At 45.3% G+C, this 144,179-nt stretch overlaps 2 long non-coding RNA genes across 2 annotated transcripts in view; both read right to left on the bottom strand.

Annotated features, from left to right (window-relative positions):
* Nucleotides 1-45,944: 45,944 nt before the first annotated feature.
* On the bottom strand, nucleotides 45,945-127,139 carry LOC118016758. Its single transcript, XR_004680900.1, has 4 exons — nucleotides 127,115-127,139; nucleotides 118,613-118,708; nucleotides 103,102-103,277; nucleotides 45,945-46,032 (listed from the first exon to the last, which is right to left on the bottom strand). It is a non-coding gene; the product is annotated as an uncharacterized LOC118016758 (long non-coding RNA).
* A 14,589-nt stretch (nucleotides 127,140-141,728) lies between these two features.
* The window catches only part of LOC118016759, a 3,332-nt gene continuing 881 nt past the window's right edge, over nucleotides 141,729-144,179 (bottom strand). Inside the window, exons 2-3 of the long non-coding RNA XR_004680901.1 lie at nucleotides 143,350-143,479; nucleotides 141,729-142,123 (exon numbers count right to left, since the gene is read on the bottom strand). This is a non-coding gene — a long non-coding RNA (uncharacterized LOC118016759). The remainder of the gene's footprint in view (nucleotides 142,124-143,349; nucleotides 143,480-144,179) is intronic.

Here is a 144,179-nt window from a genome sequence, read left to right as displayed (position 1 = left end):
GGAACACCTAGATCTGATAGATTAGTATCCATACTTCATAAAGAACTCCTACAAATCAGTAGGAAATAAATAACCCAATATAGAGATGGACAAAGGATACAGACAGCCAAGTCACTGAAAAGAAAGCCAAAACGCCCAATAAACAAATGAAGAGATGTTCAATGTCACTAACAATCCAGCAAATGCAAACATTTAAAAAATTAGATAATATTTTCATACCCATCAGATTGGAAAAAAAACTTTTTAGATCTGATGAAATTACATGTTTGTGAGAATGTTAAGAAATAACAGCTCTTGGGGCGCTTGGGTGGCTCAGATGGCTAAGCGTTTGCCTTTGGCTCAGGTCATGATCCCAGGGTCCTGGGATCGAGCCCCGCATCGGACTCCCTGCTTGGCGGGTAACCTGCTTCTCCCTCTCCCTCTACCATTGCCTCTGCTTGTGCTCTCTCGCTCTCTCTGTCAAATAAATAAAATCTTTAAAAAAAGAAATGACAGCTCTTGTACATTGCGAAGGGCTCAATAAATTGATTTCATTGGTTTCAAGAGCAATTTCTTAATCTCTAGTTAATTTCAGGAGGTGCATTACCTTCTGACCTATCAATTCTCCTTCTAAATATGTAACAAAGGAAATTTCATATATGTGCACAAGAAACCGTGTATGAGAATGTTCACTTCAACAAAGTTTAAAATTTTATGTAACAAATTGGAAAATAAGGAGAATATTTTCCTTAAAGGCCAAAATAGCCATCAATAGGGTAGTGAATAAACAAGCAGTGTTATATTCATATAGTGAATTATGAGCAGCAGTTAAAATGAGATAGGTCTATTGAATTAACAGGGATAAACCTCCAACACATAATGTCAAAATAAAAGCATCTATCAAAAGGCTGTGTAGAAAATAATACCATTTAAGTAAATTATTAAAGTAGAAATGGTAATATATATTGTTACATGAACAATTAGATATAGCGGAAGGTATAAAACATGCATGCGAAAGAGGCACTTCAACTTTCCCTTAATGGTTTCCTTCTGGGGAAAGAGGGGAAGGACTTTAGCTGTAATGTTTCACATCTTAAAAAAATAATGATCTGAAGAGAGTATGACAAAATGTAAACATAGTGCTCATCCGAATGGTGAGTAAACAGGTGTCTGTCACAGGATTCCTGTAGGCTTAAGTATTTCATAATTACAAGAAAAGATAAAAACAAAACCAGTATCAGCCACAAAGATGTGACTAGGGGGCGCCTGGGTGGCTCAGTTGGTTAAGCGACTGCCTTCGGCTCAGGTCATGATCCTGGAGTCCTGGGATCGAGTCCCACATCGGGCTCCCTGCTCAGCAGGGAGTCTGCTTCTCCCTCTGACCCTCCTCCCTCTCATGCTCTCTGTCTCTCATTCTCTCTCTCGCAAATAAATAAAAAAAATCTTAAAAAAAAAAAAAAAGATGTGACTAGGTTAGGTAGACTGGCATAGTCCATTATAGTTCAGTGATACCTAGAAAGCTCCAGAGAAGAAGTGGAGGGCACTAGTCTTTTCTTTTCTTTTTAAGATTTTATATATTTACTTGTCAGAGAGAGAGAACAAGCAGGGGGAGCAGCAGGCAGAGGCAGAAGCAGGCTCCCCGAGAAGCAAGCAGCCTGATGCGGGACTTGATCCCAGGACCCTGGGATCATGACCTGAGCCAAAGGCAGACGCTTAACCACTGAGCCACCCAGGCATCCCAGTACTAGTCTTTTCAAAGAAACATGGTGGGAATGAAGAAATAAAAGATTTTTCCAAGGGCTAACTCCTACAGGATTTGATTACAGGAAAAATAAAAGAAGTAGTATTTACTCACGGACCGAAGAAAGGAAATGCTGACAACCACAAATGTAAAATGCTGTCTTGACACGAAATGTTTTTAGCAGATAGAACATACTGTGGTTACATGATTTCTTATTAAATTTGTTATGAAAATAGCACCAAAGAAACCAAAGAGATGAGTTAGTGTGAAATCCAGAAAACTAAGGTATCCTTTGTGATATCCTGAAATAATACATTTGGTCAGAGGTTGGTCTCCAAACAAATCATATTCTGAGACTCAGAGGACTTAATCAGAGGCACAAAGTTTCCCTTGAAGTCATGGCCAAAGGGCTGGGAGTTTCACGAGAGGGTATCCTTCCCTGAATATCCAAAAATGAACACAATCAGGAGGGAGGGAAATGATTCTGGATCAGAATTTAGTACATAGTAGATGCTCAGTGCACATTCGTTGAACTCACAGAACAGTCTCAATAAACAGAAGACAAACTGAGGCAACCAGGCAAAGAAGCAACGGGATACCTTAATTCTTTCAGTGAAATTCTAGCATCCTGAACCATATATACTTTCCACTTTATCTTTCCTCTTTAACTTCAGTTTTTATCCCCTTTTTCTCCATGTTTTTGTTACCTTCTACTTTTTGCTTTTGTTAACGTGGCCCCAGGGTTATTTCGTCAGGTTTCTAAGTCTGTCAGTTGCTGATGGAGTGATTTGTGCTTTGAAAAGCACTGTCGGAAGAAAAGCCTTTCATTTTGCCAAAGAACTTGTGTCAACCCCAAAGCCACTATTTCATGCAGGTATCTAGAAGCCAGGTGCGGCAGGAGAAGCTGGGCCGCTCCCCTGTCCCAGGGTATAAATTTTTATTAATCAAACCAAATATAATAGGATTCTTCTTGCCAGTGACTGTTTCAGGAATGAGCAATGCTACAGCTCTGGCCATTGAGATGGGAGGAAAGTCTGCTGAGAAATTCATTTTGCCCCTAAAAAGAAAGACAGGATTGTTCCCTTTCCCTGTTTCTCAAATTGCTCGTGTAAAATGATATCCTTAGAGACTGCAGCCATCCTGTGACATGGACAAACCTAAGGGGGAAAGCCATACATGGAGAATGGCAGAATGGGAAGATAGGAAGAACGTGAGTCCTCGATCCTCTTGTGAACCAACCCTGGAACAGCCCTACCCTAGGATTTTCTGCTAAGTGAGCTAGTAGATGTCCTCAATATTTAAGCTAATTTTAATTGGGAAACTCTGGGGACAGAGTTTCCTGTAGCAGAAATTCTCCTAATAGTGACCTCCTACCCAAAACTGTGTTTATCACATTCCATTAGGTGAGATCTCAGCCCAAAGCGTCTCTGTGAAGACAGTCCACAGCTTTTAAAATTGGGGTCACTGGGCCCCAAGAGAAATTCATTCCTTGAGGACTTGCAATCTGTCTTCTCCTGGGCAGCATTTTAGAGAGCCCACAATTCTGGCAAGCATGCGTCCACTCTACAAACATCTGAGTACTACGTATAAGCCAGGCACTATTTTAGAAGTTGGGAATTACAGCGGCAAACAAGAACGTCACGGTCGCTTTACCCATGGAGCTTCCATTCGAGGGTGAGGGGCAACAACGATAAACAAGTAAACAAATAAGATGACTCCAGTAGTGGTAAGTGCCATGCAGGAAAGGAACCAGAGGGCGGTGAGCAAGTGACTGTCAAGACGCACAGCCATTTCAGACAAGGTAGTGGCAAAGGTCTGAGAAAGTGACATCTGAGGGCAAATCAGAGAAGGAACCAGCACAGGTGAATCTGGGGACAGTTTCCCAGGCAGAAGTAAACACTTTGTGCAAAGACCCTGGGGGTGGGGGTTGGGAGGATGATGAGTCTGGGGTGCTTTAGGAACAGAAGGAGCATGCAAGGGGCTGGAAAAGCATTAGAGAAGCAGAGCACTGGTCGACAAAGTCGGAAAATGCTGGAGTTACCAGGTCAGGTAAAGCCTGGAAGATTGGCAGGAGGTCTGGCTGTTACTCCATGTGCTAAGGAAATCCACTGGTGCGCTGGCAGGGAGGGCATGACAACCCATGATCCAATTATCAGGAGGTTTCACTGCCATCTGCCCTCTGGTCGATTGCTAAAAAGGGCCATTTTATCTCTTTCTCAGAGCCCTAAATGAATCACAGTGCCCTGGGATGCAGCCTGAGCCTAGGGAGCCAAAGACGGGGGCTGGCGATGGAGAGGTTCTCACTCTGGTGCTATCCCACACAGTCCATTTGGGAGCTGGCTCATGTCCATGAGGGAGATATGGAATCCGACATGTTAAATAGTCAACAAAACAAAACACCAAATCCACTTCATCGATTTCACTGTCCTGTTGGAGGCCTCACAACAAGCAGCAAAACTTTCTTCAAAAAAAAAAACAAAACTAGGTCAGGGCTCTTCTGCTTGGTAGCGCACTGAACACTGGGCAAACTCCAAAAGGAACCGCTCCACTTGGAGGTCCCTATTGAGCAATTTGAGTGATGTCAGTACTGAGGGCCTCCGAAAGCCGTACGGTTTCTGAACCTGACCTCACCCGTGGTTTTCCTGGTAACTTTTTAAAACCATTACTTCCTGCCCTGTGCTTTATTTATCCCACATGTTTATTTTCTATACAGTCTATTCCAAAACAGAGCTCTGTGTGAGTTTCCAGGTCACAGTGTCCCATCAGGGCAAACTTAACAGATGTGGGATGAGCTGGAAGGTAAAAGAAGCCATCACTGCTGATGCTGAGTGCAGCCTGCCACTGCTGAGCTGGGTTCTTGCTCTGGGGCCAGCCAGGGAAAGTCAGCATGTGGGATCTGTGCTGTCAGTCCTCCTTCTCAGAAGGACATCCTGTGGGCAGGGAATGTCTCCCCAGCCCCCACACCCCAGAGCGTTCGTTGCTGACATATTCAACATGAGGGTGGAGGTCAAAGAGATGTCCACAGATTCCTGAGAAGCCTGCTTTCATTTCTTTTTTCTTCTGAGGGCACCAGCAATTTCCTTCCATTTAATTCATTCTTTGGGTCTCCTGGCACAGTCGGCTGTTGTCACGGCAACGGGGACCAGCAATGCTGCTCTCTGAGGTTAATGCACCCTGTGGCCCACTGCCCACTGGTCTCAGCTCATCTCCAACAGCCCTGCCTGCCCCCCCAGCAGCCTGGCACCACCGCAGGACCAAGAGCCCACAGGACTTTCAGACAAGATTGATGTCTCTTGCTCCTCCACCAGATCCCAACAAATAATAATAAAAAAGCCTCTCTAGAAAACCAAACCCCAAACCTTTGAACTCAGTTTTGCTAAACTAAAATTGATCTTTCATGTGCCTGAAACCACAAGCAGAAGCTTGGTTTTGGCTGTGGGCTGTTTTCTTTGAACTCTTCTGCCTAGGAAACTCATTCTTCAGCACCTTATGAGGGTGGTTCGGTACTACCAGGCCTGAATCCATGATGGTGGTAGTGATGAGCACAGTATTAATGGAAAGTACTGGAATGTAGGCACAATCAAGGAGAAAGGCTTTCCTGGGTTCTTTATCCTTTGTTATTATTTATTATATAGTATTTATTATTACCGTATTGCCAGTATCTAGAACCTAACATAAATCCTGTCTGTTTTCCCAGATACAGAAAATGAGCATAGATGAAGAAGTGATTGACCCATGTTCATATAGTAGGGGGCAGAACTGGAATTTGAACAGTCTAGAATGAAATGCTTGCTCTTCACATTACATTCATCCCTGAAACATCCACTGTGTGTCATATGTGCTAGATGCTATAGAGCTATAAACAAAAGAGACAAAGCGCCTCATGAAGCTTATGTGGGGACTAAGGTGCAGAGAGGGTGAGTAATTTGTCTAAGGTCACACAGCAGGGGGAGCTGGCATTTGAACTCAGCTCAGCATTCTGACTCCAGAGCCTGCCCTCTTCTTTCTCAAACAGAATGGGAGGAGCTGGCCTAGTTGCGCCCTGGAAACTGTAACTAGAAGATGAAAATGGGGACATGTAGTGGATTGCAGCCGCTGTCCCCTTCACCTCCGAGTAAGGTCCCTTGTCGGTAGGGTTCACTCAGATGGCCTTGTGACTGTGGAGCCAACTGGTCTACCATGAGGCAGAGGCAGAGACCCTTTCTACCTCTGCCATCAGGATGGCCCAAACTCTGAGGAAAACACCATGAGGAGATGGTTTACACCAACACTGTCCTTCCAGATTGTAGGCAGCCTGAGACATCTGACTTAACTCTTCCAGCAACAGGGTCAGGTCTGCTCCTGTTCGCAATGGAATAATCGGAATTCCACCTGGAGAACAAAATGACTTATTAAGTGAAACCAGACATCACTCCCCAGGTCCAAGTGTAAAAGCTCTGAGTGGTGCATCTGTACTTTCAATGAAGCAGAGATGTTGTGTCCTGGGACTTCCGACACCTAAAGACAAACACATTTGAGAGGATGAAGGTGCCAGAAAGGGCCAGATATGTGTTTTTAAATTTCTTTCTTTCTTGGATTAAAAAAAGAAAGAAAGAAAGAAAAGAAGAAAAAGGTAGGTTACCCTGAATAAACGTGGTACAGTTTCCTTTTTTTGAATTGAATTTAACTAGATCAATGGTGAAAGCAAAGGGAAGAGAATGAGGGGAATAAAAGAAAGACAGGAAAAAAAGGGGGGAGGGTTGAAAAAGTAGAAAGAGGGAGACAGAAGAGGGAAGTCCCTCCAAAAGAGGTAAAGAAAAATATGAGTATGAAGCGGCAAGGGGACGATGACAGAGGATCAGGACAAAATGCAAGAGAGACTAAAATCAAGATAGGTGACCAGAGGAAAAGTGGAGAAAAAAGACAGTTATTTTCTGCATTGGTTTTCCAAATGACCCTCCACCTGGGGCTCTGGCCCCCCCTCCCCTTAGCCATTGCTCAGGGGACTCTCTATCAGTCTACTGAAGAGGCAGGAGGCTATCAGTTTACAAGAAGAGAGGAAGCAGAGGAAGAGGAAAGAAAGCAGACAAATTACTAAATGAGGAAGCCAATTATCCAGTGCACCATACTTCAAGCTGTCAGTAGGCTGCTATTCCTCAGGCACCTTGGAGCAAAGTGGGACTTAGAACTCTAGAGTTTGCTGCCATCTGGCCTCTCCAATAAGATCATCTATACAGACTTCCCCCTGGCCACCTCCAACTGCTAGCACGCTGAGTGAAATCTTTCCAAGTCAGAGACCATTATTATGGCACCACTGGATCACAGGATCACAAAAGCAAAAGAGGCTTCCAAATAAAACCACCCAGGAGCCATCTCGGTTTCCTATTTGTACAAACAATGGGGCTTGTTTGGAGCCTTCTGCTGACTTCTCTAACAGCCACAAACCTAAAAAGCCAAAAGCAATAGACACTTGCTTTAGTCAAGAAGCTGGAGATGGGGCCCGGTGAAAGATCTTTCGTAACTGCCAAAGGCTGGTACACGGAAGGCGGTTCAGCACACAAGTAGCTTAATGGATGGGGAATTCTTTATTTTCACATAAAGCCCTCAGAAATGTTGACGCAGAACAAAGTAAATGCACCTAGCCACACAGGCTGACCAGGGCATAGCTGTGTAAGAGCGGCCCCCATACCGTTTGACATGGGGAGGTGAGGGCAGAGGAGGTCAGACAGGGGATCAAAATGTCTGGAAAAGGATTCTGTTAGTCTGTGGCAGGTTCCACTTTGCAAGAAATACGAGTTACCGAGGAAAGCTGGGGCAGGGGGCAAACAGCAACAGCACGATTATATAACATCTCCATCCTGAGTAAGAAGCCGAACAAACTCCAGCCGCAGGGACGTCTGCAAAGTTTAAATTTATGATATACTATATTTTCTTGTTCCCTGCATACACTCAGGTGACGTGTGGTTGGCCTCAATGTGAAGGAAAGCAAAGAACCCTAAGAAAGGGAAAATGTCAGGTGTACAGTGATAAGGTTACCTGTGGGATAAAAGACGTGGGCCTTTCAGGGATGACTACATGCTTACGTCCCTCTGAAAGCAGAAATGGTACATCAGCCTCTCCCCTCACCAGCGTGCTGCCTAATTCCAGAAACGACTCTCTCCTTCTCCATAGAGAGTGATGACTATAACTCTGGAAAACATTTATAGTGACTGATACACCCACTTTCATGCTCTGGAGGGAAAACTGATTAGTCACATTCACAGTTTCTATAACAACGATTCTCAGTGTGAGGCCCGTGGACTACTTGCGTCAAAATCACCAGGGGCACTTGTCAAGAGTACTGACTGCTGAACTGAAGTTTCTTGGGAGTGGGGCTCAGGAATCTACATTTTTTAAAGTAGCTCTGCTGGGGATTCTTTCAAACTCGCAAGTTTGAAAACCACTCTTCTATCACAAGCTATCCATGGAACCCTTCCTTCTTTCTCTCCAGCCAGCTCTCTTCCTTCCTTCCTTCCTTCCTTCCTTCCTTGCCTCCCTCCTCCACCTATTACAACCTCCATTCGAGGCATGGTGTTGAGTGCTAATGACGCAAACGCGGAGCTCACACTGCAAATGGGTGCAGCAAGGAAGCCCAAAGGGAAACGTGTGTCCCTAGCTCTACTCGAAAAGCTATCAAACTACAAGAAGATCAGTTTGGCTTCCTTCTGTGAAATGCAGGACTTCTAAAATATAGTTGAGGAAATTAACACACACGGTAACAATCACAAGTGAGACATAGTCACTTCCATAGACCATTTCCATTGGGAAGAAGGCTGGAAACATAAGCACATTTATCAAGTTTGCCAGTAAGTCTTTGCCCCATACACTGTTCTTATCTAGTTTTTGACTGTGACATACAGAGCATAGCCATCTTCACTTAGTGTGAATAAGAAATATATCCACTGAGGTCTGTGCCAAGGGCATAACCATCTGAACAAGTAAGTGAAGGGTGCCAGGAGACACCTGACATGGAGGCCAGGAAATTCTCACCCACGGGCAGGAATTTGTACCAGGCCTGCCATTATTCACTCCAAGGCAAAGACAAGAAGAGATTGGCACAAAAAGCTGCTGGGAAGTGATTCTGGAGATGGCCATGGGTTGGTCTTGTTCATCTTCTCATTACAGCAACATGTTCCATGTGAGAGGAAATACAGTGGCTCGGAATTACATTCTGGCCCAAATTCTGATCCCAATACTTTGCCTCGGGCAACACAGACTAGATATTCAGCCATGTCTGGTATAGACCCTGACACCCTTCATCAGTGCCCCAGTCAGCTGAGAAGCAATCCCCTTTCTGTGAAGGGGAACTCATTCTTGCCAGTTCCCAAGGAATCACCATCTTTGTGCACCACCTGGGTCAGCCTCTGGGGGCCCTTCCCTCTGCTCTCCTCTAACCTCACGTGAGTCCCAGATCCCATCACACTGTCCTGTCCCAGTTCACAGTCTCTTCTACAACAGCGCCCTTGACCCTTCTCCATCCTCCTTCCCTCCATCTTTTCAACCACCACAAGCTTTCAAAGGAGGATGAAACAAACTCCTTGACCAAGTTTTGCATGTATTTTAGTTCTACAAATAAATAGGGGGAAAGATCTCCAAGAATTTCATGTCACCCATAAAATACGCTTGTGAGGTATATTGGTTTCCTGCTAGACAAAGAAAAGAAAAAACGAGCACATCGTATACACAATGGGAGGTTCGGGAGATGGCAGCATTGAGGTTCCAGCTCTGCTAGTCCAACTTAAAGAAGACAGCAGTGGACCAGAAGGAAACCCTGTCTGATCACTCTTTAAAAATAATTCCATTGCCTGGTAAGAAACAACTTATTTTCTGTGAGGTGGGAAGCTGAGTGGGCCATCAGTCGAGCTGCAGAGCAAATCTACCTTGGGAAAGAATCCACTGGTCTTACAGTCAAATTATCATATTTCTCTGCCCATTTGGATTTTGCTTAAAGCTACCTTTTACACTGGTTTTTAAACTGTGTTCTAGAGTTATGCCCAACATGTGTTTGTTCACCTCCAGGTCCTGCCCGTAGATTGGAGTATCAGATCAAGAAAAACAACACCTCAAAAAGCTTGAAAACCACTGGCATAGCACAATAGTTTCCCTGGGGTCTCAGGTGCTCGGCCAAGGCAGAAGATGAAAACAGAATAAAGAAAGAAAGGAAATCACTCAACCTCAAGACCGCTGTTGGCCACATCAGCTTGGCCGGAAATCTCGCAACAGATTACGCTGGCTCTGGCAACTGCCAAATATTTGGGCCAGGGTGGGGTGGGCAAGAGAAATACCTTTCTCAGGGAGACATTTTCACCCTCTTTCTATTCTGTGGATTCATGTAAAGTGATTTCACAGAAAATTAGCAGCAGCTGATACAAATAATAAGGAAACCCTCCAAAGACTACAACTCGGCAGTTCTAGCAACTCGGGCTAAATTAGAGAATTCACAGGTCTTGAGCTCCACAATTATTTTTAATTGCCTTAGTTAACCGTCTCTGTGACCCATGGTCAACAACAACCTTCAGTGAATAGCCAGGACATGGGCTCTTGAATCCGTTCTACTGAAGCAGACCCCGGAAACTCCCTTAAAACCAGGATGTGCAATTTTTCAGCAAGAAGGAGAGGTGAGGGGAAGGGTGTGATATGTATTCCACCCAATTTATAAAAAGAACCCTGAGTTTTTAGAAAATCTTGTCTAGTGTAGGTCTCGGCCTTAAAGTTTTCTAGGAAACAACCTAACTGCCTCAGAAGAAGTAGTTCCAGACTCATCACCTGTGGGCCTGTGGGGAGAGCACAGCCAGACAAAACGAGGGAAGAGGAAAAGTAGCAATTACTTGCTGCCCTTATGCCCCCAGCTGCCACCCTCCCCTCTCCGCTTCCTGCCTGGTGATTTCTCACATACTCAGTAATGTCATCCCCATCATCCTCACCCTCATTTCTGAGCTCTGACTATGTGCCTGGCATTTTGTTTTACAGACACCACACCTCATTAGTTCTCACAGTATCCTTATAAGGCAGATATTATCATTACCAGCATTTACAGGTGATACACCTTGGGCTCCAAAATTTTAAAGGACAACCCGGGTCACAGCCAGTAAGTGGTGGAGCAAGACTCCGAGTCACCCCTTTGACTCCAGACCCTGTGCACTTAGGCAGCATAAAGAGAAAAGGAGGTATTAGCTCCATTTACCAAGTGAAGGAGGCACTGAGGCACGACCAGGGAAAATACATAAAAAGGCTTAAAAACCAGACATTCGCAGAAAGCTAAGCCAAAGCAGATTCAGTGGTACAGAACTACTTAGTATAATTTGAGGGGATTTCAGTATACAAAGCAAGAAATTTATGAGTAATTTAGATTCAGTGAATTTAAAAAGAAAAAGAAAGAAAGAAACCTTTGATTTCTTTAGTGACATAATGCTGGGAAGACTTCCCTTTGAAGATTTCTGGTCCTGGATAGGAATATGCAAGGCAAATAAAAATATGAGAGGCATATCAAGGGGTCCTCTGGAACTCAAAGTTTTGTTTCAGTAAACTCAGTTGCCTGAGAGTGGTCTGTAGAGATGACTACAGAAGATGGGAAAACTGATAATAACATGTTCCCTGGTGTCAACTTTGAAGACTTAAGAAGCTGTAAACGGTACCTTTAGAAGTAATCACAGAGGAGTTTTCATTAAGAGCATTAAAGAAAAAAATCAAACCTGCATTTATCCCAGTGCTTCGAAAGATGCTGTGAAAGGAAAATATTCCCGTTGCTAATAACCTCTTTACTCTTCAGCAGCAAGCTCAGTGGTTCAGAAGTATGCAGTCCGGCCATACACAGAAATGGTAAGAAATGGCAAGACTCCCATTTGTTACCTGCAGAGATAATATGTTACAGAATGCTTTCAAGATCATGAAGATGTTACTGATGAGATATTAAATCGTTCCATGAATGATGGGCAGACCTTATGCTGGGCAGGATAGGGCACCAAAGAGGTGATAGCAATTTGGTGGACAGTGCAGAAAATGAAAAAGCCTTGGGTTGACAAGAGATCCCCAAAGTGACCTGACTCCTTCTGTATCTAAAATGGAACCACAGTTCTTTGTCACTTAATAGAATGGGTAGGTTAGATTCCACTGATGGAGGCTCCAGCCTCAGCTCAGATGGAAGGGAAAACCAATCCCTCATCCCACAATGGAGACAAATTCCATCAGGAACGTCCCCTGCATACAGCCAGGACATCTGCCACAACATACCCAGTGATCACAAACAAGTAGATTTGGGTTTGCAAGGTAATGCATACATACTCACACCTGGCATCCAGTATTTTCCCCACAAGCATCTTTGACGCAAGCATTTTAACTGTAAGCATTTTCACCGCAAACATTTTCACCACCTAACTAATTGGCCGTAAGGTAATTTTGCCATAAAACATAAACTCATGGAAAATAATAAAACAGTGACATTTATTTAAAAGAACACAAAAAAACATGAAAAAACGAATGACAGAAGTAAAAAGACTTTATTGCAAAACACAAAATATTTAAATACATTCAAAACGTATAGCGTAGATTCATGGCAATACTGTACAAATAACTGATTTCATTTTGTTGACTGCCCCCAAGCACTTGCCTTCAAGGTTTTTTTGTTCATACTATTATACATCATTTTTGTTTGTTGATCCATCTCCTCATTCTGCATCACACTTTTTTCTCCAATATTTCTTTCTTCATCAAGAGAGGTATCAGCTTCCAGATACTAGAACGCTTATTGGCACCCGAGCTTTGTATTGCACTATGAAAGCCTTCTACACTGGTGTTTGTTGTTGGTAGATCATCATCACACTGGAATGTTGACAGATGTTCTAAAGTCCTCTAGGAAATGTGGGTTCAAAACTGTGTGACAGTGTAGAGACCATTATGATGGCTAAGATTTATATAATATAAAAATGGGAATACCCTACCAATTGAAAAATGAAACCAAACTGTCAACCAGTTGATTAAGCCAGCAACCTGTCAAACCAAACTGTCAACCAAGTTATTTTTTATCTTTTAAGGTAGAACTGCCTTACAGCCAATTGGTTATGCAGTGAAAATGCTTCTGGCAAAGATGCTTCCTGGAAATTCCCTAGAACCCTGACACATACACACTTACACACACCCCGAGATTTGGGGGAATAGATAAAATTCTTAAGTGAAATCTTCTGGCTTTGTTTATAAGAACAATGTATTTCTGGGGAAAAAAAAAGTGGGGGAGGGGTGCCTGGGTGTCTCAGTCGGTTGAGTGTCCCACTTTTGACTTTGGCTCAGGTCATGATCTCAGGGTTGTGAAATTGAGCCCCACTTCGGGTTCTGTGCTGGGCATGGAGCCTGCTTAGGATTCACTCTCCCCCCTCTCCTTTTCCCCCTTCCTCTCTTCCTCCAAAAAAAAAAAAAAGTATTTCTGCATCACTTACATAATTAGAAGTAATTTTAAGATATTTAAATATATCAGGCATGTCATTCCCAGCAATGGGACTCCCTCCCCTTCACATAAAAGAAACAAAATAAATTAACTCTCCTTCACCCTAGGAGACTGCCGACATAATTTCTCAATTCATTCACTCCTTCCACAAACATTTTCTGAGAGCCTACTATGTGCAAAGCTGTGTTCTATGCACTGGTCTCTTATCTCGGCACAGAGCCTCCACTCTAGAGTTTCTTCATTCCCTGATACTCTCCATAATTCATCTTCTAATCCCAAACTTTTTTCCACCCATGTTCCCCCAGGCCCATGAGCTCTGGTTTCCAAACTCTCACCCAAGCCTCAACCTTCACCAGGAGCCATGCTTTTGGGCGCTCTACTCCTCCTCAACAAATAATAATGCAACCATTAGCCTCCGTACCAGTTAACTACACCTATTCCAACCCTGACCTGACCGGGAGCACTCCCAAGTCTACAAAGTTGGGGCATAGGGAGGGGTATTTTCCACCAACCACCCCCCACTATGACTCACAGTAGAAAAATTCACAGTGAAACACAGACCCGCATCTGAAAACTGCCCTCACCCCTTGCTAGACACAGAAACAGCAGAGAGTTATTTTGAAGTTTCTGATCTGCTAACCTCCCACCCAGACATCTCTAGCTTCTGCTCTGTCTGCAACTGGAGAGAAAGGGGACATTTGACACTAACGAGATTTGGTTCTCATCTCAGCTTTATATCAATTCTGCCAATGAACACTTTCCAGGCCACGGCTCAGCTTCATTCTTCCTTGATTTTTCTTTTTTTTTTAAAGGCCTATGGACCTTGCACTTGAAGGTCAGTTTCTATTAACTTTCCTTTCTCTAGTCTGCCTCCAAAACCAAAAAAAAAGGCTAAAAAGCAAAAGCAAAATCCCAAATGGCTTGGTGGTGGTTTGGCAAGTGGCAGGTTTCTCCCAGAGAGAGGCAGAATTTGTGGATAAAGGGTTAAACATTAACACACTTCCCTGGAAGGTCTCTCCTGTCCTGTTAATGGAACCCAAGTGCAAACCTTGGCAGGAATTGCACATTAGCTCATGACAGGTGTAGGCTTCATGCTGGTTGCTGCTGCATTTCTAGCAAAAAATCAGGGACATGGGGACCACTCCATGACACAGTAGGCTGGAACAGATTGCTTTGCAGACCTCTCCTCTGGCTGAAATAATTCCCTATAACAACTTCCTTGACACGCTGTTAGTATGGCCTATTTCCAAGGTAATGGCTGATGCATGAGGATATAATAGACATCATCTGTGGTCTTCCAGAGACGAAGCTGCCAGAACCACCCTGCTGCATTTTTCTCATAGAGGCATTCACCCATTCGGCAATGTTTACTAAACTGGGTCCCCTTGTTACACGCTCCCCAGCAGTCTCTAGTTCTTTCCACGTCATAACATTGTTCACTTTTTAATCTAAGTCTGGGGCCACAAACTCAACCATCTATGGGGACTTGCCAGATAATATAAATGTCTGAAGGAGGCTAGGGACAACCAGAGCATCTCTGCCTGTCTAAAGGGAGATGTCACTCACTCCTGTGCAGGTGTTTTCACTTCAGGAGTCTCTTCTGGAAGAACTCTTTGCAGATCTCTTCTGATTAAAAATGGGCTCATCAGCAATGTCCTTACAGTGCCAAGACGGTCTGTATCCTGGGCTGAACAGTGTCCCCCCAGATTCATGTCTACCTGGAACCTCACCATGTGACTTTATTAGGAAATATGATCTTGGCAGATTTAATTAATTAAATAAAGATGAGATCACACTGGATGAGGATGGGCCCTAAATCCAATGACTGATATCCTTATAAAAGGAGAGATGCAAAGACACACAGAGAGGAGGATGCTACGTGCAGACAGGGCCAGACACTGGAGTGATACATCTACACGTCAAGGAATGCCAAGTAATGCCAAGGATCGCCAGCAACCACCAAAAGCTAGGAGAGAGACAAAGAATCACCTGGCTGAAGATGGGACTCTACTATACTTGTATTTATTTACTTACTATTTAAAAAATTTTTTTAAAAGATTTTATTTATTTATTTGAGAGAGAGAGGGACAGAACAAGCAAAGGGGAGGAGCAGAGGGAGAGGGAGAAGCAGGCTCCCCGCTGAGCAGGGAGCCCGACATGGGCCTTGATGCCAGGACCCTGGGATCATGACCTGAGCCAAAGGCAGATGTTTAACCGACTGAGCCACCCAGGCGCCCTTGTATGTATGTATGTATGTATGTATGTATGTATGTATGTATTATTTTTTATTTATTTTTAAAGATTTTATTTATTTATTTGACAGAGAGAGACACAGCGAGAGAGGGAACACAAGCAGGGGGAGTGGGAGAGGGAGAAGCAGGCTTCACGCTGAGCAGGGAGCCCGACGCGGGGCTTGATCCCAGGACCCTGGAATCGTGACCTGAGCTGAAGGCAGACGCTTAATGACTGAGCCACCCAGGCACCCCTGTATTTATTTACTTTTAACTGAAAATTTTTTTTTGTCTTATAAAAGAGCAAAACATTTCAGTGAAAAAGAACAAAAACAAATATGCTTATAGGCCTATATGCTACACCGTGTCTCATCTGAACTATCACAATGACCCCAAATCTATTCTGGCTCCTTTCAACCCACACTCTACACTGTAGCCAGAGGGATCTTTTGAAAACTCAAATCAGATGATGTCACCCATCTCCCTCAAATCCCTTAATGATGTCCCATTGCTCTTCCAATAAAGACTAAAATCTTGGGCGCCTGGGTGGCTCAATTGGTTAAGTGACTGCCTTCGGCTCAGGTCATGATCCTGGAGTCCTGGGATCGAGTCCCACATCGGGCTCCCTGCTCAGCAGGGAGTCTGCTTCTCCCCCTGACCCTCCCCACTCTCATGCTCTCTCCATCTCATTCTCCCTCTCAAATAAATAAATAAAATCTTTAAAAAAAAAAAAAAGACTAAAATCTTTACCATGGCCCATGAGGCCCTGCTTGCTCTGGCCCCTCTGGCCCTACTCACTCTCTGCCTTCAAGTACCACAGGCTTCTAGTGGCTCATGCTCCTTATATTCTCTTTAACCTCAGGACCTTTGCACCTGTGGTCTCTCTACCTCAAGTAGCTTTATCTCCCTCACCCTCACAATGTGCACATACACACACATGCTCAGACATACATATGCCCCTTGTACCTGGCTAATGCAAGGATGCCTACTCATCCTTCAGATCCCAGTTCAGTCATCATTTCCTCAGGAAAACTCTCCCAAACCTCTCCCTCTTCAAAAATATTAGTCCTATCTCTTTCAGATACTCTCATGGTACCATGTCCCTTAGAAATCTAGTATTTCCCGCCTAAATGTGTATGATCATCTGATTCATTGTCACCTCCAGTGGACTGTAAGGGTGATCCCTCCCACTTAACATGGTGCCTGCCATACAATATGGTCTCATAGGAGGCATCTAGTATCATCCTCCAAGGAGTTTACATGCTTTTCTCCTATTCCAGGTGAAACCATCTCTACAGCCTCTTTCGTCCAGTAGTCCTTGGTTTGTACTTTCATTAGAGTAACACTGCAGATTTTGCACTGTTCTGTGATCTTCACATCTGTTTACGTCGTCTGGCCATTGGCCACACTGGGAGCAGGAATTATACTACATTCGTCATCGCATTACTCAATGGGTCTCTTGTCACACTTGGATTCTTAAAGGCAGATTTTAAACCTTCGTCTTGTAATAATTATAAGGAGGCCTTCCAGAGTTGTATGGACAGAGAGGACGGCAGAGCTGTTAAGACGGTCTGTATCCAAGTTCGAATTCACTTTGTGCTACTTCTATGAGATTTTGGACCAGTTAGTTCACTTCATTGTGCCTTAATTCCTTACCTGGAAAACAAGGGTAAGAACAGTACCCCTAACAGAATGACATTCTAAAGATGGAAAAGGCACAAAGGTCCTTGAGCTGAGTGGGCATGGGCATACTCAGTTACATCAGCTATGATTGGCACTAACTTTTGTTGCTGGAGTCAGCGAATGCTCTTCTTTACATTAAAAAGTATAATAATAGGGGGCCCTATCTGGTTCAGTCAGTAGAATATGTGATCCTTGATCTCAGGGTGGTGAGTTCAAGCCCCATATTGGGCATAGAGATTACTTAAAAAAAAAAAAAAGGTATAAGAATGATAGCAGCTAATTCCTTCTAAGATGGAAATCCTTGAAGGTTCAGGGAAAAGCTTCATCAACTTTTAGAAAAGCAACTATTCCAGAGGAAAAAAATTTAAGACGTATTGATCTAGTCCCCAAAAGCAGCAGAAGAGACAGGGGATAATAGGCACAAGTCAGGGAGGGTAGCTTTGAACAGGAGGGCTACTTCTTTGCAATGCCAACTCTACTTTTTAGGAAGACTTCATTTGAAATGACAGATTTCCTACTGCATGGGCTCCCCTCTGGTATAAATGCCTTGCTCAGATGGTTCTAAACTCAAAAGTTCTACCAACTGTTTTCAGCTGGGGGCTAGTCCCTACGCCAAGAACATTAGTGACAATGTCTGGAGAAATTTGTAATTGTTATGACTTGGGCAGAGAGGGGTGGAGCGGGAGGAGGAGAGGGGTGGGGGAAGAGCAGCTTGCTCCTGGCATCTAGCGGGTAGAGGCCCAGGACACTGCGACACACCCCACAATGCACACAGCGGCACCCACAGCCCCAACACAGAATTTATCCACCCCAAATGTTGACAGTACTGAGGTAGAGAAACCTCATTCTAGATCATTACATCTCAACATCGTAGGGGTGCTAGACCTGTATTCACAAACATCACATTACAGGTTTGGAAAATTTTGTTTCTGTGACATTTCAACTGGCCCCTCTTGCCAAAGAAGAGCCTTCAACAATAATCAGTGTGTTTTAGGACTCTAGAACATAAAGGAGTCTGCCTGGATCTAAACTAAATCTCTCATATCTTCCACCCATCCAGGCCCCGAAATTCCCTTTCGTGTCCACTGTCCTTCAGAATGGACCACAATGCTTAGAGGAGCTCCAAGCTGCTCAGTGCCTGCAGGAAATCTGTGGTTAATCACTTCAACCTGCTTTACTTTAAGAGAGATTTTCTGAGACCTGTTTATTGTTCCACTGCTTGGCTTCTCCGGAGTTATCTATGACCGAAGTATTAACATTTATTTGTAGAGTAGAAGGTATATTTTTACTCTCACATCTCTTCCAAGTCCCTGAATTAAATTAGTACGAACTTTCCAAAATAAATTCACCTTTGAGCTGAAACTAAGCATGGGAAGTTTCAGTCCAAAAGGATACCTTATTGGAAAGTTAGAGGCAAAGGAAAATGAGGATTATAACGAATATTTGAGTGTAACCTCAGCACTCGTAGTTACCAAGGATATTTGTTATTTAAAAGATTCTCTAAGAGATTTGATGTGTGCAATCCAAGATTGCCATTCAATTCCCTTTTCTTCAGACTCAAAAGAAAAAACAACTGGAAATAAATAGAATGGAAAAATCAGCACATGTGGATCTAATTCTGCACCATGTCACTGGTTAAAACCCAAGGAAAGAATGTTTTATCAGAATGCGAAAAGGGGAACGATCAATAACAGGAAGGAAGATCTCTGATTCCTTCCCTCCACAAACGTTAATTTCTTGGACCACGACTATGGTCGGGTAGCAGTTGTCAACGGCTCCAAGTTAACATTCTATGTGAATGGCCACTATGGTTCTTCCTACAGAAAACGGTTCTTATAGCTCTGGGTGATTTGTACCACAGATAGACAGATGTTAGGGCATTCGGTGCTGGTTTTTTTCTCTTGATTCTCAACACAAGAAAGTATTTCCCAATCACGTCCAACCCTTGAAAGATTCAAAACCTGTACAATTCTGATATGCACCTTTTCAATAATCTATTCATGGCCCTAAGTGCAACTTTGCTCACATAAGGCCCAAATAAAATTCTACTAGTCAATGCAGCATTAAAACTAGTGCATTTTTAAAACTGCTGTCCTCCAGATGAAACTATTATTTTCCAACAGTTTTTGGCAGCAACGGAATGCTTTTCTTCCACCTTCACGCCCGCAAACACACATACAGCCTTGGGCAGAATTGGAATACACAGAATAGATAAAAGAGGAATGGCTTTAAAAAAGCAGGGGTCCCAGAAGCTCAGACCCACCTCCCCATTCCAATACTCTTCTTTGTTCCTGCTGTCTGGAAAAATACATGAAAAAAAGATGGTTTCAAAATTATTTTTTTCAGGGGCGCCTGGGTGGCTCAGTCATTAAGTGTCTGCCTTCGGCTCAGGTCATGATCCCAGGGTCCTGGGATCGAGCTGTGCATCGGGCTCCCTGCTCGGCAGGAGGCCTGCTTCTCCCTCTCCCACTCCCCTGCTTGTGTTCCTGCTCTCTCTCTCTGTCAAATAAATAAATAAAATCTTGAAAAAAATTTACTTTTTTCATTTTTCAACAGAGTTGGCATCATTTAGAGAGAGTCCTTATTCAGGCCACAGGAGCACTGAACCAAGTTCTCTTAATTTTAACAGCTCACATAAATAGTAGTTACCAGGGAGTGTAATCTGGGCAAAGCCACTTTTGTTTTTCCTTTCCTTGATTCTGTGTTACTTTCATTTTTATGATTTGCCCCCCAAAAGCAGTCTTTACTTAAAAAAAAAAAGCATATGTTGAAAAAAATTAACATTTTACCAAGCTTCCTTTTTGTCTTTTTGGTTAATACTTCTTCTAGATTGCATCCTGGCAAAAGTAAAAGAGTCAGAAGGACAAATGCATCTTTCCTTGTTTTTCACCTACGATGTGATCCAACTATAATACACATGTAACTATGGAGTCAGTCAAATTAACACACACTATATAGTTTTAAAGGGGTCCTATGCATTATCTTCAATGTATTTTCATGCATTTAGTCTCTATGAATGTAAGATGCTTGCACTGTGATGTCTGTCACCCACCCTGTCAGGGTTGATTCTCTTTCTCTGGATGGCTAGACAGAGATCCCCACCGCCATCATGGCTCAGTGGACATTCCTTCCACCACCTTTCATCAAAGAAACCACATTCCTAGATGAAGGAAAACAGTTCTTCCTCCATCCAAGGCATGTCCCTCTTCCAAGGGCATGTTCTGGGCATAGGCTAATAAATTCTTAACACTCATAACCCAAAGGATATGTGTACATTGGTGGGTAATTTTATGTTTTTAAATAAAAACATTTATTAAAATTCACAGGACCTTAAATGTGTACTTGGAATGGGAAGACATCCTTAGAAATGTTTTTTCATCAGAAAATGACCCCCCACAATGCATGTTATCACCAAAACGATAATCACCACCTCAAATCTGTAATCCTACCAAAAGAAGCCTGCACAACAGAAGCCGTAAGATGACAGGGGTTTGCGGAAGCTCACGTTCCCTAAAATATCCTTAGCATTCCTCTCTAAAAAGCATGGGGGAAGTCAAAGCTGAAATTGTGCCTTCTTCCTGGCCAGTTCTGAAAAACAATGTACCAGAGGCTCGGCATCTTATCTTATGGTTCACATTTCTAGAGAAGTCGAATAGAGAAAGTGCATTTGGATTGGCACATAGTTTGAACTATTTTACTTTAGAGAAAGAAAAATTAAGCAATCCTGGAAGAACTCCATATTCTTCTTTTTTAAAAAAAATTTTTAAGTTCCTCTTGAAAACTAGTTACTCCTTTGAGCAGGAAGGAAGGGTTTGGAACAGCTGTCCCTGAGTGAGTTGGGAGAATGTTAATCACTGTCCCTTCTCTCCTTTACTTAAAGATTAGCTCACATCCCAGGCCCCTGCAAAAGGAAACTGCATACACTTAACTTTTGAGACTACCATGAGGAATATCTCTGTAACAGTAGTAGTATGTCAGCCAGATCTTAGAGACGCTCAAGTCCGGAAATGTACCCCAAAAGCAACAAAAGCCCAAAGGGTTGGCAGTGGGCTGACTGGACATTTGAGAAAGTCATTTGTCTCCTGACTAAAGCTCCCCAGGAAGAAGTCAAATGTAACAAAAATGGTTTTAAAAAAATTGAAATTGACATACACATGGGCATCTGCAACTTTAGCCAGAGCCTTCCTAGGCAGAGTGAACTTGCAGACCATGTTAGGTTAAAAATATTATATTAAATGCAATTTCCTCTGCATATTGTTAAGTGAGGAGAGCAAGATGTAGGCAAGTAGCTAATATATAATCCCACTGTAATCACAAACAATATTTCTCCCAAACCCGAATGAAAGTATTTTGCTCCATATCATTATTTGAACACAGAGCTAGGTGTGGAAGGATATACAAATTGCTAATATTTATAACAGGGAGGAAGCTAAGAGAAGAGAGGGAAAAGGAGTTAAAAAAAAAAAAAAAAGACACACACACACACAGACTCTCACTGGATAGAAAAATATGCATGGCCTAGTACTTGATATGTGTGTTGGTTGGTTAATTCTATGTTTTTAAATAAAAGAGACACATAATTCTATAAAAGAGGGACAGACTGTTGTTAGAAACATACTCATGGCAATAACTAGAAGGTGACACAAACATTTGTTTTCAGGATGAAACCATGCATGGTTTCCTTAGAGTCACAAAATAAGACATTTTATCAATATGGAGTATGACAGATTCTCCACCTGCAGGTAATACGCTTTCTAACACAACAGTTCGATATGAGGACGAACATCAGTTGCATTTGAAAACTGGGTCTGAGACAGTGTGCAGACAGGCGGGGGTCTATGGGATCTAAATGAATCAGATATGGCCTAAAAAACAGACGGTTTGCCGCTGTGTGACAAGAAGGGAAAGCAGTCCCCTCCGTTGGTTTTCTCGGGCTCCGGGTGGTCCGGAGGTCCGTGACCTCTTGGAGCGCTGGAGACCACCACCCCCAGAGTCGCAGAGCGCTGAAGTGAAAAGCTAAACCCCGAGTACATATAGCAAAACACGCCCTTAAGTCTGTCAATATGGCAGCAAGATGCTCGCTTTAGCCGGTGGATAGGAAACTGATCAGGAAAAAAAAAATTAAGGAAACAAAATATTAAAAATGTAGATGTGACGGAAATCATAAACAGCCTAAAGCTCCTCTCCCTTCGGGAACAGCTGTGTCTGCTAATCCCTCGAGGAGTCCTCCCTGCGATCGCCCTTCCTTCCTTCCTCTGTCTCTCTCTAATAGCTCCCTTGTTCCTGCTGGACAAAACTAGCCCTTTGTGGCTGCTCTCAGAACAACATTAAAAACAGGAATAGGGAAATTGTAAACAGGAGGCTTCTGGTCTACAGGCAAAGACACACACAGGCCTCTGAGGCCTACTTCATGCTAAGCAAAGAAACAGATCTTTGTTGCTAAAGGGATTAGGGCTGCGGGGTTTCGGAGGCACTGCTGAGGCATTCAGCTGGCCTCAAGTAGGGGCTTTGTAAAGAGATACCTCCATTAGAGGTCTGTGAGCGGAAATCATTCATACTCTTTATACAATCTGGGTAATGTGATAGTGTTGGACTGCTCAACGCCTCTGGTGAGGCAGGGTCCTATCTCCTTGAATGGTAAATTCTTCAGCAGCTCAATAGATGGTGGTATAATTACCTTCACTGACTTTTTTTTTTTGAGGTGGTGGTGGTTGGGGTGGGGGTGAGGGGAGGTCGGTCTTCTACCTTTAACCCTTAGTGGGAGTGACGTTAAAGATCACCCAGAGGCTGAGAGGCAAAATCTTCCCAAGTCAGCTCAGAGGCAGTCACGGAACTTTTTGTGCTGGCATCTTCCATGATCAAAAATGACCCTCTCTGGTGCATCCTCTGCGCATCGTCAATGATGACTTTGTCCCCACATTCATTATGATGATGGAAATCTCCATAACTCATTCGGTGCCTCGGCCTCCCCCCAACAGACCTAGTTCCTCTCTATCCTATGCCCGCCAGTCCTTCCTTGCCTCCCCCTCCCCAGGCTGCATTGGTGTTCCCTCCTCCGAGGTCTCCCTTGTAGAATTCTCCATAAACTTGGAGACTCTGTGTGTGTCTGCTACGCCAGCAGATGATGAGCTCCTTGAGAGCAGTTGCTAATTTATCTTTGTATCTATAATGCCTGGTCCTTCGTAGGTGCCCAGAGCTGTGTCCAGCAGAATGATGGAGTTCGACCATGGTGCCTTCAGATCAGTCCCTGTGGTAGCTGGGAAGATTATGTTGGCTTGCCTTAATGGTTTTTGAGGAATTTTTTAAAATTTATCAGAGAACCCTTGTAGAGAACCTGGGGTCTTAAGAAAGCAAGCAAAAAAACACTGTGGCCAGTGAGGAAAGAAAAGGAGTCCTCCAAGGAAGACAGTAAGAGGTCACTTCCCACAAAGAGCCAGCAGACTTCTAAGGGACCTGGCTCATCCTGGCCAGGTCTCCACATTCTTCTCAGTTAAGGAAGTGTCACCAGAAGAATGGAAATGCTCTTTGGGTTCATATTTAGAGTACCTGGAAATAAATATTAATTATGGTATCAGCTGTTGTATACTCAGGAAACTTCTCAGACATAATTCCAAGAATTAGAACTACAGGAAGAGATGGTGCATCAGAGCTAAGGGACAGTTTCCCCCAGTACAATCAGACCAATCCTAGACGGCTGACAAACTCATTCAGGTAGATGTGGATTTTGCGGAAACTTCACTTAGAAGGGATCCTGGTTTCCGTATAAGATAAGCTTGCAAATACCATGGGGGCTTTGCAACAACTGATGGAAGGCTGATGTTTTTCTCCACTGATGCTTTCAGTTCTCTGGGACACGCTTCTCTGTGAGCACGGCCTTGGATGCCATTAATTGTTGGCTCTTCCCATTGTTCACCATTCTCTATCCAGATTACCTCTCTTCTCGCCATTTGGCAGATGGGACTCTGTTCTTACATTATTAACATCACTGTCTGCAAAAAGCAGTTACATATGGAAGGAAGAAAACAGAGCAATGAGATCATGGGCTTTGTCTCGAATTCTGCCACTGACTCCATCACCCATTCAACCAACGAAGGCTGAGCACCTGCTATGCACCACACACTGAGCTGGGCACTGAGAAGAGAAGCATGACACAGGACTCGATGTGAAGAGGGGGAGGCACACAGAAACAGAGTGGAGTGGCTAATACCATGACGGCAACCTGCACAAAACCTTCTCAGAGCACTGGGAAGCTGAAGGAGTACAGGAGGTCCTCCTGAAAGAGACGAGTGCTTAGCCCAGAAGATCCCAGATAGATAAAAAAGCCACAATCATTTGGGATAACTACAGATATATGAATATAAAATACAAATCAAGTAAGATTACTACTAAATTCTCGGATGTAATAATGGCACTGTGGTTATGTAAGAGAATGTCCCGTACTTTGGAGATACACACTGCACTACTCATAGGTGAGGAGTCATGATACCGAAAGTTACTTTCAAATGGTTCAGAAAGAGATGTACCGATCTGGGTGTGTGTGTGTGTGTGTGTGTGTGCGTGCAAGCGCATGTATATACATTTATATACATATATATAAGTGTATATATACATATATATAAAGGGGGATGGAGGGAAGAGAATATGCAAAATGTTAGTCAATCTGGGTATATATGAACATTTCTTGTACAATCTTTTAGTTTACTGCATTTTTTCAAATTTTCAAAATAGAATATTGGATAGACAATTGTTAAAAATATATGCATACAGGGGTGCCTGGGTGGTTCAGTCGGTGGAGCGTCCAACTCTTGACTTTGGCGCAGGTCTTGATCTCAAGTTTGTGAGATCAAGCTCCACGGAGGGTTCTGTGCTGGGTGTGGATCCTGCTTAAGATTCTCTCTCTGCCTGGGCACCTGGGTGGCTCAGTCGTTAAGCGTCTGCCTTCGGCTCAGGTCATGATCCCAGGGTCCTGGATTCTAGCCCCACATCAGGCTCCCTGCTCCGTGGGAAGCCTGCTTCTCCCTCTGCCACTCCCCCTGCTTGTGTTCCCTCTCTCACTGTCTCTCTGTTGAAAAATAAATAAAATCTTTAAAAAAAAAAAAAGATTCTCTCTGCCTTACACACACACACACACACACACACACACACAATTGATCCTTGAACAATGCAAGGGTCAGAGACACGGACCCCCGTGCGTTCGAAAATCCATGTATAAATTTTGACTCCCCAAACACTTAACTAATAGCGTATTGTTGACCAGAGTCTTACCAAAAACAAAGTCAATTAACACGTATTTTGCATATTAATATGTATCATATACTGTATTGCTACAATTAAGCAAAGTGGAAATGTTATTAAGAAAAGAAAATGTAAGGCACCTGGGTGGCTCAGTTGGTTAAGTGTCTGACTCTTGATCTCAGCTCAGGTCTTGCACTTACAGTCATGAGTTTGAGCCCTGCAATGGGCTCCATGCTGGGCATGAAGCCTACATAAAAATAAAAATAAAATAAAATAAAATAAAATAAAATAAAATAAAAATAGGATGCCTGGGTGGCTTAGTTGGTTAGGTGTCCAACTCTTGGTTTCGGCTTGGGTCATGATTTCAGGGTCCTAGGATCGAGCCCGGCGTTGGGTTCCGTGCTCAGTGGGGAGTCTGCTTGAGGATTTCTCTCCCACTCTCCCTCCCCCCACTCATTCACTCTTTCTCAAATAAATAAATAAAACCTTTTTTAAAAAGAAAAAGAAAAAAGAAAATGTTGCTACAAAAATCATAAGAAAGAGAAAATACATTTACAGTACTGTTCTGTGTCTATAGGAAAAAATCCACATTTGTAAGTGGACCTGCGAAGCTCACACTTGGGTTGTTCAAGGGCCAGCTACATTTATAAAGCTATTACAAGAGCTAAGACTGGACTGGAAAAAGAGAAGTGTGCATTAGTCAGATAATGACAGAAGGGAGGTACCCAAGGGAGAGCTGATGGCTGGAGCATGGGATTTGGGGATGGTAGCTGGTATGCACAAAACCACTCCTAGCCCAAAGGTGACACTCGTGTATATTTATCAAATGAATGAAAGAGTTGAACAGCATCGTTTATGCAGGGAACTGCAAGCAGATCAGACCAAAGTGAGCATAAGGTTTATGTTAAAGAGTGAGAGCCGATTTGGCTATACAGGCAGGGGGTCTGTCATGGAGGCCTTCGTATATTCTGCCAAGGTCCTGGGACTTTATCCTGTGGGCGACGGCAGCCACGAGCAGGAGGCAATGTGGTCAGACTAGCATCTAGAGGGACCACCCTGGCAGTCAGGTGTCATGTGGAGTGATGGAGCACAGACCTCAAGGCAGGAGACAAGGATACCAGTCAGGATGCCTTTGGCTCCCTTAAACACAAAGCTCTGAGTCTAACTGGCTGAATTTATCAAGAAACTTATTATCCAACATAGCTGCAAGCTCTGAAATGACAGGCAGCAGATGTGGTTGATTCAGTGGCTCAAAAATGTAACCACGGACCCAGGTTCCATCCTCTCTGCACTCTACCATTCTCTGTGGGGTCTGCCTGCAGACTGCCTTTCCTCATCTTTACAGGATGGCCGTAGCAGCTTCCAGAGTGATGTGCAGACACAGTGAAGACCACAGACAGAAGGGAGCCATTCCTTCTTTGGTCTCTCTCAGCAAGGAAAACTTTTCCAGAAGCTTCCCAGCAAACACTGCCTCACATCCCACTAGCCCAGATTGGATCACAAGCCCATTTCAAAACCAATCACTGTCAAGGGAACAAGATTACATGTTTGGCTCGGAATAAGAATTTATACACAGAGGGAAGGAACTACGATGAATCATCACTTAAAACACTTGGGAGCCTACTGGTCCAGGCAAAAGACGCTGGAAGCTTAAACTAAGATAATGGTGGCAAAGAATGGAGAGATGAGAACAGATTCATGATTTATTTAGGAAGTTATGTTGGTACAATCTGATGGTGGATTGAAGGTGGAGGAGGAGGAAAGGGGGAAAAGGACACCCTCTTCTATAATTCCAGCTTGGATGAATGGGGGGAAGGAAGTGCCATTAACTGAGGTAAGGTACCCACGAGGAGAGCAGAGGAGGGTTTGGGGAAAAGGTGGTTTGGGGCATATTCAACTGGAAGTGCCTGTGGGCTTCAGAATAAAGGTGCTGGGCAGGGAGCGGAATTTAGGACTCAAACCGTTATCCCACACAGGTGGTCCATACTCAGCCATGGTTCTCAAATGGGCTTTGGTCTCTACAGACATTTTTGAACCAATATTTAATCACTGAGAGATTCCAAATAGGATTACGTATTTCTGGTTTCTCTGGAAAATCTGGCAACACTGGACCTAAATTGCTGCCTGTCAATAGTCGGTGGAGGCCAGTAGCGGCCATTCTCTTTAGCTAGAATAAGAGGTTCTCTGGCCTGCCACACTCACCCACTATCTCTCTGCCTTTACCTGCTTGGCCCTGAAGCCATTTCCAACCAATACCCGGGAAAGAGGCCTGAGCTGCAGAAACACATCTGGTAGTCACTGGTATTTAGATGGTGGTCAAAGACCTCACTGCGGATGCCGTCACCCAAAGAGAAAGTGGAATGAAATAGGTCAAGGAGGTAATCCTGAAGCCATCAGTGTTTTAGAAGTGGAGGAAGAGAAATTCACGCTGGAGAGAAAAACAAAGAAACTGGAGCGGAGCGAGTGAGCGCGAAGTCTCAAGAGCTAAGAGAGGAGAGCTAAAGTTGGAGGGAGGGCTCTCCTGTGCCACATGCAACAGGACATCCAGGGAAGAAGGATCCTAAGGAGATGGGACATTGGGGAAGTAAGTCGTGGGCGGCCCAGGAGCCTAGCTGTGTGGCACGGTGAGGGAAGAGGCAGACAGCATGATGTGCATGGGCTGCTCAGGTGAGAAAGGAGGAGTAAAGCCGGATGAAACTAGAGAGGCCATGGGGTCAAGGCACGGTCCCTTGGCAGGATCAGAGACACCAGGACATTGTAAAGCGAAAAAGAAGCCAGGAGTGAGATGAAGGCCAGAGAAATCTCACAGAGGGATGAACAACAGAACCAAGCCCAAAAGGAGGTAGTGGGGGCAGGGGAACAAAAGGGTGAGACATAGGTGGCTGGACTCACTGCAAAAATGAGAGGCCTCCAAGGCTAGTGGACTGGAGGTGATGATAAATCTGGAAGCAGATGGGTGTGTTCAAAAACTTGAGAGCTGCGGTGACTTGTGGTACCCCAGCCTGGAATCTGCTTGAGATCCTCTCCCTCTGCTCCTCCCCACCCCCAGACCTGTTTGTGCATTCTCTCTCTCTCTCTCTCTCTCTCTCAAATAAATAGATTAAATTAATCTTTAAAAAAAAAAAAGAAAATTGAGAGCTAAGTCATCACCGAGCCTGGCGCTGGCGGGGGGTAGGGGGCTGCGTAGCAGTAGGGGGGAACCATGGGTTCAGGGACACACCAGCCCAGGACCACCAGCCCAGGACCCCCAACCAGAGCCGGAACCTGAGAAGGTGCTAGACCTGAGCCAACTGCCACCTGAGCTGCTCCTGGTGGTGCTGAGCCACGTGCCCCCATGCACTGCTGCCAGATACGCGGGGGCTGGCATGCCCTGGTGGACAGCCAGGCCCCGTGGCCACTCATGCTGGCCCAGGACCACCACGCTCTGTTGCTGCTCAACCACAGTGGCCTCTACTTCTGTGAGAAAGCGCAGATGGATCGATGCAACCTCAGGTGTAACCCCTGTGGCCAAGAAGGCCTCCAGAAATGGATGGTGCAGCATGCTGGGGATGGCTGGGTGGTGGAAGTGAACAAGTCAAGAGGGGCTAGAGCTCCCTTGCAGAGCTGCTTTGTGTCTTCCTTCAGCGGATGTGGCAAGAAGCAGGTCTTAGACCTGGAGGAGCAGGGTGTGTGGCCAGAACTGTTAGATGGTGGCAAGATTGAGATTTGTCAACCAGACGGTCCTGAGTAAATTCTCTGCTAGGCCTGATCCCGACCAGCAGTGGAACAACAATGTCCGCTTTCAGGTCACTCACATGTTCTCCATCAAGATGGGCCGGCCACTTTGAGTCTTTCGAACAGTGGGGCCAGGACATGCAGCTCTGGGCTGGTCGCTATGGAGCCCGTGTGATCAACTGCAGGGTGATCATGCCAGCCTGTGTGTCTTACTCAAGGGCTGTCCTCACCAAACAACCTAACTGGGACCTTCCAGCACCTGGGATCATTGGCCAGGACTTCTCATTAACCAAGGACATGTACTTCCCTGACATCCTGGGTACTCCAGAGTCCATTCAAGCGTTCTTCTGGGCACCTTCTTCAGCTTCTGGAAACTACTACAAGAAAGTTCTTCCATCAGATCTACCTACTGCTGTTGAAGGGCAGTCCTTCCCCTGTTGGGGGTGTGGAGAGGCAACAGGTGAGCACAGAGGAATGCTGGTCCTGGAGAGGGCTCTTTGCCCTCCCCCACTGAGGCCCTCTGATTCAGCCTCAGTCCCCTCTGGCCTTGTCTCCTCGTGTGTCTGCTTCAGGGGCTTCATTGGTCCCTTGAGGGAAGACCTCTCACCTCTGAAGCAGAACCTCATCCTTAGAGCTGGGACAAACTGGGTGACAAACTTAACCTCCTGGAGCTTCAAGACTGGGACCAGGTCTCGTGGCTCAAAGTCAACTCGCTCAAAAAATGTTTAGAGATCCTCAAGAACTGTAATCATGTGGTGTACAAAACTATTTTTTATTTTGAAATTTTTCACAAACATTGAGAGAATAAAATACATCAGCAACAACTATCTGCCAACCACATGTAATAAATTTATTATTTTGCCAGAAAGAAAGAAAGAAAAAAAGAAAGAAAGAAAGAAAGAAAGAAAGAAAGAAAGAAAGAGAGAGAGAGAAAGAAAGAAAGAAAGAAAGAAAAAAAGAAATCTGAGAGCTACTAATTGACCTGGCACAAGGGAGGACTCAGTAACCCTTCAACGAGATGCTCCAAGGTGCCAATCCTTTTCCATTTGGTATGAAGGATGGGATAGGGTGGGAAGAGTGGAGAGGCCTATCTCCCCAGCAGCAATGGTAGAGGACAGAGCCAGTTTTTAAGTCCTGGGAAGCAGAGTTCCTACCAGCAGAGAGAAAGCAGCACACACTGATAATCATTCTCCTAGGGGAAGACAGAGGCACCAGCTCTAAGGACAGAGGGGAAGGATCACAGCGACATCCACAGCCTCTGGGCCCTCTCTGCTGTGCACCCTGGTTTGGAGGAACGTTTGCCCTCTCCTCTATGCTTAACTCATCACAGAAGTGCCTGACATAAAGAAGAGGGCAGTCAATGTAACTCGACTCACGCAGGGGTGTCGACCGACTCTAACACCGATACCTCTGAAGCAAATGAGCACAAGGTTCTGTGTGTCGGACGTTACAGTAGGCCTTAGCGCTACCCTTACTCAAGGCCCTCAGGCTTCCTTCCAGGAGGTGTCTGCCAAAACAATTTTGGTAATGAGAAAGCATTTTGTGGTATTTTTCTGAGGAAATGTCCTATCCTGGGGAGTCAGAGAGATTCCAAGGCAATGGATTCCGAGGACAGCCCACTGTTGAGATCAAGGTTGTCACTGTGACCAACAACACCCTTCCTGGTTTGGGGCTGCAGTGTCTACAGGGCTGCCTGAGGCCCCAGAGTTGGGGCTGGGTCTTGGTGGCCCACGTTCCATTTCCCACAGTGGGAGCTCTGAGGAGCAGGGATAGTTTGCCACAACTCACCCTTGCCATCCAATTCAGTGACTTTTACCCTAAATTGTGGGTTAACAGGGACAGAGGTGAGGGGTGACACCTAGTAGCATCAGTGAGCAATCCCCAGCACTCGAGCAGGCAACGGCCTTCCCTCTTCCTTTCCTCACCACATTTTAATAAAATTTCCCAAGCATAATTATTTCAATGTCTGTCTTCTGTGTCTTATTTATTTTATGGTGGAGTTGCTATGAGGCAGAAACAAACAAACAAACAGAAAGCACTTTTAAAAAATGCAGGAGAAATATGCCCGCACAGGTCACTAACTTGACATTAGGCATCCCCAGAAGAACTAAGATTTAACCGACATAAAAATCTCATGTCTTAAAAGCTCTCTCTGATCTTAAAAATACTATTCTGGTTACAGCCCTTCCACTGGAAAAAATCAGTATTCTGTAATTCCTTCTACAAACTGGGGGCATTAAAATAGAACCAGGGTTGCAAGAGGGAGGCATGGCAGCGTCATTTCGCCGGTTTTGAATGAAGTACTTCAACCCACCGTGCATTTCCCCAGAGGGGACGGAGAATATCTTTCAAGAACATGCTAAACACCCATCTGTCAGAAACAATTTTTGGGTACTGAGGTGTAGAGATGGAGAAGAGAACACACCATCCCTTGGGGCTCGTGCCTGTGCAGAACAGTTCTGCCTCTGTCTGATGCCTGTCCTCATTATCTTTGATCATGCCCCTGCTCGACAGGCATGGTGCCACCCACCTGCTAGGCTGGGGACACAACAGTCCAGGTCCTCAAGAAGCTCCCCTTGTCCTGGCAGAGCCAGACACCCAGACAATTACATGACAATAGCCCACTGTGAGAAGAACATTGGTGAGAACCCAAACCGAACACAACCATTAAATTACAGATTAGTGGGAAGAGGGCACCACTGAGAGCTGAACTCCTGTACCTCCAGGGCCCTGGGGGCTGGTTTCTCATGGAACACAAGAACCCCCTGGGGCAGGTGACCTTAGCTCCATATTCTTAGTGACACCCAAGGTCACCAGGAGAGTGAGGGGCACAGCTGGGATTTGAACTCCGGTTGCTCCAATTTCATGCTCCTTTTATATTGAGCAACACCTCTCGTACCATTCTTTAATTAGAGCCTTTCCTGACTCCCTGAACTGAATGTTACTTATTTGTACCTCTCTCTAGGCAACTGTCTTGGCCTGGAAGCACTGTCATTCATGTACTTGTCCATTTTACAGGACTGTAACCTTCAAAAGCAGGAATGGCATTTCTTTACGTGTTTTGTGTGTGTATAATTTTTAAGATAAGGTGTGCCTCTCTGATGAGCTGATATGAGGCAGACACCTGAACAAAATGAGAGCAATCCTTGAGGATGATGGGGGACAGGAGACTGGGATGGGGGATATTCCAGGCAGAGGGCACAGCAAAGGCAAAGGCTCTCCATCAAGGGGTGAGTTTGAGAAATAAAACCTCCATCTTACCCCACCTCCGCCGCTTTGTCCCCTGCCTCTGCTTTATTTTTCTTCAAGGCACTTTTCACTATTTGATGCTCCATTTATGGACTTATTTGCTTACCATTCATCCCTCATCTACACTCTGAGCTTTGTGAGGACATGGACTTTGTTTTCACTGATCCTCAGAGCCTGGAAGAGATCTGCACACAGAGGAAACTCCATATATATTTGTTCAGAAACATATGAATAAATGTATAAAGCATTATATATTTTTTTAAGTTGCACTTTTATTAAGTACTTATCATGTACAATCACTGAACTAAGCACTTTATATACATTACTACATTTACTTTTCACCCAAACCCCATCACAGTGGGTATTTTTATCCTCATTTTACAGGTGGTGCAAGTGAGATTAGGAAACTTGCTTCCGATGACTCAACCAGTAAGTGGTAGAGCTGGGATGTAAGCCTAGGTCTGAGCCAAAAGCCTGTAACTTTCCAAGAATATACAATGGGGGAAAGATAATCTCTTTAATAAATGGTGTTGGAAAAAAACTGGACAGCTACATACAAAAGAAAGTGGACCAACTTCTTCCATCATGCACAAAAACAAACTCAAAATGGATTATAAACATATACATGAGACCTGAAACGATGAAACTCCTAAAAGAAAACATAAGCACTAATCTCTTTGACATCAGCCTTAGCAACATATTTAGGGATGTGTCTCCTCAGGCAAGGAAAACAAAAGCAAAAATAAACTATTGGGACTACAGCAAAATAAAAAGGTGTTGCACAATGAAGCAAACCATCAACAAAATGAAAAGACAACCTAACAAATGGAAGAAGGTATTTGCAGATGACATATCCAAAAAGAGTTAGTATCCAAAATATATAAAGAACCTCAACTCAGCACCAAAAAAACAAATAATCTGATTTAAAAATAGGCAGGGGACCTGAATAGACACTTTTTCAAAGAAGACATACAAATGGTCAACAGATAAATGAAAAGACGCTTAACATCACTCATCATCAGGGAAATGCAAATCAAAACCACAATGAGCTATCACCTTGCACCTGTCAGAGCGGCTAGTATCAAAAAGACAAAAAGTAACAGGTGTTGGTAAGGATGTGGAGGAAAGGGAACCCTTGTGCACTGTTGGTGGGTATGCAAACTGATGCAACACTGTGGAAAACAGTTTGGAGGTTCCCCCCAAAATTAAAAATGTCATACGATTCAGTAATTCCACTACCGGGTATCTACCCAAAGAAAATGAAAATAGTAATTCAAAAAGATGTATGTACTCCTATGCTTATTTTAGTATTATTTACAGTAGCCAAGATATGGAAACCACCCAGGAGTCCAACAAGAGACAAAAGTTATGGTGTATGTGTATTTATATATGTATATGTGTATACACAAGTGTGCATGCACGGGCACATGCACAGTGGAATTATCATTCAGCCATAAAAAAGGAATGAGATCTGGGCGCCTGTATGGCTCAGTTGGTTAAGCGACTGCCTTCACTCAGGTCATGATCCTGGAGTCCCTGGATTGAGTCCCGCATCGGGCTCCCTGCTCGGCAGGGAGTCTGCTTTGCCCTCTGACCCTATCCCCTCTCATGTGTACTCTCTCATTCTCTCTCTCTCAAATAAATAAATAAAATCTTTAAAAAAAAAAAAAAAAGAATGAGATCTTGTCATTTGTGACAACATGGATGAACCTACAGGTATGATGCCCAGGGAAATAAGTCAGACAGAGAAAAACAAATACCAGATGATTTCACTTATATGTGGAATCTAAAAAACACAACAAATGAATACACAAACAAACAAAAAACAGAAACAGACTTAGAAATACAGAGAAGCAACTGCTGGTTGCCAGAGGGGAGGGATGAGGGAGATGGGTGAAACAGGTGAAGGGGATTAAGAAGTACAAACTTCCATTTATAAAATAAATAAGTCAGAGAGATGAAAAGTACAGCAGAGGGAATAGTCAGTAACATTGTAATAATGATGTAGGTGACAAATGGTAACTATATGTATTATGGTAAGCATTATGTAATGTACAGACTTGTTGAATAACTCTATTGTGTACCTGCAACTAATGTAACATTGTATGTCAACTATACTTATATAATAAAAAATTTTTTAAAAAGAATAGTATCATACTACTCTTTTTACATCTTTTTTCCTTTAACAATGTATCATCAGCATATTCTTTTTTTTTATTAACATATAATGTATTATTTGTTTGAGGGGTACAGGTCTGTGATTCATCAGTCTTACACAATACACAGTGCTCACCACAACACATACCCTCCCCAATGTCCATCACCCAGCCACCCTGTCCCCCCACCCCCCTCTACTCCAGCAACCCTCAGTTTGTTTCCTGAGATTAAAAGTCTCTTATGGTCTCCCTCTCTGGTTTCGTCTTGTTTCATTTTTCCCTCCCTTCCCCTATGATCCTCTGTCTTATTTCTCAAATACCTCATATCAGTGAGATCATATGATAATTGTCTTTCTCTGATGACTTATTTCGCTTAGCATAATACCTTCTAGTTCCATGCACATATTTGCAAATGGCAAGATTTCAATTTTTTGATGGCTGCATAATATTCCATTGTATATGTATACCACATCTTCTTTATCCATTCATCTGTTGATGGACATCTAGGCTCTTTCCATAGTTTGGCTATTGTGGACATTGCTGCTATAAACATTGGGGTGCACATGCCCCTTCGGATCACTACATTCATCAGCATATTCTTTTTTTTTTTTTTTTAAGATTTTATTTATTTACTTGACAGAAAGAGAGACAGCGAGAGCAGGAACACAAGCAGGGGGAGTGGGAGAGGGAGAAGCAGGCCTGCGGAGCGGGGAACCCGATGCAGGGCTTGATCCTAGACCCTGGGATCATGACCTGAGCCGAAGGCAGACGCTTAACGACTGAGCCACCCAGGCGCCCCTCACAGCATATTCTTATATGATTAAATATTCTCTTATACCATTTGGAAAAAAAAAAAAAAGCCCATACCTTTTAACCAAAACACTCTAATCTGGGAGTGCCTGGCTGGCTCAGTCAGTGCAGCACATGACTCCTGATATGGGGGTTGCGAGTTCGAGCCCCATGATGTGTGTTTGGATTACTTACAAATAAAATCTTTAAAACAAACAAAACATTATTCTAATCTTGCTAAGCCTACAGTGGCCATGGGAGGCCCTCAACAATTAACGGGTGGATTAAATTAAATATATTCAGTGCAGAGAAGGGGCAAGCTCCAAGACAATATAATGTGGAATCTGGAGAGCAGGTTAGAAGATGCTCATCCTGGTATGGAAGCTAAAAAGAACTGACCTAAAAGATATGAGGTTAGTTGAATGTGCACACTTTCTCCCAGAAATTTGCCCACATAAGAAGTGATGTCAAGCGTGTGGCTCACATGACAAGGGCACTTCCTAATGCCACTGAGGCTACCTGACTCCAGAGGAAGACACGGATTTCAACTCAGCTAATGGCAGGCAAGTTCTGACCTCTGGACATTGTCAGGTCTGTGAGGAGGAGGAGGAGTTGTTTTTGGCAGCTCAAAAGGAATGCTGAAGAGAGGGAACGGGATAAGGAGACCCTGTCCAAGTTGGCTAGAGGCACTTCCCGTGGTGGGCTGGAGAATTCTACTCTGTTGAAAGGTAAATGCCAAAGACAAAACTCAAGAGGTCTTCATCCAGAAGAGGTTAGGAGAAACATCCCACAAAGACTTATTAACCACTTTGCTTTGATTTCATGCTGGCTAGGACAAATCCAGATCCTAGATGCTGAGAAGGTGACTCCCAGAATCATCATCACAGGATGTTTTCATAGGATTCTCTACCCTCCTGGCTGCATGGCTAAGTCAGCACTCAGGTGAGGAGCTGGCTCAGCTGCTAGGAGGTGAGCTCTGAGCCTGCTCAGTCCCAGATAAAATGGTTAAGACGGTTCCTGAGACAGGAAGTGTGGGAGGGAGCCTCTAGGCTCAGATGCTGCTGAGTAGCAGCGCACCCCACTCTGCCTTCTCTGCCTCTCTCCAACGGGGACTCCTCTGTCTCACAGGCTGTTCCGGCACTCAGGTGAGAGACTGGCTCTATGAACACATTCACCGATCTGAGAGTTTCTGTTATCACTAAGTAACACATCAGTCACCACAGGGAAATGAACGCTTTTCCCCACTTCTCTCATTCTTACCGAAAAGTTTTTTTTTTCCTTTTCTTCTCCCATAAGCACAGCTTGGGTTTTCCAACATCAAACTACCTTTCCCTACTCACAAACAGTAAGTACAGACTGAAACTAAAAGCATTTGAACCTTCGTGTCCGTATTCTGGTCCCTTCTCTGAGATCACAAAGGAGACCTCGGGCCTCACTGTGGTTTGCTGACTTCCGAGTACCCTCACAGGTAACATCTCGTGGGACTCTCCCAACGATGCCTAAAGGTAGGCTGGAAAGTGGTTACTCCTCATTTTAAAGAGGAGGCTACAAAAATAAAGATTAATTAATAATAACAAATAAAGAAGAGGCCACAGACTCCAGGAGGCTACGTAAGTGACTCGAGGCGCAGGGTCCCAGTGCTAGGGAAGGGGGAGCTGGACTCGAACCCGGGCCTGTCGACCTCATGCCTGGAGCCCTTTCCCTAAACTGCACGACCACGGGTGCCACGAGCCACCCTGGCCCTCTTGACACTTAACCCTCTAGACACTAAAAGAGCCAGTATGTGAAGTCAACACCAGAGTATTCACAAGCGAGGGTTTAAATGCTGGCTCTCCTCAATTACTTGTACAGGTGACTTAACTTCAACTTTCTCAGTCATAACATAGGTAGGTTAGAAAAATATACATGGCACAACAATGAGGGCTTTAGAAATTCATAATTAGCAATGTTTTAAAATAGCTGACATTCATAGCAACTGGCCATGCTCCAGGCACATTCTCACAGAAGGCAACACGAGTTGGGCATCTCGAGCTGAGCATCTCACCCCCAGACTCAGAGTGAGGAACTTGGCTTTGTTAGCTTTTTCAGAATGGAGCAGGCTCAAGGCACGTCTGCCCTCCGAGCCTCCCACCACTACCCACCATCCACACTGCTGCTCGAAATGGCCACAGCAGGCCTTCTAACTGCCCAGCTGTGTGAGTTATTCATCCTTCCAGACCCTCAGCCTTTCGACTACTCTAATTGCAAACACATTTCCTCACACCATGCTTCAGATCAGGCAAACAGGAGACAGAGAAAACACTTAAGAGCCCTCAACATCAAGGGGCATCAAGGTGCTGGGAGCGTGACCCCTTCTGGCTCAGGTGCTGAGAAGTAAGTGCCCCTGCCTAGCTCCTCCCTCCCCCCAAACCAGCAGCAGCTACCCACACCTAACTGGAGCTGCAAGCACAATGTGGGCTCTGAGGCTCCCGGCTTCTTTTAGGCAACTTCCACCTCGCCCGGCACTTTGGCCTACCAAGGCACCAAGGATAGGCTGCCCTCCTCCTTCCTCTGAAGCATTTTAAGATAAAATGCATTTCATCAGTCTAGCACACTACCCCTCAGATTCTTCCTCTGAGCCATTTCAACCTGCCACGGTTGCTGCCAGTGATGCAAGGAGCCCCCCAAGAGAGGCCTCACACACTGGCCAAAGGGGACTGCTCCAGAAACACGTATTTCCAAGGACTGCTTCCTTGGCTCAGAAAAAGGCACCGCTCTGTCTCTCATGACAGGAAGTGAGTCATCCCTGATTCTTTTTCTTTTCTTCCTCGACCCCTACACCCACCCCAGGTCTACCTCCCAAGTACATCTCAAATCTGTCTACCTCTTTCCATCTCCACTGCCTCTTCTCTGAGCTACTGTCGAGCTACTGTCAACACTCCCCTAGGCTCCTGAGAAGCCTCCTAACGGGTCTACCCACTTCCCCTCTCGAATTCTGGCACAATGCTGGTTACCCTCCAGATCCATTCTCCTCTTCCTGGGGAGCTGGAATGTGGCAATCCATTCAAAGACTTCATTTTCCAGACACCCCCGACCCTGCAGCTAGGTTGGCCATGTGACCATTTATTTACCAGCAAAATGTGAATGGAAACGATGTATACACATTTTGTATCATTTGTTGTATCATTTGTATACAAATTTGTATCATTGTTGCAACATGGCAGCCCAGGATTTCCTCTCTTACTCCCTTTCTATGGGCTAGAATGTGGATAGGGAGCTGAGGCAGCTGGGACCTTCTTACAGATGAACGCAGCAACGCAAGGGAAGATGAACAGGAGAGAAGGACCCTCAGTGCCAGAATGATCTGGTGGAGTAGAGCCACCTCCCAGTGCTGGATCACTGTGGCCAGTGTGATGAGAAGAGACTGGGGCAGCAGCAAGACTAGAAGTGGACAGACCAGTGTCACGGCTACTGTAGAATAAGGACTGGAACACAGACGGCTTTGACAAAGGTGGTAGAGAGCAATGGAGATGCCGGGATGCTGGATGTATTGTGAAGACACGATTAACTGAATTTCCTGGTAATTGGGGTATGAGAGAGAGGGAGAATCAAGGAGGGCACCCAGGTTTCTGGCCTGAGCCCCTGGAAGGATGATATGGCTGTGAACGGACACAGAAAAAAACTGAAGGTGGAGACTATGTGGGGGGGAATGAGCAGGAATTAAATTTTGGACATGCCTAAGAGCAGAGATTACCAGAGCCTGAATTTAGAGTCAAGACTACCTGGATTTGAATCCTGTCTGACACTTAACTTTGTGACCTTGATGGAGTTACTTAAATCCTCTGTGCTTTGGCGTTCTCATCTATAAAATGAGGATGGGTAATGGCCCCCGGCTCAGAGAGTGCAGGTAAGGAGGAAATGCGTGCTTTCCAGACTTTGTGTGTGCTGTTTGATTCTTCAAAAAGGCTCAGAACTTTGGAGATCAGGAAGAAATCTTCCCTCATCTCTATGCCTGCTTATCCCATCTCAAATAACACTAAGCCCCCAAGATTTTGAAAGTAGAGATGTGGCTGTCTGCTCTGGTTTGGGGACAGCTGTGAGGAAGCTTTCAAAGCAGCTGGTAGAGGCATATAACTAGAACATTTTCTTCACCTCAGTTTCCTGGCGAAACAAGGCCTGCAGTTAGAAGGGAAAGGTTTTAATTACAAGGCCACCTGTCCAGCCATCTGAAGCCAACCCCAGCCTCTGGCTGGTTCCCTGTGGGCAATGGGGCATTTAGGGGAACTGTGCTCAGAGTCCCTAATGTCTTTCACATTTCCTAGTGCAGTATAATGATGGCGAAAATTAACAGATCTCAAAAACAGGCCCCATTATTGCTTCCCTCCCCCATTTGTTATTAAGGATGGAGAGAGAGATGGAGGGTTTGGGAGAACCTGAGTTCCATCCTTTCCTTTCATGTGTTCAGGATGAGGTGGCCTTAAAATCAAATTATCTTGTGCTCTCCAAAGCAAACTGCACCCCTCTAATTCCCCCTCTGAACGGAGATAAGTGGTTTTCTAAGTTATTAATTGCCCACAGACATTTTTAGACTGACATGTATATGAAAGGTGAGCTGGCTATATTCAAGGCTTTAAAATAAAAATAAAAATTAATGGAAATTTCTAATTCAACACAAAAAAAGAAAAAGAAAATAAGGAAAAGGAAAGAAGAAAAAAAAGTAAAGGTAATGAACCATTTTTAGAGTGCCATTATTTAGATCACAAATGAACATACAAAAATTTAAATGTTTTCCAACTTTAGCTTTTTTTTTAAGTGCCAGGAAAATTAAATTGTAGATGGTCATAGAGAAGGTTCATTGGTCCTTAAAATGGTTTCTGTTTCTTCCTGGGCCCATAGCTAGGTTACATTCCCCAACCTCCCAGATGTGGCCACGTGACTGAGTTCTGGCCAGTGAAATATGGGGAGCAGTGATGGGTGCCATTTCAGGCCAGGTCCATGACAACCTCCCACGTGTAATTTGCCATGTTCTTTCCCTTTCTGTGTGATCTGGGCAGCTACGTGAGGGGGAGGGTGGAGTCGCAACATGGAAGAAACCTGGGAGCCCCAAGCACTGCTTAGAGGAGAACCACCCACTGAGCAGGAAGAGCAGGTGAGAAATAAATTTGGATAGCAAGCCACTGAAATGTTGATGTTTATCTGTTATCAGCAACCAGTGTTCCACTAACTAATAAACAGCTCCTTTCTTACCCATCCCCTTCCAGACAGACTCACTGTGGCATTTGCAAATACTAAGACTTCATAAGACCAGGTCCCAAAGGTTGTGAGTAAAGTCTATCAACAGATTAATCACAATCAACACAGAATACCTGTGTTGACCCTCTTACTCTCAACCTCCAGACTTCTTTAGCTAAAAAGCAATGTCTTCATTAGGAATGTGTTATTCCATAAAACCCCAGACACCCGGAACATGTTGTCATTTTTTTAAAGGAAGAAATTATATTTAGCAAGAGAGGAGATCCTAAATAAACAACAATTAGAAATTAAATAATCCATCAGGTTGCCATAGTAATGGAAAGAGCATCCTCTCTACTATGAGCTGTGAGCTCTCTGAGGGCAAGGACCGGGTCCATCTTGCTCACCAATGCATCTCAGTTGGCCTAGCACACAAGGGCTATCCAACAAATATTTGCCCAGAGGATGAGAAGATGAAAGGATGAACTTGCCTCTGCTCACGTCCTTCCTCATCTCCATACAACGCCCCCCCCGCCCAATCTCTATAAACCAAGGACACATTTGATGCCGCACCAAGCCGAGGACCATTGCACGTATTAGTCCCTCTGCCTGCAGTGCTCTGCCCTCCTCACCCTCGCCTTCACTGTGTCCTTTGCCTGGTCACTCCTATCCCTTTCTCAGATCTCAGCACAAGCATCCCTCCCATGTCTCTCTGCGCACCTCCTCTTCTATGTGAATGGACATTTACGCGCATGGTCATTTCCATAGCACTTGTCTGTATATGAAGCTACCCCGCTTATGTGAGCATGTATTAATGACCTCTCTCCTCACAATCCCACCAGGGAGCTTAAAGATCTCGTGCACAGACCTCTCCCCGTGCCCCCAGCGAGAGCGTACGGCCCTCAGAACGTCCCCCGTCATCAGGCTGAATGAATAAATGACTGTGTCAGGTATCATCATTCCAATTTATTTAGTTGATTTTATCCAGTCAGCCCAACCACTAGGTTGATTCTTTTCTCCTTCTATTTTTACATCATGTATAAAGAGATACCTATTAGTATCAGTGAGGTAAAAAAAAAAACATGAATGAGACACTAATAATACAGAATCAAAAAAAAGTAATCTACCTTTATTCTCTTGCCTAATAAATGTGTATTTAGTGTCTCCTCTGTGCAAGGCATATTTCAGCTACTGTTGAAGAGTTCCCTCTCCTCAGTTTACAGTTTTTCTCCAGGCTTCCTTGTATCCATGGTCCTTGCCCTGAGTAGTCTGCTGGACTAGTCTGTATCCCTTGCCTCACAGAAGGAATGAGAAAGCAGGGAGAAAACTTTAATCCAGGGCTGGGGGACTTCACATTTCTCTCAATCACACCAGGCCCCAACACAGCAGGCTGGATGCTTCTGCCCAATTCTCCATCTTCCAGTGGGGCTGCTGCTATGTTCCTACTAAGGCAGCTTGGTCTAACCTTGTTGCGCTTACACTCGCAAGAACTGCCTGAGTTCACATTCAACGAGTTCTCTCTTTTCATAAGTCAGGTGTTATCATTTCCATTTTAAGATGACAAACTGAGACTTCTCAGGGTCACATAGTCAGGACTCAAAACTTAGCTCTCCCTGACTCCAGACTCAAGGCTTTTTCAACAAGCCTACCCTAACCCCACTTCTTTCCATGTGTGGCTGGTGTTAATCAGAAGACTTTCTTCCCCAGGCTGGAGTGACTTCCCACCATTTGTCAAAGACATGCCCCCCACCTCACTCTGCCTTGGTGAACACATGACACTGTTAAAACCAATTCGGGGTTTAACCTGTAATCTGGGTGTCAGTTCGTGACTAATAGCTACCTTATAACTTTAATGGGTGCACCAGGTCTCCGAAAGGTGCAGACAAGCCACCAAGAAATCCACTCTGAGTCTGCACGCTGGAACCATCCCTAGATATCAACCAAACTACATGCAGTGGTCAGGCAAGGCCCTTGGTTTTATCAGGAACATTACAAAGATTTTTTTTAAACAATTGTTTTAAATGTTGCAAAAATGAAAACTACTATAAATACTTCTCTATGGAACTAATCAATTATTCTCCTACACCAAGATCTATTAATATGGCATTACAACCAAAGCCTGAAATACTGCTTTGTTGTAAGTGGAAAACATTCTAGAAGCAAGGATTTAAGTGTTGGACAAATAACATTTACTCCAGATTCTAGCCTTAATCACCTTTAATTTACGTTAAATATGGCATTTTAAATGCCATAGTTTTCTTCTACAAAGAGGACTTCCATTTAGAAGCCAGACTTTCTGACTTCTTAGACCCTTACTCTACTACTTACTAGCTGGTGACCGTCCACAAGTCAGTCAAGCCACCAGAGTCTTAGATTTCTCATCTGTAAAACAGGGGGAGCAATAGTAATAACCTCACAGATCACTGTGAAGATCAGAGGAGACCATTCATGTAAAATGCTGAGCAGAGTGCTGGGCACACAGTGAGTGCACGGTAAATACTGGCTGCCATGACAATGAAGATGAGGTCACTCTATCACTACTACTACTAATTTTCATCATTATTACGATTACTCTGGCTTTACTCTATCTGTATGGCTCCCAGAGGCCAATGAAATCTCAGCCTCCCTGCCTTTTCTTTTTTTTTCTTTCTTTTTTTTCTTTTTTTTTCAGCCTCCCTGCTTCTTATTCCCTTTGCTTCTCCACAGGTGAGGACCCTAGTCTACCAAGGTGAATTCAAAGTCCTTCCTCACACTGAGAAAGACTCACACAGGGCTTTGGGGGCCAGGCTAAAAGACAGGGGTGCTGCTCACTTCAAAGACCACAGATTGTGAACAGGCTGATTTCCCTGACAGTTGTTCTCATGAAAGGACACAACCCCAGAGTTCCTGACCAGCCATTCAAACCGAAGGCCCAGCCCACTTCTTTCCCTCCCCATCCCCACTACATTTTATGAATTTCTTTGAAGGAAAAAAAAAAAACAAAACAAAACCCACGGATTTGCTAAGCTTTCTTCTGGTTCATTTACTCGCACTCCTACCTCCAGTGAATACTCTGCTAGTTGTAACAGGGTTTAAGAAATGCTATAAGCAGAATTGGTAAAAATAGTAACAGAACAGAAATTTATACCTTAAACAAATCATTCCAACAGATGGGACTTAAAGTATTTATTATCCCTCTCTGGTCTGGGACTTTTCAAACACGGCATTTCCAGCCGGCCAGACTGGGAGCTATTTGATAGTACCTCTCTGACCAATTACATACTAATTAAAAGACCTTGGTGTGGGCTGGAGGTAGCAGCTTTGCATATGGACTTTAATTACTGGGCTCGAGTTTTGCCAAGAAAACACAAAGGGCTTTTCTGGCTGGATGCAGAGGCTTAGAATGAACATATGGTCTGTGTGGGAGGGGAGGGTTAAGAGTGTCATCCTACACAGGAAGTGGAGTATTTCCCCCCTGTAATCTCCTGAAAGTAACTATGTACTAGGGTTAGACAAAATCCTTGGTCAGCCCAGGGAACAAAGGGCAACCTGAGTGGGCAGTGAGCTGCCACCCTGGACACATCACATTCAATCCCAGGGCCATCTGTGGATTGGAATTCTTTCTTGCTCCCACCTCCGCCGGCTTTTCATTGTTGCATTTTTTGGATCAGAACCTCAGGTCTCTTCCTGGGGTTTCACTGAGTCTGGAATAGCCTGGTATTAATTTTTGGTTACTCAGAATGTATTCCCCCATCTCCTGGTTACACTGTCCCAAACTCCCCAGACCATAAGGCTCTGGCAGCAGGGAGCATGTGGCCCAGTCCTGACCAATCAGCACAATTTAACACCTCAGACCACAATGTTTGGTTCAAGGATGGACATTAGACCTAAACCGGTATAATCGGCATGATTTCTAGGATGTGTATGGACGTTCAGTTGGGTAGACATGTTCTCTACCCAGGTTTGGAACTGAAAGGTGATGACTTTGAAGCTGTGGCAGTCATCCTGCTGCCACAGGGAAGAAAAGATGTGAAAGTGGAGCCAATCGAGGGGAAGCAGAACTGACAAAAAGGAAGAGGGGAACTGGAACACTGTGACAGCATTTGAGATCCTGGATTAAGCCATTCCTGAATGCATCCACTCATGACTTCCCAGTGTTGTGAGCCAATAAATTACTTTTATGTTTAAGCTGCCTTTAGTTACACTTTCTATCAATTTAGAACTGAAATAATACTATCTAACAGACATAAGACCAGGGCACAGGAAGTGAAAACAACTGCCAACTGCTATAGGGATCCAGCCTGCAAAGAACACACTTGCTACAGACTCCATGGAGTGCCAGGGATCATGGCCCAGAATCAAAGAATTCTAGAGCTAGAAGAAACCTTGTGGACAAAGCATCCTGTTCAACCATCATTGCTGACTTTGTTTTTCTAAACAGGTATGCATCTGAAGGCTTAGGGAAGAAAGATGTCACATGGTAAACAAGAAACAAACTCTTCTTCCCATTGGTGTCTCAATGTCATGTATGTTGTTCAAGAAAACCTTTCTGAATGAACACTACATGCCCAGTCACCAATAACCATTCCTTCTGCATGGCAAATAGCGCTTGCAATAAATTCCTTAATGGATTACGTTCACTTCCCACAACAACCACAATCTCAATCTCTCTTTCCTTCCTCCCATCCTTCTTTCCTTCTCTCCTCCTTTGCTTGACTAGCCTCTCATTTCTTCCTCTTCCCCATTCTGCCCCTTTAGTGGCTCAACACCTTTTCTTTACTTGTCAATTCAAACCTACATTGCCTACAGGCACTTAATAACCAACACACTGTCTGCTTCTCCATCCTTGAACCTCTACCTCAAACCATGAGTTATCTACCAACCCTCACCCATCCTTCACCTTCCCCCACAAGTCCATCGACTACATTTAAAAACAGCTCCATATTTTTTACACCCTGCCCCCAGAACACATGCATACACACAAACTAAAACCAACTCTTCACTACCGAGTTATCAACATCTTTATGACTCTCAAGAGATGTTTCTTCCTAGGATCAGATCTCACAGCCACCGGAAATATTTTTCTATGGTTCAGGATGATACTGGAAAATAAGTCGAATGGTCTATTTGTTGTCAGCTCCTTATAGGACATAACCAGATATTTAAACTTCCTGAAACTAAGTTCCCCTATTTCTATGACAGATTAATGCCACTTGCCAGTGTGTAATGTTAGCCACGTCCTGGTAACACACAGATGGAAAGTTTCACGTAAGCCTTAAACAAGGTTATGACTCTCTGGAACCCAGAATACCACTGGCAGGTCTCAAGAATTACAATTATTATTTTTATATTCCTTTTAGAGTGTCTTAGGAACTTACAGGTCTTTAGAGAAAAAGCTGTGGGATTTTGGATGAGATTCACAAACACATGTGATCTGTAGCCCAAGTGAAACCTTTTATTAAAACTCTGGACTGGGAAGGTAGAAAGTTAATTCAGGATATAAAATAAACAGGTGATACCTTGAATTTATGCAGGCCCCCCTCTGCAAAAGTCTGCAACTGCTCACGTGTGTCATTTGATCATCAGTGTCTTCTTTCACTGGAAGTTTTCCTGAGGCAAGAAATACAAATCAAAAAGAATTTAAAGACATTTAGTATGGATACAAAGTCTAGGCTTTCATTCTTCTTAGCACTGTTAACGTAACTCTATTTAGATAATTTCCCTTCAAATCTTTCTTCTTAATCCAGCTTCAAAACTGTAATTCACTGTGGGGACTGGAAACCTTTGCCAGCCTGACTTGTTGAGCCTCCTGGGGGACAAAGCTGTGCACCATCTCACGTGCCCTCAAGGGCTTCCTTCCTCCTTTCTCTTCAGGCCAGTGTCCCACCCACCCTGGTTGCTACTCTACTACCAGAGGTACGGAGACTGGCTTCCAGAGAAGTCACCAAGGGGCCAACAGACTAAAAGGTAGGGTACTGAATTCTCACTGGAGTGAATTTTACCAATGGAAAACAGGTGTAAGAGCAGTGTGGGGAAAGGGCCAGACCCCCCTATTTCCTTCCCCCTCCAGCTATGCTGAGGTGTGATTCCTCTGTGCAAACTATCTGGAGAAACCCCATACACTGAGGGACCTGCTTGAGTCTTCATGGCTTATTTTGAAATGGTAGCCAACACACATACACAAATCAATGTACCCTATTACTTTCTTACTTCACCCTCACCATCCTGGGATTTTACCTCCCTGATCAAGTATTAGTACCACAACTCTTCCTCAGACCCTGCTTTCTGGAGGGCCTGGCTAAGATGTTCGTTTTCTCTATTCCAGCATTTCTCAAGGTGTGATTTGCAGGCTACCTGCATCAGAATCTTCTGGGGTACCTGCCAGAAAGGCAGATTTCTGGCCCACCCTGGAAATTCAGACTGTCAGTCTGGGGTATGTACTAGCCATCTGCAATACTGAGCTGTCCAGGTGATTCTTCAACACTCTAAAATGTGATGACCACTGGTCCAAGTTTCTCCAGTGCCCCCCACCTCTGCACAGAGGATTTTATGGTCACTCAGGACAAAACTCGTGTGTTCTTTCCCTTTCTCCCACATTCTTGTTGACCTCTACTGATATCTGTCAATACGATGTCCCTTGTATCTGGATCTGTCTTCTCTTTCTCTCTCTCTTTTTTTTTTTTTGGTTGAAGTATAGTTGACACACAGTGTTATGTTAGTTCCAGGTGTACAACATAGTGATTCTCGTGATTCAACACCTCTCTAAGTTATGCTATGCTCACTGCAAGTTAGCTACCATACGCTGTTACAGTACTAACAGCTCCTTCCCTATGCAGTACCTTTCATCTCTGTAACTTACTCATTCCGCAACTGACAGCCTGTACCTCCCACTCCATGTCACCCATTTTGCCCATCCCCCACCCACCTCCCCTCTGGCAAATACCAATTTGTTCTCTGCCCCTGTCCATGTTATCAAGATGTATGGAGAACAAAAACCATGGTCCTCGACAGCCTCTCTGGCCCAGGCAGAGTTCCATTTGGCAGAATTCTAGAGCTGGTTCCTTTATATTCTAGTTGCCCCTTTAAACCTCAGCTTTTTCCCTGTGCCCCAGGGCCAACAAACCTGCTCATGGTCCCTCAGTACTATCCCTTGCAGCCTGGGGGGTGGAGTTCCCCTTGTTACCATGTCTCCTTTCTCTTGCTGTTATTCTCTGTGTGGTCTGTCTTTTATTTTTCAGAAGCTGTTCAATCAGCTCTCAGTTCTTCTTCAGGAGGAATTGCTCTATAAATAGGTGTAGATTTGGTGTATGCCTGGAGGAGGTGGGTTTAGAGTCTTCCTACGTCGCCATCTTGGCCTGGAACTCTTCTGTTTTCTTACTCCATTTCCCCACCCCCCCACCCCCTGTTTGAGCTCATCTTCTTTCTCTTGGAATGTTCACTAAACTCTCCTCAACGTTCTCCCCACCTTCCTTCTTCCAAACGGGGATGAAAGTGGGAGATCAGGCTGCATATTTCATTGAGCATCTGGAATAGTCCAATACAAGAAGTGGACACTCAGATTCTGTCAGATATATTTGGCATCCCCGAGGTGGTGGATCTTCCCTGAGTCAGAATCACGCCTCTGCTGGGGTAGTGCTTCCTGCCTACGTGTGGCGTTTAATTCTTCCAACATGGCTACACTCACTTCACGCATCACAACGCGTCCTATGAAGACCACATGAGCCGGGGCCAATCCATTTCCACAGAATCCCATATCCAATGGGACACAATGTACACAGTGGGTGCTTTACCCAAGTCAGTGGCAGTGGGGCTAACAAGAATGCAAAATTCACTGCTTTTCTTTCTTTTTCTCCCTTTCAATCCTCCCATAACTCTCAATTACTCAATTTCCTCTCCTTACTTGGTAAACACTCCTACCACAGCTCAAGCACTCTCCTCTGCTCCCTTTGGCATGGGTTTGGCCAAAATCCATTTGACGGCACCTGTGTTCTATTTATTTCCTTCTTCACATGCCTATTCTTTCTGGCTTGAGAAACTGAAGCAAAAATGTCGTTATCATAAGGACACAAATCGTATTGCTTAACTGGTATAATTACAGCTAATATTTGTTGAGCATTTACCATGAACGAAGCCTCTTCCAGGCACTTCCTCATTTAGTCCTTTCAACAGCCCTAGTATGTATGGAACTATTTTTGACCCACCTTCCTAGGTGAGGAAACTGAGGCTTAGAGAGAGGCTTAGAGAGACTTAGAAAGTGCTGGTGCTTGCCTGATCACAAGATCTAGGCTCTTAACCTTTCTGGTACCTTCTTCCAGTACCACCTGATGATGCATGATGAGTTTCCCCAATGCAGCTACCTGGTATGAACTCCCCATGCTGAACAACTGTCCCCAAGTCCACAGTCAGGGTTGATGCAAGTTGACCCACCCTGACAGCAGGTTACCAGCTTCACAGTCCTGGTCCTCCATCAACCCTTTGATTTTTGCAGATCTAATTTTGCAGTTCCATTTCCCACATGGTTCTCCCACATCAAGCGGACATTTCATTTCTGAATAACAGTCTTTATGTTTGGCTTGCCTTATAAGCATTCTTGCCACATCAAGCCAAAAGCTCATTTCCCCCCAATATTTCTTCACAAACGTCATCCACTCCATCCCCCCTAAAATCCTGCATCATAGTCTTTCATCCCACCACCTGAACCACTACAGAAATGTGTCTCAGAGCCATCTTCGGTGACTCACAATCCCCACAACAGATTCTCTGTGGGCACTTGACAGTTTCTCCTTTGAAATCGCCTTCCAAAGACTAATTAGCCCTCAATCTCCCAGGGAACAATTCTCTCTTCTCTGTCACTCTGTGTGGACTCTCTATTTCCTTCTCTTGCATCTGTCTCTGTCCTTCTGAGCCTTTAAAACCGACCAAGATCTGGGCTGAGGGATGAGGTTAATTACTTGCCTTTAGCATGCCACTTGTTTAATGACGGCATGGGACTAGCCCTCATTTTTAACAGGCTGAGCCATCTCATGATGGCACTGTTCCCTTTCTTGGACCTTCAGGTGATGGCAACTGTCACCCACCCCAAACTTAATTTAACTTTTAATTTTAAGCTTGTCTTTCCAACTATCATGCTCTCCCCAAGCCATCTCACTCTCCCCCAATATGCACATCTGGAACCATTCACAAAGTGGTGGTTGAAATCTCCACTAATTCAAATGGAATGCTAGGGATGGAGGCCACTGGGAGGCCCTCAGCTTCCCCCAGGTCCCAGGCAAGTAGTTCTACTCTAAGAAATTCATGAGTCAACAAACATCCTAGAGCATGCCCACTAGGGGCTGAACCAGGGGCATTGGAGTAGCCCAGCTCTGTATGTGATGGCCCTAAGGCAGGCCAGGACATCACAGACAGGACTAAGGACTTAACAGTGGTCCCCCAATATTCATATGTTGAAACCCTATCCCAGTGTGACTTTATCTAGAGACAGGGTCTTTAGGAGGTAAGGAAGGTGAGGTGAGACCATAAAGGTGGGGCCCTAATCCAATAGGACTATGGCCTTATAAGAAGAGAAAGAGATCTCCCAGTCTCTTCTCTCCTCACCATGTGAGGACATGACCAGAAGGTGGTATCTACAAGTCAAGAAGAGAATGCCCACCACAATCCAGTCATGGGGCACGTTGATCTTGGTCTGCCCAGCCTTCAGAACTCTCAAAAATAGGGCGCCTGGGTGGCTCAGTTGGTTAAGCGACTGCCTTCGGCTCAGGTCATGATCCTGGAGTCCCTGGATCCAGTCCCGCATCGGGCTCTCTGCTCGGCAGGGAGCCTGCTTCTCCCTCTGACCCTCCCCCCTCTCATGTGCTCTCTCTCTCTCATTCTCTCTGTCTCAAATAAATAAATAAAATCTTTAAAAAAAAAAAAAAAAAGAACTCTCAAAAATAAATTTCTGTTGTTTAAGCCACCCAGCCTATGGTGTTGTGTGGCAGTGTTAACACAGACAACCAGCTCTTATGTCCATGTCCAGTTAATGTGGTTCAAGGGAAAACCAGGAATCCAGAGCCTTTGCTCTCCTCATCTGCCTAGGCATTCTGCCCAGAAAGGGTTCAGAAATCAGGGAGGGCAGCAAGAAAACCAGGGAAAAACACATTGAAAACAGATTCATTCATCCATCAAGGCACCAATAAGCATTTATGGAATGACTATTGTGTACAATTATAAATACTTTCAAACACAATATATTCACATTTGTTTATAAATACATGGAAGAAACATGTGGGAAGATACACATTAAATGGATAAGGGTCACCTTTAGGGTAGAGAATAGGAGTAGGGAAGGGAGAAAAGGGGTGAGGATGATGAAGAGGGGCTTTTAATGATATAAAATTGTTTTAATGTGTTCACCTATAAAATAGAAACACACACTTGCAAATATCTGCTGAATGAGGAAGAAAGGCAGTAGGCAAGGCACACTGGATCTGGCTTTCCTATTCAACAGGCAATCCTACTCCCCAGGCCTTTCTTTCTGGGACCTGGGAATGTAATCATTTTGAAGGCACCAACAGTTTGCCTGTCCTGTTAACAGCTATATCCCCAGCACCTAGCAAGTTGCCTGGCACAGAGTAAATGCTCATTCACTCACTGGCTGCTTGGATGCTTGAATGAATGCATGAATGAATGAATGGGGGAAGGGGGTCCAGAGTCTAATTGGAAAGTTCTGTGGGAACATTTATCCCAGGCCAGGAGATTTAGTTGAAGCCTCAGGAAATAAATCTGAGAGAGTTTCTGGAGAATTTTTATGACTCAGAAGTTGAGACAGTTCAAAGGACTCTGGGTGGCACATGCCTCAAGAGAAGGGCCAGAGGGACCAGAACTCTGGAACTAGGGTCTCGGGTTCCAGCACTTGCAAGGGACACTAATGTCCCCAGCAAAAGAGTATGCCTCCTCTGCTACCAGCGCCCACTAGATCCCACGTGGTCCTTGTAGAGACCCTGCCCTCCCCAAACAAGTCTGGAATAGAAATGACTTGTTGCAACACCATAATGAGACTGAGCATGAGAGGAAGGTTAAGAGCACAGTCTCTGGCCCCATCACTGTGCTCTGGTGTCCCCACCTGCGAAATGAGGATGTTCAGAGTACCTTTTTTATCTACACTCAGACCTAGGAAAGAGGAGGGGAGTTTAATGAAATGTGGATTGATTTGAAGATAGCCAAATAAAACCATGTGACTTCATCCATTTAGAATTCATCATTCTAACTCCTAGAAATCAGATGCATTAAGACCTACATTTGATGCATCATTGTGACGGCCTTCAGATGGGCCACCCTGGCTAGACTAAATGACAATGTCAGGGCAGAGCTATTTTGGAGCATACATATTCCTTCTACCAGCTAGTCAATCAACTCATCAATGCCTAACTAACCTTGTTTTATGTGTGTTTTTGTTCAAAGACCTTATTTAATACATATTGTTGAGTCCATTCACATTGAACCCATGGTTAGGGGCACTGTCAATGATGCCTGAAGGAAGCTGATCGGACATAGGTATCTTCTCCATAAGGCACATCACAGCCTTTGTGCACTTAGGAACACTAGACAGCCCTTCGGCACTATACCTGGGGGTCGTTTCAAATAGTGAAATCACCAAAAAAAGCACAGAAAATGTGTCACAAGACAAACACCGAGAAGGCACTTGCTTACAGCCCAAGGGCTGAAACTAGAAGGCAGAGTGTCATTTTCATCCACCTCAGCTAGTAAAGTACCCGTCCTGGGACTCACACGTGTGCCTCTCCAAGTGCGTCCACACATGACCACAAGAGCATCACCGATACTGATTTCCAGGTTACCAATAAATTTTAGCAAGTAAGCAAAATTCCAACTATAGAATCTGTGAATAATGAGGATCAACGGTATTTTGTAACCTTTCTCCTTTGCAAACCCTTAAAGAAAGTTTCTTTTCGCTCCAGGCATGAATTTTGTGGGTTTGAATCTGCCCTCATCTACCTCCCTTACTCTCCTGCTTCGTCCTCATCTTCAGGCCTTAGGAACCAAGCTGGATGCTGGATGCCCTCTGCTTTCTGCCCTGAGGACGTCAGATAAAAGATGGGATCTGTGGCTGTGTGTGGTCAAGGCAAGAGCCGATGGAACCTGGGGGAAGGTGCGAGCAACACCAGAAGAGGCAAACCCTTGCTTGGCAAATGCCAGAGGGCTGGGGGTGGAGAAGAGGAAACTGAAGCTGACTCTCTGGTTTGAAATTACACAACTCCAGCAAGTACTGAGGAACTATGAGATTCCAAGTAAAATGATGTAGGTATCTGAAGGAAGGTAATGAGTCCTTCTTGGGACCCATTAAGTCTAAAGCACCCACAACATCCAGACAGTATATATGTATCAATCGGCGCTCTCAGTTGTAGGGACAAGAAAGCAATCCTGGCAAATTCAAGCAGACAAAGAACTTACTAAAGGGTATCTGACAATTCACAGAATTTCTGTAACAGCCAGAGAACCAAGGTCACCACCTCTGCAGCCAGGAGCAAGCACCAAATTCATTCCAGACCTAGTCCAGTGAGGAAGCCCTAGTTGATACAAACTGCAGTTCACAGTTCTGCGCCAGGCCTCTGCTTCTAGAACATGGCTGCTTCCCCAAGAAGCCAGAATGTGTCCACCACTACCATCCTCACAAGGATGGATTCCGCAGGGGCCCTGCTTCTGATCTCAATTGGGCCACAGGCCCGTGCTCTACCTGCCAGGTTGGGGATGGGGTTGGGGATGAGCCTCTGCCTCTGGCTGTCTCTGGAGTGTGAAATGGGTCCTGCCTCGTAAGGCAGGAGATGCCCAACACAGTGGAATGATGCTCAGATGTCGGGAAGACCAACAGAATAACAAATGTCTGCTGTAATATATTCAGAAGGGTTAGAAATAGGACTGGTAAGAACAGCTCCTACTTTTAAGCACTTACCATGTGTCGAGCACCACACAAAATGGTTAACATGCATTTAGAGTTTAAACTATGCAAAAACTATAAAGTGAGTATAGAGAAGAGATGGAGGGAGGGCAAAGCAATTTACGAGGGCAGCCAACCATGCTGGTTTGCCCAGGACTGAGGGGTTTCCTAGTACGCAGGACTTTTAGTACTAACACCAGGAAAATCTCAGGGAAAACAGGGCACTTGGTCAGTCTAGTCACATCAGCCTGCCCTGGGCCCCAGATCTGGCTTATACAACAGGGAAAAGTGGCTTAACTTCCTGTAACCTCAATTTCTGCATTTATAAAATGGATAAAACAAAAATATCTCCCTCCTAGAACTGTTGTGGAGAATTAGAGATGATATGTATGAAGTACTTGGCACATCACCAGGTATATAGTAAGAAGACCCAAAAAATGCTAGAAATTATTCTTATAAACTCCCGGAAAACTTGAGTTTCCCCACATCAAAACAAATGGTCGAAATGAGTCTTCTCTCCAAGCCCGAACAACTCCACGCTGTACTCTGGATGCCTAAGCATTCATCGCATCCCTATCCAGATGGTGGCTGAGGTTTGGGGAGGACGGAAGAAATTAGCAAGACCAGCTAACCTAATCCTTAAGGCAGGAAAAAGAGGCAGAGGCAGCAAAGAAGAACAGAAGAAATAGATCACAGATGAAGAAGACATTATTATGGAAGTCGAATAATTATAAAAAGTCAGGATGGGCAAGTCAGATACACTACTACAGGCAAACCAGGAGGCTGGAAACACACACAGTCCATGGTGCAACCAGGGAAAACGGAAAGACCTCCTAATACATGGAGCATCAGGTAGGTACTGAGCTCACATTAGCTTCAGAGAGCGGTCAACTTTTTCTTAAAGGATCAGACGCTGCATATTTTAGCTTCGTTAGGCCAAAAGCAGCCACTGACAATACGTAAACAAATGTGTGTGAGATCTTATTTCCCAAAACAGGAGGCTGGCCTGCGGGCCACACTTTGCCCACCCCTGGCTTACACTAAAGCCAGTCTTCTGGACCCCCCCTAATAAAGCTGATAAACAAGCCTCAAAAGAATCAAACTAATTTCAAGGACCTTAACTGCATCCCAGAGCAACAAAGCCCAACAATATATACAGGAATGCAAAGAACGCCAACACTCAACAATATAAAATACACAATATCTGGAATCCAATCAAAACTTACTAGTCAGGCAAAGCACTGAAAATATACCCCATAATGAGGAAGGGAAAAAAATCAATCACAAGGAATGTCACAGATGATATAGAAAAAGCATACAAAAACATTAAAACATTATTATAACCGGGTAAGTTCCGGAAAGTTAAAGGAAAGCATGAGCATGTTAAGAAGAACCATCAAAGGCAGAAAAAGTGTAAGTCTAACTTCTGGAGATGAAAAATACAATGTCTGCGATGTGAAATAAACTGGATGGAATTAAAGAGCAGATTAGACATTACAGGAAAAAAATTAACAAATTTAAAGACATAGAAATAGAAACCATCCAAAATGAAATACTGATAGAAAAAAAAAAAAAAAGTAGAAAAAAAATGAACAGAGCATCAGTGAGAAGTCTAACAACAAAAGCAGACAAATATACTTGTAATTGGAGTCCAAGAAAAAAGAAGACAGGTCCGAGGAGGCATAAAAATATATTTGAAGGGGCGCCTGGGTGGCTCAGTCGTTAAACGTCTGCCTTCAGCTCAGGTCATGATCCCAGGGTCCTGGGATGGAGCCCTGTGTCGGGCTCCCTGCTCAACAGGGAGTCTTCTTCTCCTTCTCCCTCTATCCCTCCCCACTGCTCATGCTCTCTCTCTCTCTCTCAAATAAATAAAATCTTTAAAAAGAAATCTCTCATATGTGAATTTAAAAAACAAATCAATCAAGTAAAGGGACAAAAAAGAGAGAGAAGCAAACCAAGAAACAGACTCTTAACTATAGAGAACACACTGATGGTTACCAGACTGGAGGTGGAGGGGAGGGAAGGTGAAGTAGGTGATGGGAATGAAGGAGGGCACTTGTCATGATGAGCATGGGTGGTGTATGGAAGTGTTGAATCACTAAATTGTACACCTGAAATTAATATAACACTGTATGTTAACTAACTGCAATTTAAATAAAAACTTTAAAAAAATTTCCTTAAAAGAGAAGTGACTGTCCACAGGAAAAATATCAAGAATGCTTTGAGGGGTTCAAGGCACATGGAGAAACAAATGAGTAACAACAGCACAAAGAAGGAGAGAAGAGAGGAAGGGTTGGAAATATACTTTCATAAGTTTTTTTTTTTTATTAAAGATTTTTATTTTTATTTGAGAGAGAGAGAGGGTGAGAGAGACAGCACATGAGAGGGGGGAGGGTCAGAGGGAGAAGCAGACTCCCTGCTGAGCAGGGAGCCCGACGTGGGACTCGATCCAGGGACTCCAGGATCATAAACTGAGCTGAAGGCAGTCGCTTAACCAACTGAGCCACCCAGGCACCCCTACTTTCATAAGTTTCTTACACTAAACATGTATTACTTGAAGAAAGACTGTGGTAAATTAAAGGTTTATACAGTAAACCCTACAGGTACCTCTAAGAAAATACAAAAAGATACAGCTGATTAAGCCAGTAAAGGAGAAAAAAGGGAATTATATTGGCTGCAAATAGGTACAAGGGATCCTTCTGCAGTGTCAGAAATATTCTAAAACTAGATTGTGGTAATGGTTGCACAACTCTAAATTTTCTAAAAATCTGGGCACCTGGCTGAGCAAGGCACTGAGCAGTCAGCGGAGCATTTGACTCTCCTTTTTTTTAAAGATTTTATTTATTTATTTTACAGAGAGAGACACAATGAGAGAGGGAACACAAGCAGGGGGAGTGGGAGAGGGAGAAGCAGGCTTCCCACTGAGCAGGGAGCCCGATGCGGGGCTCGATCCCAGGACCCTGGGATCATGACCTGAGCTGAAGGCAGACGCTCAACGACTGAGCCACCCCAGTGCCCCCGGAGCATTCTACTCTTGATCTCCAGGTCAGGAGTTCAAGCCCTGCCTTAAAAGAAAAAAAAGAAAAATAGAATGACAATCTCAAGTGTTGGCAAGGATGTAGGAGCAATTGGAAGTCTCATACCTTGTTAATGGGGATGCAAAATAGTGCAGCCACTTCACAAAACAGTTTGGCAGTTTCTTATAAAATTAAGCATACTTAGCATATGACCCAGGAATCCTACTCCTTCATATTTATCCAAAAGAAATCAAAACATGTATCTATATAAACACTTACATGTCATTTCTCATAGCAGCTTTAGCCTTCATAGCCAAATACTAGAGACCACTTAAATGCCCATCAATAGGTAAACGAATAAACACATTGTGGTATAGTCATACAGTGGGTAACTACTTAGAATTAAAATGAATGAACCACGGGGGCACCTGGCTGGCTCAGTCAGAGGAGCATGTAACTCTTGATCCTGGGGTGAGTTTGAGTCCCACATTGGGTGCAGAGGTGACTAAAAATAAATAAATAAATAATTTTTTAAGACTTGAAAATAAAAATAAATGAACGAACTGCCAACACTTGCAGCAGCATGGCTGAATCTCAAAAGCATCTGGCAAATATAAAAAATCAGACATACAGAAAACGACCTACTGTGCAATTTAACTTGTATGAAATTTTAGAAAGGGCAAAATTCTAGGGGTGCCTGGGTGGCTCAGTCGTTGAGCGTCTGCCTTCGCTCGGGTCATGGTCCCGGGGTCCTGGGATCGAGTCCCACATCGGGCTCCCTGTTCGGCGGGAAGCCTGCTTCTCCCTCTCTCACTCCCCCTGCTTGTGTTCCCTCTCTCGCTGTCTCTCTGTCAAATAAATAAATAAAATCTTAAAAAAAAAAAAAAAAAGAAAGGGCAAAATTCTAGTAATAAAAAGCAGGTCAGTGGTTGCCAGGGGCCAGGGCACAGGGAAAGGATAAACTAAGAAAGAGGAATGGGGGATCTTTCTGGGGTGGTGTAAATGTTTTATATTATGACTGGGGTAGTGGTTGGAAGACTAAATTTATACACTTGTCTAAACTCATTGAATTTAGATGAATTGTACACTTAAAACTGATTTTATTTACTGTATTATACCTCAATAAAACTGACAACAAAATAAAATAAAATACATTGGAATCAATAAATGAGACCAAAGCATGCAGGAGACTATCCTCTTAGGGAAAATATTTGAACTTTTACATTTAAATCATCTTTTAAATCGTTTGTTTTGATTTATATTTCATAGTATATATATATTTGTATACTAGCATATGTATATAATTTATAAATAAATATACATTGAGACACCTACTCATTTTTTTTTCATTGATAGGGATTAACCATTTGAAACATTTGGAGAGGGGCGCCTGAGTTGCTTAGTCAGTTAAGCATCCAACTCTTGATCTCAGCTCAGGTCTTGATCTCAGGGTCATAAGTTCGAGCCCCGTGTTGGGCTCCAAACTGGGCATGGAGCCTATTTAAAAATTAATAATGATAAAACATTTGAAGACCTTTGAGTTGTTGTAAGCCTAGAAGGGCAATTTCAGTAATGTGGTAGAAACAGAAACCAGATTGTAACAGCTGTTGAAAAATGGGGATAATAAGCAGACTTCTTTTCAAGACATTTGGTGGAAAGGGCATAGCTAAGGCATAGTGAAGAGTCAGGGAAGGTGATTATTTGTAGAATGAGTCATTTCAACATAGGTTTAAAGAAAGGAGTCAGAAAAAAAATATATCATGGGCGGAGAGAGAGAAGAAAAAGTTGTGGGTAAAATATCCACAGTTTGCAAAAGGAGATGGTTCTGGGGCCTCGGTGAAGAACAGAGGGAGAGAGGGGGTTGTCAAGTTGATAGTCTCATTTATTAATGAATTAGTTTTTTTTTTATTTTTAAAATTTTTATTTTTTAAAGTTTTTTTAATTTTTTTATTATGTTAATCACCATACATTGCATCATTAGTTTTTGATGTAGTGTTCCATGATTCATTGTTTGTGCACAACACCCAGTGCTCCATGCAGAACGTGCCCTCTTTAATACCCATCACCGGGCTAACCCATCCTCCCACCCCCCTCCCCTCTAGAACCCTCAGTTTGTTTTTCAGAGTCCATCACCTCTCATGGTTCGTCTCCCCCTCCAATTTCCCCCCTTCATTCTTCCCCTCCTGCTACCTTCTTTTTTTTTTTTCTTAACATATATTGCATTATTTGTTTCAGAGGTACAGATCTGAGATTCAATAGTCTTGCACAATTCACAGCGCTCACCATAGCACATACCCTCCCCAATGTCTATCACCCAGTCACCCCATCCCTCTCACCCCACCCCCCACTCCAGCAACCCTCAGTTTGTTTCCTGAGATTAAGAATTCCTCATATCAGTGAGGTCATATGATACATGTCTTTCTCTGTTTGACTTATTTCGCTCAGCATGATACCCTCGAGTTCCATCCACGTCGTTGCAAATGGCAAGATCTCATTCCTTTTGATGGCTGCATAATATTCCATTGTATATATATACCACATCTTCTTTATCCATTCATCTGTTGATGGACATCTTGGCTCTTTCCACAGTTTGGCTATAGTGGACATTGCTGCTATAAACATCAGGGTGCACGTACCCCTTCGGATCACTACATTTGTATCTTTGGGGTAAATACCCAGTAGTGCAATTGCTGGGTCGTAGGGTAGCTCTATTTTCAACTTTTTGAGGAACCTCCATACTGTTTTCCAGAATGGCTGCACCAGCTTGCATTCCCACCAACAGTGTAGGAGGGTTCCCCTTTCTCCACATCCCTGCCAACTATTAATGAATTATTAAGCAAGGTCATCAATACACAGAAGAATGCAGGATAGGAATCTTTGGAAGAACCAGCATGGCCAATAATAAGCAAACTGACTGGACCCATACACGTGTATAGATAAGCAGTTGTAAGAAAGCAGCTGAGCTTCTATCATGAAGTTATTTTTATGGTGATGGTACTTACCACACACTCACATTTCCAAGCTAACCCTGAGATGGTTGACTGGAGTTAGCTGCTCAGACTTGGCCACTCAAGGAAATGTCTCTTGATGTCTACTCTAGCAAGAGATGGCCCAGGAGGTGGAACGTGGTAGGGACCTAAACAGAAACTGGTTAACTGTTATCTGTGCCCCTGGGTCCCTTTGTAATTCATCTACCACCCACAGGACCTTGGACCAAGATTCGCATTTTGCCTCAGATGCTAATTTTGGTCCCACTGGTCAGTGCTAACCTGGGTGTGGTGGTTGTGTGGGTGGGACCACCGGGAAGTGGAGGAAGTGGGACTGGTGAATCAGGCAGGGCCCCCACTGCAGCATGGCCTGACTCACCCAGGACCATGGGAATGGGGACTTCGGGGCTGGTGGCGCCATCCCTGAGCAGCACCAGGGCCTTGAGAGGCATCATTAGTGGTTGCGAATGCTTGCCCAGCACTTCTCACAAGGTGGCCTCAGGGCCTGCCCACATGCCATCTGGGTAATTATGTCCTATTTACCTTCCTGTAGATCCAGAAGAACTAGCCCTTGACTTCCGGACTTAGCCTCTCTTAGTGCTGCCCTGAATGATACAGTGAGTTGAGCCTTAAAGATGGTGCTTCTTTCCAAAACTAGTCATCCCTTTTTCCTTCCTACTCCATGCTAAAGGATTCAAGAGGACTTAGGGGTGGGGGCTCTGACCACCTTCTCATTTATCAGCTGCAGTGCTCTTCTCCCAAAGCAAACCAGACAGCCTCTACTACTGATGTGGACACTCAGTGTCGTTTCTCTATCTACTTCAAGTAACTCTACTTTTTTGCTCTGAAGAAACAACCCTCGGGGCACCTGGGTGGCTCAGATGGTTAAGCGTCTGCCTTCAGCTCAGGTCATGAGGTCCTGGGATCGAGCCCCACATCGGGCTCCCTGCTCAGCAGGGAGTCTGCTTCTCCCTCTTCCTCTGCCTCTCCCCCCTGCTCCTGCTCTCTCTCTCTCTGTCTCAAATGAATTAAAAAAAAAAAATTATTAAAAAAAAAGAAAGAAACAACCCTCCTTCACTTTTCAGTTGATGTGGTTCAGGTAGTGCCAACTGTACCCCCGGTCCCAGGGGAGGTGCATATGAACCTGGCTGGCTTGTTGGAACGTCGCCATCTCTTGGTCAATGACTGGTTCAACAGTGGGCATGTGACCTGAAAAGAGTCAACAAGACCCAGTTCTGAGAGTTCTGTGGGACTCTTAGAGGAGAGAATCGTTCTTTGCTGAGGTTACTGAGAGCATAGAATAGAGGCCTCAAGTTACTGGCAGCTTTTTTTTCTTTTTTAAGATGAAGTTAAATAACCCTATGTGCCAAGAACTGTTTTAAATGTCTCTATATATTATTATCTCATTTAATTCCCACATCAGCCCCAGGAGTCACAAGTTCTATTACACAAGAAGGCACAGTTTGATGATCGATAATACTGCATTTGAATTCTGGCTACATCATGTACTATTTGTAACAGGCAAGTTACGTAAACTTTCTATACCACAGTTTCCTCATCTATATAATGGGGCTCATAATAGTACCTATCCCATAGGTTGTTGTAAAGATTAGTCAGTTTACCAATGTGCAGTCTTTAGAAGAACACCAGGCACACAGCAAGTGCTCAGCAAATTTTAGCTATGACTATCACCATCATCAGCTCCAGTGTAAAGACAAGGAAAACAAGGTGCCAAGATGTTAAGAAACTTATCTACAGTTGTACAACTAGTAAGTGATGGACTGGGGATTTGAATCAAGGCTGCTTCTGGCTCTAGAGACTGTATTTTTAACTGCAAACCAATACTTCCTGTGCTCCAGCACCCGACGGGAGAGTCTGGCCAAAAACACAGAACACACACAAAGCAGAGCTGAGAGACGGACAGGTTAAAATGGAGTCCTGGAGACACTGTCAGAGCCCTTGAATCTGCTATCTTAGTCCGTTCTAGTTGCTGTAACAAAAACACCATAGACTGAGTGGCATATAACCAACAGACATTTATTTCTCACAGCTCTGAAAGCTGGGAAGTCCAGGATCAAGATGCTGGCAAATTCAATGTCTGGTAAGGGTTTTCTGGTCTACCAATGGCCATCTTCCATGACCTCAGAGGCAGAAAGGACTAGGAAGCTCCCTGAGGCCCCTTTGGTAACAGTACTAATCCCATTCAGGAGGGCTCCACCCTCATAACCTAATCACCTCCCAAAGGGCCCACCTCCTAATACCATCACACTGCTTGTGAAGAGTGTTGTCATGTATGAATTTGACAGGGACACATTTAGTCTATTTGATCAGTCAAGCCAGAAGTCAAATCTACCTTTGGAGTTTTCAATAATTTTATTTTTTTTAAGATTTTATTTATTTATTTGAGAGCGAGTGAGCAGAGCAAGAGAGAGTGAGAGCATGAGCGGAGGTGGGTGGAGGGGCAGAGGGAGAGGGAGAAGCAGGCTCCCCACTCAGCAGGGAGCCCAATGCAGGGCTCAGTCCCAGGACCCTCGGATCATGACCCGAGCCAAAGGCAGACACTTAACCAACTCGGCCACCCTAGTGCCCCTTGAGTTTTCAATAATTTTAATTAGCAAAATTCCTTCTATCTCAGTCCAGTTTGAGTTGAGGTATCTGACCCTTGCAGATGAAATCCCTTGACTAACATAGCAATTCAGATCCTCAAGACTATCCTCGTATTCTGGGCATCAATGGCCCAAGGTGAATAGGAAACTTTCCCATGAAAGAACCTACTCTAGGTTACAAAACAAAGCTGTTCATTTGTTCCATCATTCATTCATTTCATCTAAGCATCCCCCATGTGCCAGGCACTAGTTAGTTGCCCAAACATTCTGGATGGATTGGGCATAAGGCATTCTAAAGTATCAGAGTATCAACGGTGTTCCCTTGAGTATATCACTTAGGTCTGGCTTCAAACTCAAGTGGAATCTCAGTTCTATCTGTCAGAACAGAAGTCTCTGGGATCTTACGATCTACGCCAGATCTTTTCTGAGCTCTGCATATCCACTGCTACAAGCGGACTCTACAGCTTGTCTTTAAATGGAAAAGGTAATGGGGGAATTCTGCACAGACTAAATTATTCATCTCCATCGAACCACATAAGCAGCATCAATCTCCATCTCTGGACACAGTCTTCCCAGATCAAATATTCGATCAAGGTCCAAACAGGAAATGCAGATGCAAGTGTGTGGCTGAGAATGCCAGGGTAAGGCCTTCCACCAGCAAGGTGAGTTTTCTCCTTCTTTGCATCAGATGTACACACACACAGAGCCCTTGAGGGCTGAGATTACTTTTGATTTTTACATCACAAGCGTCACAGAAAATATACAATGAAAAACCCAATGATCCCTTGGAAAGTTCACTGCTCTCCCCCATCGTCTTTGATTCCCCTGCCTCCTCTCACATCCTTTGAACTTCTAAAAAGACACTTTGAAGGCATGTCATAAAGCAGTTTTTCATTCATGCTCTTCTCTTTGATGATCTTGCTGTTTGTCTGAACTGCAGCGTCCACAGGATGTCGGGCAGGCGAGCTGAAAGCCAACACTGATGAGGAAGGGCCGAGTGAGGACGAGCCCGAGCTGCGTTTGTCAATAACAAGAAAGGGGAATGAAGGAAAGAAGGAGACCAGAAGGGCCCAAGCAGAATTTCTGGTCTCTCCTGTATGCCCTACCCCTCAAAGTGGCCACCTGTGAGAAAGGTCAAGGGTACTGCAGCCCAGCGACAGTTTACAGCCTGCAAAATATTTTGTTCGGAGGCTTCCCTCCAGCTCTGGCCTCAAACGTAAGAGCTCTCTGCTCACCCGAAGATTGCAATAACCCAGCTTCCCCTCGATGAAAAGTATTATTGGTTTTGATTTTTCCCAACTTCTCCCATTTTCCCTAGTGAAAGATTCATTCATTTCAATGCTAACGAGATACCATGAGGCAGGGAATGGAATGGGAGAGAGAAAAAGCATACAGGCTGGTCCACAGACATGCCTTTCTTCTCCTTGCCCACAAAATAAATGGCTGAGAACTAAGACCCTATATGACTCTCGAGAACCCTAAAATACTCAGAAAATAGCCACGGCCCTCAAAGTACCAGCCCTGACTCCCCAGGCCCGGGGTAGGGTGACTATGGTGAAGGCAGACAAGAGCTTTCCCTGAACCTGAGTGTTCTCAGACGCAAAGGGAAAATAAACCACTCCTTGTCATGGTGCACTGAGTCTGATTCGTGCTAAAGAAGTGGTTATGAGGGTCAGGGTGGGGAGAAAAGCCTTCATCCAGTTATAAATATGAAACACATTATAACCTACCACTCTGGAGGATTCTGCTGTCAGTGGGGAGGGTAAAGAACTCACTCACTCATTCATAAATGTTAGTGACTGCCCGCTAAGCCCTGGGAGCACAAGGGTGAGCAAAACAGATAGGTCTCTGCCCTCGCGGAGCTCACAGTTTAGTGAGAGGTCAGACATTGAATAGTTCCACTCATTTACGTGGAATCATAAATTGGGACATATGCCTTGAAGGAAGAGTATATATATGGTGTTACGAGAGCCTTTAGCAGAGAGACAGCCATGTGGGCAGTTGGGCTACATGGAGATCTGGGAAGGTCCATGTAAGCAGTGCCATCGAAGCTGAGACCTGAAGGGGAGAGGAGCTCAGCAGGCAAAGAGTAGGGAGTACTACATTATGCAGTTGGAACAGCATTTTATGGAAAAGCACAGGCGAAGGTCTAGGTGAAGGGGAGACAGATAGAAGGCGTCAACTGCAGAAGCCGGGGACCAATTAGGAGTAAAGATTCAATAAATGTGTAATATACCTCCCAACATGTCAGGCGCTATTCTGAGCACCAAACACCGCTCACAAAGTCGTGGTCCTCTTGGAGTTGTCCTCCCAGATGTTAACCTCTTCGGAAACCCACTAATTCAGGCTACACGGCCATGAGGAGGGAAAGGGCAAGCCTACTTCATATGCTCCAGGGTTTTCTCACCTGAAGGGCTCACAGCATGTGCCTCCAAATGGACAGCTACTCTCGTCCCTCCCCTGCTTAGACGTATGCCAGACCAAGATCTCCAAAGAATGCTGCAGGCAACACGGCAAGTGAAGCCGACCTGGACAGCATCCGCCCTCTGTGCTGGCCATTCTGGCCCCACCAGGGCAAGGGGTCTGGAAAGAGCTCTAGCTTCTCCAGGGGCCAGTTCTAAGTTCTGCCAATCATTCTGGCACAGAGAATCATGACTGACAGCATGGCATGTCAGTGTCAGCGTGGCAAAATTTGAGTCCGACCATCCTGGCTTGCCAGCTGGGCCCAGAACTTAACCTCTGTGATCCTGATCCTCAGTCTATAAAAGAGAGTTAATAGGACTTGGACGACAGGTTAGTTGTTAGGATTCAAAGAGTGAGGGCATGTGAAGTGCTGAGCACTCTGCACAGCAAACGCTCACTCAGCATCCACGACCATGGATATTACGACTGTGATATATCCTACTTCCCTGACCCAAGGCGCCTGGCTTCGTGTAATTTTCATATATCACAGAATTACAGCTCAGGCAATTAAGCACAATGCACAGCCCTCTCCTCTTGATTCACTCATTGCCAGGGAAACCAAGGCAGAGTTCAGCCACTAGCCCGGCGTAACCCCAGGACTTCAAAGTCAGGAATGTTCATTTCTGAGAACAGTGAAGCAACCACAGGAAGCATGCTGCAGAAGGAACCACTGGCTGAATTAGTCCCACGGGGATTACTCGGAAATATCTTCCATTCAGAAAGACTTTGTGAATTTTCCATTGCAAATATTTAATATCGAACGGGGCTCTCTCTTCCGCCTTTGTCAGTGGAGTGCTCAAAATAATTTTAATATCAGCCCAAGCCTAGTAAAATTAGCAAGATAAATCTACTTCCTTCCCCTTCTCCCTCTCTCTACTTGCCCACGACGGATCTCAAAGCCCAACTTCGATGACGTGAAGTCTTCCACAGCTCAGCAGAAGGGCAGCCAAGCAGTTGCTCTTAAAACAGAGGACATGGGCTTGAACATCGGCCCTGCTACTGATGTGTTTTATGATTTTAGACTAATAACTTGTGCTCTTCAAGCCTCAGTTTCTACCTCCATAGAATGGGGACAACAAGAGCACCTACTGAGTTACTGGCACACAGGGAAAAGTGCCGCAGGTGAACGCTGGTTGCTAGTATTCCTACCACTGTTCTGTCCCCACCCTGACCTAGGTCATCCAGAGATGAGCCGGGGACAGCCGGGCCAGCAGGCTCTGGGCGGCCACCAGCTGACCACGGAGAAACCCATCCTCCACTGGAATGGGGTGAGAAGGCTCTGTGTCCTCCTTGGAGGATGTCAGGCCACACAGATGGAGAGTTCTGTGTGAAATTAAGAAAATCCATTCATGACCAAGTCAAACCACATGACACAGAGAGAGCTGCCCAGCTCTGTTTCTGACAGTTTCCAACCCCCAAAATCAGACCTGACACCTGATTAAAATCCTCAACTTTTAAAGTACATTCAAGGACCTCTACAGGGTTTTCTTTTCCTCTCTCCCTGAAGGGAACCATACAAAGTCTCTGACCTCATGGAACTTCCAGTCTTGGAAGGAAGAAAACAGCCCATACATAATGTCAGGAGTTAGGAAAAATCCTATGATGGGAACAAACTGGGGGACAGGATGGAGAAAGACAGAGGATGGAGAAGCACCTCAGAGGGGATGGTCAAGGAAGCTGCCCCCATGAAGTGACAGACGGCCCAAGCCTGCACCAGTCACAACAAACAGGTTATCTTGCTAATGCCCTATTTTCAAGGTCAAAAACAGGCCCACAAGAGTAAGTGGGAGAGCCAGGTGAGAGGAGAAGTACTAGACCAAGGGTCTTTCCTTGTAATGCTCCCTTGCCACCACTAACCCATATAACAGTGCAGAGTGTCTCCTTCTCCTCCCCACAGATGGCCCTATAGCATTGCCAGAAACACAGGTCTCTCTCATTTCTGCCAGAACCACCACTAGACTAATAATAACCATAACAGCAATGATCATTCACTGAGCGGCGCTCTATGCCTCCTGCACATTCCCTCATTTCATCTTCCCTACAAAGGGGATGAATGGGCATGAGGGTATTACTATCACCACCGACACTTCACTAAAGGGGAGATGCAAGCTCAGGGTGGTTACCCGGCTCAGGGGAACACAGCTAACACAAGGTGGGGCAGGGATGCTGCAAGGTAGGTACCATTACCAGCCCCATTTTACAGTGGAAGAAATTAAGACACGAAGAGGTAAAGTGACTGGTCCAACTGGTACAGGCCATAATGGATTTGAACAAGGCAGACAATGCCAGAGTCCACGCATTTCAAGACTCTAAAGTGTGTGCATGGAACAGCGAGTCATTCCATTTCTCTGCAGCAGTTCAGGTAGGAAGAGTCTACAGTCATTCGGTGAACACAAGACATGCACAGAACAGCCAGGGCTGGTACCATCTTCCCAGCACTTCAGTCCAAAAGGAAAGCCAGAGACGGACATGTTTATACACAAATAATTCATTACTGCTGGGGTAAGAGCTGAGAAGTCTAGGGTACAATGAGCAGATAAGAGGAGAGATGAGAGAACTCTCATCTGAGGAAGAAACATCTAAGGGCTAGCTGAGTGAAGAGAAGGGAGACCAACATGCCATGTATGAGGATCCTGGAAAGAACATGGCAAACATGAGCAGGTGAGAGAAAGCAAAGGGGCCTGGGACAGTGAGCAAGAGGAGGGAAGCAGGGGCAGCAGGGGAGGAGCCTGGACAGGTTGGCAATGGAGAAGATGAAGAAAGTGATGGAACCAGGTTGTTGGGAGCTCTTAAGGCTGGGCTAGGGAACCTCTACCATTTGGTCAGGGGGGAAATAAACACTTTCACAAGCAAAGCTGCCCCTCAGGAACGGGGTCTGGAGACATGTGTCAGGTGATTCAGGAGGAAGCAGGACTGGTGGTATAGCAAAAATGACCAAAATCCAGGTAACAGGTAATGAGTACCTTGAGGGAATGATGGCAGGAGATGTAAAGAGGAGGGAAGGAATTCAAGAGACAGCAGAGAGATGAGCGACATGACCCAGACAAGGTCTAGAGGTCAAGGAAGAAAGCTGGGTCAAATCTGGTGCCTAGGAAGGAGTGTAGGGCTGTTGAACAATGAGCAGGAAGGCCGGGGCGCCATGAGCAGCTGTTTGATCATGTTGAAGATGAGGCCCGTTGGAGTGACAGCTACTGAGCATGAAGCAGGGCACCTCGATGGGCTCTAAGAAACAAATGCCATCTATCAGGGAAATACAAATCAAAACCACAATGAGATACCATCTCACACCAGTCAGAATGGCTAAGATTAATAAGACAAGAAACGACAGATGTTGGCAAGGGTGTGGAGAATGGGGAAAACTCCTACGATGTTGGTAGGAATGCAAGCTGGTGTAGCCACTCTGAAACACAGTATGGAGGTTCCTCAAAAAGTTCAAAAATAGAGCTACTGTATGACCCAGCAATTGCACTACTGGGTATTTACCCCAAAGATACAAATGTAGTGATCCAAAGGGGCACCTGCACTCCAATGTTTATAGCAGCAATGTCCACAATAGCCAAACTATGGAACAAGCCCAGATGTCCACTGATGGATGAATGGATAAAGAAGATGTGGTATATGTAGACAATGGAATATTATGCAGCCATCAAAAAATGAAATCTTGCCATTTGCAACAACATGGATGGAACTAGAGGGTATTATGCTAAGTGAAATAAGTCCATCAGAGAAAGACAATTATTATATGATCTCACTGATATGTGGAATTTGATGAGGATCATAGGGGAAGAGAGGAAAAAATGAAACAAGACGAAATCAGAGAGGGAGACAAACCATAAGAGACTCTTAATCTCAGGAAACAAACTGAGGGTTGCTGGAGTGGAGGGGGATGGGAGGGATGGGGTGGCTGGGTGATGGACATTGGGGAGGGTATGTGCTACGGTGAGCACTGTGAATTGTTAAGACTAATGAATCACAGACCTGTACCCCTGAAATAATACATTACATGTTAATAAAAAAAAAAAGAGAGAGAGAGAAAGGAACAAATGCCATCTTCCATTTCACACTTTGGAAAGGTGAGACTCAGTGAAGTGGAGTGACTGGGCCATTCACACACTTGTGCATGGGACCCCTCGGGCCAAAGCCCATCTCCCTCCACAACCCCATGCAGCTTCCCTGCAGCTCTTTTTTGGTTTCTCTTCTCGTCTCTTCTCTTCTCTCATTTACATCCATTTGCTTGTGTTCTGCCATCTGAAGAAATGGCGCCTTTCCAATGACTCACCCTGCGCTGGCCCAGGGACAGCTACCTCTTGGGCAAAACCTAACTCCCAGATAAGTTCTGCTCGAACCACAAAGAATATCCACACCATGGGTTTATTGTCAACATTTAAAAATTAGAAAATTTTACATACAAATCCAGATAGCGACTTTCTCCTGAAAACCCAAATTATCTGGTGTCATGGGATCCCTAATCTCAGCTGAAAAGCAGCAGCCCTCTTGAGTAACCACAAGCTTTCTAGTTCACCATAGTCTCCACCCCAAACATCCAACAACCAAAATAGAAACTAAGATGTGTGACCACCTACGAAGTCTATTCCTTCAAAACCAGCAGTCATTGTTAACCTTAGGGACAAAAGGGAGTGGCAGGGACTACGGCTAACAGGACAGTACACTCTTCAACTGCGGGAGAGCTCCCCTTCCTTAGTCCTTATAGACATTTGAGTCTCTGACCTGGCCTTTTCACTGTCAATTATTTTATTTTTATTAGATGGTAAAGGAGAAGGGCTAGTTGGGCACACATGCTTGATGCCCAGCTTGGGACCACTCAAGAATAGTCTCTTTTTCCCTATTACAATCACCCTAACTCCACCCAATTCCTGAGTTATTCACCTCCTGCCACACAGATTCTAAGTTTTAACTCAAAACGTTTTCCAGCAGGACATCCCAGGAAAGTGGGGACACAGAAGTGTTATCTGCCCAGCACCATTTGGGAATAAATACCATCCGACTAAACCATGGGCTCACGCTGAGGCTGGCTCGGGTCTTCAATGAAATGGGACATTCTTTCAGAGCAGCATCCTAACAAAGGAGCCGAGGAGAGAAAACACATCTCATTACAGAGCTTCCTCCCCCTCGCTGAGACTTGGCAGAGAGCAGAAAAATGAAGCACACCCCTTGCTCCTCTCTAAAAAATCCTACTCCGGGAATGGGAACCAAGATGTAAAAGGTGATGGGGTAGAGACATCAGTGAAAGTAAGTGCCTTGTGGCCTGTTCGGAAGACAAACGGGTAACTACAATTTCAGGGAGCCTGCTATTTAGAGGATCAGGAAATGCCCAGTATCTGCGAACACTCTCCTGTTCAGCACTCCAGCCCTCTCTCATTTCCATCTGACTGGATTCTTTCATATCTGCAGAGGATGTGTCAACAACAGAGCAGCTCGTGCACGTGCCGGCCAGAGAGAGAGAGCCATGTCCTGCAGCCCTGAGGAGCTGCCCACCGCGCACACGCTTCCTAAACCTCCATGGAAGCGCCAGCAACCAGCCGTTCTCTGGAGAGCTCAACCACTAAAGGGTTAAGCGTGGGTTACACGGGGGTTACATGATAAGCAACCACGGACATGTTCCCGCCACTGTCAGAGTTTACAGCCAAGTAGGGAAGACAAATAGTAATGATATAATCACACACATATATGTATGCGTTATTCAAAACAGAACTTTGGAGGCACCTGGCTGGCTCACTTGTTAGAGCATGCAGCTCTTGTTCTCGGGGTCGGGAGCTCAAGACCCACATTGGTCACAAAGATTACTTTAAAAATAAAATAAAATAAACCAAACAGAACTATGTACTCTGAAGGCTACAGTCCCGTGCATGCATGCGATCAATTCATCAGACATAGTCAGGGTGGTGAGGAAAGGAAAGCTTCCCAGGGTAGGAGTTGGCTGGTTGGGGGGGTGGGGCAGGAAAGTATTCTAGCAGTGGGAAGAGCAGGTGCCAAGACTCTAAAGAAGTAGGGAGTATGGAATGTTCCAAGACCTGAGACGTGAGTCCTACAGTTGAGTGTGGCTGCAGGGGAGGGGTGGGGGGAAAGCCCTGCATCTGATATGCCAGGGGGTAGGCTCTGCAGCTGATAGACCCCTCCCTGCCTGCCGCGCTGCTTCCCAGCTGTTCTAACCAGCCCCAGATTCTGGGTTATGCTCATTCTTCGGTGACCTCCGCAGAGCTCCTAACACAGTCCTCAGCTCAGAGTAAGGACAAGCAGAAAGAGCATAGAAGATCAACACTAAGGACAGACCTCATGGAGGGCACACGAGGAGAGGAATGAAAGCACGTCTGTGAATTAAATACACAGCCACGAGCATAAAGCTGGAGCTGACGGTAACGGTAACTTTAACGTCAGAGCTGCTAAACCCTGGAGACCGTCTTCTGCAAAGAGGGATTCTTCTCTCTCCGTCTTGGGTCCTGAAGCTTTGAGCTGGCTGCTGGGTCCCTGTGGGTCTGGGCATCTGGCACCACTGACAGAGAGCCTCTGTCTACACCACGCCTGCCCAAGAGCGGGCGGGTGCCTTGCTGGGCCGGCTATTGGGTTTCTTCTGAAGCTTTGCTTTGGTTCCAGTGGGATCAACTTGAAAGACCTGAACAAACGTGGGTGGGCACTGGGAAGGAGTGTGGGGGGAGCAGGTGGGAGGCAGGAGCTCCACAGACAAGAGTGGCAGGATTCCCCAGAAATGCTAGCCCACGACCAAATTACAAGCTGCCTAGAAGGCGACGATACCGCTAGGTTATTTCTGGAGCCTAATGATGTTGGCTCTCATCACCGACAAACCAAAGACAAATAAGGAAGCAAGACATAACCCCATCGACCTCTCCAAAAGGCCAAGACCATGCCTCAGAAATTACTCAGGTATAATCTCAATTACAAAAACAAATTAAAAATTTTAAATCATCCTTTGTGATACCTCTCAGTTCTGGCAAACAATACCTTGAATGTATCATGCCCTCATTAACTTGTAGAAGAGATTTCATTCCAACCTGGCATCAACCCACAGAGGTGTTTTATTTTTTTATTGTTTATTTTTTAAGATTTTATTTATTTATTTGACAGAGAGAGACACAGCAAGAGAAGGAACAGAAGCAGGGGGAGTGGGAGAGGGAGAAGCAGGCTTCTTGTGGAGCAGGGAGCCTGATGTGGGGCTCGAATCCAGGACCCTGGGATCATGACTGAGCCAAAGGCGCCACCCAGGCATCCCTCAGAGGTGCTTTAAACAGCAGCTGGTGATCTTTTTAGAGATGACTTCTTTTCAGGATGTTCCTCTGTTATCAACTCTCCAGGGACTTCCCACGGCATCTAAAATTAGCCCCAGCAGCCCCTACCCACAGCATCAACCCCATCTCAAACCTCCTTCCCCCAGCTCATCACTCTGCAGGCAAAATGCCTTCCCCTCAGTTCCTCAACCAAAGCCACACACTTTCCAGCTGCCAGGCCTTTGCACATGCCGTTCCCTCTGCCAAGCGTGCCGTCACCAACACTCCACACCTGGCTCCTCGTTGGCACTTGCTCATCCTTCAGCTCTCAACTTAAATATCACCGCCTCAAAGAGACACCCTCTTCAGTCACCCATCAGAAGCAACACTCTTCCCTCTCTGTCTTACCTCAGGCCTATTTTATTTCTTCATTTTTTAGAGCAGATACTGTCTAACCAGGAACTCTTCTTAGTCCCCCACAGCATTTTTCACTTTTCTGTAACTTGCTCATTCAGCATCCCACTCTCCCACTAGACTATTAGCTCCAAAAGGGAAAAGACCCTATCCATCTTGTTCACAATGTTTTCCTACCACCAGCACAGTGCCAGGCACCCAGGAGGGGTGGCATCACTGCTAACTTCAAGGAATAAGCTGCATCATCTGCAAAATCACTGGCCTGGGCTCCTCAAAGATGTCAGCTCATGAAGGAAGAAAAAAGGCTGGGGAGCCCCTCTTGATTAAAGGACACCAAAGAGGCACAACAATTTAAATGCAATATGTGTCCTTGAATGGACTTGATCTGAAATAAACACCACTACTAATAAAGGACATGACTGAGACAGTAGAACCATTTTAATCTGAACTGTATGTGAGAGAAGAGTGTTGTATCAGTGTTACATTTCCTGAGTTTGGTAATTCCACCAATGTTAGGGAGAAGGGCACAAAGATGTGCCCTAGAATACTTTGGGACAGAAATGTGATGACATCTGCAATTTACTTCAAACCATTCAGCAAAAATAAATGTATGTGCGTGTGTCTACACATACCTACATAGAATATTGTTCTGGTCTTACAATCTGTCCTATACGTTTCAGATTTTTCAAAATAAAAAGCTGGGGGCATGAGGGCAAATAATAGACGGCTTAAATAACCAAATAAAAATTGTTAAAAAGATTTTATTTATTTATTTGACAGAGAGATAGAAAGTCAGCACAAGTAGGCAGAACGGCAGGCAGGGGGAGAGGGAGAAGCAGGCTTCCCACCGAGCAGGGAGCCCGACATGGGGCTCGATCCCAGGCCCCTGGTATCATGACCTGAGCTGAAGGCAGCTGCTTAACTGACTGAGCCACCCAGGCACCCCTAAATAACCAAATCGAGTTCTACTTACTTTCAGTGAAGGGCTGTGATATGTCTAAGATCGTACAGATCGCCTCTGGCAATTGGGGTGATAACCAATATTCCAAAGTCCCAGACTTTTTGAGTTTTCACTACATAAAACAACTCACCTGGACTCCTGACAATTTCAAATAGGTAACTTTCAGGACCCTGAATTATATTACTAGTTTGAAATGCATCATTTAAAAAAATCAAAACAATGTCGGGTGATTTTAATCTGGGACTTTTGCTTCCAGGTCATTTCACCTTACAAGATAAAAGCCTTCTCGTTTGCATACATCTTGACCTGAGACAGTCAAATACTAGCACTTTCCACCTGCCCCCACCCCATGCTCTATGAATTATAACTCTATTAATAGTGGAGGAGCAAGATGGCAGAGGAGTAGGAAACCTAAATTTTGTCTGGTCCCAGGAATTCAGCTAGATAGGGATCAAACAATTCTGAACACCTACGAACTCAACAGGAGATTGAAGAAAAGAATAACAGCAACTCTCTGAATAGAAAAGCAACCACTTTCTGGAAGGTAGGACCTGTGGAGAAGTGAATCCAAGGCGATATTCGGGAAGATAGATGGCGGGGAGGGGGCCTCTGTCAGCTGCTACCAGCAAGTGATAGAGCAGTGGAGCACAAAATCAGAACTTTTTAGAAGTGTGCTCCACTGAGGACCGTCACTCCAGTGGCTAAGCAGGGGGTGGAACCCTCGCTGGGACAGTGTGGTCTCAGGACCCTCGGGGTCACAGAAAGACCAGGTGTGCCTGAGTGTGGCAGAGCTCCCAGGTATTGGAGCAGGAAAGCCGACTGCGAAGACAGAGCCGAGGAGTGGACTCTCAGCTCAGGGCTGCCATCAACCGTGATCCGCGGCACAGCTGGGCCACTGCTCTTCCAGCAGGGACCCAACAAGCGGCAGATCCAGAGAGACTCCCCTTCCTCCCCCGGGAGAAGCAGCGTGGGAGCGCACCACAGGAATATGCTGGGTTTGGAGACTCCACAAGGGGTCATGGGCCAGAGATAGAAACGCTGGGTCCCAGGTCGGATGAGGCAGAAGAGAGAATTAGTGATCTAGAACGCCAAATGATGGAGAATAAAGAAGCTGAGAAAAAGAGAGATAAACAACTACTGGATCACAAGGGCAGAATTCAAGAGATAAGTGATACCAAAAGATGAAATATTATTAGAATAATTGGGATCCCAGAAGAAGGAGAAAGAGACAGAGGGGCAGAAGGTACATTGGAGCAAATTATAGCAGAGAACTTCCCTAATTTGGGGAAGGAAACAGGCATCAAAATCCAGGAGGCACAGAGAACGCCCCTCAAAATCAATAAAAATAGGTCAACACCCTAACATCTAATAGTAAAACTTACAAGTCTCAGAGACAAAGAAAAAATCCTGAAAGCAGCTCGGGAGAAGAGGTCTGTAACCTACAATGGTAGAAGCATTAGATTGGCAACAGACCTATCCACAGAGACGTGGCAGGCCAGAAAGGACTGGCATGATATATTAGAGCACAAAATGAGAAGAATATGCAGCTAAGAATACTATACCCAGCTAGGCTATCATTGAAAATAGAAGGAGAGATAAAAAGCTTCCAGGACAAACAAAAACTAAAAGAATTTGCAAACACAAAACCAGCCCTATGAGAAATATAGAAAGGGGTCCTCTAAGCAAAGAGAGAGCCTAAAAGTAACATAGACAGAAAGGAACACAGACAACATACATTAAGACTCACCTTACAGGCAATACAATGGCACTAAATTCCTATCTTTCAATAGTTACCCTGAATGTAAATGGGCTAAATGCCCCAATCAAAAGACCCAGGCTATCAGATTGGATAAAAAAACAAGACCCATTGATATGCTGTCTGCAAGAGACTCATTTTAGACCAAAAGACACCTCCAGATTGAAAGTGAGGGGGTGGAAAACCATTTACCATGCTACTGGACACCAAAAGAAAGCTGGGGTGGCAACCCTTATATCAGACAAATTAGATTTTAAACCAAAGACTGTAATAAGAGATGAGGAAGGACACTATATCCTACTTAAAGGGTCTATCCAACAAGATCTAACAATTATAAATATCTATGCCCCTAACATGGGAGCAGCCAAGTATATAAGCCAATTAATAACAAAATCAAAGGAACACATCAACAACGATACAATAGTAGTGGGGGACTTTAACACCCCCCTCACTGAAATGGACAGATCGTCTAAGCAAAAGATCAACAAGGAAATAAAGACTTTAAATGACACACTGGACCAAATGGACTTCACAGACATATTCAGAACATTCCATCCCAAAGCAACAGAATACACATTCTTCTCTAGTGCCCATGGAACATTCTCCAGAATCGATCACATCCTAGGTCACAAATCAGGTCTCAACCGGTACCAAAAGATTGGGATCATTCCCTGTGTATTTTTGGACCACAGTGCTTTGAAACTAGAACTCAATCACAAATGGAAAGTCGGAAAGAACTCAAATACATGGAGGCTAAAGGGCATCCTACTAAAGAATGAATGGATCAACCAGGAAATTAAAGAAGAGTTTAAAAAATTCATGGAAACAAATGAAAATGAAAACACAACTGTTCAAAATCTTTGGGATGCAGCGAAGGCGGTCCTAAGAGGAAAGTATATAGCAATACAAGCCTTTCTCAAGAAACAAGAAAGGTCTCAAATACAAAACCTAACCCTACATCTAAAGGAGCTGGAGAAAGAACAGCAAAGAAAGCCTAAACCCAGCAGGAGAAGAGAAATAATAAAGATCAGAGCAGAAATCAATGAAATAGAAACCAAAAGAACAGGAGAACACATCAACAAAACTAGGAGCTGGTTCTTTGAAAGAATTAACAAGATTGATAAACCCCTGGCCAGACTTATCAAAAAGAAAAGAGAAAGGACCCAAATAAATAAAATCATGAACGAAAGAGGAGAGATCACAACCAACACCAAAAAAACACAAACAATTATAAGAACATATTATGAGCAACTCTATGCCAGCAAATGAGATAATCTGGAAGAAATGGATGCATTCCTAGAGATGTATCAACTACCAAAACTGAACCAGGAAGAAATAGAAGACCTGAACAGACCTATAACCACTAAGGAAACTAAAACAGTAATCAAAAATCTCCCAACAAACAAGAGCCCAGGGCCAGATGGCTTCCCAGGGGAATTCTACCAAACATTTCAAGAAGAATTAATACCTATTCTTCTGAAACTGTTCCAAAAAATAGAAATGGAAGGAAAACTTCCAAACTCATTTTATGAGGCCAGCATTACCTTGATCCCAAAACCAGACAAAGACCCCATCAAAAAGGAGAATTACAGACCAATATCCCTGATGAACATGGATGCAAAAATTCTCACCAAAATACTAGCCAATAGGATCCAACAGTACATTAAAAGGATTATTCACCATGACCAAGTGGGATTTATCCCTGGGCTGCAAGGTTGATTCAACATCCGCAAATCAATCAATGTGATACAATACATTAACAAAAGAAAGAACAAGAACTATATGATCCTCTCAATAGATGCAGAAAAAGCATTTGACAAAGTACAGCATCCTTTCTTGATTAAAACTCTTCAGAGTGTAGGCATAGAGGGTACATACCTCAATATCATAAAAGCCATCTATGAAAAACCCACAGTGAATATCATTCTCAATGGGGAGAAACTGAAAGCTTTCCCCATAAGGTCAGGAACACGGTAGGGATGTCCACTATCACCACTGCTATTCAACACAGTACTAGAAGTCCTAGCCACAGCAGTCAGACAACAAAAAGAAATAAAAGGCATCCGAATCGGCAAAGAAGAAGTCAAACTCTCACTCTTTGCAGATGATATGATACTTTATGTGGAAAACCCCAAAGACTCCACCCCAAAATTGCTAGAGTTTTGGGTTGAAGGTTTTTGTTTTTTAATGTTTGTGCAGCAATTTGTAAGTACTATTATACCAACGTTTCCTGGAGTTTAAGTATCTCAGCAGAATTTACATCTGGTAGGAACACAGCAGGGATGTCCACTATCACCACTGCTTTTCAACATAGTATTAAAAGTCCTAGCCACAGAAATCAGACAACAAAAAGAAATAAAAGGCATCCAAATTGGCAAAGAAGAAGTCAAACTCTCACTCTTTGCAGATGATATGATACTTTATGTGGAAAACCCAAAAGACTCCACCCCAAAACTGCTAGAACTCATATAGGAATTCAGTAAAGTGGCAGGATATAAAATCAATGCACAGGAATCAGTGGCATTCCTATACACCAACAACAAGACAGAAGAAAGAGAAATTAAGGAGTCGATCCCATTTACAATTGCACCCAAAACCATAAGATACCTAGGAATAAATCTAACCAAAGAGGCAAAGAATCTGTACTCAGAAAACTATCAAATACTCATGAAAGAAATTGAGGAAGACACAAAGAAATGGAAAAACATTCCATGCTCATGGATTAGAAGAACAAATATTATGAAGAAGTCAATGCTACCTAGAGCAATCTACACATTTAATGCAATCCCTATCAAAATACCATCCACTTTTTTCAAAGAAATGGAACAAAAAATCCTAAAATTTGTATGGAACCAGAAAAGACCCCGAATAGCCAGAAGAATATTGAAAAAGAAAAGCAAAGCTGGTGGCATCACAATTCCGGATTTCAAACTCTATTACAAAGCTGTAATCATCAAGACAGTATGGTAATGGCACAAAAACAGACACATAGATCAATGGAACAGAATGGAGAGCCCAGAAATGGACCCTCAACTCCACGGTCAACTAATCTTTGACAAAGCAGGAAAGAATGTCCAAAGGAAAAAAGTCTCTTCAACAAATGGTGTTGGGAAATTGGACAGCCACATGCAGAAGAATGAAACTGGACCATTTCCTTACACCACACACAAAAATAAACTCAAAATGGATGAAAGACCTAAATGTGAGACAGGAGTCCATCAAAATCCTAGAGGAGAACATAGGCAGCAACTCTTTGACCTCAGCCACAGCAACTTCTTCCTAGAAACATCGCCAAAAGCAAGGGAAGCCAGGGCAAAACTGAAGATAAAAAGCTTTTATCAAGATAAAAAGCTTTTGCACAGCAAAGGAAACAGTCAACAAAACCAAAAGACAACCGACAGAATGGGAGAAGGTTTTTGCAAATGACATATCAGATAAAGGGCTAGTATTCAAAATCTATAAAGAACTTATCAAACCCAACACCCAAAGAATAATCCAATCAAGAAATGGGCAGAAGACATGAACAGACATTTTTCCAAAGAAGACATCCAAATGGCCAACAGACACATGAAAAAGTGCTCAACATCACTCGGCATCAGGGAAATCCAAATCAAAACCTCAATGAGATACCATTTCACACCAGTCAGAATGGCTAAAATTAATAAGTCAAGAAACAACAGATGTTGGCGAGGATGCAGAGAATGGGGAACCCTCCTACACTGTTGGTGGGAATGCAAGCTGGTGCAGCCACTCTGGAAAACTGTATGGAGGTTCCTCAAAAAGTTGAAAATAGAGCTACCCTATGACCCAACAATTGCACTACTGGGTATTTACCCCAAAGATACAAATGTAGTGATCCAAAGGGGCAGCTGCACCCCAATGTTTATAGCAACAATGTCCACAAGTGCCAAACTATGGAAAGAGCCCAGATGTCCATTGATAGATGAATGGATAAAGAAGATGTGGTATATATATACAATGGAATATTATGCAGCCATCAAAAAATGAAATCTTGCCATTTGCAACAAGGTGGATGGAACTAGAGGGGATTATGCTAAGCGAAATAAGTCAATCAGAAAAGACATGTATCATATGATCTCACTGATATGAGGAATTCTTAATCTCAGGAAACAAACTGAGGGTTGCTGGAGTGGTGGGGGGTGGGAGGGATGGGCTGGCTGGGTGATAGACATTGGGGAGGGTATGTGCTATGAATAGCGCTGTGAATTGTGTAAGACTGATGAATCACCTGTACCTATGAAACAAATAATACATTATATGTTAAAAAAAAAAAAAAAAGAAAGACAGTAGGAAGGGAAAAATGAAGGGGGGGAATTGGAGGGGGACGAACCATGAGAGACTATGGACTCTGAGAAAGAAACTGAGGCTTCTAGAGGGGAGGGGAGGGGAGTGGGGGGATGGGTTAGCCTGGTGATGGGTATTAAAGAGGGCATGTATTGAATGGAGCACTGTGTGTTATACAGAAACAATGAATCATGGAACACTACATCAAAAACTAATGATGTAATGTATGGTGATTAACATAATAAAATAAAATTTTAAAAAGAAAAAAAGAAAAAAAAATAGTGACCTAGAGAATTGGGGGGAGGGAGAAGGGAGTCTAGCACTAAAGTTTTAATTTTCTATTTTTATTAAAATTCTTAAGCTTCAATTCCATGTTTTTTTGCATTTGGAGCCTGTGCATGGTCCAACTCTTATTCATCCTTCAAGTCCCAGCCTAGATGCCTCTTCCTCCAGGAAGCCTTCCCTGACTTTTCCAGGACAGTTTAAGAGCATTTCACCTAGGCTCCCACAACCCCTCTCCATTTTCTAGGAAAAAATTAAAACTCATCACACTAATTTTTATTGCCTGCTTGCTTATCCTATTTCATCACTGGATCATATCCTTCACAAGGGCAGGAGTTGGGATGTCAGTGCCGAGCCTGTGCCCAGCCCATACAGAACACACGAGAATCCACTGAGCTGAGCTTTACTACAACAGCTGGTCCAATCCCACCATTGACCAGATCTTAGATGACTTGTGGAGGGCAGGCTGAGGCTGGCTCTCCCAGAATAGCTCTAGTAAAGTTCTCCTTTTGCCTGTTGTTTCAGGTGTCCTGTATCGTACATCCCCTTTGGGACAGGAAGTGTCCTGTGTCACTGTTTTCTCCTCTTGTTCTGATATCAAAGGCTGGACCAGGGAGTTCCTGAGTGAAGATCAGGGGGCTTGGGTCCAGTTACCCACCACCTGCTAGAACGGCAACTTGGCCGCATTGCCAAGTAGGGAACAACACATGCTTTATTAAATAATAACGACACAATACACACCACTCACTCTATCCAGTCATTTCAGCTCACGGGTCATATTTGGAGTCTCACCAGGGTGGGACCAACAGAAGGCTTCATGGGCAGAGGTGGGGGCAGAAGATTTGCAGGATGCAAATTATTTGGATTTCATGGATTTGACTGAGGAGTAGTTTTTCACTTGCCTATCCCTTCACACAAGGACTCCAAACAGAAACTGTCCCCTACTGGTCATCGTACACAGAGTAAGGGCAGATGCTGGTATCTTTTCCTCATCCCCCTCTTCCCTCCTGGGCCCCAGGTTTTCACAAGCCCAGCAGCTGACAAGGTGACGCTCTTCCCCCAACAGTTCCCACCAGAGTTGAAAAGACTGAATTTCTGTACATCACTGTCGTTTTATAAACATACACACAAGCACACATTAGCAACCCAGAATCTAGCCCCCAAATCCATATATTTCTGTTTAAGGAAATGTTTGCTCACATGGGGATCTCCTGGTCCCTGAACCAAACTCAGAACTCAGGACACATGGGGGAAGGGGGTAGAGTCAATGCCAAGGTTATTGAATAGTACCTTTGTCCCCAGTGTCCCACCATCCCTGAAAGCCCACCTCCCATGGGATCTGTTCCCCATGGAGCCTTCTCTCACCCACCCCCTCCTCTCCACACCAACCACTACAACCCTACTGTTTGCCCTCATTATCTCTCACCTAGATGGAAGCAACAGCCTCCTCCTGACAGTCTTCCTCTCTGTGGCATGCCACTAACCCACCCACCCCAAATCAGACCACTGAACTCCCTTCCTGAGATCCCTCAGTGACCCCGTGACCCAGAGGCTCCAGCCCACACTCTCCAGGAAGGCAAACCAGCCCTGTCTCATTCTGCAGCTTCAGCCCCCACACGGTACACTCCTCCCTTGTCTGATCAAACTGCTTGTGGTCCCCCCTCTTGCTCCACACTGGTTCCCCCACCCCAGGCCTTTACTAAGTCTTCCGACCTCCTGGAAAGCCCTTCCCATCCTTGGTTAATTCTTATTATCTTCATGAGTCAGTCAGGCATCACTGCCTCTAGGATGTTCTCGCTGAAGGCCCAGTTTGGGCTAAGGACCCTTCCTCTGGTCCCACAGTCTCCAGTTTAACTCTTTTATTTTATTTTATTTTTTTAAAGATTTTATTTATTTATTTGAGACAGAATGAGAGAGAGAGAGAGAGCACATGAGAGGGGGGAGGGTCAGAGGGAGAAGCAGACTCCCTGCCGAGCAGGGAGCCCGATATGGGACTCGATCCCCGGACTCCAGGATCATGACCTGAGCCGAAGGCAGTCGCTTAACCAACTGAGCCACCCCAGGCGCCCTTGCACAATCAATTTAATATCACTAAAACTTCTTTTAAATAGCTAACGTTTATTGAGTATTTACTATATCCCAGGCTTCTGGGTATGTGCTTAAAATCACTTTATAGAAGGAGTATGGAGTTGCATACTTTACACTTTACAGAAAAAGTATGGAGGTGTACATTTTGTATGCTTTTTTGAAAATACAAGACTTCAACACTGGAATCTTACTTACCTCTCCAAGCTCATTTCTCTACCTCCCTCTCTACTCCACTCTGGCTTCCTCTCAGTTTCTGGAAAGTGCCAAGCTCATTTCTGCCAAGGAACCCCCACACATACTGACTCCTCCGCTGACAATGTTCTACAGACATTTCCGCCTCTCCACTCAGCTGCTCCTTACCCTTCCCACCTGGGCTCGCTCTTCACCATCTCTGGTGGGCCTGGCCTGGCAACCCTCTCCAGGGCTCCCTTGGCTTCTCCATCCCAGCAACCCCACCATTCAATCCACGTCAGGATTCTCAGTGGTCGGGCACATGGTTGCTTTCCGCATCTTGACTGTCCGTCTCTCCGACAGCACCTTAAGCATCCTGAAGGCAGGAACTGTTCTGTTTTGTTCACCCAGCACTGGGCAATGAAGTGTTCAAGAAATACTTATTAAATAAAGAAACAAGTGGATGAATGAGAGAATAAACTAATTAACCAAAGGAAGGAAGGGCCGAAGGAAGGGAGGAATTGCCACCTTAGGCTTTTCAACTTTGGGAGAGATACATCCACTAAAATGGTGGAATTTTGGTAGAACAATTTAAGACAAAAATTCAGAATTAGGAATCCGTGTTTTTGGAAGAAGGGACATAGGGAAAACTCTAACCAGTTCATCTGTTCTGGTGGTTTGTGCAAACATGAACTTTGCCTTCTTCAGAGACAGTCCTTGGAGAGGACCATGGAGCTGCCCGGGCCTCCAAAGATGATCTTGTGTGGCCTCAGGCAAGGCTCAACAGGCAAGCACCCCCACTGCTGCTTGAAACATTTAATTCAACTCCACAGGGCTGGAAGGGTCTAGAATCCCTAGAGCAACTCCCATGAGAATGAGTTCATAGAATCACTGTTACCCTCAAACCTAAGAGCCAAACTTCTGGGCATGTACTATCCAAACCCAAGGTTACAGTTCACCGTTCCAAAAAGGAGGTCACCGTGCAGAAATCTGGATGCTGCCGCCCCGGGGAAGGGGGCGGGTAGCTCAAGCCTCAAATACAGCTAACCCTTCCAAGAAATAATGGGCACACCTGAAGCTTTTCCACCCAGCCTTAGGAAAATGTTTATGAAGAGCAGCAGAGGGGAAGAGGGTGGGATGCCGATTGTTATTAAAAAGACAACTAGAGCCACAGGAGAGGAAATGTCTCTGCTATTGCTCGCAGTAGGTCACTATTGTGGAAGAGAAGTAATACCATTTTAAAAGTGCCAAACAGGAAGGAAGAGCCTGGGGGTGGGGGGACGCAGGGAGTGGAGATAAATGAGATCAGAGCAGGTCAAAAAAAATTAAAGAAACAAACTCCCTCTGGGAGCAAAAATTGTTCTGTAGGGAGACACACCCCTCGGCAAGTTAGTCTCCCTCTGTTTTAGAGAAGTTTTTCCCCCCCTGGTGTACTTATTTTGTTTGTATTTGTAATTTTTTTTTCTTTTTTTTTGCAGGGAAGGATGGGTCTTCCTCTGCTTTTCTCCCCGTTTTTTTTTCCTCTTTTCTTTTTGGCTCCCTGACCAGGCCTCCTACACCTTCTGGGTTCCAAGAGCATCCTGAGGATATTTACTAACAGGAAGTCAGACAAGAAGGGAATTGACACAGTCATTAGGTGACATAAGCCTGCTGACAAGCTGCCAACTCAGCCTATTGAAGATAGAACTGAAAAGCCAGCATTTCATTCAAACTAGGTCACCTCCAAGTGCTGTGAATGTCAGCTGGGAATTCGCACAGACCAAGAACCGAGAGGCCAAGAGGTTAGTGGTTTCCCCTGGGGACAAGCGGAGGTCAAGGGGACAAGGGGAAGATGAAGACTAAGAAGGGAATTTGTGACAACGGATAAAGTGGAAGAATGGGAGGGAGACGTTCACTGGCAAGTGGATTTCCAAAAGCAAGCTCTAGAGATTCAGCTGTCAGGGTCTGAGCAGGCCACTGGTGTGGCATCTGGCATTCTATTTTCATGCATTCACTCCTATTTGCCTATTCTGTTCATTAAACTACAAAACCCGGGCGCCTGGGTGGCTCAGTTGGTTAAGCGGCTGCCTTCAGCTCAAGTCCTGATCCCAGGTCTTGGGATAGAGCCCCGCATCAGCCTCCCTGCTCAGCGGGGAGCCTGCTTCTCCCTCTCCCTCTGCCTCTTCCTCATGCCCTCTCTGTCTCAAATAAATAAATAAAATCTTTGAAAAAATTTTTTTAAAAAATAAACTACAAAACCTCCCCCAAATAAAGTGCCGGTCCCTTAAGGGAATGGTCTGTGTCTTCAATTTCACCAAATACCATGCCATAACAAAGTCAACATTTAATCGACTACATGATTATGAAAAAACAATATAGTGAATGGTTGAGCACATGGGCTCTCTGGGGCCAGTCAAACGTGGGTTTGATGGCCATCTGCACCTCTCGTTTGCTGTCTCCACTTGAGTAACGCTTCCAGGCTCTTGATGTTTTAGACCCCTCACTCATAAAATAAGGACAACAGTATTGCCCAACTCATACACGGTTCCCATGAGGGAAAAGTGAGGTATTACATAAGAAGCAGTCAGCTTTGTGTGTTATTATTACTATTCTTTTCAGTCACTATTATTGTGAATGATGACAGGCTACCTTCCCCCCTGACTTTGGGTTTCCCTGAGTACCTCCAAGTACATCTGGATTCTGCTTTTACCAAAACTGAAATACCCATCCAAGGCACCCAGGCTTCACCTGGCAGATTTAGGATGAGAACAGCCCCAGGGAAACAGTGTTCAGTTGCGAAGAGCCTCCCTTCCGAATGGGTGATAGACTGGCAAGATCAACTGTTTTCAGCAAGGCATTTACAGCGTCCCTCATTTTATCCTTGTGGTCAACAATGGAAGAAGCTGGGCCAGATGATAAAACAAATAACTGGTCATTGGAACATCTACCTGAACATTTGTCAGACTGTGCTCTCTAGAATATATGTTGACGAGGGGCGCCTGGGTGGCTCAGTCGTTAAGCGTCTACCTTCGGCTCAGGTCATGATCTCAGGGTCCTGGGATCGAGCCCCGCATCGGGCTCCCTGCTCAGTGGGAAGCCTGCTTCCCCCTCTCCCACTCCCCCTGCTTGTGTTCCTGCTCTCGCTATCTCTCTCTCTGTCAAATAAATAAATAAAATCTTTAAAAAAAAAAAAAGGTGAAAGTTTCGGGGCGCCTGGGTGGCTTAGTTGGTTAAGCGACTGCCTTCGGCTCGGGTCATGATCCTGGGGTCCTGGGATCGAGCCCCACATCGGGCTCCCTGCTCAGCAGGGAAGCCTGCTTCTCCCTCTCCCACTCCCGCTGCTTGTGTTCCCTCTCTCGCTGTGTCTCTCTCTGTCAAATAAATAAATAAAATCTTAAAAAAAAAAAAAAAGAATATATGTTGACGGATTATTACTAGGAGTTACACAGCAAAGCAGGGGAGGAGAATTTCTTGGTCATGTACAGTTGGAAAACTATTTCTAGCAATTTTTTTCATCAGAATTTTTAATATACTCCTAAGCATTGTGGGTCTTTGAGAAAGGGTTATGGTATATAGCATATCCAAATACATTTGATTATTATAGGGGTACGTTTTTGAGGACCATACTATGGACTACCATCCTCCAGAATGCACTCTGATATGCTACATATCTCAGGTATGTAGCGTCAACCCTGGCAGGAGTATCTTGGGGGCATGCCGTGGCTCTGGTCTTGACCTTGTCTGGTTCATCATCACTAATTTGGTGGCACACTGATGAGATTTGAAGATGACCCTAAGCTGGCCTGGGAGACTGAGGGAGGGATGGGACAATCGGGACTACGATTTTTTTTTTTAAGATTGATTATTTATTTATTTATTTGACAGAGACAAAGGAGAGAGAGCACAAGCAGGGGGAGTGGCAGAGGGAGAGGGAGAAGCAGGCTCCCCACGGCGGAGGGAGCCTGATGCAGGGCTCCATCCCAGGACCCCGGGACCATGACCTGAGCCAAAGCCAGACGCTTAACCAACTGAGCCACCCAGGTGCCCCTCAGGACTATGGTCTAACAAGATACTTCATAGGAATAAATCTCAGGTCCTGTATACATGATCCAAAAGCCAATACAAAGACTTCAGGATGGTGGAAGATGGGGCTCACTGTGGTACATGTGAAAAAGACTTGGGACTCCTGACTATGCAAAGAGAATGAGAAGTTGGGTCCTTTGTCAAAGTGTCTGAGCCTCTGGATCAAGCCTCACCTGTGGGCAGTATCACCCCCAGGCCTGGGCCTTGTTACATATGACAACAAATTCCCTTTCAATGTTAATGTTTCTTCTTTTTTCTTAATCCACAACATAACATTCCAAAATGATAGTACTGTCAAGAACACTATGGTTTCTAAAGAAGACACTGCACTTTTAGGAAGAACTGAAAGAAGTCTCAAGTCAAATCAAGGAGAGATGTCCCACACTTCCTGGTTTGATGACTCCTGGAGCTTAGCTTATACATGGTTTGGGGTGGGAGGGCAATCTTAGAGGGACCCTGACAAACTAGGAAAAATTGGCAGGACAAACAGGGTGCCTGAAACCATGCTACACAAAGAATTAAGTAAAACAAATTTAAAAGAGACAAAAGATATAAAGGCTAAGGAGGGGGCACCTGGGTGGCTCAGTCATTAATGTCTGCCTTTGGTTCAGGTCATGATCCCGTGGGTCCTGGGATCAAGCACGGCATCGCAATCCCTGCTCAGCAGGGGAGGCTGCTTCTCCCTCTCCCTCTGCTGCTCCCCCCTACTTGTGCTCTCTCTCTCTCTCACTGTCAAACAAATAAATAAAATCTTAAAAAAAAAAGACTAAGGAGGGTCTAGCCTTCCAAATAGATCTATGAGGGATACAACATTCTATGAAAAAGAATCCAATGATTCTTAATCTTTTAAAGAGAACAAACAGATACTCTTGAAAAACTACTGAAAGCTATAGAAACTCTACCCAGGAAAATGTACATGCAAACAAAATTCTACAGACATTTTCAAGCGGTTGTTGCCCTGGTCTCCCATCATAACCTTGGGAGCTCATCCATGGATGTCCCCCACAGAAGACCAAAACCAGGTTAAAAGCCTCCTCAGGATTAGGCATTATCTGTGTCATGTCCCCACCCCCACTGCTGTCAAAGTAATGAACTAGGATCAATGGATAGCTCTATCAGCTCAGTAAAAGACACATTCTCATCACACCTGCCATCTGGTTACAGAAAGAGCTTGTCATCTTTAGAAGTATTCAAGCAAGGGGGCGCCTGGGTGGCTCAGTTGGTTAAGCGACTGCCTTCAGCTCAGGTCATGATCCCAGGGTCCTGGGATCGAGTCCCACATCGGGCTCCCTGCTCTGCGGGGAGCCTGCTTCTCCCTCTCCCACTCCCCCTGCTTGTGTTCCCTCTCTTGCTGTGTCTCTCTCTGTCAAATAAATAAAATCTTTAAAAAAAAAAAAAAAGAAGTATTCAAGCAAGAATTGGATGAGCATTCTCACCAAAATGCTGTAGATGTTTCAACTATGCTACAGGACCCAAGGACTCAGGCCTTTGTAACTTAAAATGTGGTCTGAGGACCAGCAGCATCATCTGGGAGCTTATTAGAAATGCAGAATCTCAGGTGACTAATACGCATGTCAGTGTTTAAGAAACATTGCTCTAAGATTTCTAAGATTCTCCAAGGGGCAAGAAATAAAATATTCTGGTCCCTCAGCAGCCGTTTCCACCCACGCCTTCAGAGAGTTGAAATTTTATAGTTTTAAGTAAGTTTGGGTTTTGAGGGCATAAAAGCCAGGGCCTTTCTCTAAATCCTCATCCTACCCCCTACGCGTTGCATGAGTCATTTATCTTCTCAAAGACAGAGATGGAGGGGTACCTGGGTGGCTCAGTCATTAAGCGTCTGCCTTCGGCTCAGGTCATGATCTCAGGGTCCTGGGATCGAGCCCCGCATCGGGCTCCCTGCTCAGCAGGAAGCCTGCTTCTCCCTCACCCACTCCCCCTGCTTGTGTTCCTGCTCTCACTATCTCTGTCAAATAAACAAATAAAATCTTTAAAAAAAAAAGACAGAGATGGAGAACTAAGGGAGAAGAATGGAATAATTCCCACTTTGTCTCTAATCCAGGTCCAGAACTTAGAGAAGGAAAAAGCCATTTAAAATATTTATCTTCATGATCCTCTCCTTTAATAACATAAGATTTGATTTATTGTGCACTCACATGTACCATAGACACTAAGTGGTTTCTTATTCTCTATCTTAGTCTTCACAATAACCCTATAGGTACTATCATCATTCTTCTTCCCATTTTATGGCTGATTTCTGAGGCTCAGAAAGGGTGAGTGACTTGCTCAAGGCCACACAGCTAGTCGGTGGGGGAGCCAGATCTTGACACCGAAGTTCAAGTCCTCAACCATAAAGCCACACACCTATCTCCTTTAGAGAAGATCTCTTGCCTTCTACTCTTTTCAGGAAGCTGTAAAGGTGGCCTGAAGGCTGTCAGGTTCCCACAGAGCTTATTCAAGTTATGCAAAGATGCAGCCAGGCTGGGGAGCCACAGACACAGGGGTGCCCAGGTCTCAGATCTCAGCCCTCCATTATACTCTGTTCATTACACAGGAAGACTGAGAGGTCACGCTTTCAAACCCTGGCCCTTCCTCATTATCGGTTCCAGCATCAGAGTTCTCCCGGTCCTGTATTGACTTGCTCTATCTCCTGGCTGCTGTCCCATCTCCATTAGATCCCAGGCATTCGAGCCAAGTACACAGCTATCCAGTTCTGGCTGAACGGAACTAACTTGCCATTCCTTCTCTATAATTTTGGGCATAGTCTGAGAGGATTTAGAAGGTGTCATTGACTTGGAATTACAGGTCTTTGTTACAGAATGAATTTCCGGACCTCGCTGAAGAGACGAGCACTCCCCCTCGCGCTTACACAAGCAGCTTTGTTCCCCCTCCAAGTGCCCCTCTAACTGCACGGCACATACTGCTTGTGGGCTCTGCTACTGCTCAAGGAGGGGCCCTACCAGAGAGAACTCAGACCTCCTGTACTCCGCGCCGACAGCCTTCCTTCAGAAATGAGTCATGGCTGCGCGCTCTCTCTTCTACTTACCATTACTACCTTTTATTTTACTTTCTGGGGCTGTCATACTTTTTTTTTTTTTTTTAAGATTTTATTTATTTGTTTGACAGAGAGAGACACAGCAAGAGAGGGAACACAAGCAGGGGGAGTGGGAGAGGGAGAAGCAGGCTTCCCACCAAGCAGGGAGTCCGATGCGGGGCTCCATCCCAGGACCCTGGGATCATGACCTGAGCCGAAGGCAGATGCCCAACTGACTGAGCCACCCAGGCGCCCCAAGGCTGTCATACTTTTTGTATGCTTTTGTCTGACCTATCCGGCCAGGTCCCCCAAGGTAGGACCACATTTTGATTATCTTTCTTTCTGCTGCAAACTCTCGCACAATGCCTGGCCTGCATGAGATGCTCAATGACCATATAACTGATTGATAACCAACCGATTGCATTTTACATATTATCACGCACATCTGTTGCTACATCCAAAGTGAATTCACTCTTCCAGATACTGGACTTATTTGGAGAGAGGGACTCAGGGGTGGCGCGGGGGGACTCTAAGTAAGCATGTTGAGATCCTGAAGCAGATGGTGCTGTGTAAAAAACCATGGCATTATGGTTTCAGCCTTAGAAGAGGTAACAATAAAACTTGCTCCCATGAGGTGGGACTAAGCCACTAATCCCCAGGTACAGCTGGAAACACAAAAGCTTCTTAAAGTTCAAGGACCCCAGCCCACCCGGTTAGACAATAACTAGGCCAAAACCTCATTTCTCAGCTGTACTTGCAATCACTAGGCTCCAAATCTCAAACCACTTAAAGAGAATTCTGGGAACTTTAAAATAAACTTTCTTGAGAAATGGGACAGGATTTTTGTTGTTGTTGTTTTTGTTTTTATTGTTTCATTTTCTTACCAAAAAAAATTCCTCGGTGATACCTGGCTAGAAAAAGGCCATTTTGTCCAATAATAAAGGGGGGGGTGGGAAGGTTCAGTAAATTAAAAAATTTTAAACATATACTAGATGTCAATTCATTTTTTGAAACGTTCTCAGATTTCTCTCTTCAAGAATAACTCTTTCTGGGGCACCGGGCTGGCTCAGTCAGTACAGCATGGGACTCCTGATCTTGGGGTTTTGAGTTCAAGCCCCACTCTGGGCATACAGCTTACTTCAAACAAACAAACAAACTTTCTGATCTACTCTCCACTCAACAAATAGGTCCAGAGAAATGATTATGTTCTGTAGCTGTTTACTCTGTGTACAGACAAAAACAGACATGGGCTGTTAGGCTGACTTTTTCATACTTAGTTCTTCTGCAATTTCTTCTGCTCTAATTATCAACTTTACCACAGAATCTCTAACAAGGTGGGACCCTAAGGGGAGGAGGAATACAGTCACCAAAGCACAGACCCCGGGCGAGGCAAAGCTCAAACCCTGTCTGCATTACTTCACCTGAGTATTCGCCCTCTCCACGCCGCAAAGACCTCACACAGAAAATGGTGATGAAAACAGTCCCTATCTCGGAGGAAAAGAGCCTGACATTTTTATAAATACCCCTATCTGTGACTCTATACGACCTTAAGCTGGGGGTTGAAAATGAAAGTGTCTGCAGGTACAAATAAGTATGGGAGCTGGGCCAAGAGAATAGGACTCAGAGTTGGGCCTGAGATGGGTGGGTGGGGATAGGGGTAATGTAGACAATTGTTACTGGTCACCCGTCAATTGTTACCACAAGGGGACACAGCCCCGTGTCCTCAGTTCTTCTGATATGTCAACAGAAGCCAGCCCTCCAGATTTTCCCAGTTTTGAAATACGGGTTCAAACAAATTGAGATGCAATAGAGTATTAAAAGGAGCTTGGGGTCTGGAACCAGAGCAGCTGTGTTTTGAGTCCCAGTTCTGCCATTTACCTGCATATGACCTTGGACAACTTACTAAACCACTTCATGCCTCATGTTCCCCATCTGAAAAACTGCTACCATGAGAGGTAATATTAGTGCCGATTTCATAGGGCTACTGTGAGGAATAAAAGATATATATAAATTTTAACATACAATTTGGTATGTAACATATACTTATATAGAAATTCTATGTATAAATATGTAAAATATATATGCAATTGTAACAGTGCCCGGTACACAGTAAACATTATGTAAATTTTAGCTATTACCGTCATCACTTTTGCAAACATGACATAGAACAAACAAAACACTTCTCTTAAGAGGGGTCTATATTAGCCAACACTTTGCTGGCCCCTCCCACATTCATGGAGCCACACATCTCAGCCTCACACAGTTGTGAAGGTTGGGGGAGAAGGCCCCCTACCTGCACCTGCCAGCCATCCCAAGAGACCCAGGGATACCAGGCAGCAAGACCCAAGGAGCACTGGGGGCACCACCACATGAATGGCATGTCAACTGCCTCTCCTTATTCATCTCCTCTGTCCCCAAGGTGACAGCAGGCTGGGATGGCTCTGCCAGGCAGACACAGCAGCTCAAGACCATTTCTCAGAAGCACTTTGAGTCACAGAGATGTTCTAGGTACCAGGAGCCCACTGGAAAGCTTGACTGTGCCTGAGAATTCACGGAGCTTTTAGCCCCAGGGCTAGTACACTGGTCCCACCACTACATTTGGCTAACCAGTCGCCCCAGTGGGTGCACAGGAGCGGGCCTGGCTTCCTGGGTCACTGCAGCACTGCAGAGATGGCTTCCAAGCCTCTTGGCCTCTAAATGCTTTTCACCAGTCCATGCAATTCTCTCCACCTTGCTCACACTGCAAAGTATTTGCTCCGGGCCTTCCTACAATTCCTACTGAGCTAGCAGTGATGCATCTGCTGGCACTCAGCAAAGGCTTAATTTTTACTTAGTTGTTTTTGTTTTTTGTTTTTTTTTTTACTATTGTTTATTTATTTGAGAGAGAGTGAGAGAGAACACAGAGGGAGAGGGAGAAGCTGACTCCCCACTGGGCAGAGAGCCTGATGTGGGGCCTGATCCCAGGACCCTGAGATCATGACCTAAACGGAGGCAAATGCTTAAATGACTGAGCCTTCAAGGTACCCCACAAAGGCTTAATTTTTAAAAAGAAGGCAGGGAAGAGTAACTGGGAAATCGAGTTATATCTTCAACCTATATTAAAAATTGTCCTTTTCAGGGCACCCGTCTGGTTCAGTTGGTTAAGGAGCAGACTCTTGATTTAGGCGCAGGTCATGATCTCAGGATCCTGGGATTGGGTCCTGCATCCGGCTCCATTCTCCTTCTCCATCCCCCTCTGTCCCTCACCCTGCTAGCACTCACACACACACTCTCTCTCTCAAATAAATACGTTTAAAAATTGTCCTTTCCGTCATTTGCTTTCCTTTGATCTAGCCTCATTTCTCTCAGGCGCTGGATTTTTCCTTCACCACAGTAACAGAGTAACAAAAGCAAACCTTTGTTAAGTACCACTTTTGTTTGCAACACTTCACACCCAAGCCTCACCACCACCCTAGAACACATATACCACCGGATCCTAATGCTGCAGAGGAGGAAACCTAACTCAAAGCTAGTAAGACCCTTGGCCAAGGTCACACAGCTAATAGGCAGCAAAACCAGAAGTCAAAAAAGTTCTGTGACTGCAAAGCCCATGCACTTACCCAACTGAAGGAGTTAGATCATTCTACTTCATTCAGGTGGTAGCTGAGCTTTCCGAAAGAGCACACTGGGCTAGGAATAGGAGGAAACCACGGGCCACACTCCAACTGGATATGGCATCCACCCTTCCTGCCCTGGAGTTCCCTCCTCATTCCACCTCCCCAAAAAGATATCTGAAGGTGTAAATAAGATCACAGGGTAATACAGCTTGCAATTTAGGAAGATGCTATATAAATCTAAAATGTTAAAATTATCCTAAGAATTGAGGTGCCTGGGTGGCTCAGTCGGTTAAGTGTCTGCCTTCAGCTCTGGTCATGATCCCAGGTTCCTGGGAGCGAGTCCTGCATCAGGCTCCCTGCTCAGTGGGGAGCCTGCTTCTCCCTCTCCCTCTGCCGCTCCCCTAGCTCATGCTCTGTCAAATAAATAAATAAAACCTTAAAAAAAATTATCCTAAGAATTAAAGTTTGGAGGTATGTGAAATAAATTCATAACAGTAAGTCTTACTGGTCGTGTATGTATTTTTAATCTGTGTGGGTTTTTTAATTATTAAAACAATCCATGCTCATAACAAATTCAAATAATACTGAAGCATGTAAAGTTAAAAGGAAAAAAAAAAACACAGAATTTCCCATCATGTCCCAACTTCCTCAGTGAATATCTTTCCAGATTTTCCTAAGTACAAACTAACATAGTATATATATAGATCTATATGCATATACAGCTTTCTTTCTCAAAATCAGGATCCTGTTCTATAGTTTTGAAACTTTTTATTCAAAATTGTATTTATTTACATATCTCCACATTCGTTTGAAAAGACTGGAGTTTTTTTAACCAACACAAAGAAATGCATTATATGAACATTTGGGTTGTTACTATTTTTGGTGCTGCAATAGTTATATACATTATAAGAATCTCTCGTATGTGTCCTATTGACTATGAGATGATTACATACCCTATGATAGGGTTACAACTTTTGGTAATGGTGCTGAAATGGAGCTTCTCTTCAGTTAAATGAAAGATCCCACTCGCATTTAAAACCATCCCAGCTGCTAAGACTACTATTTTCAATAGTAAAACACAGAACTGAACACCAATTCATTCTTTCACTCATTTATTCATCCAAGTACCTGTGGTCTACCAAGCTCTATACTAAGTGCAAAGGATTAAAAAACCAAAAGACCTAGTCTCATTTCCTGCCCTTGAGGAAATGACAATTTGGTGGGCAGACATACTCATAAATGAATCCTACATCCTATTTAGGAGTTCTGCTAGGTTTAAGTCAAGGAACCTCTAACTCTGGAGGATATGGACGTGCCTTCAGTAGGAGTTTGACAGGATAAGAAAGCCAAAAGAGGGGCGCCTGGATGACTCAGCCAGTGGAGCATGAGACTCTTGATCTGAGGGTCATGAGTTGAAGCCCTCATTGGGCGTAGAGATCAGACAGATAGATCATCTGAAACAAACAAACAAACCTAAAATAAAGGACAGGTAACCAAGACTTAATAACTACTGTTGTAAAGCTTCACCTTTAAAGCCATGCAGAGTATTCAGGGAACTTAGAGGACTCAATGTAGAGGGTATCTAGCGGGGAAACGTCAGGAGAGAAAGTGGAATGAAAATTGCTTTTGAAAGGCCTTGAACATGAAGTTCAGAAATTTGGACTTTAGGTTGTCAGAGGGGAAATACCTCTCCAGGGGAATTTTGGATGTATTACAATTTATCCCTTCAACTGTAAATGAACATTTGTGTCGTTTCTGGGTTTTACTACAATTTTGACTACAGTTGACCATTGAATAATGCAGGGGTTGGGGGTGCCAATCCCCTCACAGTCACAAATCTGCATATAACTTGTGACTCCCCAAGAGCTTAATTACAAATAATTGACCATAGCCTTACTGATAACATGAATAGTTGACAAGTATTTTGTATGTTATATGTATTATATGCTATAATTCTTATAATAATGTAAGCTAGAGAAAAAAGGTTAAGAAGATCTTAGGGGAAAACACATTTACCGTACTATACTGTATTTTATCTTAATACAGTACCTTTAAAAATCCATATTTAATTAATCCATGTTAATTTAATTTAAAAAATCCATGTTTAATACAATATCTTAAAAAAATCCACATCTAGTTAGACCCATGAAGTTCAAGCCCATGATGTTCAAGGGTCAACTATATTACAAATAATCATGCTATGAATATCTGTATACGAGTCAGCTTGCTTGCGTTCTTTTCTCTTGGGTGAACACCTAGGAGAGCAATGGCTAGATCACATAGGAGATATATGCCTAACTTTGTAGGAAACTGCCAAACTGGGGCACCTGGGTGGCTTAATCAGTTAAGCGACTGCCTCTGGCTCAAGTCATGATCCTGGAGTCCCAGAATCAAGCCCCATATCTGGCTCCCTGCTCAATGGGGAGTTTGCTTCTCCCTCTGCCCCTCCCCCCCCTCATGCTCTCTCCCTCTCTCTCTCTCTCTCTCAAATAAATAAATTAAATATTTTCCAAAGGGGCAGCCTTTTTACCTTCTCACTAACAGTTTGTCAGAATTCTGGAACCCACATCTTCACCAACTCTTAGTATGCAGTCAGTCTTTCCAACGGCAGCCATTCCAACAGGTGCTGATGGTATCTCACTGCAGTTTTAATTTCCATTTCCCTAATGACTAATGCTGTTGAACATCTTCTCATGTGCTTATTTCCTACCCATACATCTTTGATGAAGTGTCTTTTCACGTCATTTCATTGTTTTTTAAAATTCGGTTGTTCTCTTATTACTCGGTTTTAAGAGTTCTTTATATATTCTAGATACAAGTCCTTCATCAGAAGTATGCTCTGCAAATATCTTCTCCTACTCTGTGGCTTATCCTTTCATTCTCTTGACAGTGCCTTTTGAAAAGCAAAAGTTTTTAGTTTTGGTGAAGTCCAATTTATCCATTTCTGGTTTTATGGCTCATAGTGTTTATGGCTCATAGTGTTGCATCTGAGAATTTTTTGCCTAAACAAAGGTCATAAATATTTTTCTCCTTTGTTTTCTTCTAGAAATGTTATGGTTTTAGGCTTTAGATTTAGGTCTGTGATCCATCTCCAGGAGGCATTCTGGACACCTGTGGGGGCCCTTTTGTTTGTCACAGTTGGGAATAGGGCAGGAACACTAGAGGTCCCACAATGCACAGGAAACACACATACCATGCTCCGTAGAACTGTCAAATGTCTTGCCAAACATTCGCATGGGAAAACAGTTTGTCACATAGTATCTGTTTAGCTCTTACTTGAAAATACCAAAAGCTTTACAGAAAGTTTGCACAACAGTACTTAAATCTTTCCTTCTCTTAAATCCAAAGTTTTTCCTTAAAAGCGCGTATTTCATTATGTCTTCTGGTATATCTGTGCCTGTGCATTTATATATCAAATTACATCTTTTATTATACACTAATTTCCTTTCATTTCTCCTTTTTAATTCAATTATGGCATTAATTTTTTATCTCATGGTGTAGCTGGTTGTATTATCATACATTAACAAAAAGAAATTAAAAACATTGAGCTGAGTGAAAAAAAGAATCAGAATGACATAACAATACCACTTATATATTAAAATATATTATAATTGGGCGCCTGGGTGGCTCAGTTGGTTAAGCGACTGCCTTCGGCTCAGGTCATGATCCTGGAGTCCCTGGATCGAGTCCCACATCGGGCTCCCTGCTCGGCAGGGAGTCTGCTTCGTTCTCTGACCCTATCCCCTCTCATGTGTTCTCTCTCTCTCATTCTCTCTCTCTCAAATAAATAAATTAAATTAAATTAAATTAAATTAAATCTTAAAATATAATTATAGAATTAAAAGTTTGAGAAACTTGCACATAAATTACACACATTTTCTAAGAACGCATGGAAGAGAATAGACATTATACACATTAGAACAGTGTATAAGGGAATGAGGAAATGGGTCACTGTAAAGACTTTGGCTTTTATTCTAGTGACATGGTACAGCTTTTGAAGGGTTTAAAGCTGAGAGTGGCATGACCTGACTTTACTGGAGAAGGACCATGTGGGCTGCCACGTTGAGAACAGCACGGCCAGTAGCAGAAGCACAGTTAGGAGGTGACCACATGGTCTGGGCAAGAGACAGTGGTGGTTTAGACCAAGAGTAGCAACGGAGGTGGTGAGAAGTGCAAAGATCACAGATATACACTGAAGGGTGAGCAGACAGGATTCGCTAAAGCACTGAATGGGAGTGGATCGGAGGAGAGAGGTCAAGGATGATTCCAAGGTTTATGGCTTGAATAACTATTTAGTGGGGTGGAGGAAGACTGGGAAGAACAAATTTGGGGGGCAGGGACAATTAATATGGGCCTTATTAATTTTAAGATGTCTAATGAATATTTGAAGGGGGGAGTGCCAAGCAGGTAAATGGATACATGAGTCTGACAGGCGACAGGCCAGAGCTGGAGAGGATAAACTTAGAGGTGGTATTTACAGCTAGCGTGAGGAAAGAGAGAAAAGATCCAAAGACAAAAGCCTGGGACACTGCGACAGGGAAGTTCAGAGGAGGAGTTGATAGGCAGGAAGGAAGACCATCAGGAAAGCACGGTGTCCAGGGAGTCAAGCAATAAACAAAAAAAACCTTTTCAAGGAGAAGGGTATGATTAATTGTGCCAAATGCTGCTGACGGGTCAAATAAGACAAGGTTTGAGAATGATTGTTAAATTTGACCACAGAGGTTAGAAGTGGGGGAAGCAGCCAGGCTATGTGGGGAGCCATAAGGCATGCAGACAGGGATCTCCCATGCTCCCAAGAGGATTTCACCCCTTTTTTTCCCCTTGCCTTTGCATACGCTGTTTCTCTGCCCCTCTTTACTGAGTTGAGGTCTACTTAGCATCTTGACCTCTGTTCTCCCAGGAACCCCTCCCCAGCAAGGCCAGCTCCCCTCACCATAGACTCTCAAGGTACCAAACACCTGTCTCCTTCCCAGCATAGGTCCTGAGGGCATTTTCCTTTGTTGTGATTGATGCAGTAAATGGAGTCTTAGTCTACTTGCCTGCACTCCAGGGGCGGGGACTGCATCCTTTCACCCATGGACTTACTCCATGCACCAAGCACAGGACCTGGCAAAGAGCAAGCATTCAACTCCTACTCAAGTAGATCAGGGAAGAGAGAGACTCACAGGCACTAGTGTGACCAGGTATAGCTAGAAAGATGGTCAAGTGAGATGTGTGTGCAACTCAAAAGGCAGTATGGAGGGGTGCCTGGGTGGCTCAGTTGGTTAAGCGACTGCCTTCGGCTCAGGTCATGATCCTGGAGTCCCGGGATCAAGTCCCACATCGGGCTCCCTGCTTGGCAGGGAGTCTGCTTCTCCCTCTGACCCTCCTCCCTCTCATGCTCTCTGTCTCTCATTCTCTCTCTCAAATAAATAAATAAAATCTTAAAAAAAAAAAAAAAAAGGCAGTATGGAATCGGATTCCAAGGGAAGATAGGATGGGAATGTCATGAAAGGAAAAGATGTCCTTTCTCCAAAGCAGAGGGCTGGGTTGACTCAAGCATCAGAGTCCACTCTAGGAAAGAGCTGATTTCAGGGCCTGGAGGAGTACTGGAGGGCTCTGAAATCCTATCTGCTCAGTTCAGAACCTTGTTTGGGGCAGAGAAGACAGCATAGGTGGACTCTGTGATGAGAGGTTGGGAAGCCCATGGACCATCACTGTGGTAAGACATATGTTAGGCTGCCGCACACACACCAAGGAAAGAAACATTTGTTTGGGGACAGAAATCCATCATGTACTGCTGCAAATTAAAAACCGGGAGGGAGCAGATAAAATGTTTACTGTTGTAGAAAGAATAATAACCTTATCAAGTGCCTTTCATGTGCTGTCCAAGAGTTATCTCCCGTGATCCTCAACTCCCTGACTGCCCTATGTACCGTCACTCTCTCCTATCACCCCATTTATTCCCTGCAAAGCATTTTATCACCATGGGTAGTTACCTTGTTTGTATGTTTCTTTACTGCTTATCATCCACCCTCCCCTTAGGGCAGAAGCTTGTCTGACCTTACACTACACCCCTCTGCTAGCAGAGCCCCAGGTACACGGTACACAGCAAAAATTTATCAAGAGAATGAAAAAGTTCTGTAGCCCATAGCCTATACCTCACTTAGCAGACTTATCACACTGTACTGAAATTATTTCTTATTGAATTCTCTCCTACTCTAACAGGGATGACAAAGAGATTTCATCACAGGTGCCAACTCAAATATGTAGTTAGTGGAACAATTATTTGGTCAACGAGTGATGTATGTTACAAGTGGAGTAATCAGGAGGGGCAGAACATGTGGACTCGAACGGGCATGCGAAACACCAGGGGACCTGGAGACAATATAGACCTGTGACAATGCCGACTCTGCTTCAGTAAGCTGGGATGAGCCCTGGGATTCTGCCTTTCTAACAGATTCCCTTAAGACAGAGACTGTCTTATTCACATTTGTATTACACTTTGCATGCTACAAAGTAGGAAGAATGAATGAATATTAAAATGCTGGAATCTGGGGTGCCTGGGTGGCTCAGTTGGTTAAGCGTCTGCCTTTGGCTCAGGTCAGGATCCCAGGGTCCTGGGATCGAGCCCCGAGTCGGGCTCCCTGCTCAGCAGGAAGCCTGCTTCTCCCTCTCCCACTCCCCCTCCCTCTGCCACTCACCCTGCCTGTGCTCTCCTGCTCTTAAAAAAAAAAAAAAACCAAAAAAAAAAAAAAAAAAAAAAAAAAAGCTGGAATCTACTTCCAAAACCAGGCCAAGTGAAATAACATTGTTTTCTATCACTTAGTTAACCCTTCACAAAGACCTTCCCTGGCAGGCACCTGTTGGCCAGGAATGTTCTCTCAGTAGCCCACCCCTGAATACCCGAGGTCTCAACCGCATACTGAGCTTTGGGCAGGTCCAAGGGTGAGGCAAGGTAATCTCCTCTTCCTTCCCTCCTCTCAGGCTGGAGGGGCTTCCAGTGAGGAAATACGGTCTCTCTTGTGGCTGTGAGGATAGCACCCAGCAGGCCCCAGCATGTAATGATGTGAGGAGGGTGATGCCACTCAGCAAGCCCCGCTTCACTTGAAGACCAGCTCTTGCAGCAGTTTCAGGCAGCACTCCACTGAGTGCATCACCTTCCATCCTGGCCCCTCCCAGGTACAGCCCAGGGCCCAGGAGCATTTCTCCACCGGAAGTGGCTAAAAGCTTCAGCAATGAGGGCTTGGTCCCAACTGCTCGGGAGATCCATGCGGGCCACCAGATGCTCTCTCACGCCTACACAGGTTCATGTCACGCGTGCTCACGTGCACATGTGCACACACACACACACACACATCAAGTCAACGAGAATGGAAGGCACACCAGGGACTTCTGAAGTGGGGTGGGTGGAAAGTCTGGAATAATCCTATCTGTATTCCCATGGTTCTATCCATAAAATTCAATAAAAGTTTGGGCAGAGTTACTGCAGGGGTCAACTAGACAAGTCCTTGATTTCTTTAACAGGAATGATAAAGTTCACACATAGTCTTCGCTTGAGTGACAGGCCACGGCTGTGGCTGGGAAGGCAAGGGGGTGGGCTTTGTCTGCTTTCTGGGTTACAGAAGTGGATTGCACTGGCAGCTCAAGTTCTGAGCGAAGGTAGGAAAGAAGGCAGTAAAGTAAGAGGGGGACTGACTGGGATGGGGGTAAAAATCTTTTCCCATGGACAGGACTTCACAGAAATCTTATTTCCTGCATCTTTCCTACACAAATGGCTTTTGCTCTTCATTGGAGTCCCAGGCACGGGGTGAGAGACACTGGGCAGGCAGGTGGGAAAAGAGGGGCATGGTGGACAAGTTCAGGAAGCGAAACACAGCCCACCACTGCTCAGGCTCCCCAAGCACCTCCAGGAAGGAACAGAGCAAGCTGACAGCCAGGAGGCTGTAAGTCAGCAAATGTGGAAATGAGCAACTGGAGGAGAGTCTCAAAGGAGACCAACAAAATGACTGGGTTTATGGAAGAAGGTGGCCTGTAGTCCCGGGGTCTGGGCCAACTCGAGACACAGCACATGGGCCCCTGCGCTGGTGCAACTGCTCTCTATTAAATGAGGCGTTGGGCTAATGCCCCACTCAAGGTCCTCTTCAGCTCTGGCATTCTCTAGTCTCGGAGAAGGAGCTCTGGAGAGTGGGGAAAAATCTACACGTGCATGGATTCATGTAAATACACCTACTTATATTCAGAGCCTTGCCCCAAAAAGCCAGCAAATCAGAAGAGAGGCTAGGAAGTGTGGGGGCTCAAGAGTGGATCTTAGAATCAGAGGGGTTAAGTCCCAGCTCTGAAGCTCACTATAGCTGTGTGACTTCATGCAAGTGACTTACCCTCTCTGACCCCCATCCCTTACCTGTTGAATGGAGCTAATAACACTATTCACCTCTGTGAGGCAGGAGAGAGGCCCCAGACTCTACCACTTAGAGACTCCTATATATTTAACAACAAAGAACTACCAAACTAGATTATCAATTGTCGTGTATTTTGTGTTTCTTTTTTATAAAACAATTTAACTTTAATAACAAACGGAGAACCTGAGTTAATACGAAATGCTAACAGCAGTTTCCTGGTTCTAACAGTGTACTACAGTTATGGAAGATATTATCATTGGGGGAAGCAGGGTGAAGAATACACAGAAATTTTCTGTACTATTTTTGCAACTTCCTCTGAGTCAAACTATTTCAAAATAACAAGTTGTTTTTAAAATTAACACACAAAAATAATATTACTGTATATATAACCTTATTTGAAGATAAAGTCAAAAATCTAAATTTGAGGGGTACCTGGCTGACTCAGTCAGTAGAGTATGTGACTCTTGATCTCAGGGTCTTGAGTTCAAGCCCCATTTGGGGCATGGAGGCTAGTTAAAAACAAAAACAAAAACCTAATTTGAAGCTTAATGGAAATGAGATACAACCTGGAAAATCTACACCTGATCCTAACTTATTCCCCCGCAAGAAGCCCTAGTTATATGAGGCTAAAAATAGATAATACACACACAGCTCTTAGCACAGCATGAGGCACAGAGCCTTGACGTCAGCTTATTTATTTATTTTACAGATTTATTTATTTTAGAGAGGGAGAAAGAGAGAGAGCGCACGTGCCCGAGCAGAGGGGAGGGGCAAAGAGAAAGGGAGAGATACACAATCTGAAGCAAGCTCCATGCCCTGCACAGAGCCAGGACTCGATCTCACAACCCTGAGATCATGACCAGAGCCAAAATCAAGAGTTAGACGCTTAACTGACTGAGCCACGCAGGCGCCCCTGATGTCTGCTATGTTTAAATACAATAATTATTATTACCTAGAATGGCCACATAAGAAAATAGCATTCCATTTTTGCACTGCTTGCGCCACAGCTTGCCCATTTTGAAAGGTGCTCTGAATATAGCTATTGACATCAAAAGGGATTCATAACATATTAAGTGTAAAAAAGCAAGTTAAAATTTGTTATGAATAGTTTTATCCTATTCTTTTTTTTTTTTTTTAAGATTTTATTTTTAAGTAATCTCTACACCCAGTGTGGGGCTTGAACTTACAACCCCAGGATCAAGAGTCACATGCTGTACTGACAAAGCCAGCCAGGCACCCCCATCCTTTTCTTTTGCAAATCAGTATAGTGTGTACCTAAGAGCACACGCTATGGAACCACATTGCCGGGGTTCAGATCCCAGCTTGGCTACTTACCCGTGGGATCTTAAGGTACCTAATCATTCTGGGCCTCGGCTTTCTCATCCATACAACGGGTTCAATAATAAAAACCAAATGGATTCTTGAGGATTAAATTAGTCTATACATGTAAAGTGCTGGCAAATAGTAACGTTCAAATGTAAGCCATCATCACTTATTAGATTTTATTTTATATTAAGATATGCTCATCAGGAAAGAGTCTCGAAGAACATAAACACCAATAAGCAGCAGCAACTACCCCGCATGCCAGGAATGCAAAGGACTTGGGTCTCCTTATTTTTGCTATGTTCTAATTTTTCCATAATTAATACAGGTTAAAGAACAAACCTGAAATTCTTAGGATAAAAGATCTTTAGGGCGCCTGGGTGGCTCAGTTGGTTAAGCGACTGCCTTCAGCTCAGGTCATGATCCTGGAGTCCCTGGATCGAGTCCCGCATCAGGCTCCCTGCTCAGCAAGGAGCTTGTTTCTCCCTCTGACCCTCCCCCCTCTCATGTGCTCTCTCTCTCTCATTCTGTCTCAAATAAATAAATAAAATCTTTAAAAAAAGTTTTTTTTTAAGATATGAGGGTTCTAGAGGGGAGGGGGGTGGGGGATGGGTTAGCCTGGTGATGGGTATTAAATAGGGCATGTACTGCCTGGAGCCCTGGGTGTCATACGCAAACAATGAATCATGGAACACTACATCAAAAACTAATGATGTACTGTATGGTGACTAACATAACATAATAAAATTTCAAAAAAAAATTTTTTTAAGATCCCTATCTGGGGCGCCTGGGTGGCTCAGTTGGCTAAGCGACTGCCTTCGGCTCAGGTCATGATCCTGGAGTCCCGGGATCGAGTCCCGCATCGGGCTCCCTGCTCGGCAGGGGGTCTGCTTCTCCCTCTGACCCTCCCCCCTCTCATGCTCTATCTCATTGTCTCTCTCAGATAAATAAATAAAATCTTAAAAAAAAAAAAAATACCTATCTGGTTTCCATATAATCACCTGAAAGAAAACAGGGAGACGGCGTCTGTAACAAGAACATCAAACAGCAGATCGTACCCTCACCTCAGAGACGGTTCCCGAGCTTCCTAGTAGGTCAGAGCAGCTAGCTGGGCGTCTCCCCTTGTCCGTGGCTCTCAAAACACATGCCGGTGCAGGTCGCCAATGCCACAGATACGTATTTTTCACCACGCAGGGAATCCAATGTCCCAATTTATCTCACACGCACACATACGGACTTACTACCGAAGAGAAGAGATGATAAATGCAGGTTAAAGCTCGTCATGGAAAGGGCCCTGGCAAGCGGCAACCCAAGGCCCAAAGAGCGTTCTGTGGGCGCCCTGTGCTATGGTCCCCCTGCAGTCCCCAAGCAGCAACCCTTGACAGTGTAGATCCGCGCCTTCTTCCCCCGAGTGGCTGCCTTCCCAGCCCGCCTGCCGCCTCCTTCTTCCGCAGCGGCCATGGAGGGCCTGCCGCTGAAGGACGGCGACCAGGCGAACTCGAGCGTCCAGAGGAGGCCGCGAATCCAAACCCCGCCTGCGCGGGGGCTCAGCCGGCAGGCAGGAGGTCGCAGAGCTGCACCCAGCACCCCGGCCTCGCCCCCCGGCGGAGCCCCGGGCGAGCCACTGCTGGGGAGCTGCCCCTGGTCCACTCGGCTTCGTGACGGGAAAACAGAACACCGGCCTGTTCAGGGTCTGCCCGGCGCACTGCGGGGAGGAAGCTATAAAAGCTGCCAACAGGGGCTACGGCAAGCGTTTTCCTTCTCAAATACGCCGGGCGGGAGGCACTGCCTTTCTCCCTCTCCCCCCTTTCCACCCTTTCGGAAAAGACCTTCTGGGCCCCGACGGTGCGGGTTGCCGTCCTGGCCGCGTGGCCGTCCCAGCGCAAGAGCGATTCCCCCTCCGCGCCCTTCCACGTGGCCCCTGTTCCGGCCCGCTGCCCGCAACGTGCGCTTCCCGACCACACGGCCCACTGGCTTCCCGAAGTCTGGCTCCGAAACCAAATAAAAAGCTTTTCATTTACACTCCAGTTTATGTGCAGCAGCTCAAAAGCCTTACTTCCCTGTCTTACACAGTTCCCACCTGAATAAATTCCTTTTAAGCGCCACTTTGCCGTTCGTGGATTAGGAAGCCGAGAGGAGGTCTGAGGGCTACCCGCAGGCCCCTTGGGAGGCTCCAAGCAGGCAGGGGTCAGCGTGTCCCCTCGGCGACCGAGAAGACGGAGCGCCGCCAGGCCCCGGCGCCACGCACGCGCACCACGTCCCCCGGCGGCGCGCTCGCAGGCGCCCCCTCACCTCGGCCCCCCGCCCGCAGCCCCGCTCAGGCGTCCTCGTGGTTGAACGCACCGCACCTCCACCCCGGACTTCTGTCCCAGCGCAGGAGGTGCTCGGCGTGGATCCTCTGGGGATGAACCGGGACAATACCTGGGGAGGGGGCTACTGACCGAACGGGGGGACGAAGCATCAAGTGCTCACCGCAGCGACGGGCACAGAGAAACCCCGGCCGACAGCACCGTCATCGCCCGAATTCATTGTTCAACGTGCGAAGCCCGCGTTGCACGCGAGGTGTTGGGTATAAGCACGACAGACACGGTCCCTGGCCTGAGGAGCTCCCGGTCTGGGGATACAACAGACCAACAGTCCTACCCTGTGTGCGGACTGCCACAAGAGCTTTGGGCACCCGTGGTGCAGACGGGGAAAGGAGCGGCTAACTCCTCCCTGAGATCTGGAACTACTGATTGCCGCAAATGGTGAGAAGGCCAGTGGCATCTGGTAGCTTCCAGCCTGACCTCATTTCCCACCTCTGCCTCCCCCTACTCCCGTGGGCCTTCTTGCTGTACCCGGGTCAGTTCCACCCCCCCGGGGGCCTTTGCCTGGAATGCCCCCTACAACATTCTCATGATTGGCACCCTTACTTCACCAGGGTCTCTGCTTACGTGTCCCCTTCCTGGTCACCCCAAAACACTCCTCTATCCCATTCCACTGCTTTATTGTTCTTCATTCCCCAAGACTGCATTCAAATCTATGTGCTTACATGTTTCCTGTCTGTCCTCCCCACTAGAATATGACCCCTGTGAGTTTGTTTGTGTGTCACTGTAACCTCTGAACCTAAAACGGTGCCAGAATCAACAAATTATTAATGAGCCACAGATAGAAGGTCGGGACATTGAGAGTCCCTCCTGCTCCAGCAGGAACTCTGGACCCTGCCCACGTCTGCCAGGCTGGGTTCCCTCAGGAGGTCCCACTAGGCCCAAATGAGCCCCTATTCTGGTCTCTCCTTTTGGCCCATCACTAGGAAGAGTGGAATTGGAACCACTCTGGGAACGCCGTACCCAGCCAGTCTTCTCCTTGTCCTGCCAATCTTCAGTGGTTACATTTCTGATAAACAGCTCCCAGCAACACATGCCAGGACTAACAAGCAACACCAAAGGTCACTCCTATGTCTGACTGACTTGCCCTCTAGAGTCTGCCCTTCCCAAGGACCAACAAGGAGATCAAGTGAATGAGAAAGGGCCCAGCAAAACCCCATATAAACGACAGCTGCCACCACTGACTGAATGCTCATCGCCCCCAGGGCCTGTGCCAAGGTTCTGCAGACCTTCTCTCATGACATCCTTACACGCTCCCTTGGAATAGTTACACCTCCCTCATTTTACAGAGGAAGAACCAAAGATCACAGAGGTTAAGTCACTTCCCATGCTCAGACAGCTAAGTACTATCATTGTCAGGATTTGAACCCCAGTCTGTCTGATTCCAAAGGCCATGCCATTACCCACTATATCCCTGTGCCTCAGCACTGCCCAAAACATTCTCCCCTACTGTGGCTCTGCCTCCCTGGTCACCAACAGTGCCCGACAGGGCAGAGGGCCTGGGCTCTGGGCCAGACTGGCCTGGGCTCAAATCCCTGCCTTGACACTTCCTGTGTGTTAGAGCAGGTAGTTACCTTCTCAAAGCTTCAATTCCATCTGCACAGTAGGGTGAAGGATACCTACCTGAGATGGGAAGTGTGACCAAAACACCCATCAGGTGCACAGCAAACACTGCACAGCCAGTGAGAAGTATCTCGGGGGGGGGGGGGGGCGCCTGGGTGGCTCAGTCGGTTAAGCATCTCCCTCCAGCTCAGGTCGTGATCCCAGGGTCCTGGGATCGAGCCCCACATCGGGCTCCCTCCCTCTGCCTGCCGCTCTGCCTACTTGTGCTCTCTCCCTCTCTGTGTCAAAATAAATAAATAAAAACCTTTATTAAAAAAAAGAGAGAGAGAGAGAAGCATCTCGGGACCAAGTCTCTATTGGCCACAGCAAGCCTCGCACTTCTCCCAGCTGGGTCCTGCCTAGTGGCCACTGAGGTCTGGATCAGAGGCTCCCTCTCTGCCTCACAGGAGAGCCCTGCCCCACCAAGAGAGCACAGTGCACACGGTCCACCAGCACCGACTAAGTGCCAAACCCATTTAAGTACATGAGCTCTCATCTCTCGTTGCATGTCAGTATCACCCGTGGACAAATTACAGGATTTATTAAACCAATGTGCTCAACATCTCACAGCTGGGGCAGGGATTTGAACCCAGGCCTACCTGACACCAGGCTACCTTCCATGCTGACGCTTCAACATACCCACTCAGGGACCAGTGCTAGACACTGTAGAAATTTTACCTTTCAATAGGAAACTATGGCACAGTCCTGTGGGTATCAAATTCTGGTCTGGTTCACTGTCCTTGAGCTATTTATCACCTCTTAGTAAAATGACTTTTTATTTTGTTACCTACCTGTCAGCTGGACTACATCCTGCCATCTTGCACATTTTCTCACTCCTCAGCAAGTTCTCAATTGTTGTTTCCCATTTTTCTCCCATTCTCCTGACCTGGCTTCACTGAGAACTACAACCTGACTACTGACTTCCTCATGGAACTCCAGGGGGGTCGTAGCCCACCCTCCCTGCCAAGATCTAAAGAAGCCCGGCAGGCTGAAGCTGGACGACCTGATAAAAACTTCAAAGGACTCCTTGCCACTGCAGACCCCGAGTCCCCCTCTGTTCAACAGTTTGCACCATCCAGCAAATGTCCTCTATCACAAGGCCCAACATATGGCTCTGCTGATACTCAATGAACAAAAGGCAATGGAACAAGAAATGAACTTAGATCATTCTAAGGAAAGAATGGGGTCTCTTTCTGTCCTTGAACACAGGAGGGACAGACCAAAATCTCTTCTTGATCAAACTTGAGTCAGGCTTCTCTGACCCCTCTTCGCCACCAGGCCTCGACTTGCCCCTCATCCCTCCGGGCCTGCACAGCCCAGTCTTGGCCAGAATCTGCTCCACTGGTTTAGAGAGGATCCCCTACTTCGATGTGTTAAGTCCTCCCTACCCTTGAGATCTCCTTTTAGCCATTCTGCATCCACTGAGCCTCTCATTCTGTTCTTTGGCGAGCAATCCCCACTTGTCCTTGTTGTATTCAGAGCTGAGCCCCAGCTCTCTTTCCTCCTGCAATACCCTTTTTGTGAGAGCCCTGAATAAAATCTGCCTTATTGTAACGAGTGTCAGAATAATTTTCTTCAACAATATACTAAGGCTTGCTTCAAGGGAGAAGGCTTCCCCTTCGTGAAAATTCTCCATTCACATCCCAGTCAAATAGCACCCCCAGATCTCCTCCAAGAGCCTCCTCTCTCTCTTCCTGACCGCAAGCAAACCTATAGCAACAACTGCATTGGTTTCCCCGTCACCAGCCTGGGGATCTTTGTCTCGCACGGGCTGGCTGCCAGCCCCTGGCTTCACGACAGTCCATTCACGCAGAGAACACAGCTATGAAAATACAGAAATGCATTTCCCATCTGGAAACGCCTCAGAGCTAAGTAGTATGTGGGATGTGACGGTGTTCGTCTACCAGCCCAAGAGTGAGGGTAAGAGCAACACTACTGACATGAGGAGACTGCTAGAAGACAGCCAGTGCGTCAGCAAGAGCTAAATTTAGCAACTGAAGCCTCGAACTTCACTCTTTCAGGAAAAAGAGCAGCAGGAGAATGTATGAACATATTTATATGAAAGAACCTTTGAGAGGTGGAGAGAATCCACATCCTAAGTGACCTGCTGCTACTTCTCGCAGAATGAGGGTGGAGAAGGAGCTCTCCTGGGGAGCCTGGCCCCAGGTCAGGGGAAGGGCTCCACCGCCCTTGCCCAAGGAACTAAATCCCCCCCAGCGGAACATCCCTTTGGACCCCACAGTACATAGTACTAGGGAAGTACAAAGGAAGCTGCAGACTGGGAAATTCAAATGTTAATTGCTGGGGACAAAGGGAACAGGTGCATTTTGAAAAACTGGAACTTCTGGAAAAACCTGTAACAGCTTTCAAATAGATTTTGCTTTCTAGTAGAGTGGCTTCTATAAAAACACTCATCTAGGCACCAAATGCCTACAGGGAGGCTTTGGAAGCCTGGGAGAAAAGACACAGAAGCCCAGGCAATTCAAAGTGGTGCTGGAGGGCGCCTGGGTGGCTCAGTCGGTTAAGCGTCTGCCTTCGGCTCGGGTCATGATCCCAGGGTCCTGGGATCGAGCCCCAAATCGGGCTCCCTGCTCTGCGGGGAGCCTGCTTCTCCCTCTCCCCCTCCCCCTGCTGGTGTTCCCTCTCTCGCTGTGTCTCTCTCTGTCAAATAAATAAATAAAATCTTTAAAAAAAAAAAAAAAAAGTGGTGCTGGAGCTCAGGCCCCAGCTCTGCAGGTAGCCAGCTCTGTGGGGTTGAGCCAGGTAGCCCCTCCAGGCTAAACACCACTGTCTGTGAACCCAAGGCTGTGCTCTAGGACATTTTCACACCCTCAGATACTATACAGTTCTGGATGTATACTGCATAGAAAAGGGGGTGGGCAGCATCGGATCCCTCCCCCAACCCCGCCGCCCACTCCAATCAAGCATTCTACCTTGACCTCAATAAAAGATCTATTATTAAAACATTTCACCACACTCTTAAAAATGTATTGGTGCCCACAAAGGGCTAATATTTTTACTATAAACAGAGTCCTTATAAATCAGTAAAAAAAAAATATGAGCACTCCAACAGGAAAATGAATAAAGGGTGTGAAGAGCAATTCACACACACACAACCAAACACACAAATAGCTATTAATTCTATGGAAAAAAAAAAAAAAAGTTCAGCCTTACTGTAACCAGAAAAAGGGCATATTAAAATAAAATTGAAAGAGCTTTTCTCACATATCAATTAGCAAGTTCCTAAAAATCCAGTAATACCCAGCAAGGGCCAGATTCTGAGAATTCTGAAGCCCTATGCACCACCTAATTTATCACGGGTAACCTGACCAGATAAAGACAAAAATTCTTAAGTGGATATCCCATTTGACCTTCCCTACCATTCTAAAGCTCTGTCCTACAAAATTATTTAAGGATGGACATAAAGAGGGGCGCCTGGGTGGCTCAGTGGGTTAAGCATCTGCCTTCGGCTCAGGTCATGATCCCAGGATCCTGGGATCGAGCCCTGCATTGGGCTCCCCACTGAGTGGGAAGTCTGCTTCTCCCTCTGCCTGTCGCTCCCCCTGCTTGTGCTCTCTCTCTCTCTGACAAATAAATAAATAAAATCTTAAAAAAAAAAAAAAAGATATCCTTAAGATATCTGTAAGGATTTAACCACAATATTGTTTTATAATCCTAAAAATTTAGAAACAGTCTTCTACCTAATAAAAGGAATACATCTAAATGGTGGAATGTAACAATTTAAAAAATCAAGCTGTAAAAAATTCTAAAAATATATAGGAAAATGTTTCTATCATACATTAAGTGAAAAAACACAGATTCTAAATCTATATACAGTAGAGTCAAATTTTATTTATAGTCTCTCTCATATATTTAAAAATACACATAGGCACACTGAAATCAATACTGGAAAGAAATAGACAAAAATGCTGCCCGTGTTATCTCTGGAGGTATCATGATCATGGGTGGTACTTCCTTGTATGTACTATGCTTTTTTAAAAATTCTTAAACAGATAAGTCATTACTTTGTATTCAGAAAAACTCTACATTATTTTGAAAAAGAAACAGATTTTTGAAAAGTGGGTCTTTCCTTCTTTCCAATACATGAAAGGCACTGAACAACTCCAGCCAGAAGCCTGCCCCAGCCCCCTTGCTCAGGCTAGCATTCAGAAATCTCCTTCCACATTCCTATCTCTGACCCCTAAGGAACTTTCAGTCCCTAGGCCCTACTTTTATGCTTCCCTCACCCTCTTTTACTCAAAATGATCTGTCATCTGCCATTCATGCAAAGGTCAGATCAAAGCCCAAGTCCACAACAGACACTGAGGGATTCTCCAGTCCTTGTCTATCCTAGCCATCAGCACTGAGGTTTACCAAGTTGAAGGCAAGAGCCTGGAGCTAGCTTATAGTCCAGGGCTTCCCCAATCCCTCTGCCTGCTGACTCCAGGCCCTCCTCAGCCAGCCAGGGAACCCCTGCTGGGAGGAGATGCCACCCTAGTGTCCTCAGCCCCATTTGGCCAGGGGCATGCCTGTCTGCCCACCCTTCTGTCTCCCTCATTCATCCCCATCTCAACCCTCTGTCCCCTCTCCTGCTTCCGTAATAGAAAGGTTCAGAGAAATTAGAACTTCCTCTCACAACTCATTAGTTTAATTAAAATGGTCTAATCTTCTGCCGTCCTATTTCTCATTTTCAGCCAGAATACTGTAAGTCAGAACTTGCTCAGCTGTGATTGATAGAAGCCACCAAAGTCAGCCTGGCTTAAGTGGGGGAAAAATGGAATTCATTAGCTCGTGTCATTGGGGAGTCCAGGGTGCACACCTAGCTTCAGGCATGGCTAGATCCAGGGGCTCAAATACCAGTGCTCTATCAGTCCTGCTTTCTCCATTTGGTGAGCAAGATATCCACCAAAAGCCTCACACTCACGTCCTACCAATTTCAGCAAAAATAGACCACCATCTTCCTCACAGAGCTCTGGCAGCAAAGTGCTGGAGAGAACTCAACTGGCTCAGATCACATGACCACTCCTAGGGACACAGGGCAGAGGTCAGCCCCACCCAACACAGGAAAAGGTGTTCTCTTCCTAAAAGGGAGTGGGAGATCCTGAGAACGACATCAACAACAGATTTCCACCTAAACAAATCTCTCTCACTTTAAGAACAAGTCCATTTCTTGGCACAAGCATTCACTGGCAGCAGTAAGCCTGAGTGACACCATAGGGCTGCGGTCACGTTGCCACCAGGCAGAGTGAATTATTAGCTAACTCTCACAAGAAGTGCTCCGATACTATAACAGAAGTCCAGATGAGAACAGGGCATGTTTTAGTTAAGTTTACTGAGGTGTGATTTACGTAGAATTCACCCCTTTTACTGAAGAGCTCTATCAATTTTCATAAAAGCACAGAGTTGTGTAACCACCACCACAGTCCAGACAGAGAACATTTCCATCACCCCAAACAGTTGCTTTGTGCCAACCAACCCCTGCCCCCATTCCCAGCCCCGGCAACCTCTGATTTGTTTGACGTCCTTATAACGGTGCCTTTTCTAGAATATCATGAAATTATTCAGTGTGTAGCCTTTTGAGTCTGGCTTCTTTCACTTATCACAATGCTTTTGAGATTTATCTATGTTGGTGTACATATCATTAGTTCATTCCTTTCTTCGTTGAGCATTACAGATATATATACACACACACACACACCCCAAAATTTTTAAAAATTCACCTATTAAAAAGCTTGATCTAAAATACTGATAAGATGGGGGTGTGTGGGTGGCTCAGATGGTTAAGCATCTGCCTTCAGCTCGGGTCATGATCCCAGGGTCCTGGGATGGAGCCCCATGTCCAGCTCCTGGCTCAGCAGGGAGCCTGCTTCTCCCTCTGCCTCTCCCCCTACTCGTGCTCTCTCTCTCTGTATCTCTGTGTCGCGAATGAATAAATAAAATCTTTAAAAAATAAAATAAAATACTGATAAGATGTATAATTTTATGTATCACTTCAACAGATGTTTAAGTTTCCTCTGTGTGCCTAGGAACGGGGGTTACATCAGTAAGCGAGATAAAGTACCCCCGTGGTGCTTTCATTTTAAAGCAAAGAGACAAAATAAATGTTTATCAGGTGGTGAGAAATGACAGGAGGCAACACAGAACAGTACAAAAGATGGAGGGGGTGGCACTGTTGTAAAAAGGTGGTCAGGGAGTGCCTGGGTGGCTCAGATGGTTAAGAGTCTGCCTTTAGCTCATGATCCCAGGGTCCTGGGATTGAGTCCCACATCGGGCTCCCTGCTCAGTGGGGAGCCTGCTTCTCCCTCTCCCTCTGCCATTTCCTCCACTTTTGCTCTCTGGCTCTGTCTTTCTGTCAAATAGATAAATAAAATCTTTTAAAAATTAAAAAAAAAATTTTTTTTTAATAAAATTTTTTTAAAAGGTGGTCAGGGAACACCTCTGAGGGATCCAGAGGGAACAAAGAACCAGAAGCCCTGAGGTGACCTACACCAAGAACATTCCAGGCAGAAGGAACCAGCAGAGCAGAGGCCTGGGGCTCACCGAGCTGGGAGTGTTTGAGGAGCAGCAAGCTGACCAGAGGCTGCAGTACACACAGCAAGGGTGGGAGCTGAAATGGGAGGCAAGGCAGAGCCTCACAAACGTAGGTAAGGCCTTTGGGTTTCACCCAAGTGAGGCGGGAAATGATTGAATCCAGATGCCCCATACCATTTGCCTTCTCCACACAGACGTTCAGGTGGCTGGGACCTCGGGAGATGGTTGCGCAGCCTCTAAGTAACAGCAACAACAAACCCAGTCTGCACACCCACCACCACTTCATAGAGGAGACCTCCTGGGACCTGGGACACCACCTCACTATCATCCTCGGCCTCCCAGCAGGACCAGCCAAATAATTTCCCAGCTCCACGTAAGGTCACCAGATAAAATACAGTGGAATCTGAATTTCAGATGCACAATGAATAATTTTTAATAAGTGTCCCAAATATTACAAGGGATATATTTATACAAAAAAAAAAAAATGAAAACGAGGGGCTCTTCATTCAATAAGTAAGAATTCCAAGACAGTGGCAGCAGAGCACTGAAGCAGGAAACCCTTCTAAGTACAGGGACATGCATGGCTATGCTGGATGAAGCTGCACAGTGGAGCTGCTCCCCCTCTCCCCAGACAGCCCTCTTGTCTCCATGGGAGACAATTCAGAGCTCAGCCTTCCTAAACATCTGACCTACCGCCTCCTCTTTCCGCTGCCTTACAGAGCAAACCATCCAAATGGAAACTCAAATTCTTGGTCCCACACACGCTCCCACATGTGCATCCTCCTTGCCTTTTCCCCACCTGCTCCAATGGGAACCACATCCTTCCCTCAGACAGAGTACCCTCCCCATCTGAGCCCTAGATCCCACCCCCTCCTGCCCCCACAGGTGCTTGCACTATTTGTTACCCACCTCTTCTCTGTCTCTGCAACTTCTGGTCTACCAGAAATCTACTTCTCACCAGCAATTCAACAGGCCCAAGTCTTCCCTGTGTTTTTGTTTTGTTTTGTTTTGTGTGTTTTTTTAAACCTTCCTTGGATCCTCCCATAGCTCTATAGCTACCACCCCTTCCATCCAAACCCCCCTACTCTGCCACATCCCAGTGTCCTGTCAACTTCCTGCTACCAAGTTGTGGCACTCTATGGCACACCCCTCGCTACAATCTGTCAATTACCATGGTACCCATTTCTCAGGGCTTACTTTCCCTCATTAAAGTCATCTTTCCTTGGCTTTAGTAACACCAAATTCTCCTGAATTCTTCTATTTGAGGCAGCAACTTCCCAGTTTCCTCTGTGGGCCCCCTTTTCTTATACACTGGGATTCTGAGGCTTGTCCTACACTCCCTATTCACATGTTGCACATTCACCCACAGTGGAATCCGAAGGTTGTACATGAAGAAGCCCCACATCTCTCTAGCATAGACTTCTATTCTGAGTTGCAGACTCTAAAGTCTACAGGGCAACTCTACTATATGTCCTTGAACTTGACATGTGGGACATCAGACTTAAAAAAAAAAAAAAAAAAATTGGACACATTCTCCTCTCCCCTCTCCCCTGGCACCACCTCCTGTTTTCTATATCTGAATGGCAGGTCCACCAACCCATTTCTACGCCACAAATTCAGGTGTTATCCTTGATTCTTCCTTCTCCTTCCACCTTTATATCACCAAATCTTATCAATTTTGCTTTCTAAATACCTTTTGATCACACACATACCCTTCTCCCTGCCCCCCTGTTTCAGTTACCACTATGTCAGCCGCACTAGAGTCTTTCAACAACCTCCTAGCCCGTGCCTCTTTCTAATCTTGGCACCTCCGGTCTCCACCCAGCAGCCCTAGCTGCATCTGTTCTCCAGCCTCATCCCCCGGTGCTCCCCACAGTATGGCTCAAGGTTCCCATGATATCTTTCACTTCTCAGCTAGACCATGCCATCTCTTGCCTCCCTCTGGGCTTTTTGCACCTGCTGTTTCCTCTGCCTGGAATGCTCCTTCCAGCCCTCTTTACTGCCTCACTCCCTCAACAAGGCTAACTCCTACTCAACAGCCAGGGGAAGCAGTAAGGACAGTGGTCAAGACATATTCGAAGTAAAAAAAAAAGACATATTCCAAGTCAGGCTTCCTGAGTTCAACCACAGTTCCACCTCTTTCCAGGTGTGTGACTTTAACCTTTCCAAGCTTCAATTTCCCTTTCAGAAAAATGAAAATAATAATTGAGGACACATCATTGGTTGAGTACCCAGCTATCTCTCTTCTTCTTCACTAACAGAACCCCAGTTTCTTTCAGAGGCCGCATGCTCATTCTAGGGAATCCATCATGATTGGTTTAAGTAAATTATAGAAACCCACCTTCCTTTTGCCAGTGATTAATCCTGACCAATACAACTTAAAAAGAAGTTGGCTGAGGACTTCTAGAAACACAGTACTACCCTTAGAACCAGGCAAGAGAGGTCCCTTCCCTGAGCCCCATGCTTTAGAGGGTCTCATCTATCACAAACACACACGTAAAAGCTAAAGAACACACGGGCACCTCTGTCCCTGAGAGTCACACAGCACGACTTATAACCCTCAGCATGTGCTGTGATGACCAGCACTGTTCAGATGCCAGACCAACACTTCCCATCTCTTGCCCTACATCCTCAAAAAAAGGTAGCTGCCCTCCAAATGAGAAGGTTGTGGATTGTGCTTTGGCCACCACCAGAGACCAACACTGCTATGACTGTAAGGAAGACCTGAGTGGCAGGAGCCTTCACAGAAGAGAGAAGACAAATGAGCCTGTTGGGTCCTTCCTCTCAGCACAAAGGCAGCACGTTCTTGCAAAATAAAGTATAGAAACTCAGGAGTCCTGAATATCCATTTTCTTGCTTCTGTTCCTATTCAGGGTTCCAGAGGTACTCACACATCAGAGCTATAGTAATGCCCGCTGCAAACGGCGGTTGAGGAACACTTTGCAAAATTACATCCTATTGCATATATGCATGTCATACATGCACATACTCCTCCTCCCGCACTCATATGAAACAGAGCATGCATGAAACATAATACTAATTCTTTATTTTGCAAATGAAATGGACATTGAGCACTATAACTGCAGATATTAAATTCTTAAAAAAAACTCAGATTTAACTTTCAAAAATTTGAAATGGCTTCTTAGCTTTAAAATAATTTTGATTACAATTTTAACACTAATTGTAAATTTTAATTTGCTTTTTACTTTTCATCGATAAATGTGAACATTTTAGAAGAAAAACACCTTGCTAAAAAAGATAATTTACATATTATCTCATTTGAATATAATGGCATAATTTTGCATACAAGTTAAAGTCTCTTTTTTTTTTAAAGATTTTATTTATTTATTTATTTATCTGTGAGAGAGAATGAGAGAGAGAGAGCATGAGATGGGGGAGGGTCAGAGGGAGAAGCAGACTCCCCGCTGAGCAGGGAGCCCGATGCAGGACTCGATCCCGGGACTCCAGGATCATGACCTGAGCCGAAGGCAGTCGCTTAACCAACTGAGCCACCCAGGCGCCCCAAGTTAAAGTCTCTTATGCTTGCATTTAAAACCAGCATTTCACAATATAAACGGTAAAAGTTGTGGTCACAATTTAATATTGTAATTTCTTTTCTTAGAACATTAAGTAGCAAATAAATTGCCATAGTCAAAAGAAAGATTACAAAGAAAGTAAAAAAGCTTTACATTTTAGTACCTTAAACGGCACTTTTCCCCCCGCTTTCTAAACCAGGAATCCTGCATTTTCATTTGCACTGGACCCCATAAATTACGTAGCCACCCCTGATGGTGGAGTAGAAAGAGAACAAGCATCTGAGTCCTTGATGTCATTGGTGAGCCCCTGCCAACCTGTGGACCACCAACCCCATATTTCTTGTTTTGTCCACAATAAACGCCATCGTGACTAAAGCCACTGTTACAAAAGATTTCTCTTACTTGCAACCAAAAGCACCCCTAACCACTAAACTGCTACCCAGCCCAGGGTTGTTCTGAGGATGAAATGAGGTAAGTCCAGTGACCAGCCAACAGGTCATTTTCGAGCACGGAGTATGAGCGGGCACTACTCTAGTGTGGAGGTGCCGCAGCCACGCTGGGCACGTCACGGGTTTCCATAGGACTCAACACCCCCACACAGTACTTTTCAGAGTAAAAGAGGGAACAAATAAAAGTGATGTCAGGACTAGGGCCCCTGGGTGGCTCAGTCGTTAAACGTCTGCCTTCAGCCCAGGTCATGATCCCAGGGTCCTGGGATCGAGCCCCGCATCAGGCTCCCTGCTCCGCGGGAAGCCTGCTTGTCCCTCTCCCACTCCCCCTGCTTGTGTTCCCTCTCTCGCTGTCTCTCTCGCTGTCAAAAAATAAATAAAAATTAAAATTAAAATTAAAAAAAGTGATGTCAGGACTAAAGGACAGTACCAGGCCAACTAATAAGAGTAAACACTCGACAAATGTTGGCTCTTCTTATTCATGGATTAACTTAAACATCACTTCTCCAGGAAGGCATTCCCAGTTCCCCAAGTCTGCATGACAGACCCACAGCACCCTTTGTGTCCTCTAACACAGCAATTCCCACAGACTGTAGCTCCAGAGCCTTTGACGAAGCCATCCACTGCACCAGACTATAGTTCCAACAAGATGGGTACTCTGTCTGTCCCATCCTCTGTTGTATCCCCAGGGTCTCACAAATAGCAGGCACTCAATTAATACTTGCTAACTGAAATTATTTGGTCTCCTTCTGTATATGCTTGCCTACCCCTGGTGATTCCACCATGAATTAAATGCTCTTATATGGGCATTTGGGTTCTGGGGAAACAAGACCTGTATTTTATTCACTGATGTGTCCTCTGAAGTCCTAACTGCAGTGCCCAGTAGGTAATGGTACTCAAGCAGTATGTGCTGCTCTTCCAGAATCCTCTCCAATGGCCAGACCACGTCTGTGGGGAGGTGAACAACAGGCAGGGAGGCAGGACCTACTGCTCTCATCGCATATCATCTACCACATTATCTAGTTCTAGAAGTTGAGAATGAAGAATCAAGATGGGAGATCCCATTCTAGGCACATGGGCCATATTTCTCTCCTGTCAACTAATTTTTAAATTAGGTCTTAAAAAAAAAAAAAAAGATTTTATTTATTTATTTGACAGAGAGAGAGACTGAGCACACAAGCAGGGGAGAGCAGCAGAGGGAGAGAGCTTTCCACTCCAGGCTTTCCACTGAGCAGGGAGCCCAATTTGGGACTCAATCCCAGGACCCTGGGATTGTGACCTGAGACAAAGGCAGATGCTTAACTGACTGAGCCATCCAGGTGCCCCTAAATTAGGTCTTTCTTGCCATAGCAAGATGTATCGTACAGGCGGGGAGGAGAGCCCAACATAGTAGCTCTCCCTATCCACCGGGAACCTGAGCTTACAACCATTAGCACCTCCCTCTTCCCCTTCCCGAATCAGCTTGCTGGGGCTGTTGACTCAGTAAACCAACTCTCCAGAACATCCTTCAGAAACAGCATGCTAGAGGCAAGCAGTGGACCAGAGCTGGGCACTCACCATCCCCTCCCAAGAATTAAGAGACAGCCCCAACACAGGCTCCAAGGAGTCAGAAAGGAAGGACAATAACGGAAAACACAGAGGCTGCGTGCTCTTCCCTTTTCACATGCAATCACCCCATACTCCCTTTGGGGAACAGATAAAACCACAGCAGGCAGTTCGGCTGGCCCACCCCGGCTAATTACTGCCACCAGACTCCACTGGCAGAGTCCCCTTCAGGGTTCAGGGGAAGGGGAACTGTGCTCTGAACATTCTTCAGCAAAAAGGACCAGCTATGGTTTGGGGACTAATATCACACCAGGCATCTAGCTGCCCACAGCCATGCCAGGGACCCCGCTCTACCAGGGACCCTGCTACAGCCAATCAAGTACACCAGAGCCCACTTTACATCACCACACTCACTATCTTCTCTAAAGCAATCACTCCAACAGAAGGGGGCTAAAAATCATGCAGACATCTGGGCTACTCCCACAAAACACTATCAATTTTGTTTTTCCCATATTGTGTACCCACGATTTCAGAAACACTCCTTACCTTTCACTACTCAGAAAGCTTCTTTCTCCACCTGGTAAGGGATCCTTCATCTTGCTCCCCTCATTAATGTATAAGTCACTGGAACAGCGATTAAACCTAAAATGAAATTTTGAGTTAATTATCTATCTTTAGACTTAGAATTAGCTTCTGTGATCAAAAGTGGATTTTTTTTTCTAGAACCCTGTGGATTTTCTCCCCAGCCCCGATATCTTACTTTCCTACTCTCTCTTTAAAAAAAAAAAAAAAAAAAAAACATTTAACTTCACTAGGAAAAAAATAAATGAACCATTTCTGGTTGTGGGAGGGGGTAGGGGGAAACAAGCAAATACAGTGAGGTCCCCCTGGCCCCCATCTGTTCCAAATCTTCTCCTCACAGGATGTAATGTCTGAAAAGCAAGAAAAATATTCCTTCCTCTTCCAACATTCAGCAGGATCTTGCATGCAAAGAGAAGAATGTCTGGTTACTCTGTGGGTTTTCATCTGCTTTTTAACTCACATGTTGCCGAATTACACTGGCCCCTCCATCCCATTTCCCCCACTTCCCAAAGAAAAGCAGTGGGATGGCTGGGAGGCAGCAGGGTTCACCACTAGCAAGGAACATCCTGGTTCTGGCAAAGCTCCCTCCCCTCCACCAACCCCTTTGGCACAAAGGATTAGTTCTAAGTCTGGCCAATGACTTCTGCAGAGTTCTTTGCTGAAGACTTGCCAGAGGGATGCCTGGGCCCCCAGAGGAAGTGGGGTCAGCCCCAAGAGTAAAAGGAGTGGGCTCAGAATCCCGAACTTCTTGTTCTGCGCGCTCACCCCCTGCTTCCAGGCACTTTGCGCGGATGTCCACACAAAGCCAACTCCTGGACATCTGAACAGGAAGGATGTTCCCCAGTAGCTCGCAACAGCCGTCACTGATGCCTTTCCAGGACCGGGAGGGCGATATTTATAGGAATGGCAGCCAGCCAAACCAGGGCAGCTCCAACTTTATTTCAACCAACCCTCCTCGCGTCTTCTGTAGTTCTCCTTCGAGTTAAATGGGGAGGCATTCCTCCCTTTATTGCTTGAGTTTTACTCAGGGAAGGAGACTCTCATTAAAATGACTGAAAAGCTGGAACAGGACCCACATGGTCCGCCCCTCCCCCTTGGCTCTCAGTCTTCCTCCCCTGTGCCCCCCAGCCACGTCCACCTCCACCTTCTTGACCTCCCCAGACACTCTCCTTGGCACATGCGCCTTTTTTATACCTGGGCAACACAGAACCCCTTGCAGCCCTCCAGGTGAGCAAAACTCCCTCTTAACCTGGGCCCAGATTATCCTTCCGGCCACTCCCTCATCCTTTCTTATCACATCCTACAAGAAAGACCCTGCAGGGTCTCACCCACCCCCACACACGCCTTCTCTGACCTTCTTTCCTTCCACTTTTCCGCTGCAGACCTCTTCCTCCTCACGGTTGCTCAGACACACCAACCCACCCCTCACGGCCTTTCCACTTGCTGTTTCCTCTTCCTGGGACACTTTCTTCTGGGGTGTTTGAAAGTCTGGCTCTTTGACACCGTTTACATTTCTGCTGGGAAATTACCTTCCTCAAGAGGCCCTGCTAACACTGTCTGATAAAAAGCAGCCCCCATCTCTCTCTAGCTGCTCTCTCCCACGCGTCCTTTATTTATTATTATTATTTTTTAAGATTTTATTTATTTATTTGTGAGAGAGAATGAGAGACAGAGAGCACGAGAGGGAGGAGGGTCAGAGGGAGAAGCAGACTCCCTGCCGAGCAGGGAGCCCGATGCGGGACTCGATCCCGGGACTCCAGGATCATGACCTGAGCTGAAGGCAGTCGCTTAACCGACTGAGCCACCCAGGCGCCGGCGTCCTTTATTTTAATTCGCAGCACCTTTCACCACCACCAAACACTCTCTTTGACCAAACTTCTGTAAGGCTCCTCCGAGCCCTTGTCAACTAGGCCTCCACCTTGGCCAGGCTTCAACAATGAGCCCTGCTAATGAGCCCATACTCTTGATATCTGCCCAAATTCCTCCACCCCCCACCTCTGATGTTTAACTGCTTGGCCTGCCTTCTGCAAGAATCCTGGGGATTTAACAAGAATTTCCCCACCCTTGATGTCTCCTCCATCCACGGACCCACTTCCACTCATTACAGACGTCCAGCTGTCTTTGTTATATTCAGCGTTGAGCTCACTCTCTTTTCCCTACAGAAACAGTCCTGATCAAGCCTTCCTTACCGTTTTAACCTGTGCCACAAGAAGTTTTCTTCACCACCACCTAACATGTGGTCTTTTCGTTCATCTGTGTCTCCGCACTGGATTGGCAGGGTCTGCACACGTTCTGCTCTCCAGCAGCCTCCTAGCTTCTAGAGCAGTGTCTGACATCCCTCCGACGCTCAACAACTCTTTGTTGAATGAACAAACCTAGCTACTTCCACTTGTCTCTCACTGTCCGTTTACCTGCCGCCTCCCCTGGGAAGTCATTCCTGAATCTTCCAAGGCTTGACCCCGTACCTCACCTAGCAGTGATCCTACTGATCACAAGGGATTAAGTCTCTGGTTTAATATGTATATTAACATGTACATGAATATGTATGTATAATTTGCTACCTATATAATATACTGATATATAGTACAAAGCAGAGCAATCTATCTTGACCATCCACCCTCCTTCCCTTCCACGCCACCCACTTCCAGTGTTTTCTCCATCTATACAGTCCGACACATGTCTGTTTGTGTGAGTCTCCTCCTCCCAGCACATAGACACTGCATGACCCCTAGCAGGGGCTTAATTAAAAAGGGGAGGGGAGGGGCGCCTGGGAGGCTCAGTTGGTTAAGCGACTGCCTTCCGCTCAGGTCATGATCCTGGAATCCCAGGATCAAGTCCAGCATCCGGCTCCCTGCTCAGCAGGAAAGCTGCTTCTCCCTCTGACCCTCCCCCCTCTCATGCTCTCTCTCTAATAAATAAAATCTTTTTAAAAAATGGAAAATAAAAATAAAAGGGGGAGGGGAGTGCTTGATATCTGAGTGGTGAGTTCAGGCTCCACATTGGGCGTAGAGTTTACTAAAATAAAAAGGGGAAGGAAGAGGAGCAGTGTGGGGCTGAGAGCCAGGTCTCTGCTCTCCAAAACCAAGCCCAGCTTGGCCCCCATCTTCCTGGCTTTGTCCATCCACAGAAGGAGAGATGCCACACTGCAGGCTGCCCTGCAAGAGGGCGGTTAGTCTACCGAGGGTTCATTAGGCCCGGAAAGCCACGGGAGCCAGGGCCCTGTGGTTGGTGAATTCCAGCCTGCTTGGAATCTCGGGGGGGGGGGGGGGGGGGGCGGGGGGGGGGGGAGAGTTGATTGTAGAAACCGCCCAAGTAGGTTTCCACATAAAGGAAAAGCAAACAGAGGAAGGCTCTTCCTCAGCCCTGTGAGCCTCTCAGAGGAGGGCAAACCTTCAAGTGTTTGTTGAAAACCTAATCGGATTAAAAATGCTTTGAAAGGGCTGGAAGAGGAAATAGACTCTGACCCCCTCCACTAGCCTGCAGCCTAAGCTCTGTCACTTTCCCTTCCCGCGGCCTCTGTCTCCGGGTACTATACGTGTGTATGTACGGAGACAGACCCAGGTCTAGGAAGGTACCTGGGGCAGAAGTGGGAACCAACCGTCGTCGTCGTCCACTGAGAGCTACCAACTCCCCTAACTGCCAAGAAAGAGAGCTTCTGGAGACAGCTCAACCAGCCAGGATTGGAAAAAGGGTGAGCGCTACACATAGCCTTCACTTCACTCACCCCAGAGTCTGGAAGATACTTCAAGTGCCGGGCCCCTGCTTCCTGGGAGGCTCTTAACTATCAGCCACCCCACCCCCACCCCAGGTGGGTGGGTCTCCTTTCTCACAGCCAATTCATCCCAAGAAGTTCCAGGTGAAGTGAGTGTCCCAAGTGGGTTTGTCAAACAATAACTAAAGGAAAAGACAATCCTTACCAAATACTCCAGATTTTGGTTCTCTCTCTGTTGGACAACTTTACCAGATCCTGTCACCCAGTACCATCATGCTAGGATGACCGAGCACCCCAGGTTGCCAGGGACTGTCCTGGTTTGAGCCCTTAGAGTATCCCATCCCAGGATGGTCGGGTCCATCACTGCGGCTTCCCCAACCTCCTTCCCTCCCTCCCCATGGTTTCAGATAGGCACATATTTGGGGAAGGTGGGCTTCCTGATATTGTTCCCTAATGCTCATGCCCTTGCTGGGTTTTAGAAGGAAGGAAAGTGGTGAATCTATAGGTTGAATTACTTTCTTTCAACCAAATATTTTAATTTAAAAAGAAGGAGATAGAGAAGAACACTGCCAAACACTGAGCGCTTTCTCTGCTGCATATACAAGGCCTTCTTGAATCCTATGAGGTAGACACCATTTTCCAGATTGGGAAAGTGTGGCCCCATATCACAGATACTAAGTGGCAGGGTTGGGACCCCCATCCAGGCAGTGACACCAGAGCTCCCAAACTTACTGTCTTATATTGTGATCCCTAAAGATGAAGAGTCCTTGTCATTTTGATCATGGAGGACAGAAACAACCTGAAGTGACTTATGCCAGAGGGACAAAGCACGCACAAGTGGAGCAACTCACCAAGAAAACGGGATTGTGAGACTGTGAGCATAAGCTCTCCTATAGATGGTACCCCTAGCTGCTACGGGGAGATGGCCAGTCTCGCGGACAGTTATGGCACCGAGGCCCTGCAGAGCAAGGCAGAGCTTCACCCCAGAAGCCCCTAACACGGGCCCCGCCCCTGTCCACCCTCCCAAGGGCTGCCAGATGAATCTGAGTGTGTTCCTCCAGCCCTGTCTGGCATGTCAGCAGCTACACTGCATAATAAAATCCAGGTCCCTCAGCCCGAGTCTCTTGTCTGTTGCCCTGAAAATAGAAGTGAGGGCCGACTCTACAGGAACCAATTTGGCAGCATAGGTCATAAACCTTGATACAAGTGCATGCCCTCTGACTTTATAATCTCTCTTCTAGGACTTTTCCCCAAGGAAATGGTTGTTAACTGGCAGTGACTGACAGAAAAAGGGTGACATTTTACACATAAAGGTGTTCATACATAGGGTTATCTGCAATGAGGAACTTGGAATAATTCCTATGACTAACGATAAAGAAATGGTTAACTTAACTATGATGCATCTGATATATCCATTCAATTGGATATTATGGAACCACTGAAATGTATGTTTATGAGTTGAAAATAGCATGGAAAATGCTTCGGCTACCATGTTAAGCATAACAAGCAGGAAATAAAATTATAAAGACAATGTGATCACAAGTATGTGAAAATAAAAATACTACCTGCAGGGAAAGGACCAAAAGGAAATGAACGCCATGAAGAAGAACTTGCACTTACTAAGTAAGCATCCTGCTAATGAACTGCTTTATATTCTTATCTCACCTAACCTTCATGACAAGTTAGGAACTACTTTGATCTTCCCTTTACCAAGGAGAAAATCCAAGCTCCAGGAAGATAATTAAGCTGCCTAAAGGGTGCCCCCAGCTAATAGTGGGGAAAGAAGGGATCTGAATTCAGATTTGGCCGATTTGAGGCCCGTGCCCTCATCCTCCACACTGTTCCACACCCAGGTGTAGGCAGGAGCTTAATTTGGCGGGTGAACTGCAGGCAAGGGTTTCCCTCGACTTTCCACTTTATTTTCCACATTGTCTATATTAACCACTATGACACTGTTGAAACATTTTTTTTTTTCATTTCAAAGGAATAATCCAGGTTTATAACACTTGGTATGTTGTATTCCTTTTTTAATGTAGGAAACAATACACTCAGGACCAAACCACATTTAACAACAACAAACCTTCATCTTCCATTCTCCACAGTTTGGCTCTCTGCTGTCCTTCTGGCCACATTTCCCACACTCCTTTCTCATCGTCGTTAAATCACTAAGCTATTAGGTGACATGGTCGGGTCTACAGTTCGGAAAGAACACCTCTGGTGGGGAGAGACAGGTGGAGAGGCAGCTGGAGGTGGTGGGGGCAGGTGAAGGGGTCCCTCTGGAGATAAGCCAGCAAATGGCCAGGGCATAACACACTCGTGGAAAGGACATGCTCACAGTGTCCGAGAGAAGACAAACCATCCATGGAAAAGCATCAGCAGTAAACAAAAGAAATAGCAGGAGGGGGCGCCTGGGTGGCTCAGTCGGTTAAGCGACTGCCTTCAGCTCAGGTCATGATCCTGGAGTCCCGGGATCGAGTCCCACATGGGGCTCTCGGCTCAGCGGGGAGCCTGCTTCTCCCTCTGACCCTCCTCCCTCTCATGCTCTCTGTCTCTCATTCTCTCTCTCGCAAAAAAAAAAAATTAAAAAAAATTAAAAATTAAAAAAAAAAAAAGAAATAGCAGGAGGACTGGGAGCCAGGACCTGAGGGGATCCCACCCCCCACCCCCCCGCACTCCCCGCATGCACCCCACCCCCCCACCCCCATTCGCCACTGCCGCTGTCTCAGGGCCCCCTGGCTGTGTCTCCAAGGAAGCCAGGAGACACGAAGGCCTTGAGCCAGGATAGAGGTGGTGAGGGCAGTAGGACCACCCCCAGCCACACGGCCATTCTGGACCCCGCCTCCTTTGGGGTGCTTTTTTTCTAGTTTGAGGGAGAAAGCAGGCTTTTTTACAAGACAGCTTGGCTGCAACAGAGCAGTAGCAACACAAAGTGTGAAAAGTTGCAACAAAGATGCTCATATTTCACTCACTTTTCCCCATCTTAGCACATTGGAGGGCTTTCCAAGTAAGGAAGCCATAATATCGCTGGGGAAAATAAAATGCAAAGGAGGAAACTTTCAACAGTGTTTCTTAGCCTTTGGGGGGGTCTGAGAACGGCCTCCGGAGAGGCTGTTTAAATGCTGATTTTTCAGGCTCACCCGTGAACATTCTGATTTCATAGATCCTGCTCAAGCTCAAGAGTCTACCTTTTACTGAGCATCTCCCCAAGTTGCTGTTGGATCCTACCTGCTAAGAAACCCTGACTTACAGTGTCTTGCGGATGTAAGGATTGACATCTGCTTCTCCCTCTGCCCCTCACCCCGCTCTTGTGCGCTCTCTCAAATAAATAAAATCTTAAAAAAAAAAAAACCTTTTTTTTAACAGTACCGCATTAGGTAAAGTAGAAAACAGACATACGGGGTGTCTGGGTAGCTCAGTAGGTTAAGCATCTGATTTTTGGTTTTGGCTCTTGTCATGATCTCAGGGTTGTGAGATCAAGCTCGCCTCGGGCTCTGTGCTGAGAGTAGAGTCTGCTTGGGATTCCTTCTCTCCCTCTCCTTCTGCCTCTCTCCCCCACTCACGCACATGCTCCCTCTCTCTCTCTCTCTCCCTCTAAAATAAACAAATCAATTTAAAAAAGAAAGAAAGAAAGAAAGAAAGAAAGAAAGAAAGGAAAGAAAGAAAGAAAGAAAGAAAGAAAGAAAGAAAGAAAGAAAGAAAGAAAGATAAAAAGAAAGAAAGAAAGAAAGAAAAAGAAAGAAAGAAAAGAAAACAGACGTTCCCCTTCACTGTCTCTCCTCCACCACCAGGCTAATCCTACTCTTCAAACTAACCAGTGTGAATAGTCTGGTACATATTAGCAAACAAGTCAGACTTTTTCTCTGTGTCTTTTCATTTTTTAACAATAACTTATGCCTACAAGAATGTGACGAAAATGACCCTCAAAATTACTGGTCGAAATGCAAATTAATATAGCCCTTTTGAAAAGCAATTTAGCAATGTATATCAAAAATCATAAAACATTTAGGGTGCCTGGGTGGCTCAGTTAGTTAAGCGACTGCCTTCGGCTCAGGTCATGATCCTGGAGTCCCTGGATCAAGTCCCGCATCGGGCTTCCTGCTCGGCAGGGAGTCTGCTTCGTCCTCTGACCCTATCCCCTCTCAGGTGTTCTCTCTCTCTCATTCTCTCTCTCTCAAATAAATAAATAAAATCTTTTTTAAAAAAATCATAAAACATTTATATTCTAAGACCTACCAATTCCTTGTGTAAGAATCCCTCCCAAGGATAGCACTCTCCTGGAATAGTATGCATTTTTTTTTTTAAAGATTTTATTTATTTATTTGAGAGAGAGAGAGCACGAGCTGGAATGAGGGGAGGGGCAGAGGAGGAAGAAGAGGGAGAGAGAGAATCTCAGGCAGACTCCCAGCTGAGAGTGGAGCTCGGAGCAGGGCTCAGTTTCAGGAATGCTGAGATCATGACCTAAGCTGAAATCAAGAGTCAGACACTTAACCGACTTAGCCACCCAGGCATCCCCCTTGTTTTTTCAATTGTAGTAAGAATACTTAACATCAGATCTACCCTATAAACCAATTTTTGAGTGTATTATACATTACTGTTGACTGTAGGGACAATGTTGTATAGCAGATCTCTAGAACTTACTCATCTTGCTTAACTAAAACGTTATGCCCACTGATTAGTAATTCCCATTTCTCCCTCCCTCCCTCCAGCCCCTAACACCACCATTCCACTGTTTCTGTGAAGATTCCTCTACATACCTCATAAAGGGAATCATGTAGTATTTCATTTAGCATGATGTCCTTAAGGTTCATCCATGTTGTCACATATTGTAGAATGTCCTTCATTTTTAAGGCTGAATAGTACTCCATTATATGTATATACCAGTTTCTTTATCCATTCATCTGTCGATGGACACTTAGATTGCTTCCACATCTTGGCTGTTGTGAATAGTGCTACAATGAACATAGGAGTGCTAATATCTCTTTGACATCCTGATTTCAATATTTTTCGGTAAATATCCAGAAGTGAGATTGTTAGATCATAGGGTATTTCTATTTTTAATTTTTTTTTAAGAACCTCCATACTGTTTTCCAAAGCAGCTGCACCATTTTGCATTCCTCCCAAATGTGTGCAAGGGTTCAAACGTCTCCACATCCTTGCCAACACTTTTTTTTCTTTTATAAAAGCCATCTTGACAGGTGTGAGATGATATCTCATTGTGGTTTGATTTGCATTCCCCTGATAATTAGTAACAGTGATCATTTTTTCATTTACCTGTCAGCCTCTTTGTCCTCTTTAGAGAAATGTCCTCTCAAGCCCTAGCCCACTTGAATCAGGAAATCAGGTTTTTTAAACTATTGAGTTTTAAGAAGTATGCAATTATTTAAAATGACATCATGAAGTAACAAAGAAGATAGTTCTGATGATGTTAGTGAAAAAGAAAAACAGCATAAACATTTTACATATCCTCCAATTATCAAGTTTTTATTTTTCTAATTTAGTTTTTTAAAATAGGTTAAACTAAGGAAATAAAACTAAATTGCTAAACAGTATGTTACGGAGGTGTTATTTGAGTGAAACTTCTCTCTCTCTTTTTTTAAACTTGCAGGTTTGGTTTTTTTTTAAGGTTTATTTCTTTATTTTAGAGAAAGAGAGAAAGTGCATGTGCACGAGCCCAGGGGAGGGGCAGAGGGAGAGAGAGAGATACAGACTCCCTGCTGAGAGCAGAGCCCTAAGTGGGGCTCCATCCCAGGACCCTGAGATCCTGACCTGAGCAAAATCAAGAGTTGGAAGCTCAACCGAATGAGCCACCCACGCGCCCCTTGAGTGAAACATTTCTATTATTTCTCTGTTGAGTGCTCAGCACTTGGATTTTGCAGAAAGACTGACAGACCTGGGTGAGAAATCCATCTCCCACTTTCCACATGTACAACTTCTTTTTTTTAAAGTAGGCTCCACTCCCAGCATGAAGCCCAACCCGGAGCTTGAGCTCATAACCCTGAGATCGAGATCTGAGAGGAGATCATGGGTCGGACGCTTAACAGACTGAGCCACCCAGGCGCCCCTCCACATGTACAACTTTGAGGACTTCATGTAACTTCCCTGAGCCTCAGTTCCTTATGGACATAGTAGGAGATAAAAATTATCACCTAAACTTAATTCAAGAATTAAAATAAGGGGCCCCTGGGTGGCTCAGTCGTTAAGCGTCTGCCTTCAGCTCAGGTCATGATCCCAGGGTTATTTGTCTGTATTCTCTGTGATGGGTCACATTTCACAAATCAATACTTAAACACTGGGATTTAAAAATGGGGGTCAAAATTTTGATAGCTCTCATTTTTCTCATAGGACCCTCTCTTAAGCCCATTCTTTACCTCGGAAAGGGACATTGTATGAAATGCATTACAGTGACAAGGCACTATGCCCGGTTAATTGAAATAATGAAATGGGAATAAGATTTGCAAATTGCAAAGTACCTAAAAGTGTAATGCATCATGAATGCATTTGAATGGGATGACCCCGAACGGACAGCGAGGGGACAAAGGCCCAAATACCTAGAGTATTTATGTGAGGTACAATAATGCATTACATGAACACATTAAATACAGGGGACAGGCAAGTGAAGATGGAATGTGGAGGGGCCGTGTGTCAAAAAAAAAAAATCACCAGACTCTTCCAGTGTCTGGGCAAATGCTTCCAAGAGGAGGCAAGACTTTGAAGGGTAATGAGAGTAAGAATAATTATCTCGGGATGCCTTTCAGCCAATCAGAAGAACAATTTCTGGGACTACTTTCATCTCATTTATCACTAGTCCTGTCTATTAGGCTTGGCTCCACATCTTTTACTTTGGAGTTAATCACAAGGGTTACTCTGAGCCCATGATTATAGGAAGTCTCTCCTTTCTAAGGACCATTTAGAAATAGAAACTAAAGTATGACTATTTTATTATCATTACCCTGATAGTGTGGTCAGTGTTACTCTTCCTAAAATTCCAAAAGCACTTGTTCCAGAAAATATACAACTATATCTAGTTAATAGTTAAAAAAAAAAAAAAAAAAAAAGAAGGGGTGCCTCTGTTGGTTGAGCATCTGACTTTGGCTCAGGTCATGGTTTCCAGGTCCTAGGATTGAGCTGTGCATCGGGCTCCTTGCTCAGCAGGGAGTCTGCTTCTCCCTCTGCCACCTCCCGCCACCCCCCACTTATGTTCGCTCTCTCAGATAAATAAATAAAATCTTTTAAAAAATAGTAAAAAAAAAAAAAATCCTCTTTATTCACCCCATCTCCTATCCTTCCCTGGAGGGAAGTGCTGCTTGGATATGTATTCTTCCACACCTTGAATTTTACATATACATATGATATATTCACATGTGCACGCATGTGTGCACACACACACACACACAATTATTTTTACACAGATAAGATCACACTCCCTGCTACTTGAATTTTTCACTTGAGGATAACTCAATGACATCTTTCTTTATCTGGAGTTACAGGCATGTGTGTGGTGGTTCTAGACCTTGGGGCCTGCCAGCTTGAAGTCCAGCTTCCCCACTTACTAGCTATGTGATCTTAGGCAAATTACTTAATACCTCTTTCCCCATCTATAAAAATATTCTTTTTCTTTCCTTTTTTTAAGATTTTATTTATTTATTTGAGAAAGCGAGAGAGACAGAGCATGAATGGGGGGGGGAGGAGGCAGAAGGAGAGGGAGAAGCCGACTCCCAGCTGAGCAGAGAGCCCAACATGGGGCTCGATCCCCAGACCCAGAGATCATAACCTGAGCCGAAGACAGACGCTTAACCAAATGAGCCACCCAGGCGTCCCCTATAAAAATATTCTAATAGTAACCAAAGGACTGTTGTGAAGATGGAATGGGTTAATATTATAAATATGTAAATATTATAAAATACATAAAGCACTTAGGATAGCGTGTAGAGTAAGTACTATATGTGTGTTGGCCATTGTCATTGTAGTAGACCCCCTTATCCATAGGCAGTACATTCCAAAACCCCCAGTGGATGCCAGAAACCATGGATTGTTTCAAGCCCTATATATGCTATGTATTTTCCTATACATACATACTTATGATAAATTTAAATTTAAGAATCTGGCACAGTAAAAGATTAACAATAGTAACCAATAATAAAATAGAACAATTGTAACAATACACTGTAATAAAAGTTCGGTGAATGTGGTCTCTCCCTTTCTAGCAAAATACCCTATTTACTGTACTGACCTTTCTTTCTGTGATCAAGGGAGATGATGAAATGCCTCCATGATGAGATGAAGTGAGGTGAATGACACAGGAACCATGACAGAGGGCTAGGCTACGTTCGACCTTCTGCAGATTCTTCAGAAGGGTCATCTGCTTCTGAACTTCGAACTTCAGTTGACCATGGGTAACCAGAACTCTGAAAAGCAAAACTTTGAATGGTGGGGGAGAAGGGAACTCCTATATTTGCTTTGTTCTCTTCTTTAATGCTCATGTAGTGTTCCATCATGTGGATGAACTGTAACTTATGAAGCCCATCCCCTGCTGAGACACACATTGGCGATTTCCTACTTTTTGCATTTCTGAACATAGATCTTTGTATATGTGGGCAAACATCCCTCTAGGATAGTTTCCAAGGAATGGAATTGCTGCATTGAAGGTCATACTCCTTTTTTATGAAAGATGTTGCCAAATTTCTCTCCAAGAGGCTGCACTAACTGACATCATGGCCAACGGTTTATGCGTGCCTGTCTCCAGGCATCTCCACAACCCTGGCAGCCTGGATCTTTGCCGTCCTCATTTCTGCATTCGCCTTCCCTCCGTGAAACCTCAATCAAAACCACCAACAATGCATTTGTTGAAGTCCCCGGGACACCTAATCCCTTTGTCTTTCCTAAAAAGGAATGAGGCGTTTTTAGCCCTGACAGGCCTTCAGTTGCCTGGACACAGCCCTGGGTTGACTTTGAAAAATACAAATAAAACGCACTTGCTGTTCCCTAACACCCTCAGAGAAGCTCAAGGGGGCCCACGTGAGGCCCACTGCTCTGCTCTCTATCACGTGCAAAAAGATTTTCAATAGCAGCTGGTGTTTTCCTGGGTGGAGATCAGAGCCAGCGTTTGTATATAAATATTATCCGAGGGCTGGAGGGAGAATCAGGCTAGAAGCAGAGGCTGCAACATCCCAGTTGTCTTGTTAATGGGGGGCGGGGGGATGCAAGAGCAGTGAGCACCCCCATCCTTCTCCTGAGCTCCCTGTAGAAAGGTGAAGCGTCCCAGGCAGGTGCCCACGCCGCCAGGGCGGCTTGTAATAAAACCGAGGTGGGAGTGGGTGCAGAGCGTGGCTGGAAATCCACAGCCGGCAGAGAGGGAGGGCAGAGAGGTACATCTACAGGGCCCAGACTGCAGTTCTGTTGCCTGTCTGGCAGAGTGAGCCCCTGCAGCCACCTGGCTCCTTAGACCACAGCTCCCGTCCCGTAGGGACATGATGACCACTGACTGACGAGGCCCCTCTGGCTTCCTCTCCAGTGTTGCACGTCACGGGGTGACTTGTGGCTTTGCTTGAGGACCTCTCCGAACAGAGGCAAGCTGTGCAGAGACGGGCTCTGGCCCAGGCAGGAATGTCAACAATTCTGAGGGTTGCCCCTGCTAAGCTCTGCAAGCCCAAAGCCATTCATCTTCCAAACTTGTTTTTCAGGCTTACTATTTTATGGCTCAAAACCCATTCACCTTTGTTCTTTCAACTGTCTGCTTGCCTCCCACCATTCCCAGGAACCCAGGTCAGGTCAGGGAGGCGGGAGAAGGCAGGCGAGCCTCTGCAACAGGGGGTTCTATGGATCAGAGCAAATTCCAGGGAGGAGACCCAGGGACCCTGGCTTGTGTCCGTAGCAGAGGGAATAACTCAGATGACTATCTCAGGCACTCGACGTGAGGTAGGCTTCCCCTTCCTATACAGCGCATGTGGGAGGGTCAGCGGGAAGAAAGGAGGCCCACAGATTCAGGGTCTCCCTTGGGTCTAACCAGCGGCAGTTACAGCACAGGAAAGCTCACCGTGCCTCAGCTTCCTTTTCTCTGAGAGCCTGGACCTAAACACCCAACACCCTGCATTTCATGAAATGCACAAAATAGGGATTTGTTAAGTGTGGGCTATGTGTTCTGGACACTGTGGACACAGCAATAAACAATCAGACCAGTGCCTGCCCTCACGTTGGCGTTCCCAGTGAAGTAAATAGTAGTAATAGTATCATGCCTACTACTGAGGGACCCAGGTTTATGAAGAGACAAGGTCACACAGCTCCCACAGGGGCTGCATGGCTCTCTCTACCCACAAATACAAACAACAGCTTCACCAGGTCACTGTGAAGCTCACAGAGCTAAAGCTTCAGAGCTCTCGCCCACAGCAGCCCCTTCCAAGGCCCTGGAAAGAAACATATGCACATGGTCTTGGGTTTCTCTAAGCTCTGCCAAAGTCAAGTCTCAACCACAAGTGGAAAGAGCGCTGTCTCCCCCCACCCCGGTTTCCCTTCTGTTACGCCTGCCCTCCTGTTGTGTGATGTTTCAGTGGCCTCAGCGTTCAGGGAACACCCAAGCAGGAGTCAAACTGGTGAACTGGTGGGACACTGAGTTTATAGCAGGATGTATTTATGTGGTTCGCAGTCTCGCCCGCGTACAATGAGTGACTGCAAACGCTCCAGGGCAGACACAGCTCCCAAGAATATTCCTGCACCCAAGCGCCCACCAGCCCCGGTTCCTGACACCAGCCACACCGGCGGGTGAGACAGCACATGAACCTGTCCTACGGTGCCCGATGCTGAAGTATGGGGTGGAGAGGAAAGAGAAAGGTTAAAATGTATGGAGTCAGACGCCAACCTGGGAGAAATGCTTCCAGTTAGGAGACCTGTATAATTATAAGTGGAGGATTCAGCTCCTGTGGTCAAAGGGGAGATTCTCTTCTGTCAGAAATATACTTGATGCATGTACTTACAATGAACCCTAGTTTCTTTTTTTTTTTTTTTAAGATTTATTCATTTATTTTTGAGAGAGAGAGAGAGAGAGCATGAGCAGGAGGTTGCAGAGGGAGAAGGAGAGAGAATCTCAAGCAGACTCCTCACTGAGCATGGAGCCAGATGTGGGGCTCGATCTCACGACCCTGAGATCACAACCCAAGCTGAAACCAAGAGTCAGACGCTCAACCAACTGCACCACCCAGGCGCCCCAGCTTTTTCATTTTAATGGAATCACACAACACAGAATTTACCAAAATTCCTCTGTTTATGGGACATGAACATGTAGTAATACTACAAACAGTGTGTGTGTCTATGTGAATTTGCTCACTTTCTGTGTCTAAACTGTTAATAATGAAGGACAAATTTCGGCAGCCATCTCTTACTCGGCATCCTGGCCATCAGACCTCTGGTGAAGCCCAAGATTGTTAAAAAGAGGACCAAGAAGTTCATCCGGCACCAGTCAGACCGATGTGTCAAAATTAAGCACTAGTGGCGGAAACCCACAAGCAGTGACAACAGGGTGCAAAGAAGATTCAAGGGCCAGATCTTGATGCCCAACCCTAGTTATGGAAGCAACAAAAAAGCAAAGCACATGCTGCCCAGTGGCTTCCCGAAGTTCCTAGTCCACAAGGTCAAGGAGCTTAAAGTGCTGCTGATGTGCAATGAGCCCTACCGTGCAGAGATTGCTCTCAGTGTCTCCTCCAAGAACCGCAAAGCCACTATGGGAAGAGCAGCCCAGCTGGCCCTCAGAGTCGCCAATCCCCACGCCACGCTGTGCAGCGAAGAATATGGATAGACAGCTGATGTGCACGTCATATTTGTGTTAATAAAGCCATAAAACTACAAAAACAACAAAAAAAAAGACACATTTGGATCAACCATGCTAGAGAAAAGGCTGAATTGTCTTTTATTCTCTCCACAGAAAATTATTTTGGAAAATCATTATCATAGGAAGAAATGATCAAAGACTATGAAGCTAGAAAATGTAGGAATAAAAAGTATGATGGAGGTGTGTCAGGCAGTTAATTAAGAAAAATGTTATTCTTTTGGATTTTATAGTGTTTGAGGTATCTTGTCAGTTTTTAAAATATGCAAATTGTTGCAGCTCTTTTCTCTATTTTTTTCTTTACTTTTTTAAATTGTAAGCATAGCTGACATACAATACTATATATTTTTTTCTCTAAATAGTTACTTACATTCTTAATATTGGATTCCTAATTGTTATTCTTTCTCTTAAAGACAGCTCTCCAATCGTACAAGCTTTGACCCCCATAAAACCTTGACCCTCCCGGGCAGCCACCATCTCCTGAGCATCAGGATGTGCCAGGAACTCTGAGAGATCCTTCTCTGTGGATTATTTAAACTTAATCTTCAATCAGCCCACAGAGGTAAACTGAGGCTTAGAGCATTTATTCCAAATAACACAGCTCATTCTGCAGAGTAATAGCAAGGATTCAAAATCACATGGCGTCTGGAGCGGAGCCCCACACGCAAAGTAAGAACTTTTATGACAATCTATGTTTTTCTCTCTGAGCTCAAGATTCCTCATATTTAAAGACGAAGGGGTCAAAAGAGATTTAAATACCTGTATGTGCACAGAGGACAAGATACACATTACTGGTGATGGTGGCTGCCTCTCTCGGATAAACACTGGGCGCATCTTCCCATTTGTACGTAACTTAACATATGAAAGTCCTTAGCACAGTGCCTGGCACGTGACAAGCACCCAATAAATATTAGCTATTGCTATTTGTTAGTGCTATTGCCAATTACTTAAATAAATTAATTTTTAAAAATTAAAAGGTGGGCGCTGATGCTTAAAATCTCTTCCAGCTGGATTTGGTGTTTGTTTCGGTAACAGTTCCTAGCACATTCCAGTGCCAGGGGCTCTAGGGCACTATTGTGTTTAATACTCCCTGCATCTCTGTGCGGTAAGTACTGTTCTCATTCCATTCTGCAAATATGGAAACCGAGGCACAGAGGGGTTAAGTAACATACCCTAGGTCACACAACCAATGAAGCAGAGGATAGGATGAACACCCAGGCTGGTGACTCTAAAAGCCAAATAAGAGAATGGCCTCACTGGCTCCACTCCTAGTATGATTCGTGGGTGTCCTAGCATCTTTTTCACTCTTAACGTGCGCATCGCCAATGAAATCCATGTAAAGCAGGACAGTCATCAAGGAGCCTAGTGTGGGACATCTGCTGTCACTGCAGATGTGAAGGTGGCAGAAAAGCCCTACAGGGCTTATTAACAGCTAGAAATTCAGAAGGAAGGGAGTCAAGGATGGATAAGGAAGGAAGGAAACGCGTGAAGCATCTACCCTGAGTCTGACAGTGGACTGGACTGTTCCTCAGCTACCCTCCCATCACTGCAAAGGGGAGTCCCTCTCATCTTCATGCCCATTTCTGAGCTGAGCAAGCAAGCTGAGAGTTCAAGAAGTCCTAGGTGGTGGGGCCTTGGAAAACCCAGGCCCGGGGAGGAGGGGGTGGCTCACTGCTCTCTGACAGCAAAGGGCATCTCCCAGCAGGCCCTCCTTCCCCTGCTCCTCCAGGCTCTCCTCGGCCTGCACAGCCTAAAGCAAGTATTTCTATACAGCACAGCTCAATTCAGCAGGCCTGGGTGGCCTCTGTCCTACTGGAAAACCTTTGGGGACAGGAGGTCTCCTGAGTCTGTTTGCCAAAACAGGGACTCTTTGTCACAGGGAGAGAGGTGGGTGAGCCCATGAGTTCTGTTGCACAGAAGGCAATGGACCCAGGAGCCTACAGCCATCTTGCAGGGAAAAAGCTCTTTTGGAATCTCTACTCCGTTCAGGAGCATTGAGCACATACCCTCCAAGCACTTGCCACCTTGGCCTCTGTCTGATCTTTAAGTGCAGTTCTGACCTTTGCCTGCCTTGCATGTAGGAATGTGATGGTCTACATAAGGGGCTTGGACTACTGTGGACTTCTGGCAACAACCACCTAAGAAAAGTCTTGTTATATCAAAGCTATGTGACCTTGGGCATGTCACTTGACCTCTTCGATTTGGTTTCCTTATCTGTAAAATGAAGATTACAAATTAATAATTGTTTCTATATAATGAAGGATGACCCTCCAATCCACCCTAGATTGCAGGTGCCTTGAAAAGAGTGAACATTCTGACTCACCTTAGCATTTCCTTCAAGGTGCCATCCTAACAAGGCGACTTACTCCACAGAAGGGGCTCAGCCCAGTTTGCTAATTTAAGGCAAACGGGGTAGTGCAAAACAGTATGTGTTATGGGTCATCCAAAGCTGGATTCAAATCCTGCCTCTGCCACTAACTTCCTATGAGGAGGCTTTCAGCATTTGGTCATCACTCATAACTACGGCTCTAGGGCCCTTACGTTGGAAAACTCTAGTTTCTCATAGTGTTTTCATAAAGTGAGGCACAGAGGAACCCTGGCTATTTCCAAGGCAGGTGGGGGTGGCATTCAAGGCCACGGTGAGTGCAAAGTAGGCTAGCACAGGTCTAGGAAAAGCATAAATCAAAAGAGGATGCCTGGGTGGCTCAGTGGGTTGAGCGTCTGCCTTCGGCTCAGGTCCTGGGATCGAGCTCGAACACCGCTGGGATTGAACCCAAGCACCACGAGGCAGTGAGCTCCCCGCTCAGCGGGGAGCCTGCTGCTCCCTCTGTCTTCCTCCCCACTCTGCTCTCTCTCTAGCTCTGCTCTCTCTCTCAAATACATAAAATCTTTAAAAAAACACGTACACAAAAGACGATGTTAAACTAATGTAACAGCAGACTAGATCCACAACATGCTATTCGAAAGCTAGAATTTTGCTAATATGCAAAGATAATACCACAAGTTTGTGTTTTCAGGGACTCCTTTTCTGGTTATTCCAGGAAAGGTTTTATGAGCCTTGTTTTTCTCTCCCCCCGACACATTGTGAATGTGGAAATGGTTCCATTAGCAAAGATATATGAATTTTTAACAACCCCCCCACCAAAAAAAAAACGGTCTATTGACATAAACGAATCTTCATCTTCATTTCATATTGATAAGCTGCAGCGCTGACATAAACAATGCGTTTTGTTTTTCCCTTAAAACTGTCTTGTCATTCTAAGAACACAATGCTGTTTGCCAACGTTCTTTTAAAGGACTCAGGGCGTTTCTACTGTGAAAAAAAAAATGGGTAGTGATCATTGCTTGGACTCGAAAAAGGTGTTTCTAGCAGCACCGCACTTCTCTGAACAGAGGCTGAGTGGCTGCATTAAATCCTAAAGATTGGGGCGCCTGGGTGGCTCAGTTGGTTAAGCAACTGACTTCGGCTTGGGTCATGATCCTGGAGTCCCGGGATCGAGTCCTGCATCGAGTCCCGCATCGGACTCCCTGCTCGGCGGGGAGTCTGCTTCTCCCTCTGACCCTCCCCCCTCTCATGCTCTCTCTCTCATTCTCTCTCTCTCAAATAAATAAATAAAATCTTTAAAATAAATAAGTAAATAAATAAATCCTAAAGATTTACAGGAGGAACTTGAGCCAACATCTCCATCCTGGGCCAAGGAGACAAAAAGAAAAAAACAAAACAAAACAAAATAACCCCCACCTTGTACCTGGGAAGTTTTTGTTTGTTTGTTTGTTTTTTAAAGATTTATTTATTTTAGAGAGAGAGAGAGGCAGAGCATGAACAGGAGGGGCAGAGGGAGAGGGAGAATCTCAAGCAGGCTCCCTGCTGAGTGCAGAGCCCAAGGCCAACGTGGGGCTCCATCTCAAGGCCCTAAGGTCATGACCTGAGCAGAAAACCAAGAGTCAGATGCCCAACTGACTGCACCACCCCGAGCACCCCCGTGCCTGGGAAGTTCTTAAGAAACAATTTCCTGGTTTTCCCTGCCAGCTACGCTGCCCTTCTTTAGAAACCAATTTCTCCATGGGGCTAGCCCTGTCGTACCAGCTGTATCCAGCCTGGATGTGCACACGTGCGTCTGCTCGGGGAGCACCGCCCTGTATCAGGAAGAAAAGCCGTCCGGAGATGGCCAGAGGAGGGGAAAACAAAGGTCAAGCTGACGGAGGAGAAGGGCAGAGGAGTCAGAATGCCCACACCCTGTTCTTCCTCTTGCTCCTTCAGAGCTGTGCTCTGGCAAGTCTTTTGACCTCCCCTGAGACGCAGATTCCTTTTCTGTAAAATGGGGATAGAAACTCCTCTTCCATGGACCTCAAGAGGGTTGCTCCTTCCCTTCCACCCTCACCTGAGCAGACAGACAGCTGCTGCCCCCGGACCCAGCCCCACACCCATTCACACAGCTGAAATCGAGAGCAAGGAATGCAGGGTCCGCCAACCCAAGTGTCGCGTGTGGAAGTGAGTGGAGGTCTGCGTGCTCCCCTCCGCCAGCTGCGGTGCGCTTCTGGTTCCAACAGCCCAGTCCTCCACCCTCCATACTGCGCCCTTTTCTACCACCACGGCTCAGCAGCCCTCAGCCAACGCTCTTGTCCACGAGTGCCCAAAAGGAGAAAATGGCTACACAAAGCTGCTGCAGGGCATCTTCGGGTCCTATTTTCAACAGTCATTAGGAAGGCTATAGATGAACTCGGGGAAATGTCTATAATATAATGGTGAGTGCAAAACATGGTCACAAAAGTCATATACGTCCCTAAATTTGCAGACTTTGGATGGAATCGGGCCTGGGTCTGAATCTCAGTTCTGCCGAAGGACTTCTCAGAGCCTCCGTCTCTTCATTAAAGTAACAGGGACAATAATTCCTTCCTTCTAGACTTATTGCAAGAATTTGGTGGAAAATATGTAAGCATGGAGCACAATCCTGGCCCCGGGAGAGCCAGTTCACTGTATGTGCATATGTGCATATGGGCAAGGATAGGGAAGAGAATGCATAGCAGGCCAAAGGGCAGGGCCCTTCTAGAGATAAGACCCGCGGTGGTGGTGGTGTTTCCACTTAAGACTGCGATATTATCTTAACAAAACATACAAACATAAATGGGGCTTTGGACTAGAATAATACAATTAAATAAGATTCCTCTAATCAACAACCCTGCCCTTCTCACTCTTGCTGGGCAGTGTTGCTCCTGCGACAGCTGCGCTTGGAACCATTTACATAAAAATCAGAAAAATCCGACGCCTCGGGAGCTTCCCCACCCCAAGCCCAGGCAACTCTTCAGCCCCCTCTGTTATCTGTTTTCCAGAGATCACCTACATCCAGTGGGGCAGGGGGTGGCAAGGAAGCTAGGCTGGAGGATGAAGGGCAGATGCGCAGTTGGAGAACACAATAATTAGGGCCTCAGATAAATGCTTAGAGGTGTCCTCAGAGCTTTTGCACCTTGGTCCCAGAACGCCTAGACACCCTTCAGCAAACCATGAGGCTGCCCAGTAGGGTGTCAGCCACCCTGGGAAGTACATCTAGCACTGCAGCCTGGGTTTAAGGCCCGAGGTCCTGCGAGCTCAACCAGGACCGTCTGCAGCAGGTGGGGTGTGTTCAGTCGGAGGCGGATGACTGGGGCGGGCTTGATTTGTTCCTAGACAGTCATCGGTGGAGACAGGCTCAATTATTTTCATTACATGGAGTCAACAGCAATAGGACGAATAATGGGTCTGAGCCAGAGAAGCAAAGGTTAAAGGGAGGGGGAGAGAGTGAACCAAGGGGGGCCCCTCTCAGGCCCGCCATGCCCAGTGAACCATGATGCCAGGATGGGTGAGCAACGACAGGAAGACATCGGATACTTGTCTGGTCCTGCTCCGCTGGCCCCAGCATAAACTCCTAGAAGGCCACGATGGCACCTGCTGGGAGACTGACTCCAGAAGCCTTGGGTGGAAAGAACTTCAAGACGTCAGCTAAATGGTGCAGTGTTGAGAGGGCTGCACAACCTGGGGGCCCTGTCACCCCCTCTCCCTCACCCAGCTGCTCCCTTTTCCACTGCAGGAATGACAACTCACCTTCCTAAGGGCCTCCTACAGCCAGGCACTTGGCTAAACACTTGGCGCGCACCATCTTAGTTCACTTTCCTAACAGCCTGCGAGTTATGGACTGTTGCAATCGAGGAAACTAAGGGTCCTAGAGGCTCATATGACTTGCCCAAGCTGGTTAAGTGGCAGAACTACCAAATTCAAATCTATCTGACCCCAGGGCCCAAGCTCTCAACCCCGACACTCTTTCTTCTCCTTTTTTCTCCTCTGCTTATGTCAAAGGCTTTCTACCCTCTCCTTCACCCCCCATCAGACACCGTATCTTCTGGAGGCTTGGGGGCTCATCAGTAGACTGACCTCAGAAGAATAAAGGTGGAGGAGTTACTGTTTCTGAGATTTCTCAAGAACAGGAAACTTCCCGGGCTGCCTGCAATAAATCCAAGCCTTCCTTCCTTTGTGATTTCACCCCGGGAACAACACTCCAGGATGACTCATCTCGAGGCCGGCAGGAGATCTCCTCTGGAGACTGGAGGTGACCTTGGCCAGGCACTCACATCCTGTGCCTGTTTTCCCGTTTGTCAAGTGGGCAGCCCCAGCCCCCCTGCCAAGCTTGTTGTGGAGTATCAGGGTGAACACCAAGCACGTGGAAAATAATTTTTTAGACAGAATGCAAAAATCGACAATCCTCAAACTCCCACCTACAGCCCACATACCAAACCCTGACCTAAACCCTCTGCAGTCCTAATTCTGCTGCAAGAGCTCACCTGCACTCTTGCATTCCTGGTGGATGGGCAAACCGTGATTACTGGAAGGGGGGGAGGTGACATGGATCATAACCCTTTTCTTTCACTGTTCCTTCCACTCCTCGTCACCTTATGATAAGCACATAATGCTGAAAAGAGCAAGTACTCACAGAGCCCTAATTAGGCGTGCATTTTATATATTTTTTATTATTTATTATGTTATTTATCATTTATTTATTTATTATCTATTATTTATATTTGTATATTTTTGCCTCACTGAATCCCTTTATGAGTGTCTACGACTCGCCCTACTGTATGGATGAGAAAAGCAAGCTTCAGACCAGTTGGCCGTAGAAACAAAGGTCACACAGCAGGTGTGGAAGGCCAGATTCCCTGTCAGATCTGTCAGTCTCCACCAGGACACACCGCGTTCTCCCTCTTGGTTTCTAAAAGGACCAACCTCAGCACTCTCCTTCCCCACTCAATTTTTCTTCATGGTTCTTCTGCTCTTCAGGAATGAAGTCACTGCCGTGCCAATCCCCCACCCTGAGAGCTGGGAAACTCAGACAGGAATTTTGGGGGGCGTTCTGCCACTACTGTGGCCCACAACCACCTAGAACAATGCCTGATACACACTAGCTATTCAATAAATACTTATCAAACGTATGAATTTGGCCAAAAATTCTCATCAGCTATTTTCAACTCTTCTTCCTACTGGATGGTGAATTTGGACACAGCCATTTGTTCATCTCAGTCCCTCCTACCCCTCACCCCCACCAGAGTCTATGATGATGCTTTGAAGAGAGTAAAATATTCAATAAAAATCTGGGAACATGATTTTACTCTATTTGTTTGGAAATGGAATATGTTGGGGGTGGTCTGCCGTTTGGGGAATGGGCTTTTTCGGTTCCCCACGAGGAAAAGGGTGCTTCATGGAAAGCTGAGCAGGACTGGAAGGAGTGTGGTGCTTCTTCTCGGTGGCCCTGGGTTCCGCCCTCCCAGTCCTGCGCCAGGATGCTGACAGACAGGTGGGCTCCACAGGCTGAAGCCAAGGTACGCTCTTTGGCTTGGATTTGCCTCGTGCCTGACTCATCTTCCCTGGGCTGTGGCAAAGGGTTCAGGATACAGCTTCCTCAACTCGCTGCTGAGCAGCAGGCTGAGCGGGCGTTGGAAATGATACAGAAAAAAAAAGAATCTAATTAAGCAGAGTAGGTGATAGTGTCAGGAAGAAAAAGCAAGCAAGTGGCAATTTGGATATCTGCCTGCAAATAAAAGACATGACTGTCGTTTCTCCTCTGGCTCCTGTTTGCCCTATAAATCTCAGCTCACTAATCCAAGTGTTTTAATTATCGCTGTATAATACAACATGCTGTGTTGAGCCCATCATGGGGAAATTAAAACGAAGGAGGGGGGTGGAGGGATTCAGTCTACCCCATTCTCCCATTTCTCTTGTTTACACCAATCTGAAGGTGTTTTTCCCCCTTCTGCCATAAATACAACATGGGGTTTTCCAGCATCAAATGTATTACCTTCTTCCACCCACAAAAAGGAACTTCAGGCCCTCAGCTCTTTCCCCAACCCCAGGCCACTTAGGGGCCAGGAGTCATGGCCACTTTTGACACTTAATCCCCAAGAAATCACAGGAACTAGGTCCAAAATTAAACACCAGCTCCAAAAGAAGAGTCCCTGAGTGGGAACGGCATGAAGGTTAAGACTAGCATGAGAATCTCACCTCCACCCCCTACTAGCTGTGCGACCTTGGGCAAGTCACTAAACCTCTCTGAGTCTCAGCTTCCTCAAAACACAGCACTAAGAGGAGTAAATAACATCCTGCCTTTATCACAGTGTGAGTGCTATGCCACACACTCCCATCTCCTGGTCCTTATCTCTGCCATTCCAACTACCTATAGCAAACCTCACAAGGCAGGCGGGCTCACTCTCCCTCCCTTCTCAAATGTCACCTTATCAGTGGGCCTTCCCTTACGACCCTAAATAAAACACTACCGCTCCTCCTGTATTCACACACGGCATCCCCCACCCCCCCAACCCGCTCCACCCCCCCGCCGCCCAGGATCTTCATTTTACCTTCCAGAGCACGAAGGACTACCTGACATTTCATATATCCATGTGTTTAATTTTTTTTGGTCTCCACCTAAGAGGTACACCCCGAGAAGACAGAGCTTTTGTTTTGTCCTCTGCTGTCTCTCCAGCACCTACAGCAGAGGTGCCCGGCATAGAGCAGATGTTTAATAAATATTAACCGAATGAGTAAACAGAAGCTACTCTTTGGACGATGATGACTGGAAGAGCCATCAGAGACCACACAGGCCACAGTCTGGCACAGCCTAGGAAACTGAGGCCAAGAGACATCAGATGACCTACCCTCCGGGCCCTGCTTCCCCAGAACCGAGCAGCCGCAGAGGCTGAGGCCCTGACTCCTTCCGTCTTGCTCTGCATCAAGCTGGCCGGCCCAGACCAACAACTCGGCATGTTCGTGCCCTGGGTTCCTCATCTGCGGAATGGAAAGAATTAAGCAGCTGGCTCTCCCTCCCAAGTGCTCGGGACCCGGATGCCCCAGTGACTGGCAATCTATAAAAGCAAAAAGGACAGGTGGAGACACTGCAGCAACGCTGGAAATCCCTCGACAAATGCGCTCAGAGGTGACGAACTCCAGACAGCTGCAGCACAGGGGGGCCAAAGGCCAGCGCGTTTCTCTCTCCGAATCCGCCAGCATTAAGGACCCTCTTGGCCTGCTCCACGACTGAAGGCAAGCACGGCTGTCCCATTTCTGGGACGCCAGATAGCTGGCACTTCCTCTTGCACACACACACAAGGGGGCTGCAAACCCCAGCTACCCACCATTCCTAGGTGGACAGCCTCTCTGGGTACTGACTTCTCATTCGTTAGGACCATCTTAGGATGGAATGAGAAAGCACATAGATAGCCCCTGGCGCAGTCCACGGGCACAGAGCGGGCACACGGGAACAGTAAGTTATATGGCACTGATGATATCTGGACTCAAACACAAGCTTCTAGCACCCCACCCCCATCCACCCGGCACCCTGTAGGGCTGAGAATTAAGGGTCTCACAAATGAAGCCTTAGGAATACAGCACGAGACAATTTTTTTTTTTTTTAAGTTTCCATGGTCCTGTTCAGGTAGTATGGAAAGAACTCAGAGCCCACACCGGCCCCCCTCTTGGTCCAAGCCAC

Source organism: Mirounga leonina, unplaced genomic scaffold (genome assembly GCF_011800145.1).
Source record: "Mirounga leonina isolate KUSES-001 unplaced genomic scaffold, KU_Mleo_1.0 Mir_168, whole genome shotgun sequence".
NCBI classification, from domain to species: Eukaryota; Metazoa; Chordata; class Mammalia; order Carnivora; family Phocidae; genus Mirounga; species Mirounga leonina.
This window is presented reverse-complemented; position numbering and strand designations above follow the sequence as displayed.